General features: G+C 41.3%; 1 protein-coding gene across 1 annotated transcript; it reads right to left on the reverse strand.

Moving 5' to 3' along the window:
- Window positions 1-7,263: 7,263 nt before the first annotated feature.
- Window positions 7,264-116,748, reverse strand: LOC129099164 (voltage-dependent T-type calcium channel subunit alpha-1H-like). The gene is given in 39 exon segments (XM_054608344.1): window positions 7,264-8,393; window positions 8,396-8,681; window positions 9,199-9,356; window positions 11,496-11,658; window positions 11,841-11,981; window positions 12,129-12,287; window positions 13,732-13,853; window positions 16,515-16,593; window positions 18,290-18,360; window positions 18,789-18,922; window positions 19,391-19,500; window positions 20,188-20,339; window positions 23,245-23,458; window positions 24,405-24,494; window positions 25,065-25,190; window positions 25,696-25,822; window positions 25,996-26,180; window positions 26,318-26,386; window positions 27,986-28,109; window positions 28,414-28,517; window positions 30,365-30,724; window positions 31,495-31,778; window positions 31,881-31,968; window positions 32,591-32,746; window positions 34,075-34,192; window positions 34,326-34,511; window positions 36,052-36,203; window positions 42,473-42,667; window positions 42,956-43,122; window positions 45,884-45,986; window positions 45,988-46,408; window positions 46,870-47,108; window positions 48,380-48,472; window positions 51,760-52,057; window positions 56,821-56,980; window positions 61,489-61,586; window positions 63,261-63,394; window positions 64,181-64,292; window positions 116,309-116,748. Coding segments are annotated over 39 exon segments (7,548 nt in total).
- Between the last annotated feature and the right edge of the window lie 27,431 nt (window positions 116,749-144,179).

Here is a 144,179-nt window from a genome sequence, read left to right on the forward strand (position 1 = left end):
TGTGTGATAAAAAAGGAACCAAATTGACTTTCCACTGGCACTATTTTCATCTTGAGCATCACAAAAAAACCAGACATCTTTGTTTACTTTTCACGTACCCCCCTTCAAGAGGAGGTCAGAGGTCATCATCAGCTACACAGCACTACCCCGAGGGCTGCTGGGGATTCAGATACTTGCTCTAGGACACTCCAGCAGTGAGAGTTGCTCACTGTTACAAGTCTCGCCGCCCTGCTGCCAATGGATGCCACGCCTCCTCTGCGGCTTTCTAACTGACGTCCTAGTTGTCATATCACCACCTGACAAAGCGGCTTCACACAGATCCCAAACAGGCGCTGAGGGTAGGAAACTTTGTGAAGAGTGGTTGGAACAAACTTGTGGGGCGTTTTGCTGAACAGCCGAATGTAGATATCCAATTAAAAGCCAATAGCGGATGTTTCATGGCACCATTAAGACGGAAAACCTGGCTGCCTGACAGCAGACTGTTACCAGGTGACGGACTTGTTTGAAGAGTAGATAAGTGTAACGGCATATGGAGATGAGTCTATCTGCGAGGCTGTTTTTCTTTTTAAAACCACGCTTCAGACACAGGAAGCCAAAAAGACAGATGTTTCTTTAATGTTCGCAGCCTCTGAATAAAGCTTTGACCGGCTAATTTCTATGGTGGAGACGGAGAGCTGCATTCTGTCTGTTAGCACATCAAAAGGCTGAGGCATGGGGGATAAATTAAATTAAAATTGCAACACTAAATCCATTAACCAGACAAAGGCTTGAATAAATAGTGGCATTTTAAAAAGAACAGCGATGAGCAGGCGGCGTGGCTCGTCTTAAATTTCTTCTGAGAATCTGTCATCTTGACCTTTACGTCTCACAGGAACATATTACAACTGACATCGCCTCACTAACAGACACACACGAGCACTCAAAGCGGCTCAGCACAGTCACATTTGTACTGCGTAGAGTGTTCAGCAGCAGCATCTATTGTTGCATTCAGCGGATAAACTGTAGGAGTGGATTTGAAGGCAGGAGGCGAGATGGTGCAGCGAAGGCGTGTGAGCTGTCGGACTGGTAATACTGGAAATACCTTGTGTGGTTTCTCAGGGCTGATTCCTCCTCTCTGGGCCAATCATGATGCATTACTCATTGGTCTGTGGAACCAAACTGATGTGGATGGTTTGGTGGAAGAACATTAAATCCCATTACACTAGAAACAAATGAAGAAAAAGAGGAGCAAATATATAATCCTTATTAAAGACGGACATTGAAGCTATACAACTGTAAATTCAGTTATGAGAATCCTCATTGATGTAAAAGGATGCACTGAACAGTCTTCATGGGCCTGCCAACAACTCTCCCTTATTTAACAATCAAACACTGCCACCTAGTGGTTGTTTTACTGCCCTACAGAGGCAACGCAAGTATGTTTATAGAGCACCTTCTGACAATGACTAACTGTTGGGGCTTAACATGAGACAAAAAATAATTAAGAAAAGATGTTAAAGAAAAACAAGGCAATATAAAAAAGACATAGATACATTTGATTTCATGAAGAGTAAAGAAAAATAAAACTGAAGGTCAAATTTATCTAAAACAAGTAAATCAAATTAAACAGTATTTTAATAATTACACTATATGATATGAGTAAATAGCCCCAAAGATTAACTTCATTGTAAAGAGCTGAGAGTCGGAGCAGATCTCAAGTTTTCTGTGAGTTTGTTCCAGTTGCTTCTCCGTGTTTAGTTTTCACTTTAGGGACAGTAAGCAGACTGTAGAGTATTTAATTTACCTTCAATAACAGTGTTTTTATGCAATTTTAAGTCCTCTTGTAGTGAAGTTTAATCAATCCTGCTGTGAGGGTAATTTTTCTGGCTTGAAAATCCCAATAAACATAATGAGTTATTTCCCTATTTGAGTTAAAACTGGAGATAAACAATCAGAAACTTGAAATGGGTTTGTCGTGTGAGGGATTCAGATTTAAGTTTTTTGAAAATCAGCCTTTTTCATTTATCACATTGCCCACTGGTTTATTCTCATTAAACAGGCACACTGTGGACTGTGAAGGGATTTTTGATAAGAGTCCACTGATTAGCATCCCGCTTATCTGATTAGTTAAGATGATTACTAATCAGACATGCCTTTTTTTAGTTACTTCATGTTCCCAGGTGACCTCTTGTAACTCAGTCCCTGAAAGCACCTCTATCACGTATTTGTTCATACAGACACAGGCAGGGACTTTGGTACCACACAAGAGGACTACAAATAACAACTACAACAACAATTTACCATATCAAGTTCCATGTCTACTTACCTTCTCATAGAGCAACATTTGAAGTAATTCTGCTGTTAATCAACGTGAGCGTAACACTTCACGTTCATGTCTTTTCTCAACGATCACAGTTGGCCAGTTTCAGTTGCTCTTCCCAATGATTTGTATATTGAATAAACTTGGAATGAGATGAAATGTAAAAGCTGTTGACAAAATAAGCACTTAATGCACACACAAGAAGAAAAACTTGGATCTAGATTGCTAGTAAAGTTTTTAGGTTTTATACAAAATCATTTTTGCTTTTGTCAGTAGGTCCAGTAGGCTACTTTTTCCAACCATTATATCAGCATAGTATACCATAAGAGTTAATTTAGTGCTTTAGGTCACTTCCTCCTTTTCTCTTCAACATTATATCTCCTCTTATTATTATATCTCCTCTTACCAATCAGACCCAATCTGTGTTTTACCAATGACGGATTTTTTCTCAGTGCAGAATATTTTGGTTTCTTCTGATATCATCTTTTTTTGAAATCACGTTTTCCATTTAAACCGACTGTGATCTACTTTACAGTGAGAGCAAATCCAAACACCTAATTAATATTTTTCAATATCAACACATATTCTGTTGTCTGAAAGGGAGATCTAGACAAAGTGAAGACGTTGTGGTTATTGGAAAAAAATATGATGTGGTTGGGAGGCACATGTTCATTTATGGTATATGATTGCTCATTATTTTATCTTTTAGCCAAACCAGCATTGATTGATATTTGAGAGTTCAGATTTATGTTATTTTTATTAATTGCGAACAAAATATGAATGAAACATTTAAACGTTGCAAAAATAAACCTGACAGTGCTCTCTGGTGGCCAAAATATGTAATAGCGTCAATTTTGCATTTTTTTTTTTTGGTTTTCTTATTATCTTACATATAAAATACTGATATATCTGCACAGTTATATTCATCATGAATGGGTCAATCAAACACCAACATAAGAAATAAAACAGACGTGTATCAGGAATAAAAAAATCTTGTATTTTTTTAATTGACAGGGAAACATCCTTCAGGACAACGGTTGGTCATCACACAATAATCAGCAACGATACAATGTAGAGAGTCCGACTGTGTGTCGAGCCTTTAAACACCTCTCCTCCCTCCTCCCCTCTGTCAGAGGGAATAACAGAGGGCTTATTATTGCAGACACGTTGGCTCTCCTCCGACAGATAGATAGATAGAACACCTCCTCCCCTCCTTGTAAGGCTTGGGGGGTTTGGGGGTGGGGGTGGGGTGGGGGATTGGGTTGCCCAGGGCGATCACTGAAGGGTTATAAAAAAAGAAAGAAAGAAAGAAAGAAAGAAAGAAAGAAAGAAAAGAAAAACACAAGGCTTCTGATTCATCAAAGTCAAGTTCTATCACAGTTTGAACTTTCCGGAGTCGGTTGTCACGGCGACACGAACGTGGACCAAACACAACGTAACTATCCTTATCTGTCCGTTACAGAGCATCAGGGCTGAGGCTACTCCTACATAAAATATACATCAGTTAATTAGTTTCACCATCATCTAGCATGTTTAGAGTACCAGGAGGAAAAGTGAAGAAAAGGCTCACCTCAACATTAAATAACGTTGGTTCTAATGAAAGTAGAACCAACAAGGTTTCCATTTCTCTCTATAAAACTGTATAAAGAGGAGCCCTGTCCTCATACAGTAAATAACCACCCAGTATTGCATTGGACAATAAAGAATGGGGTCATTTAATCAGTATTTGATCAGATACCAATTAGTCAGAGCCCGGTGCAATTAGGTAGTCAATCTACAAATGGAAACATCTGAAAATGCAAATATCAAAATCTCTAAAACATCCAGATGATTCTTTCCCAAAAGATCTCTTTTTTTTTTTTTTTTTTTTTTTTACTTAAATCAGAACATGCAATAGTCAAAACTGTTTCCTCAAAAAACAGGATTTAAATACTGTGATCCAAAGATCTGTAAGAACAATTATGCAGTCACTCTAACAAACTGTGTGGATGAATAAATATGGCAATATGCTGTCGATCGGGGGGGGAGGGGGTGGGGTTGGGTGGGGGGGTGGGGGGGGGGTTGTTCCGCACCAAGTCAAATAAGAGCGAGACAAAAAAAAAGAGGCTGACCCCAGACTACTTCAAACCTCCCATATGCTGACAATCTGTGCAGGAAGAGGACATGAAACAGGACGAAGCATGTGCACAGTAACAGTGTGTCCGAGCACAAACTGTATTCAAATGCTTTTTAAACCAGGAGACGAGACCAACTGCGTCGTGTGAAGGATGGAGGACAACATCTCAGAACCCGACACAATTCTGCATGTCACAACTGGAAAAAGGATGCTATCCAAAAGATGAACAAACTGATTCGTCAGCAGCCACATTTTCAGATTTCTCACTTTCCAAGAGCTTTTTATTCTGTCTTTGAAACACGCCAACCTTTATCCAATTTTGGATGGATGGCAACCAATCACAGGGCGGCGTTGTAGAATACAAATTAAAGCTCATCTCACTATTTTACCCTTTTTCATGCATACTAGTTGGGGGATTTAAAGATTATGAGAGTGTTGGAGAGAATTATAATCTGATTATAATCTGGACAGTGTTCTTTTCATTATTTATGTCATGATTAAAAGGGTTTCTGCAGGAATCCGCAAACTCTTTGTGAATTTCACATGAGAATTTTCTGTCCTCTGTGCAATTTTTTTTTATTCATGTTGATAAATCTGTTGCTGCATTGGTTTATTACATCTCAGAGTTTTTACCGACCTCCAGAGACCCTTTGTCGTCCATTTAATAAAAGACAAACACTTCAAATTTCGTTGGCAATACCCATCATGACGGATACAATTTTAACATCTCAAATACTGGGCCTGTGGTGGTCGTGGTGCAGCATCAGAGCACTTTGGATTTCACTCAGATCACTGAGGAGTTGTTTGTTTGATCAGGAAAAAAAAAAAGAAAGACGCCGACCCGGCCAGCTGCCTTTCAGAGAGGAATCAGTAGTACCTAAGTAACTTACGAGCATGCTTCCTGTGCCTAACCAGGCTGTGCACAAAAATAGAATAAAATACATATTGTGCTGTGTCAGAATAAATGTATGGCTTTGTAAGAAATAAACATTCACTCACGAGAAGGAAAACGTAATTATTTGTCATTCACACCTCGGAGGTCGCTTAAGTCCATCTGTAGAAGGGAACAAACATGGTCCTCTCATGCTGATACAATGTGGTCGCTTGGTTTGGTTTGGAAAATGTGGGAACAAATTGGTTATTGAGTCCTCAGCAGAGATGCATGTCACTGTCCTCTCATCAGAAACACCATCAGCTCTTCTAGATAAATCTACTGTACCGAACACTGCTTCCAGCCAGGGCCGAGTACCAAGAGTAGCATGAAGACTAGAGATAGAAACGCCCTCCACCGCCATATAAAAATGGGTTTATATCATATATAGTAGTTCTACAGTATGTACGAACACAAGAGTGTGGTTGTTTTTATGCGTGGATGTTACTATATTTTCCACAAGTATATATTATTATTGCACTCTGGCTACACATATTTAGTAAGTTAGTTAGTTTGGTTGTCTTTAGATGTACAGAAACACTAAGTGGTGTCAGAGCTGATCCAGCTCGAAAAACAGCTGCAGAAGGGCGGCTCAGAGATGATGTTTTTTTTTTTTCAAAAGGACAAAACTGGATTTTGTTCATATTGTATATTTTCCAATAGTCAGCAGCTCAGAGTGATATTTAGCTGACTGGAGGTTGTTATTTCATAATTTATCTGGACAAATAAACACATTGGGTATATTTTTCTGTGTTGCGTAAAATGCCTTGCAACGAGGAATAAACTAAATGTAATTATTTTTGGAGTATTAGCCACATTGCAGGGATGTCAGAATGGAAAAACATCTTGAAATGAATTTGTCTTGCATCACTGAGCCCGCTTCATAAGACTGTGACACCAAATACATAGAAATCTGAGACAAAGCTACAGAAAACACATCACACCCTGTTCTCATCTTTCTCTTTTCCAAAATAGAAAAATAAAAATCCCCACTCCTCGTCCTCAGCTAGCCTGTAGAGAGGAGGGCCGGTCTGCCTCACTGCCTTCTCCGGTTTGAAAAGAAACATACATTCACAAGAGGACAACGGAGGAAAAAAACAAGCAACTTGAAATTCAAATTTGTGTGCAAAAAACATTTTAGATCTCTATAAAAATATGTGCATATGGATAGAGCTATTTTTAATCTCACCAAATACAGTATTTTCCTTTATTTACACTGCACAGATACACAAATAAACATAAACTACAGCTCTGCCCTGCTTCCCCTCTCTGTCTTTCCAGGCGTAATAACAACATGGCCGACTTCCATGACAACAGATCTGACATTACGCGCACATAGGAAAACGCAGACACACACACACACACACACATACACAAACATCTGCTCTGATCAATGTGATCGAGGAGCAGAGGAGGGGCAAGCAGAACTTCTGTAGAAAACCTGAAGTTGCATATCCCACAATTCCCCCCCAAACGCTCGCATCTTACAAACCACTTCTTGTAAAAGTCAAGAGGTTTTCAGCCAGACGCTGCTTCCTGATTGGCTCGCGTGGGTGGGGACAGTGTGTCAAAAAAAACAAAAAAACTTTGGCTACGGAGTTAGGTGGCTTTAGTCCTGGTGTGTTATCAGTATTAGTCCCAAACACACCATGTACAGTGGGTAACTGTTTGACTGGTACAGCCTCAGTGGATCTGCTGTCCTTCAAGCTGGGTTTAGGAAGATGGATCCACTGTCTATCATTCTAGAGCAGGACTGTACCAGAGTCATGTCTTTTCAGTATTCAAAAACAAATCCTTCTCCCAGTAAACTGCTTTTCTCTCATTTTCTCCCCAGCACCAATCTCCGCTGAGGTCAGCCCCCCAACTTCAGAGATTTAGGACCCATTGATTCACTTCCTGAAGGCTAAAGCCCGATGTTCACTGGGCGGTCCTCCGATTCTTTGCACTGAATCCCGCACCGCCTCCCAGTCTGTTGTCGAAGGGTGAAGAACAGGTGGCCGTGTCGGCGTCTGATAGGCCAGCTGACAGGCCGCTCATGTACCTGGACTGTGGTTGGTCGAAGGTGAACTGGGGGATCGGGATGTACTCCCCCGTGAGCGAGGAGTGCCTCGCTGCGGGGGAGAGGGAGTGCGTCTGCGAGAAAGGCCTCGGGACGAGAGGTGCATGCGGCTGGATGAAGATGTTCGGGCTGATCGGGATGTGTGGAGGCGTGGGTGTGGATGAGTGAGGTGGAGTGTGTGTCGGCGTGGACGCCCGCGAGGCCGTCAGCGTTCGCGTCGGCGAGTGCGCCTGCAGCGGCGCGTGGAGCGGCGTGTGGAGCGGCGTGTGCATCGGGGAGTGCATCTGCGTGCGAGTCTGTGAATCTGCAGAGGCGTCCTGCGTGTGCGGGCTCAGGTCGTAGGACGGCGTCCTGCGTCTCAGCAGCATGCTGCAGTCAGCCAGGTTCGTGGGCGAGGCAATTTGAGGGTGTTCCCTCTCACAGGGCGGGTGGATGGAAATACAAGGAGGACTCATCTTCTTCTTCCTGTGGCCGCCGCCGACCGACTGCACCCTCACAGGAAACGCCTGACCACCTTTCTCCGACCGGTGGGCCTCACGCGCGAAGTGTTGGTCGTAGTTGGAGATGAAGGCCTGTGGGAGGCAGACCTCGATGGAGTGGCGCCGCTGGTCGTCAGGGTAACCGGCGGAGAGGGATGACGGTTTGTCCGGGAAGGCCTGGTTGTCAACGCTCAAACCCTTCTTAAAGTCTCGGTCCGTCAGTCCCGCCCCGAGCAGACTGAGCACGCTCCTCGAGGAGGAGGGCGGCAGCGGGGGAGGAGAGGGTGAGGAGGTGGAGTTGAGAGCGTGCGGGGTGGCGTAAGGGGAGAGGGAGTGGCTACGGCCGACCTTCCCCCTGCCCTCCTGCCCCCCTCCCTCCTCGTCCCTCCGCCCGTGGCAGGCCGAGCTGGTGATGTGGTACACCTCCTCGTCCGCCGGGTCACGGAGGGAGACAGCAGAGGGCGGCCGATGTCTCCGCAGGCTGGCGGGGCGCAGGGGGAGCCGGGGGAGGGAGGTGGAGGGAGGAGAAGCGACGGGGAAGACGGCGTAGGAGGGAGGGAAGAGGGGGAGGAGAGCAGCGGATGCAGAGAGGAGGGAGAGGGAGGAGGGAAGGCGGGAGGGGAAGAGGGTAGGAGGGAGAGGGCGGAGGGGGAGGAGGGGGAGGAGGAGGCAGCGGTGATGGGGGGAGGTATGATGAGGGGAGAGGGAGAGGGGGAAAGGGGAGGCAGATGGACAGAGTTGGGCCTCTCCTGTTGCTCACACCTCTGGGACTCCACAGAGTCCAGTTTAACCGCCACCTGCAACATAAAAAACAGCCGCCATGACACTTTCCATCAATACATAAATAATAATAATAATAATAATAATAATAATAATAACTTTATTTATATAGCACCTTTTTAAAAACAAGGTTTACAAAGTGCTTTGACAGACCAGCCAGCAAGACAGTGCATAAGAAACAAAATGAAATAACAAGTGACAATCAAATAAACAAATAAACAAACAAAATAAATAAAATAAATAAAATAAATAAAATAAATAAAATAAATAAAATAAATAAAATAAATAAAATAATGAAAATAATGAAAATAATGAAATAAATAAAATCAAGTGATAATGGTAAAATATAGTAAACAAATATAAGATAAAATACCAAGACCAAATGAAAATGAACCAATAAAACGACGACATCACATAAAAGCCAATCTGTAAAAATGTGTTTTAAGAAGTGATTTAAAAGAGATTACTGATTCTGCAAGCCTTCTTCTAAATGAACGTCATCAATGTGATATGCAGCTGAACGGGGTCTCCCACCTGTCTGCGCAGGGCCCGCGGGGAGGCGCTGGGCGTGGGCGGGGCGATGCGGGGCAGGGTGAGGGAGGGAGGCTGCTGAGGGTGAACGGGGGAGACGTCTGGAACCTGCAGCAGGGCGCGATCCTCACATGGCTGAGAGTGGACGGACGTCAGTGAGCCTGGAGGGGGGAAAAAAAGAGTGTTTTAATCACACGTGGGACGAGATCACAAGTACACACTCTCAATGCAAACACATGCATTGTTGGAGAAAACACATGCATATTTTTGCATATACAAACACAATTTACTATTACTTTGGGACTTTTTCAAAATTGATTCTATTTGGACGATGATTACACTTTATTTTGACAGAATATTTAGATTTAAACAACAAGAAACAGATATAAAAGTGTTTTCTGTTTCAATTCATTTACAATTGCTTCAAATCTGCTGTCAGAATAAAGTGTTTTTTAATTTAAAAAAAATCATCATCCAAACATAATCAGTGCAGTAGCAGCACTGAGCTGATTATCAGGGATAGAGCCGTTGGATGCATTCGATCCTGGTTACAATAACAGCACCATGTGACTGTGTTTAGACCTTATATAGCACTCCATTAAGTCCAAGTAGACACCTCTTAATACCAGTGTGATTGCAAAGAGATCTCAAATTCAATCTTTGACATAAGTGCTGTGAGATTGTGTAACCAGGGTCTAAGGCGTTCTGCACACACAGGTCCAACACACCTGTGAGTTCAGATGTAATCAGAGTAAAAGAGGTTAGAAACATCAAAGCAAAGTCAGAGTTAGATCTTAAACTTAAGTTCATTTTCAGTTGGTTCCTTCAGGCCAAGCTGTAAAGTCACTTGTTGATGAATCTACCAATTGTAGTCTTAAAAAGTGGGGGAAAAAACCCCACAGATGTGATTATTTTACAATATATATTTTTGTGACTTTGCAGCTCGGCCATGAAGTGAACCGTCATTCTCGTCGGGTATCGAGCCATTCGACAGCTGAGCAGATGAGCCCGTGTGAAGCTTGCAGAGATTCACATAGAATCAGCTCATCCGCTGCAGTCAGTACCTTTGGACAGAGCCGGGTCTGTCCACAGCCCGGCCACAACATGCCATTAGAGTCTGACTGCAGATAGAACAGTGCTCGTCAGTGCTTACAGTTCTCAGCATGTTTCTAAATGCGACTTGTGTCTTGTTTTTGCCATGTGCTTAAAGACCCAAGCCGGAAACTGGAAACATAAATACTACAAATGTAAGTTAAAAAATACACCCTTTCACCCTTTTACTACGACATTACAATAAAAAAAAAAAAAGAAAATCATCTCTGTTAAATGTAGGTGGAATAAGTTTATCTGGAGGGTCTACTTGCTGTTTATCTGTCAATATCTTTACAAAAACTACAGCATGAAAACAAAGGATCACTGCAAACTGACTAGCAACATGGTTTAGGTAAAGGATAAAAGAAACTAAAGATAACTGTCTTATTGATTCTCATTTTTTTTTCTGTTGACAAACTATCCTACTGTAGCACTGAACTAGGTTTGCTCCTGTACTAAAAGAAGTACTAGCTTTCTGCCAGACGCTGCACCTGCGTCTGTCTGATTTTAAAAGTCTTAAAATTTAAGCTACAAGGTTACATATATCTACTGTACTGGATAGTCAAATATTGATTGAGAGTGTCATATCAATAAATGGAAATATATATATATTAGCAATTTCTCCAATTTGGCAGGGATTAAAAATATTAAAAAATTCTGGATTGGGGCTTTTAAATTACTGGAACCCTCTTGTTTTTTTTTTTAACACAAAATTGTCTCAAATGTGCAGTAAACAACTAACAGCTACACTCAAAAAACTACTGGGAGACCGAAGACTCCACACATACCACATACCTGAAACTTATAATTATATAATGAAAATATAATAAAATTACAGTATTAGCCAGCTGTAGATCTAGTTTAGTCAGTCAATTGAATTTCTGTGTCACACTAAACAACTGATCCATCCAACATAACGATAACGAGACGAGACAACATTTTTTTTTACAAAATGTACATCTTTCAGGAAAACATATTAAAAAATAAAGGATTTTTACAAAGTACTTTTACATTCTTTCGAATAACATATTGGTAAGCATTGATTTAGTTTGGTGGTAGAACAATTAGTCCATGTGACATTTATGGAGTATGTTTAGCATCTGTGTCTGTTAGAACAATCTCAGTGGCTGTTTAACACACACACACAAAAAACTCCATGCTGATTTCATGTCACATATTTAAAACACCTCAACATAAGACTAGATTACCTGAATGCTCGTGTTGGGGACTGAGATCTACCTCCTCCAAAGCGTAGGGGGCGCTGGCAGGCCGCACGGGTCGGAACATGTAGCTGTCGTTAGGCAGAGAGTGCATCCTGGATACGGACATCTTCCTTGACGACAGCAAGTCCCCATACTTCTCCTCTTCCTCCTGCAGAGGGAGACAGAGCCCACAGAGTCCAGCACCGACTGTGTCTTTGCGCGTTGATGCTGCCTATAGCAACACATGGATGAAGAAAAAGAAAAAGACATTCAGCCATTTCATTTCACTTCCTGTGTTTAGTTTCACAGTTTGTCAAGTTCCCTGAATGAGCACAGTAAAGTCCTTCCTACCTGTCCAGGTGAATTTGGACACGGCCCAACGTAGGTTCCTCCCGCTGAACTGTTGTGGGAGGTGGCGCTTAATTTGCGTTCCCTCTCCATCGCCATTTCCAAGGCGATCTCTGCGTCCATCTCTGCATCCTCTTTAGCCTCCTGCAGAAGTAGATGCACTTTTACTTTAACTTGTTCTCCATCAAAAAAAGTGCCAAAACCCCAATGAGACAGTCACTTATACATGTAATATGTCTCCATACCTTCAACTATTTACACATACATCTTAGCCTTTTCCAGGTACTGTACCTTGTTGCTTTCCTCCAGATGTTTCATCAACACAGCAACGACCACGTTGACCAGCACAAACTGGGCCATGAGCACAAACGTGACAAAGTAGATTGGCGAGACCAGAGGCAGGTAGGGGAGACAGTTGCGCTCGTTTTGTTGACACTCCCTTAACGTGTCCTTAAATGACACAAGACAAATATTCACACACAAACACACACAGACACACAGACATCAGCAGTTATTACAAGTGGATGTGCATGACCAGAGCACACCAGAGGTTACTGAAACCAGAGCTTTGAAATCTTAACTGTTGATTAGATATGGAGCCTCATTTAGACCTCAGGAAATTAGAAATTTGGAAGAATCTTAAGGCGAGAGGGATTGATGGAGGGAAGCAGAGCGCGGGGCCACATATCAGCATCTGCACTGCTGCTGTAACACTGTGTTTTATGCCCAAACCAGTGAAGTGAGGTGCTCGCATCTGAAAATTAAATATGAATGAAGGAATTTGGAACAAGATGTGGAACAACCCTTCCACTCCACCACTCCTATCAACCTAAACCTCCTGTCTGTCATGCATGGTATCCCAGTGGGTTATGCTTGAGGGTGATTCCTCTCTTTGATTTGTCTCATCTCAACATCAGCTGTCAACAGGTAAACGTCACATTTGTGGATGTGACCGTTTTCTGTCACGTACGAGCACTATTTAAATCAGTGACAGCCGTGTCAGTCGAAATAAATGAATACAAATAAATAAACATTTTGTTATATACATGTATGTGTATAAAAAAATAAAATAAATAAAAACTAGTGGATGGAGGATGAGAGGATAAATAAAGAGAAGCCTCTTTTGGGAGAAGCCTTTTTTAGCTACAGGTTAAACACAGGTAAGTTGTGTCTGCCCTCTACTGGACATAAAGAGAAGTGTGACTGAGGTTGTATTAATGTCCACTGAAAATAATAATAACCAAAAAAAGCTCATGAAAAATCAAGTATGCTAAGTATATATATATATAAATATATGTAAATAAATGAGTATGCTTGTGATTCATTTCATAAATGTTGTTTAGCACTAAGAGAAGAAAGAGTTATTCTCAATATTGCTTTTGCTGTTCAGTTGGCCTATCTAAATATATATTTTGAATCACTTAAAGGCAGGGTTGGTAATCTTACGACACTAGCAAGCTAAATTTGAAAAACCCAGCAAACTCAATGAGAGTAGCTAACAGCACTCCAAAAGTCTCAAACCTGACAGCCCGTCCCTTCAACATTTGATTCATTGATTTCTGTCAGGATATAATGAGAACTTTTTTAAATAAATATGTCAAAATGTTGAAGAAGATTACCAACCCTCTCTTTAAGGATGATTATATGATGATTCCATCAGTACAACATTTTTTAATAAAGTAAAACTCAAGATGTGAGGGTGTTGACATCGCTGGGCTCTAAGCCACTTTATCATTTCATAATTGGTTTTGGAGGTCATTGCTCTGTGCTGTTTATGTGTGTGTGTGTGTGTGTGTGTGTGTGTGTGTGTGTGTGTGTGTGTGTGTGTGTGTGTGTGTGTGTGTGTGTGTGTGTGTGTGTGTGTGTGTGTGTGTGTGTGTGTGTGTGTTCATACTTTCATAATCCCATTCCAGTTGTCTCCTGTGGACACTCGAAACAGTGTGAGGAAGGCCATCCCGAAGTTCTCAAAGGTAGCGTGACGACTCAGACCCTCGCATGGGTTCTGTTCAGTGCACTCTGATCAACACACAAACATGGACAGACATTAATTACACCCCACGATAGACGTTTCAATGATCACACGAGTCCTAACGCTTCGGTCGGCTCTGATGACTGAACACACAAACCGCTGCTAAGCAGTGTGTCACTGTGGACGCGGCAGAGGACAGGAGAACAAAGGCTCCATCAGACCCAGGGTCAATCTTAGAGAAAGCTCTCAGGAGCCAGTTTGCCGACTCAAAACAGCCAGAGGAAGACATCTTCCTTTGTTTCGAAGCCCTCGGGTCACATTAGCAGGTAGCTGGAGAGGCTGGAGAGACAGGAGACGGTCCTTAGAGTATTCTGTGCTTTGTATCGTATTCTACGGGTCAACCGCCAGGAGAAAAAGTGAGAGGTGTGTAGCTCAGAGGAGCTGAAAACGGCAGCTTTCCATGATAATAAATGTCATCAATCTCTAGTCATGAAGGTCTTTCAATGCAAAACTGAAATAAACAAGCAAAGAGACACAACTATAATAATATCTTAGATTTTGTAAAATATAAAAAAAGGGCAACAAGATTCTTTAAAATAACCTAGATGACAAAAAAAGTAAAACCAGTATGAATGAGTGTTTGAATGTGAAGCTAAAAATAACAACTGTTCCGCCTCCAGAAGGCAGAAATAACTCCTTCTCCCAAAGCCTGAGTCACGGCCCAGTGGCGAGAGGACGGAGATTCATTTGGGCATTATGTTTTAAGATATCAGTAATTTAATTTTGGATTCAGATTCAAACAGAAATCTATTCAGTACCATCAATCGGCACCAAAGCTTGAATACAAAGCTGTGAGTCTGAACATTTCTCTTGCCTGTGACGGCATGTCTCTTATCCGTCCAGACTTCTGCAGACAGTCAAAATGTTTAACTCCCAGAATGCCCAAAATACAGTATCACCCATGTCTTAGATCTCCCAAAGAATCTTCAGATCCTACACTGTCTTTGTTCCTGTCTGAGGTTAGAAAGATTTCATGCACCAGTTATTACTGGCCAGTTATTACACAACACTGCATGGAGTGTAAGCAGGATAAAATGTTACCAAGATATTAAAGTGCACACACACAAACTAACCCCTAAAAAGCTCATAGAAGTGGAGGCCTTTAATACTTTGTATCTTATTGCTTCACCACAGCCCTGATGGAAAAAGTGAAGTTTTTGAAAACGTTTCATGGGAATACAGTGACAGTCAAAAGTTTGGAAACACCTTCTCATTCAATGGTTTTTCTTTATTTTTATTTTTTATTTTTTTCTACATTGTAGATTAATATTGAAGACATCCAAACTATGAAGGAACACATATGGAATTATGTGGTAAACAAACAAATGCTCAACAAACCAGAATATGTTTTATATTTTAGATTCTTCAAAGTAGTTGAATGAGAAGGTGTGTCCAAACTTTTGACTGGTACTGTACATGTTAAATATAATATTAAATTATTCTTAATATTTATGTTTTTTAGGTCAGATGCATGTGATAGTTTATTCTCTGGGTTTATTAATTTTAAGGGACTGAACTCCTCAAACATACAGTACCAGTCAAAAGTGTGGACCCACCTTCTCATTCAATGCTTTTTCTTTATTTTTTTCTACATTGAAGATTAATATTGAAGACATCCAAACTATGAAGGAACACATATGGAATTATGTGGTAAACAAACAAATGCTCAACAAACCAGAATATGTTTTATATTTTAGATTCTTCAAAGTAGTTGAATGAGAAGGCGTGTCCAAACTTTTGACTGGTACTGTATGTAAACAGAAGGAACGAGATTTGTTTTCAATGTAATCAGATCAATTATCTGGTCATCAATGTGAACTCTCAAAAACTTCCTTTCGTGTCAAAATGTCCAACACCCAGCATACTGTAGCCTTTCAGTGATGATATGATGTTGAATGTACAATGTAAAGAAACAGTATCCCGATCCTGACCGAGCTCTACTGGAATAATTCTCCACCAAACTGCTGTACAAGCCTGCACCAAAGTATAATTCACTCCAGCAGCCTTTTGAGCCCTGAAACAGGATTTAAAGAGAGGCACAGAACTGGAGAAGAAGGCGTTCGGCACATCCAAAAGCTTCTGTCAGCGTCTTCAGAAAAGCAAAAAAACCATAGCAAAAAAAAAAATGGAGAAGGTTTTTTTACATTCCAAAACGGGGGAAAACAGACATCCTTTAGCTCTAATGTTGCACCCAGCCGAAGCATAATAAGATTTCACAGGGAGCAACCTCTTCATCACCAAGTTGTTTTCATTTTGTCCTCCCTTCTTTGCTAATCCTCATTCTTCACGCATTGTTGCGCTCTCAGAGAAAACCAGTTGGATGGGAGCTGGGCTATTGAGGAAGCAATATGTAAATAAAGGTGATCATGCAAATGTGATCTTTTTCTTGTTAGAAGCCGGTCTCTGATGTGAGAGTGGAGGAGAGAAAGAGAGAAGGGGACACAGATGGAGGTAGAGAGCCAGGATTCAACACAGACGGTACAGAGGGGGGGCGGGGGGAATAGCTGTAAGTCGTGACTGAGGTAGTAATGACTGGATTCAAAACCCTTTTCTGCCAAAGCTTTAAGACCGTGGTGTGTGGGTGTGTCTGTGTGTTTGTGTGTGTCTGTGTGTTTGTGTGTGTGTGTTGTTCCAGTAGTGTGACTGACCCAGTTTGCCAAAGAGCTCCACTCCCAGTGCAGCGTAGATGAAGAAGAGCAGCATGAAGAGGAGGCCGAGATTTCCAACCTGGAAGCAAAACGCACGTTAAATGTCCGTCTGCACACCAAAGCCCAGTGTAACTACTGCAGGGAATAGAAGACATTAGGATTTATTTAATTGTATTTATTTCATTCTAACCATGCTATATGAATTAGGAATAACATATTTACAAAAATGTCTTGCACCTAAATGGACTTTTTTACAGTTTGAGACCAGTCCGACACACATTAGCTTGTGTCCTGAAACGTTGTCTGTAAGCACTCATGTAAAATAATGCATAAAAAACACTGATGGGTTGATGTTGTTTCAGCAGAACAAATGATTTCCATATGACTTGCTTTTCGATCTTTATCCAAAAAACATTTGATTTCAATGTCACAGTTGTTGTCACAGTTTCCAGATGAGCAGAGCGAGCCACATCACAGCGAACAAATACGAGTAAATGATCAAATGATATGTTTCACAGTCGCACGTTGACGTCCTCATTGACATTTCTCCGATTCAAACCTGTGATTGGCCACCGCTCACACTGAGGGTTGTTATTATTGTAATTATTCGCTCGCTGACAGGTGCATACAAAGCCTTGACGTGTTCGTGCTTCACAATTTGGTTTGAATGAAAACCTGCATTTCTATGCTACCTGAATATTTATTGACTTACATTGATGAACTGCCTGGAGGACATTAACTGAATACAACAGAACAGAGCATGCACTAAAAAATGAAATGAAAGCGTGTGTTTTTTGCCCATAAGAAATCACAGAAAGCTTTTTCTATCAGCAGCTTTCTCCTCAGTACACTTAGAAATCTGGTGGTGAACCGGAGTGCGATAAGAAACAGTCATCATGAACGACTTCTTGGGCGAACCCTGTGAACTATACGCACTTCCTGTGATTACATCTGCATCTACCTCCACAAAGTTAGAAAGCTGTCCTCTTGAGCACCCTGTGCCCTGATGGTTATATCTGTACACTTGACATTTAGAAAAAAAATAGCAGAACAATAGAGTCTGTCACTGCGTGTGCATCACAATCGCTGGCGCAGCTGCTGTTTGCCTGGAAGAACTGTGCCAGGCAGAGAGAGAGAGAGAGAGAGAGAGAGAGACCTCAGATACATCCAGGGACATCCTTTAAAATGTAGCGTGTTGACAGGAAAAAGCAGACCGAGCACATCAGGGAGGACCGCGGCTGTTCAGTCTGACTTTTCTTTCTTTTTTTTTGTCTTTTTAATGACGATCAAGGTCCGACGCATGAAAACATGAGGAGAACATCTCTTTGAATTATTCATGTGCTAACTAGTTTCTTTGAACTCTCCATGCACTCTGCTGCACCATCCAATTTTAAAGTATTTGAGCACAAAAGATACTGCTCAATAATTGTACCTCATTTCCTGTAAGTTTTTTTGGGGTTTCAAATGCAAAACCTATATTGATGTGTTTGGAATCCATTAAAATGCAATATTTTATAATAAAACCAAAGGGAGTGCACAGTTCAATTGTAGAGGAAGGAGAGGGAAGGCACAGAAAGAGACATTTTAGAGTCAGAATAAACATTTTGTAATAATGTGGACGGATGTGACTTGAGTTAAATATTTATCAAAAAGCGTAAATCTTTCAGAGGGCTCTCTATCCCGAACCGTCATATTTACCCTATATTCATAAAACACCAGAAAATTGAAAGCAGCCTTTTTGTGTTTTAGACCCCAAAGTCAGAGTCGGTGTTTACCTGTGGGAGCGCTTGCATGACAGTATCCAGCAGAGATCGCATCCCAGTGGCCATCTTCAGGAGCTTCAGCACTGCAGAGAGACACAGGAGCATCTTTAGCTGCTAGCTGGTGCGGCAGAATTTTCAAAATTCACGGCATGATACTGGTACAGTGGGGAGGCACTCAGATTAGCACTTTTTTGTCGAAGCAAGGAGACATTTGTGACAAATTATTGCTGAATTTACGAGAATTTATTTTAAAGCGGTCGGTGACAGAAATGTGCTTCACAACATTAATAACGTTTATGAGGAGCGTCTGTAGCGTTGACTCAAAAACTGACACAAGGACGACATGTTCTGTAATTGTTAACAAGATAAACAGATATAGATTGATTTGTGTGTTTGTGTGTGTGTGTGTGTGTGTGTGTGTGTGTGTGTGTGTGTGTGTGTGTGTGTGTGTGTGTGTGTGTGTGTGTGTGTGTGTGTGTGTGTGTGTGTGTGTGTGTGTGTGTGTTTCTACCTCGTGCTATCCTGAGCACTCTCATGATTCTGATGATGGTAGGATTTATGGGCAGAGCCGCGTTCATTTCCAGCTCCTCCAGGGTGATGCCCACGATGGACAGCGCCACTATAGCAATATCCAGCTGATTCCACCTGATCACACACATAGAAACATGTATCAACATTATGAATTAAACATGTTTTTAAGGGCACTTGGACAAAAATAGCAATTTCCTGGTGCAATTCAGTATTACTAAGTATATGATCTGCCTCTGACAGGCTGGTTAACTCAGAGTGTCCACCATCATTTCTTAATTCTTGATGCTGATTGGTGAGCAGGTTGTTTAGATTAATGGGTTGCCCACCCACTAATCTCTATGGTGGGATAAACACTGAGTTTATGCTAACTACCCACAATCCCTTTAACTCAGTGTACTGAGAACAAGAGGCCATTAAAGTATAAAGTAAGGAAGGAGGCTTTGGATGTACTCATGGATCTGGAGTTACTATTTCACACCAAATGTGTTGCAATTAGGAAACAATGACAAATATAAATAATATAAATAATAATTAGTACTAGATTTTACAGCACTGGGCGTTAATCACATCCCACTGTGATACCTGTCTTTGAAGAACCGGTGTATGCCGAACGCCGCAAGTTTGAGCAGGGCCTCGACGACGAAGATGCAGGTAAACACGTAGTTACAGTACTTCAGAACCTCCTCTAAATACTGGACACACAGACACACACACAGGCAGAGGATTTGTTCATCTCTTATATGCTAGATGCTTATTAATTTCCATTAGCAACACACAAATTCTATCTATAATTAAAATGTGAAGAAAACCAATCAACAGTTTTTACTTTCAGTGGAAAATGAATGTTTGGATGTTTAATTGTTACCTAAAGGGAAATAAAAATCAAGTTTATTTGTCGGAATAAATTACAAAGAGACCATAGAAGAGCAACAGAAAGCCAAACCGTCAAGAAAGAATGTGGCATCTCTCCAAAAATACATCAACAACTTTTGTTTAACAAAATAAATTCGAATGGCTTTTCTTTTTTTTCTGGAGGATGAAAATGACTACGGAGTTATCTGACAAGGAATGTTAAGTTGTAGCTGGGTCAACGGAGTGAGGTTATTTTTGGAATAAGAGACACTTGCCAACATGCTCACATTTGCTGCTTTGACAGGAAACCCAAAATACAGATTTATAGCATGATGTCACTTAGCTTAAGCTAGCCGACACGTCAGTCATCATTAGAGGGACAGCTAGACATCTTCATGTTTATTTTAGAGTGGTCAAAGTAAAAAATACCCTCCAGCTGTATTAAAGGGATTTTTAAATGACAGGCGAATCGTAGTACTCACAAGAAAATCAATTAAAAATGATACTCTCTACCTAAGAAACATTACCTGAGGCTGATTGTAGTGCTCGATGCTCATGGTGAAGACGTTGATGCAGATGATGAAGGTGATGAAGAGGTCCAGGTAGTGGCTGGTACACAGTGTGTGGATGTACAGACGCAGGGGGGAGTAGTCGGCGTAGTAGGGCCTCTGCTTGGCCTCTGGAGAACACAAACACACACAGACCAACATCAAGACGCAGACGGACGAGAGTGAGACTGTGAGTGACTGTGCTCTGAAGATGGAAGTATGACATGTGTCCAGTGGTGTGCACTGGAAGGTGCAGGGGCCGAGGACGGGGGAACCACCACAAAGTTCACTTCTTATACTGGTATTTTATCAAGATATGCTTGTTCCTAAATGGAATTCTACTATTTATGCCCGCTTCTTTTTTGTGTCCTAACTGTGATGACGTCCTTTTTCCCATTATCGCCTCGCCCCTCACAAAGTCTATGCACACCACTGCCTGTATGAAATGTTTAAATAAAAGAGGACATGAGAGTCACAGCTAAGTTATAATAATATTCACTTTATAATTTGAAAGCAGGATTTAAATGTATTAAATGTTAATAATAACTCCAGTTTGCTTAAGGACTCCTTCTTGGATACATATTAGAACTTCTCCTCACCTGTTTCAAGGCATTTTTCCTAGTCTAAAGGGTAACTTTGCTATTTTTCAACCTTTTTTTCCCATGTTTTTGGGTCAAAGTAAGTAAAGGGGACAATTATTTTTGAAATTGGTCAGTATTGAGGGAGTATTGTAACCAGCTGTTAGGAACGGAGCTGTAAGGTCATTGTACAGCGTCAATGTGACATTACGTCCAATAAAAGTGCTTGTTTTAGCTACTGACGTATCAGACGGTCTGAATATTGGGCAGAAACTTTCCCGAATTCTTCTTCCGACATCGAAATATTCAGCAACGAGATTGAAAATCTTTTATATAACACTAAGCGACTCATAATGTCAGACACTTAAAACGATAATCAGAGCCTGTTGGTGGCCAAAACAAGCACTTTTAGTGGACATAAATGATGGTGCCCCAATAGGATAACACTGCAATGCTTGCATGATACCGGACCAATTTCAGAAATTGTTGTCCCAATTAGTCAGTTAGAGAGAAAAACAAGGAAAAAATATGTGTAAAAATACCAAAGTTGCCCCTTTAAGTAATCTTCCCTTCCACCAATATTTGGCAAACAGATCTCTGAACTTCCCTCTACTGGACTTTAAGTAGCAGCAAACTATGAAATACTTCAGAGTGCTCCTTTAATGGGGGCATTATTGCAAGATTCATTGCCTCTGTGATAATTATATTCTCGTCAGGGCTACGTTATCTGACCTAAATGGGACATCTCCATTAAAACCCAGACTACAGACTGTACTTACTGATACGTGTGTCGCCTTTGAATAGTAAACAGACTTTAAGTGTAGCTGTTATCATGAAGAAAACTTGACTTGACTTAACTGTTATAAGGGACGTTCTTTAAGCTAAGAACCTAAAGCCCTTGTTGTTTTGACAGACTGTACTCACATGTCCATTTATGACGAGTGATGATTGTATTTGTGGAACGTGCATGTTGATGTCCACCATGCCCTGCCTGTCTACTGCATGCTTACATGCCTTTGACGTAAAGGGTAAGGGTCTGTGGTTAAGAGGGGCTGCACAGGGTACGTTCAACAACACTATTAGCAAGTAAATACCAATGTATTCTTTGTGTTTAACTAATTAAAACCACAGTTGTTTCACTGTTCAGGGTTGCGAACTAAAAAAGTTGTAGAACAAGTACGTAATGTTGAACATAAACTGGAGTCTCACTTCTCTTCAATGACACATGTTTAACCCCTTGGAAAAATCTCAATAGTCTAAAACTTTGCATCTCTTCTTTTCTTCTTCTTTTGATCGAAAAATTGACTGACTGCATGGCCAATCATTGGAGTTTTCTTTTCTTCTAAAACAGCTGATTAGATTACACCTCTCTGAACCTTTAATAGTTTTAGACCACTGAGACACGTTACCATTACATAAGATGAAAAGAACGGCGCTCTGCTCACACCATATATTGCCTTCTAGTGTAATTCTGTGCTTGATGTGTTAGGTAATTCGTTATAAATTAGTGTTGTAGACAAATGGTGGTGCCATTTGATGTTTCAGCCAATAAGATGATGGAATCATCAGTTTATTTCTCTCTTTTCTCCAGCTTAACATATAACCACATTAAAAGAACATGTTCTTATAAAAAGATACTACTTTTTAGTGTGAGCATTTGGACTTTTTTTGGTGCGTTTCTGATCTTTTTTCCAGCATTTGCATGTATTTTCTACAAGCTGTAACCAAAATTCCTCCTTATCTAACATTCTTAACATATTCTAAAAGCATTTTTTTTTTTTTTAACCAAGATATTTGCAGGTATAGCAGCCAAAACGTCTGCTATGTTTCTGAGTCTGCCAGTCAAAGCGTGTTTACAGGAAATGTCCTTCTGCTGTCCGTGTCGAGAGACGCCGCAGGGTCGGGGGTTGAACATGCACCCGGAGGAAGGGAAGGGGCGTTTCACTGATCAAAATTTTGCAAGCAAAATTTCCTGAGACACATGGAGGAAAGTAGCAACCGCGATCGGCTTCACATGCATTAATTCTACTCATAATTTATCAGCAATAGCAACAAAAAAAAGCCAATATTTAATCATTTTAGAAATGAAATATAGACGAATGAATACTGCAATTTTGCCGCAGTTCAATTGTTTAAAGACTGAGCATACAAAATTTAGATAAATTAATAGAAATGTGCAATTGAGAGTCAGTTAGGTTGGTTCGGTTTTCCAAAGTTTTGCATGCAGGGTTGTGTTAGGCTGCATTCATGCTCTTACATGCATCAGACTCGAGTAGCCCACGCCTTCTGTCAGTGATCAAACACTGTTTGCGTGAGCTAGCCAGTCTTTCAATATCTCTCCCATATTTGGAGTCTGAATACATCTCCCTGATTTCTCTCTCTGTCATTCTCTTTCTCTTTTCTTTTTTTTTTGTCAGGCTCTGAAAGCAGGCAGTGCTCAGAAAAATAGACTACCGACCAGCCCCTTCATTCTCCTTACTCCTGCGCTTTTTCTCTATCATTTTGAGCCTCTTCTCCTCCCGTAGGCGAGCCTCCTCCTCCTCCTGGTCCTGCCGGCACTTGTGGAAGTTCTCCACCACGACACCGACAAACATATTGAGGACGAAGAAGCTGACGATGAGCAGGAAGGAGATGAAGTAGAGCAGCATCCAGGGGTTGTGGTTCCTCACAGGCTGAGAAGAGGAGAGGAGAGGAGAGTAATGAAGATGCTTTTCAGTAGTTTGTGTTTATCGCTTTGTAGAGAGATTTAAAAAAACAACAACTCAGAGCTGTGTTTTGCTCCTTGTTTCCTGCTTTTGATTTAGATACAAATGCTAAAATGCAGAGCCGCACAATATGTCACATACAGGATGCTGGGCAACTTTGAGTTAACTTTCCAGAATTCAAAAGGGTCATTTCACAGTCAGTGTCGCAGTTTCAAGATTAAAAATATTTCAAATAAAGCCGCCCACCAATGATCAAAGCCCAACTAGGCGGAGGCGCTACCCTTGAAGTGACACACCGCTATGCTCAAAGTTCAAATTATTTCAATTTTGACCTTTCAAAGCTCAACCAACGAGCTAACAGCTGTTTGTGACCGTGCCACTCTCTCATGGTGTTTACCTGCTGGGCTTTGCTTCTGCAAGTGTCTGCACTGTGTTCTGCACCCAAACTCGCAGTGAGGAGACAGCGTATTTCTTATCATCTGAAGGCAGCTAAAGACTCCCAACTATTTCAGCACATTACACCACAGGCAGTCCTGGATCTGAGGACCGACTCATCAATTGAAGCTTTGAACTGCCTGCTACAAACTCACCTTTTGAGCTCTGCTTTTGCTTAAAATCTGTAATTACTACATCACTGCTGTTTCACTGTGCTGAGCTTTTAAAATAAATCCATCAGTGTCTCTTCACTTAAAAGTCCAAAGTGTTTTTAGGGCAGGGATTTGCACATGTTGTGGTCAAAGCTTCAACAGTATATAACAGTGCTACTTTGTTTGTTGTTATATTGATTTTATGATATTTTATATTGTGCATGTCAGAGGACCGAGGAGTGTCAGTGTGGTTCCTCAATGCAAAGTAAAATGGGTTTTAGATAAACACAGGATGGGAAATGTATCGGGCTTCCTCGTATCCTTACCTGTTGGTCGACTCCCACTGCGTCCAGCCCGTCATACATGATGTTGACCCAGCCGTCCTTACAGGACAGCACAAACAGAGACATCAGAGCCTGGATAGGAAACACAGAGAGAAGGAAGTCAACACACAGGGATTCTGATTTTTCCTCCCCTAGAAGATCCATATCCAGTCTTGATACTTGAGTCGATATTAGAGTGAATACTACTACTTATAATTTATAATAATTTAACTTTCTATAAAGCCTGGAAGACCATATTTAAGATCTTCTGAAGTCAATCAATACAAATAATCCATCTGCAAATGTCTAGTGCTAAAATGTAAGGCAACCCAACTCTGTCAAATGTAATTTAAAACACATCAATTTATAAGTGGGGGTAGTGGTTTGCTCAATGAGGCAACTTGTGTTAAACATATAATAACAAATTATACAAAAAAACACAAATGAACTACTGTATTTGAGTATCTGTGCCACTTCTGTTGCTATAGATCCCCATAAAAAAAACACAAGCCACTGCTGTATTTACCACAACCAATACCACGTGTATACTGTTGCACAGCAGTTTGCAATAAAATAAATCATATTCTATTGGTAGTTTTAAGTTAGCTCATTTGTTTTGGCCACTAATCTTCCCTCTTCTTCCCTCAGTCCATTAATCCTCACCTGAATCAGGTTGTCAAAGTTGTACTTCCTCCGTATCCAGCGGTAGTGGCCCTCCAGGCAGTCCGACTTGTTGGTGACGTTTTTCATGTCCAGACCTTCACAGTGGTAGAACTTCCCTTTGAACAGCTACAGAGTGAGATAGAGAGAGAGAGACGGAGAGAATGAAAAATGAATGAAGTCTGCGGAAGTCTGCGGAGCTATCTGCCATTCAAACGTTATCTCAATTGCACCGTAGCTTATGGCTTTTTAAACATCCAACTATTAATGCCAGCAGTAAAAGGACATTTCATGGAGCACATTGTTATCGGAGGTTTTCCCTGAGTGCTGGGCTAAAAGCTGGCCTGGGGTTCCTGTTGTCCCTTTTCACATTTAACCTAATTGTCATTCTTTCAAAACACACTCTTACGGAACAACCTATTGGATATTCCAGACACTTCCGATCCCCCCTCAAGACACAGTCACATATCCAGCTGCTCAACAAGACTGACATTTAAGCTACAAAGGGTAAAAGATTTTGTCCTCGAGCTTAGAAAAGCATCAGTGCAGCGTGTGATTGGACCTCTGCCTAGCTTAAAAACATCTCTGTGTTATGAAATTGGAACTTGTGTTACTTTGTGGGAATGCAAAGTACCTGAACCCCCAAGATGCCAAAGACAATGAAGAAGGCGCAGCAGATGAGGACGATGTTCCCGATGGGTCTGAGAGAAGTGATGAGCGTCTCCACGACAAGCTTCAAACCCGGAGCTCGGCTGATCACCCTGGGAAACACAAATAAAGAAGTTTGTCAGTACAAGCACGTATAGTCCAGTACCTACCGACACAAACACAAGTGATAGAATGTGAAATAAGATGGGATACTCCCTGTGTGTGTGGTGCTTACAGTCAGACACATCCACACAAAGCTTCACACACATATAAATACGCCGTGTACCTCAGTGGGCGTAGTGTTCGTAGCAGGCGCAGGACTCTGAGGATGCCCAGGATCCTGTTTCCGCCGGTGTAAGCCAGAGAGACCAGAATGTCGACCAGAGACACAAACACCAACAAACCATCCAGAACGTTCCAGCTGGACTGGAGGTAAGTCTGCTTCCCAAAGCAGAAACCGAGAGCAATGACCTGGAGAAACCGTTATGGAATTAATAAAACGCCACTTTAGCTTTACATTAGAGCTAAAGGTTATTAACGTTTGCTTATCACATACCACAAACTACAGCTGTTCACCACACTGATGGAGAGAAAACAGTGGTGTTTACCTTAATGGCCATCTCCGCCAGGAAGATCACAGTGAACACGTAGTTGGACACACTCAGAAACTTTCGCTCCTGAAGAAGAGAGAGACATTAATATAAAGACATACAGTATAGAGACAATAATGACAATGACGGGACTAGACATGTTGTATTCATAACAGCTCATGTGTTCTTTGAATGGAGGAAGTACCAGCTGTTGTGTTATAGATTTAGAGGGAAATTCACAAAATGATTGTGTTGCTTTTGTGGTTCCTAAACTTTTGCAAACGAGACAAAAAGAAACTGTGAAATTCTCAAAGCACCAGCAAAGGCGAAATGCAGGCTTAACTGCACTGCCAAGCAAATAGCGTAGTAGTATATTACAATGAGGTAATACGCGTACATTTGGTGCCAAACATTCACTTTCTATGCAAATTAGCCTCTTGCAAAAACAGTCCAATTCGCAAAGATCAGCGCTCATATCCACACGCAGTTACAGTGAAAACATAAGCGTCTTCAGGGAGTTGGCGATAATAAAGGGTGCCTGTTCAAACTACTTCATTTTGGGATGCATTGACGAGATGCAATGACAATAGCGTCATGTAACTTACATGACTAAAGCCTCCTACATGTCTATTTTTTTTTTTTTTTAAATAAATGAGAAAAAAACAAACAAGACTTAAATAATCAATGAAGTAATGCTGCTTTCCCTCGTGTGTAAATGAGCATTAAATGCCTCTGCTGCAGTGGGATCGCTGCAGGTATTTAATAAACTCTAAACTTATTTTACATTTCCCCAAAAACGTTGTGGTGCAGAGGAGAATATGGGCAAAACGGAAGGAGAAGGTAAATGAGTCTGAGTCTGACCCAAATCAACCCGAATCGACCTTGACCCTCTGGTTCGGGCTGACTTGGAAAATGCAATCAGACACAAATGAAAAAAGGCAAATTGCACTCAGCTGCAAAACTTCATGGACATGTCTGCACTGGAATATTATTAACACAATATCTTTTGTGAATCGGGCCTTGAGACAGGGCAGGTTGCAGTTTTCAAATGAAGCGCAATTCATGCTGCTATCAGCAGCCGCAATCCATTCTTTGTGATTTCATCCACAGTTTGTTACTTTAGGAGAGTAATGTATTGTGGGTATGTTTTAGCCTTGATGTTAGGCAGTGTTTACAGTTTGTCTTTTGTAGTAAAATCTGCCCAAAAACCTTGAGTCAGGTTGATGTATAGGAAGATTTGCTCCTTTTCCATATTTTAGCACTTTGCAACCAGTGGAAATCAGTGACAAATGTTCTATAAATATGTCTGCAAACAGGACAGAGTCATCTTTCAAGATAACAATAAAATATGTGTTAAGCTAGAAAATGGTGAGCCACAAAAGAAATTGACAAACATGAGCATTTATTCAGTTGTTCAGTAATAACGGCTGAGCACACTGGTCACTATGGAATACAACGTTCTGGGAGCTGTAGTTCCATAACATTTACATACTGTGATATATGTAAACCTGTAAATAACATGAAAGTTGCGTTTATAAGAGAGATGACTCAAAAGCATGTATCCATCACAGGAAGTGTGTGTGTGTGTGTGTGTGTGTGTGTGTGTGTGTGTGTGTGTGTGTGTGTGTGTGTGTGTGTGTGTGTGTGTGTGTGTGTGTGTGTGTGTGTGAGAGTAGTGTGTCTTACATTGCTTTGCATCTTTATATCAGGTCTTTCCAGAGCAATGGTGATGCAGTTGAGGAAGATGAAAACCAGAACAATGTGGTCGAACAGTTTGTGAGAGATCACACTTTGGCTCCACCCACGGATTCTAAACACACACACACACACACACACACACACACACACACACACACACACACACACACACACACACACACACACACACACACACACACACACAGTCATCAATCAAATGTGTCTGGTCGGTTAAAGCTATCGACCAAACAATTAGCGGTGAGAAAACAATAAAGAGGAAGAAAAACGAGAGCGGAGCCACGGAGATAATTAAATAAGGCAATGAGAAGAAAGGAAGAGGAAAGAGGAGAAGGGGAGGAAGGAAGCCAGAGTAGAATCTTACAGATTGATGGCAAAATGTTGTGTGTGAGACTCACTTGCTCTCTGGAGAGAACAAATACAGCGTCCAGTCTTCGTGCTCTTTGCACCAGAGGGGCTTCATGTTCAGAATCTCTTTTTTCAGCCACAACCAGAAAGAACTCTGCAGAGGTGAGAGGTCAGACGTCGACGTTATCACCAAGAGCGACAATCAACACTTTCTTTATCATTTACATTATCAGAATTCCAATTGTCAGTGGTGAAATCACTACTTATATTACATTACAGTCATCATTATCATATTCATGCTGTCATTGGAACAGTTATGGCCAAAAACAATAATTCTGATCCTGAAAAACCTAGAATTGTTTAGTTTCCAGGCAATTGTAACACATATATATATATATATATGTTATGTAGAATGGTGAGATTGTTTATGTGACTAGTAGTGGTGTACTAAAGGGGAAATGCACCTTTAATCCTCTCCAAAGATGGACAGCTCTTGTAGCTAAATTAGAAGTTGTGCTCTAATTTCAGTATTTAGTTTTTTGTATTCCCTTGTTATGCACCTGCAGCCACGACAGCGAAAACAGTTGTTCCTAATTAGAAACTATAACTGTTAGTATGTTGGATGTACTCATTAAAAACTTGTTTAGGAGTTGCTCGGCTATTACAGACACAGTATGAAACCCCTCAGCTCTGGAGAAACCGTGTTTCCCAAAAGAGGAACCTCTATTAATCCCATGGACATGAGGAATAGAATAACGAAAGATACAGTTCTTCAAACATTATTTAAATGTTGTATTACTTCACAGAAAAAGAACAAGGAATGTGCTGGACTGCATCTGGGATAGAAATGAGGAATTGACTTGCCCTTCCAACAACTACACAATAAAAAGCATTATAAAACAATGCATAGTTTAATTTGAGTCTCCACTGTATTGCTGATGTTAGCCCTTCCACATTTAAATCTACTGGGGTACAATAAATAAGTGTTTTTCTTGCATAAGTGGCGATGGAGATAACTGGACCATAACTCCCAACTAAGCTAGTCCGAAAGCTCAATAGAAAGTGTAGCGAAACTCATTAAAGTTTCTAATAAAACAAATAGAGGAAAGCTTGGGTGCACAGCTTCTGTTCTTCAGGATTCTAATTAAAAACAGCCCAAAGTCAAGCCTCTCAGCTTTTTTGGCAGACTACCGCTTTTGTGTGTGTGTGTGTGTGTGTGTGAACTGGATGGAGAGGACCTGCTGCTCGGATATCCTTGGAGCTGAAATATCCCATAATCCCTGACATAGACACACGAGCAAACACACGCACCCGTACATGCATACGCTGATAGAGGCTGTGCTTTAAGCCTCCCGTTTACAGGGAGCCGAGGGAGACGCCTTTTGTTTTCAGTGGATTCCATGGCCTTAAAAAAGTAAATTTGGTGCCAATAAAACCATCAACACTTTTGCCACAGAGGTCATCCCAGACTATGGGGAGGCGTACTCGCTTCTCTACTTCCACACAAATGTACAGCAACACTGACGGTACACTCGCAAGGGACTTTGTTCCCACTGAGAAAACAATTACTGCCCGAGCCAATCAATTACAGCATGACAATTAGCGTTCCCACCAGGCCTTGCAGTGTGAAAACGAAAAAGCACACATTATAATATCTCAAAGTAGAAAGGGAGACAAAGGGCAAAGAAGACGAAGAAGAGCCGTGTAAGTAGAGAGAGAGAGAGAGAGACAGAAAATGAAATATGTGAACAGAGTCGGAGAGGGCAGATTAAGAGATTAAGAATTTACATAAGAGAGCAAAACCACGGAGGCACAAACTGCTCAGCAAACTCATCAACATGCCGATAAAAACTACATTTTCTTGCTCGAGCCTGTGTATGAAACTGTAAAAGAGGCCGGCGTGTAAATACGCTGATGATATCACGCTGTTGACGTTTAAAAACTGCTCAAAGACCTCACTGTAGATTTTGAATATGATATTTTGAAAGCTAGATAACGTACGTCTTCGTCTATGTCATCCTCATTCAAGGAGTCTTCCTTGGGCTCGGCGTTCACGGTGGGGTCATAGGTCAGGGTCCTGCCGTTACAGTCCCCATACTCCGTTATTATGGAAGGGCAGAGAGTGGACGCCTGCAGCAGCTCCAAGGACTCCTGTCGCAGTCGGTTGTTCACCCCGGCTTCCCCCTTTTCCTCCCGACCGTCTTCCTCCTCTCCCCCCTCCCCGGACAACAGGCTCTCTCTCTCCCCGCTGGTGTCTCGCCGTTTGAGGCTCGGTGCTCTTCCCAGACTGTTCCAGCTGGAGCGCCGGCTTCCCCATGAGCGGGGAGGAAGAGGGGAGCGCCGGCCGGGACTCGAGAGGCCCTGCAGAGAGAAGACATAAGGGTAAGCATAGTGGATGTCATTTGAGCAAGAGTTACAGTAGTTTCAAAGGCACTGCCTCGAGTAATTGACGACCTTTGTTATGACCGGCTTGCAGGCAACAACAAAAGCAGAAAATGCATGCCAAACTTTTACGAAATGACAACTGAAATGTATAAAAGTAGGTTATGTAAAGATATTCAGAGGGTGCTTCAATTTGAGTTTTAGGATTGTCAGTCTTTTCTGCAGTCAAATGTTTTCTCAGTCTCTTAGAAAATCACAGGGGATCCACTTTGTCCAGTGAGAAATTAAACGTAGCAGAGGTTAGAATTAAACTTTCTGTGATTGATTGACTGCATTTTCCATTCTTTTTTCTCTTACTGTTCAGTTACAACATCAGTTGTCAACTGGATGAAGTTGTATGCCCATGTGGTCAACTTCATTATGTTAAATGCAATGTTTTCTTTCCCATGAGTAAACATCAAGTCATAATTGGCTCCAGATTTTGTTTCAGGCATCCATGATTTCCTCGTGGAATAAATAACGGTCTACATGTGTTTCAATGCCCTGCTATGGTCAGATATGTAGTTTGGTAGACAACGTTTGAAGCCATTGTTGGCGGCGTATCCGGTACCTTCCCAGTCCTCCTACTCCTTCTCCTCTCTGCAGTTTGCAGCTATACCAAGGTTTAATAATAATGTCTGAGTAGAATCTAGGAGGTTAAGATGTCCTTCATTTTAGTGAATCTGAATGGAGTATTTGATGTAACTCACCAGAGAATGCTGGTCATAGGCTAAAGGGTCCATGGAGGTGGAGCTTCCACGGCGAGACTCTGCATGGATGCTTCCCACATCGGAAAACCCCAGTCCCACCTCGCCGTACTGAGGCACCCCCTCCCTGTACATGAGCTCCTCTTCGAGGACCGACTCCGGTCCCAGAGAGCTCTTGGGGGTCGGCATAGGAGTGGCTGCCGTACGCATGATTATAGGAGGAGCCATCGAGCCTCGCGGGTCAACGTGACCGTTGGCGGTCATCATCAGGGAGTACATTTTTAGCTCTGTGGAGAAATAAAGAGTCATCATCATCACCACCATCCTTTATTCATTCAGTTATTTGGTCATACAGTTTGTAATTCAAATTGTTCATTAATTAAACCTACCAGTGTCTCTGAGCTGTTCTACCTTCTCGTCCTCGGAGAAGTTGTCCGATTTCTTCTCGTCATCTGACTCCGACCGATTAGCATCACCCTACAACACACACACACATACACACACACACACACACACACACACACACACACACACACACACACACACACACACACACACACACACCACCATGCAATTAAGCATTTTCTTTCTGTACTTTTGCAATTTCCTGTGAGTTAACCATGATGGTTGACCAGATCATGTAGAGGAGAGGACCTAAGCCTGTAGGGTGCAACATGATTACAGTGTTGGATGAGGAAGAACTGATCTGAAAAATGTCAGTGGGTTGGTATTGTACTGGTAATAATCTTCATCCTCGCCCTCTTTAAAAGCAGCGGTGCCTTACATGATCTGACAGTGTGTTAATTGAGAGTCCAAACCCGCAGACCCTCAGATGGCTCCATAGGAAGTTAATTAAAAATAAGAGAAGGGCCCCTCATACGCCATTCACACAGTTGTGGATGAGAGATGGTCGTTAAGAAGACATTCATCTTAACGCTGTTCCCCTGGCGTTATATATAAGTCTTCTGTATATTATTACTCTGCTTTCAAATTGCATATTGAAATATTAGAATTTAATTTAATTAAACGACACTGTATTAAATTCTCTCTCTATCTGTCTATCTCTATATATACATATTTATACTACAGTTGTTCTCACCTCAGCCTGGAAGCCCTCTACCAAGATGGCTACGAGTAAATTGAAGAGCACGTAGTTGCCAAAAGTCATGAGAGCAACAAAGTAGAGCGCCGCCCATGGAGAGGTGGAAGCCATGCCGTTATACAACACCACGTTCCAGTCCTCCTGGGTAAGAATCTATAGATTGAATGAAACACAAAGTCAGGTTCACAGATGTGTAATCAACAAAAAGAGAAAAAGAGTCCACAGACACAAAGAAGAGGAAGGAAGAGAGCGTCAAATGGAGCAATATTAGCCTACACAGCCCTGGAGGGTTTTATATACTTTATAAAATGAAGTACTTAGCTACTTATATTGCCATCATGCCGCAATGCTTCAACGTCACACACAAGGGATTACCACCAAGTGTTCGTGGGCGTTTGTGTGTGTCTGCGTGCACCCGTGTCTAAATCAATGTAAGTGATGAAAGCATTAAAAACTAGGACGCTCTTCATGATGCAGCATGAGAGCTCGCTCCATCTCTGCCCACTCATTAAACGCTGTGGCAGGAAGGCAAGTCACTCTGGGAATGTGTGTTTTTACTTCTGCATGTACTGCGGCTAATCCACAGAAAACTACTGCAAGTGTATAGCGAGCGTAACGTCTCCACATGACAGTCCGTTCTGGATAAAGTGCTTTTTCAGCATCATACTCCTACACACACACACACACACACACACCAAAGTGAGAGAGTCCACTGCATTCTGTGTTCCACCTTTCTGCTGACGCATCCAGTAAAGAAAAGAGGACAATCTATCTGCAGCGATTGAACAATATCTCCACACACAGGGAGAGAAAGAAATAGAACTGATAGTGAGAGAGGGTGTGCATAAGCAGAATTTCTCACTTCCCAGCACTGGACTAATGAGCACAACTTGGCAGTTCAGTTTGGCAAGCACACACACACACACACACACACACACACACACACACACACACACACACACACACACACACACACACACACACACACACACACACACACACACACATTAAAACAGTCCAGGCTCAGTTTGACATTTTGATTTGAGATGGCCAAGAAATACACATGGCCTGTGTGGTGATAAAAATATACACAGGCTAACACACTGCCCAGTTTATCTGGTACAACTACACTGTACAGTACCGAGGATGTGATGCTACAGCTGACGTTTTTTTCTTCTTGTCATACTTGGCTCACTCTGAGCCAGTAAGGAGCTCTCCGGATCTCTGGTTTTGACTGGAAGCCAGTCTGTCTCGCTGCAGAAACGTCTCGAGACGATGCAGGCATGACTGCCAGCCTGTAGTTCAGCTGTACGGGTTTATGAACTATGAGTTCAAGTATGTCCATTGCCAACTTGCGAAAACATTCTTACAAGCTGTCAGCTGTAGCATTTTCATTTTTAAAATCGTACTCTAAGTCAGTTTTGGCATATCAATATGACGAAGAAAAAAACTCAGTAGCATAATGTCAAGTGAAAACTAACCTGGAATACAGTGACGATGGCCCAGAGCAGAGAGTCAAAGTTCTTGCGGTCGGGGATAGTGTCTCCGTTCTCCATCCTCACACTGAATTTACAGCCAAACAGATGCATACCCAGAATACTGTAGAAGACAAGTAAATGCAGACATCATTTGGGTGTTATAATAATATAAAGAGAGAATATAAGCATTCTCAAATAGACAGAAAGGGCAGATGGGTTTGTGTGTGTGTGTGTGTGTGTGTGTGTGTGCGTACCTGAAGGTGAAGATGAAAAGCATCAGCAGCATGCAGAACGTGGCCACGTTGTCCATGGTCTTCATCAGCACCACCAGTTGTCTCCTCAGGGCGGGCAGGAAGCGAACCAGCTTCAGAACCCGAAGCAGACGAAATGTTCGCAGGACTGACAACCCGCCGTCTGCTTGACCGATTATCTCCCACACACTGAGAACAACAAACAGGCAAGTTTATACTAAAACACTGCTGGACAACTTTAAAAAATGAAAATACAACAATATGCTAATTATCCATTTCGGCCAGGAGGATCGGGCAATCGGTCGCAAGCCTGTGTGCACTTCTGAGTCTGTAAACTGCTAACCTCACATTCTGCAAACTGCATAATGTGTCGGGTACCCAGTTATGGATGGCTGCGTGCTCATCGACTTCTCAAAACACCTTTCATTGCCTGTGTTGTACTGCCATTGATTGCCTGCTGACTCCTCATTTACTTCACATAACCTGCCCCGAGGTGATAGGGCTCACACGTGTTACCACAGCTGAGTGCATCGCCGGCCCCCAGCTGCTACCTTGCGCCCAAAGTAGTGGGAAACAGTACAAACACTGCCAAGTACATGCCCGACACTCAGTAACGAGCAGAAAACAGGAAGAAAGTTGGGTTTATTTTTGTTTTTGGAAAAATTTAATGAAGCTTATGACACGATGACTTTGAGCCGATTGCCTGCATACGTTGCCTCTTGTTTTAGAGTATGAATTAAGTGTGTTTTATGACGCCTTACAGCCCATTAATGTTTAGACGGGGGTTATTCAATTGCGGGTAGTACTACACTTGACCATAAACACCTGATAGAGATGTCTTGTGATGCACCTATCTAGTCATGAACGTAATTCCCTGTCAGTATCACAAGTAACCCAACCAAACACATCAAAAGGCTCCCCGAACCAATATGAGCTCTATAAAACTAAATGACACACAGCAAACCTCAACTCCGCCAGAGGCAACAAGCAAAGCTGCTCCTGTGTGACCCATCAAGAGAATGTCAACACTAGCTACTTTAAACAGGCCCTATTATGCTATTTTCCGGGTACATATTTTTATCTCAAGTTACAGTTACAACATGTTTACATGCGTTAATGCTCATAATCCTCCTTATTTTTCTCATCCTAGCTGTCCTGCAGCACCTCTTCTCACCCTCTCTCTGAAATGCACCGTTGTAGCGCTTGCTCCTCCGTCCAGAAAGCAAAGTCTGACCCGATTGGTCAGCTAGCCCGCTCTGTTGTGATTGGTCAAGGTTTCACATTTAAAAAATCTCTTCCTCCGGAGCTTCAACTCTGTTTCTCTCTTTTGTTGTTTGAGGGCGGGCCAAACTAGCCAGAATGAGTTTTACATCACTTCTGTAACATTATGACCTCATAAAGTTACAGAAGTGAAGGAGAGAATTCAATCGAGCCGTTTTAGGCAGATCAGGAGCTTCTGAGGGGGAGGGTAACTCCTTTTAGGTGTGGACTTCAGGTTTTACACTCTACGGACCTTTTGCATGTACAAAAAAATATATAAGACATAATAGGGCCACTTTAAAGATGGATGCTGCGGCAGTGAACCTGTCCCTTAAAACCCTACGGGTGGCTCTAGATCGGAGCTCATTTGTCTTAAAATCTACATTGATTGGAGCCATGGTTTAGTCTGTAAGCATTTAGTTTTTACTTTGAATTTTGATGATAACATATATATTATTCTCATGTTTACCTGATGATCACAATGACGCTGTCGAAGATGTTGTATGGGTTCCTGATGTATCCAAAAAAGCCAAAAGCCAGCATCATGAAGCCCATCTCCAGGACGAACATGCTGGTGAAAACGATGTTACTGATCTCCAACACGTCAGTCAACTCCTCGGGCTGGGGGGGAGAGAAGGGGGAGACAGAGCAGGAGAGTAAAAGAGAGGGAGGGAGGACCAAAGAGATGGGGGAAAGAAAAAAGAAGCAGGAAAGAAAGAAATGTACATTTTAGTTAATATCTCCACTCTATTATCCCTGAGCTGTAAAACGCTCAGCTGAGACATTATCAATCAAGTTCAGAGCTGCAGTCAGGTCCAATCAATCAAACCGGACCATCGGCACCAATACATCACTGCTGATCTACTCCACTTAGCTCGCAGTACAGTCAGTGATCCAGCAACCATGTAACTGAGGCCCTCTCATAAAGCACGTAGTCAAGCCTCCTAATGGAAAACGCAGCAATTTTGTGCTCTGGTAAATGCATCATGGGGCCAAATCCTCAACTTTTTTTATAGAAACGTTTCGCTAGAGCTGCATCTGTGAACTATTTGTGCTGCTTTGGACTTAGGTTCTATTTTTCTTACAAATGTCAACATCCGGACTTCCTAAACTGAGACTTTTGGGCAATTTTAGGCATCTGACTGTGGCACACCAGAGTTCATAAGGTGTGTTTCTCGTCTCGACAAAAAAATCAAAGCATTAAATGATCCAGTGAGTAGTAACAAAATAAGTTTGGTGTTTATTTACAAGAAAAGAGATCAACCATTACTTATTATTGCAATGATCTCTTTGCAACACAATGCACAACTTTTGTGCATTCTGATATTCACAAACAAACAGTAGTTATGATGCCCAGAAGCCGGAATCACTGTAAATTATAGATTGTTATACTCTAAAGACCTTAAGCTTGTCATCCAGAATTTTATTTTCATGTCACGTACGGCAGTCTCATTAAAACTAATTGTGATTCTTTTCATGTGGGGGATCAACAAGCAACAGGCCCGGAGCCCATTTTGAGTCTCGGCCTAAGGGGGATAAAATCAGACAGACCACATTCTGGACTAATAGACACACTCACAAGATTAATATATATATAAAATCCCAGACATACAGTTACAGTGGGAATAACCTTCAGCCTGGGTTATTCTACACTATCAGCACCCTGCAGAAAACATCAAGTGTTGGCTTTGTGTTCATTGTTGTTGGAAATTAAGGAACACGTTATGCATTTAAATATGACTGATGAAGCTGGAATCATGAGATAAATTAAGGTTTCTCTGTCACAATCATAGAAGTCAATTATGTGATGTGTGTAGGTGTCAACATTCTCTAAATTATTCTAAATTAAAATAAAATCATCCATACTTATTGTTATGATTTAATGTAATATTTATGTTAATTTCTTCAAGTAGCATAATCAAAATCATACAATACCAAAAACAATAAATAATGGTACATTCTGATTAAAAAGACAACTTTCACCACCAATTCAGGTCACTGATGCTTGTGCTGAAGTACAACTGAGGATCATGATCACAGATAGAGGGCGCCACACTACACAGCACACCTCCCATCACCTCAACCCAACCCACACACTCAAAAACACACACACACACACACACACACACACACACACACACACACACACACACACACACACACACACACACACACAGACACACATGCACACAAGACCAAACAAACACACTAAACCTTCTGAGAAGAACTATAAAGCTTTTACAACCACTTTTCAAGACTAGAAGGTTGAAGGTTAGGCAGAGTGTTTCCTTTTGGAAAGATCAGTGGTGGAATATAAGTATATTTACTCAAGTAGAATACTTAAATATATATACTTGGGTTTATTAACTTGAGTGTTTACATTTTAAGGCTCTTTATACTTCTACTTCACCACATTTCTGTGGAAATTTTCTTTTTTTACTCCACTTCAATTATCTGACAGCTGGTTACTTACTTAGATCTTTAAAAAAACTAGCTCCACCCTAAACCAGCTCTTGGTCACATGTTATCAACACAATCGTAAAAGAATAAAACACTGAAATAATGGGCAACACTGCTGCATAACCAGTACTTTTATTTTTAATGTTGTAAGTGCACTTTATTTCCATCACCAAGGAGGGTATGTTTTCTGGTCGGTGGTTTGTTTGGGTTTCTGCAGGATTAAAAACATTCTGGCCCGATTTTTCTAAAACTTGGTAGAAGGGTGTAGCATGGGCCAACGGAAAACCCATTACATTTTGGAGCGGTTCCGAATCACAGGGCAGATACAAAAAAATAAATAACTTTCATTAACAATGCGAGGAAGGACAAAGCCCTGGCGGAGGTCTGCGTTCTGTCCTTTTTTAAGTCCAATTTTGCTTGTAGAACTTTGACTTGCATTAGAGTATTTGTATAGTCTGGTGTGATTGCTAAAACAGACACGCTCATACATTTACACAAACAGCCTAATGGTCATCCTGAAACGGAGCCTGTCTGATCCATTGCTTTACTGACATTATCAACTGCAGGAAAGTGTGTGTGTATGTGTGTGTGTGTGTGTGTGTGTGTGTGTGTGTGTGTGTGTGTGTGTGTGTGTGTGTGTGTGTGTGTGTATGTGTGTGTGTGTGTGTGTGGATCATGCGAACCTACTGAGCTGATTTAATTCCATTACAGCACCAGTTTGACAGCAGTTGAAACCTCACTGGCGATATGCACTGGGTTACTGTATGCAGATACTACCTTCAGTGCATTACAGTGCTGTGTAATCCAAAGCACGCGGCATCTCTGTTTCTGGATTGTTACTATTCTCGGCTGATGAGCTATTGAGTTAATTGGGACAGTCGTGAGGTTTGAAAACCAAAGCAGAAACGCCTATGCAAAAAAAAAAAAAATGTCAGGGGACTAGAGTCAGCTTCTGGTGTCCTGCATGGTGAAGAAAACTGCCATTTATTTTTTTTAGTAAAGGTTGACAGACAATAGAGAGACTAGCCGTTTGCTGTCCAGGCGGTTTTGTTGCTTTTACTGACCAGCCAGCACATAAAGACGTGAAAGGCACTTCAACAAAGCTTTAATAGAGCTCTCAGTCAGCTATCTCTATCTCAAGCAGTCACAATAACCGACTGGCATGCCTTATTATTTAACAGAGGACTGGTGGCATTTTCATTGCCTTTGTGGCCCTCACACCAGAGAAATGAAAGAGCATACTGCTGAGTTGCAGGGCAATCATTTCCATACGCTGCACAGCAGTTTATATGCCTGCTGGGATAACAAAGGTATCTTTACTCGCTCTTCACAGTGAGTTGAGAGGCTTGTAATGCTGGATTAAAAAAAATACAGAGATACAGCCTTAAACTACAAAGATTGCGAGCGTCTGAATACGTGATAAGACCTCAACGAGCGCTTGAAAACCCCACATGCATGCACTGATACATTGATGGGAAGTAGGATTTGGCAACCTGGAGATTTGGACTCCAAGAGAAGGTGACCTACTGACAAGGTTTTTGACACAACTTCTCATAAGTAAAGGCAGTAAGTGTCAATCCATGTAGCTGATAACGAAATATAAACTTTTTTTTTTTAATTTGTGGTGACCCCTAGTGGCAGAAATTCCTAAAGACTGTGTAGCAGAGGACAGACCTAGCATCCAAAGACGGGTACCAAGTTTGATGACAATCGAGTAAGCCAATTTTGATTCCTAAGCATTTTTTGTAAAATTGAACTTTAAGACACAAATCTGAAAATACAGTACCAGTCAAAAGTTTGGACACACCTTCTCATTCAACTACTTTGAAGAATGTAAAATATAAAACATATTCTGGTTTGTTGAGCATTTGTTTGTTTACCACATAATTCCATATGTGTTCCTTCATAGTTTGGATGTCTTCAATATTAATCTACAATGTAGGAAAAAATAAAAATAAAAATAAAGAAAAACCATTGAATGAGAAGGTGTGTCCAAACTTTTGACTGGTACTGTATATAATTTCACAATAGAGAAAGGTTTAAACATTTCCTTGATAAATTTAGATCTGACAAAGTGTTGGCACGGTTGGCCTAACAGTTTGTAGCGAGATGTTACAAAAGTAGACATTTCTAGAGCAGAAAACCAGTGGAACATATATTTAGATTAACTGAGATATTAGAATAATTAAATAAATGACCCTAAGCCAAACCGTCTGAGATCATTGTAATCTTTGGTCTTATGCTGTTAACCAGGAATAATTTAGAGAAATTATTGCATATAATAATAATAATAATAAGAAGAAGAAGAAGAAGAAGAAGAAGAAGAAGAAGAAGAAGAAGAAGAAGAAGAAGAAGAAGAAGAAGAAGAAAGAAACAGTGAAAAGAAAAACAAAAGGGCTCCAGCAGCGAGCCTCGCTAATAAAATACAGCAATAGCTGAAGGGCTTTAAACTGAGAACTAAAGGTTTGAATTGCAAAAAGACTCGATGAGCTTTCATGGATTCAGTTCAACAATCGTACTTTGATGTCTTCTCTGGTTTCGTCCTTTGATGTTTAAGTAGTTTAACTCAAAAATGAATTTTGGTTCCAGCTCTCTGTGATGGCAACATTATGGACGACCATGTGGAACGAAGAGAAAGTTCAGGAGCTGGTCAAGTATAAAGGTTACAGGAGCAGTTTATACTCAAGCCCTGCAGCCAGCCAGAAAAATGTGGGTGCAGGGAAAAAGAAACTTAATAAATCCCATCCAGCTTTATCCCATGGTGCACTTTGTTTTACAGAAGCAGGTCTAGATTGCCGTGATCATTAGTAGCTGAGTGGTTTTAAAGCTAATTAGAAGTGCTCCACCATTTGTCAATATGTTTTAAATGTACTATCATCCAAAATGAGCGTTCTGAACTGTTTTTCACATCCATCATTATGTTTGACCGACCAGGTCATCCATCAGAATCAAATACTGGGTCAGTGTCTGCTAGAAGACATTTCAAGTGATTTGTAATTACAGCTCTTCATATGACCTTGCCCTATGAGGATACAAAGCACAACTGAGATATGCAGACACACACACACACACACACACACACACACACACACACACACACACACACACACACACACACACACACACACACACACACATGCACACACACACACAGAGCAGGGTAAAGGAACCTCCTTGACATTAAAGCAGGGCCCTGACCTAAATCAAAATAATTCTGAAAAACACTAATCATGCAGTATAATATTTAAAATCACAAACATGATGCTTACACCTTCAACAAAATGTGCATTAAACTCAAACATGCACTCAACCTGAGGTATAGCATTCACTGTGTGGTTTTCCACATTAAAACTTTAGCTGTAAAATAACTCAGTAGACATTAAAGAGTGTTTGGATCTTTCATCTGTTCATAAAACACATCTACCTTAAAGCTACGAGTTAATTTTCTACACTTTGTTTTTTGTGTCTGTAGATTTAACCAAATGTTAGCATTAGATAAAGCCTAATTTGCATGTATAAACATACAATTTCAGCAAACTTGTAATACAAAAAATAATTGTCTTTATGTAAGTAATGAACAGGGGAAGTTTCATTATGATATCTGTTAGTACATTTTTTTTACCATTTACACCTGAAGTTCCTCTCCTCAAGACACCAGACAACGTATTTGAAATCGATTTCCACAGATAAGTACTCACACACACACAGTCTGCACTATGCCTCCCACATTCACACACTTCTTCACACACATACACACTCACAGACACATAAAGTTTAGCTAGGTGTCACACAAGGAGGATGATGGGTACTGAGGGGAGGAGGAACTCTTACATAACACTTAAGTCTGCGTGTGTGTTTTATTGGCCCAATAAGGCCATGGCTCTCCCAGTCGCTTCTTATGTTTATACCACAAAGATAGAAACACACACACACACACACACACACATCCCCTGGAGAGGGAATTAGAGTAGAGGGAGGCAGGGAGAGACAGAGAAGGGAAAGGAGGGATCGTGAGCATGCACAAGGATCTTCTCTTTGGGTTCGTATCCATTTATTGTACAGCTGGGACAATGGAAGGTTGTGTGCGTGTGTGTGCATTCATAATAAAAACTCTGTGGATGAATTCATCCAAGCAACCGCACGAATTACTACAGCGGAGCGAGGGACGTGTTATTAAGTCGATACTTCCCCAGATGTTGGGTAAACTAAAAACATCATCCTGGAGTGTGTTCTGTCTTTCCCTCACCCCTGCCCACCCCTGTCTCCTCCCCCACTAAACTCTCATACTCAGAAAGTCAAATGCCAGATTCACACAGCTTTCAAACAGACCTCATCAAAACCATTTGTTTCTCTATGAAAGTCAATTTTTGGCCCACTGATCCGAGCTTGTTCACAGCTTTTCATTCCCTCCACATCTGGTGAACTCTCACCTGCTCGTGGTACTCGATCCCCATGCTGAGAGTGTTGACGAGGATGGCGATCATGATCCCTCGGTTGAAGTATTTGCTTTCCACAATCCTTTTCAGTTTGTCCCTGAAGGCCACCCAGGCCCGGACCACTCCGTTCTTGTACTCCCTGACCCCTCGCCGTCGGCTCCGACCTCGCCTGCCTCTCAGATCTCCCCCCTTTAGAGCAAAAGATGGAGGAGGTGAAAATGCTGATCGAGGGGTTTTGGACACAATAAGTCTTGCATTTACAATTTTTTTTGTATAAAAGTGTAGTTAATAGTCAAGACTTTCAAATTAAATTCTTTAAAAGATATTATATTGTCGTTGTAAATAACTTTAACCCACTTTCATCATCACCATCATCATCATCATCATAACCCCTGTCATTAATGCCCAATCCCCACATCCACAACCTCTGTCCTCACTGTTTACCATCATGGTTAGTGCACCCCCGTGCAGTCTGACCTGGGGGAAGTCGTGCAGTCCGTCAGCCTCTCCCCTGCCTCCCTCCAGGTCTCCCAGCTCCAGCTCCAGGGTCTCCAGGCTGCGGGCACACATTGGGCAGCTGAGCAGCTCCAGGAGCAGAGGGCTGGGCACCACGCCCGCCAGCTGGTACAGTAGCCTCTGGCGACCTGAAGGGGGGTGTCAAACGGGTGGAGAATGTCAGACATTGCAAAGGGGGGTTTTGCTAGCTGTCCTTGTGACTCTTCAGCTTAACTGAGAAAGTCAGACATGTTAGAAGTTACTTTATTTTACTTACTTACTTAGATTGCTTTGCGCTGAGCTTTTTTTTTTTTGCTTTGAAAGTGATTTATTATCTTTATTAGATTGATATTTCAAAATCTAACTTTATCCCACCATAACACATCAAAGATTATGTTTGCATCTACACAAAACATCTGTCATTTACTGCATTATCTTTGATTGATATTCAATTCTAGGGTCTTTTTAGGAAAATGTAAACTGTAAATAATGAGGATTGACATTATTTTTTCAGCCCTGATTTGTGCCTGAAGTCAACAACCTCTTAAAAAATGCAGTAAGTAAGCTCGCCTAAGAGGTGAAACCTCCTTGATGCCTGTTAAGCTCATTGCTGAGTGCTGGATGATTAAAGTGACTCTGCCGAGTGTGTCAATTTCTCTCTTCTCTCATTTCAATGATGGTGGCTAAACAGTCAGAACACTATATTCAGACAGACAAAATCAACTTGAAACAATCAAAGTAAGGGGGGACATCCTTGTGTGTATTTTTTGGCTAATTTCTCCAACAGTGTTGTTTTATATCAACTTTTATATGAACTTTGCCTTTTTTTTGTCAAAGAGGGCCAGTACTTTATTATGCTATATTTAAAACAAGAGTATAATAGAACAAGAGACAATGAGACATTATGGTATAAAAATAAAGCTGTAATAATATAATGTAAGGGAAATTTTGCATGCAGTACTAAAGGGATGTCCAATCTAAGTAGAGAGCCAAATCATGATGGTTTCTGCAGTGAGTACGGCGAGCTCCCCCATAGTCCAGTAGGAGTTCCTGGCTGACTCCTTTCACCGTCTGTTCTACGACTACATCCTGTTAAAAGCAGTCTGAAGGAACTGCAATGCAGCTGAACACGACTTCTGGAAACATCAGATGTTCAAAAGCAGCTTCAGCAGATGACTATCTAATACCTCAAGCTATAACAAAAAAAGCTTGTTAACGTTGTCATCATATTTCATTGTCTTTTATTATCTCACAGTCTATTTATCAAATTGTTTTGACTCCAACTCTCAACAGATTGTTTGCATGCTCCATAATTCTTTTAGCAAAACACCTTCAAGGCCCAAAATATTTCTCTTGTTCAAACCTTTTATGACATTTGGTTGGATTAGATTACACTTAAAGTAAAATCAGATTTGAGAGCCCCCAGAGTTTAGAAAAAAAAAAAAGATTCCCATGAACAATAAAAAAGGGCTATTCAACCAAAAACAGCTTTCAAACTCTAATCCAATTACATTTCATGGTTTGGCAGAGATTTAGTCATCTGACAAAAGCTGAAAGCAAACATTAAGAAACTACAGACCTAGAAACGTCCGACAGCGACTAAAGACTATTCATTCATTCGTTTAGATTTTAGCCTTTATACAACTGCAAACCATTAAATCATCAGTTAAAAACGTGTGATCTTCAACACACATTAGTAGTGTTACTCTCTCTGCGGACCAGAGGTGTACTGACTGTTTTCACACATTCAACACACTCCTGGTGTTTTTTTAAAACCTTTCTCAGCTCCCATCACTGTCTTTTCTGTATTTATCACATGTCACGCAGCAACTCTTCACTACAGCGGGGAACTGATTTATGTGTGCTTAATTATGTTTGGAGTGTCAGCAGCCAGCAGTATGTAAATGTGTGTGTGTGTGTGTGTGTGTTTACAGCATGTGTGTGCTTAGCAGTTTCCATTCATTAGGACAAAACAGACAAGTCTTTAATATGTCTGCTGCTTTTTTATTTTCCATTACAGTTCTGTGTGTCCCCCATCTAACCCTCTTTTATTTCTCCCACGCCTCTTTTCTCTCTCGTAATCTTATTTATTTTTCTCGATATTTCTTCCCCTCCTAGCCTCTCCCTCAAAACCTTTCACGCTTTATGCCCCTCTTCTTAACTCCAAATACCATTCTATGCCTGTGTTTTTCTTTACGTTACTTCATACTCCTTACTTTTTCCTCAGGACTCCCCCACACACTTTGCTGATTCCCTCAATCTCCCTCCTTTATCCACCTCACTGAGCTGAGGACTGTAGCACTTGAGACATGGATTTCTTGTCAGGACTCACTAAGTGCTGCTTGAGTCACATGCCGTGTGCCGAGCAGATGTGGCCAGAGGTTACCTCAGGTCAAATTCGGGAAGAGGATGGAGGTATTTGGAGAAAGAAAGAGCAAGAAATGAAGATGTGTGATGACCAAACGATAACGGAGGCCGAGGGAAATCCGTGCATCAAGTAAAGCTTAGGAGAATTATATGGAAGTTATTGCTCTACCAAGAAGATTAAGTGGTTTATTAAGCCTTAATAAAGGGTATGTTTGGTGGCTTGGCTTAGTTGATATGTAACTTAGGCCGTTACACTCAGTCAAGTTGGTTGCTGCTTCCTGAAGATGACTCAGGCTCCACTCTGTAACCTAAATTGTGGTTTTGAGGCAAAGAAAAATATTATGTTAATGAGCAAAACCAAACTCCAGACTTAGATAAAGTCCTACAGACTCTGAATCCGTGTTTTGCTGCAGTCTACGCTCTTTAAATGTCAGAGGTGTTTGTGTTGTGTGTGTTTGTTTGTGTGTATGTGTGTGTGTGTGTGTGTGTGTGTGTGTGTGTGTGTGTGTGTGTGTGTGTGTGTGTGTGTGTGTGCCGTCTTACTGTGCTGTCCCATGAGCTGGTAGAGCTTGTTCAGTGTCTCTGTGTGTTCGGATGCCGGGTGGTTCGGCGGGTGCTGCTCTGGACTTGGCCCGCACTGCTTGGAGTGGGGGCGGCGTCTTGCTGCTGTAGCTGCACACAAACGAGGGCAGTATGGTGGGATAGTTCATCCCCCCGTTCAGCCGGCCCAGCAGCGCCCCCATGCCTTGGGCGACGCCGGACGCCTCGCCGCCGTTCCTGTTTGTACTTCCTCTCCGAGCAGGAAGCGACTTCATCTCCAGCTCCTCCCCTCCCTCTCCGTCCGTACGCTCGGTGGTGGTCGCCGCGCTGGTGGTGTGCTGCCCCCCGTTGCTGAGGCGACAGTGCTGGTGCTGATGGTGCTGCAGGAGGTTGTGGATCGGTCTCAACCACAACGCGCTGCCGGGGCCCAGGCCTCCACAGCCTCTGCTGGAGCCGTGTCCGTGTCCGTTACCCCCGCCGTTGCTGCCTCCGCCACTGCCGTTAGGATTCACCTTTTTACGCCTTTTACTGGTCAAAGGACGGGAGACATTCATAGTTATGAATAACTGAACGTGGATAGTGAGAGTATTTTTGTGTTTATTTGTGTTTGTATCTGAATGCATCCCTGGGGATGTGGCTCTTTACAAATGCAGGCACTGTGCATAATGTAATACTGTGAAATACAAAATTACCAAAGCTCACAGACACAATTACTAGATGCTCGTAACAAAACACATTTTAGCCATCCCAAATGACTCATACAGGGCTGCAAATAGACACAAGCGGACCAGCAAATACAATAAACTGCTGAGGAAAAAGCTCTGATTAATTTAACCTGGGGAAAAAGTGTGATTATAATTTCAAAAAAGGGATTTCTTTCTGACATTTTTGACAGTCGTGGCCGTAATATCACAGAAAATCGACAAGCATGCAAAAAAGTCAAAAACATCTAATGTCTGAGGAAAAAAAAAAAAAGGTCCATAGCCAACCTGTGCCATCCAGAGTATATCCTCTGCAGTCTGCGTGTGAACTTGCGATAAAGGTGGCTGATGTAGCGCAGCATCTCCTCGTAGCACGAGCCTGGTTCGCTGTAGCTGGCGAGCGTGGAGTCGTTGGACATGTAGCGAGCGCGCTGCTCCCTCATCAGGGCGTTCTCCCTCTGCTTTGTCTCGGAGAACTGGGTGGCGATGACCACGAGGCACAAGTTGATCATGAAGAAAGAGCCCACCTGGACGGGGAGGTTCCAGAACACAGGGATAAAGCTGCAGCACTGAGATGATATATAACTGTCATCCCAGAAAACTACTCTATAAAAGAGGTGTTATATAGTATATGTCTGAAACCTTTCCCTACTAATTCATCAATATTTAATCTCAGGAAGTACTCACTGTTGACTTAATACCTTCTCAAGGTGTTAAAAGTGTAATAAAACACTGTGTCAACAAGAAGACATAATAGAGCTTATGTATCATTCAGATCCAGAAACTCTGGGATGATCAAACCAACATTGTTTTTATCATTGCTTAGGAAATTTAAAATTCAAATCGTGCTCTGATGAGATGGCCTTGACAGGAAGATAGAAATATCTATCAATTCTTTAAAGTAATGCCCTTTTAACAGGCCATTACTGTGTGTTACGGAAAGAGCGATGGGATGTTAGATGAGCACTTTCTCCATCTTTTCTCTGACATTCTCATTTATCTTAATTTTTGTCTCATCCGCTTTCTATATTCTATATTCTTTGTTCTTCTTTCGACCCTTCCTCCAGTCTCTCTCTCTCTCTCTCTCTCTCTCTCTCTCTCTCTCTCAGACCTCTTCCTCTCTCTCTCTCATTTTTTTCCAACCTCCCTCTGAGTGCATGAATAGCACTTCCACATCAAACGGCAGGCAGGCAGAGATCATACAGCATTATGAAATATTTTCTTTCTTTGAAAACCCCAACAACAGCATGATATGGTGAAATTATGCAAGGTAAGACGTCTGCGAGGTTCAACAGAGGAAAGATTAGTCTGTTTTGTTCTTTTCAAAGCAGGACAGAAATGCAAGTACACAAAAAAATCTTTCAGGAGAAACATGTTTTACATGTGCAATAAAAGGAGCCTAAAGAAATGTGCTTTTCAGATTGTAAAAGTCGCAAAATAGATTTAAATATAATGGCATACATAACTTTAAGATTTGTCTGTAAAACTGGACTCTAGAGATGGCTTATCACTCTACAAGCAAAGCCAAGTTCATTTAGAAAATTGTAACAAGTCCGGGTTACAGTGAATAACAGAGCTTTACTGGGCTCATTAGATGCTGGAGTGGTTTTAGCTTGGTTCACTTTCAAACAAGACCCATGTTGGTCCATGTAGATCTGGGCCAGATATTTGGGATCCAGTCAAAAGTGTTGTTTTTAATTAATTTTGCCGCTATTTGGACCCCCCTTTGTGAGACCTCGTAACACATTCAAATATCAGGAAATAACTAAAACAGAAGTAAATACGAGGAGGTACTTACGATAATGAGCAGTATAAAATATATAAAATTGTAGAAGGAGTGAGCGTCCATGACATAGTACATGATATCTACCCATCCTTCCAGAGTGATGACCTGGTGGTGGGGACAAAAAGACAAAGAGAGACACAAACTGCATTATAATGAACGGGAAAGTAGGAAAAAACATTCATTCTCAAAAACATATGAGAAACACACCCTTGCACGCACGCACAAACACACTCAAAGTACACAGCGGTCAGATGCAGAACATTTCCAATTCAGTTTTTAATGGCTATTCCTTAGAAGAAAGCCTGTGGTATCCCTCCAACCTCTTCCATGTGTGTGTGTGTGTGTGTGCCAGGGGACTGATGCAGCTCTTTCATGTAGCCACTATGCTAATGAGCAGCCGAGATGCTGAGACCTGAAAGCGGCGGCTCAGCTCAGCCGAGCCGATCATACACTCACACCTCGACGTTTACACCTCGGCAGCCGACTGCCAGAGCACGAAGCAACAACGGCATGATGGAACCAGCGCCGGACAAATGTCCAAACACACACACATGCCAACAGGCAGATGTGTGCATGCCATACCTGTGTATTCATAAAGAGTCATACACAAAGATACCTTAATACCATAAAATGCACATCATGCACACACACACACACACACACACACACACACAGGCGACTAATCCGCTCTCTGCTGGAGAGCCCTCCTTGCACCAGATTAACAAAAGAGCAGAGGATTCTCATTTCTGAGCTAAAATACACCTGGTAAACGTGCATCTTTCTATTCCATAGAAACAGAGAGTAGAGGAACAGCAATCCAACCAAACATGTATTCAGTCAACAATAATAATCTGGTAGTTAACATAAGAACCAGAAAATTCATCAAGAATTGGAATTTTGGGTTATAATAAATGCAATAAAAGTACATATGTTCTTTTTGTTAAATGGAAGAAAGGACCAACAACTCTTGAGCAGCATGTTACTGTAAATCTTCATCTTGCAGCTATGTTGTAAAGATCACTGTGTGCATTGCAGGAAAGACAAGATCATCAGCTGATGTCAACTTGATTTAAGAGATGACACAAACGCAATGACCCTAAACAAATCACGAACAGACCCCCCCCTCAGCCCACCCTCAGTCCTCTGCTCCGGACCGACCTTGATAATCAGAGACAGCTAGCAAAGCCTGGAGTCCTGCATGTGTCCATACTAACGACATACTACGCTAATGACACGTGGATCAGAGAGTTCTCAGCGGTCGTTGGTGAGTGACTTCAATCAACACATTGTGGACAGTGTTGCAGAACAAATGTGTGTGTCAATAGTCATTAACCTGTGGGTTGATGGAAACATTGGCCTGGTTACCTTGAGATGCCTTCATCCTTTGGACCTCATCTCCTCTTTACCTCCTCAACCTCTTCACATGTCATCCCCTCCTTCTCACCTCTACACTCTTATTTCTATCGCTCCTTCACTCTCAGCTCTCCTTAGGCTGCTGTCAGAGGTCAGTCCGTTACCTGGTTCTGAAACCGTGGGTCAGGACTGGGTTTAATTGACATCCTGCTGTAAAATCAATTGTTATCACACACTAGTACGGACCCGATCCAGCCACGGGGTCGTTCGTGGCGGGTATCCAACGTGACTTCCCAGCAGCTTCTTGTTCTCTGCAGGAGTCCCAGGGTAACCCTGAATGAACTCAATTTGGAAACACGGGCTGAAATGTTTTCAAAACCCTGCTCTGAAATGTATAATTCATGCTCTTTATATTTACAGATACTGAGGGAATAAGACTGTGGACTGGGATAACAAGCCACGCAACTCATTTAACATTCAATAGAGCTGTCTCCTTCATTTTAACTAACTTCTCTCTCCCTCTTTGTTTGTATTTCAATCACTTTTACTCACTATTTCTTTTCTTGTTTCCATCCACTTGTCAACAACTAGTCTGTACTATTAATTTCCTTTATTGAGAAATAATATTTAATTCAAATATTTTATGTTAATATTGTATGCAGTATAATTAAAATGCAATATAGAAAATTTACAAATTTAAACACGCGGACCATTAGAACCAGATTCCAAAACCCTGCTTGTCGTTTTACACCACTACATCCGAGTATGCAAGAAGCAGCTCCTCCTGACAGCAGGGACGGATCAGTATCTGGCAACTAAACCCGTGACTCCAATCATCCAAACATCATGTGCATCTACCTCCCTCTATATGTTGTTAAATGCACATATCACATCAAATAGCTGGCTTAAAAAACTAATCTCATCTAAGACTCAAAATGATGCTTGCTAAACCATCAAAAAAGAAAAACATAAATCTTTTAAGCCTCTAACTGCGAGTTGAGACACACACACACACACACACACACACACACACACACACACACACAAAGGAAAGTTGTGAGTACCTAACAGGGATTTATATGTCAATGTGTGTGTGTGTGTGTGTGTGTGTGTGTGTGTGTGTATTTATCTTCAGTATTTGTGCTGTTTAGGGTAATTTGAAGGTAAGACTCTCTTTGAGAAAGTCATGTTGCGCAAGTCAAAGTCTATTAGACACAGGGACAGATCTCTCAGCGGGTCCCGGACAGATCTATTACAAGGGAATTCATATCACAAGAGCACAGACAGTGTTAGCACAAAGACGGAGATAAGGAAAAGTCAGTCGCAGTTTCTCCTGGGAGCTGGAATCAGCGAGAGGAACTAAGACATTTTCAGCACCAGAGTGTGGAGGGGATATGGTACATGGCCTCTGATGGACAGAGTAGAGGGATTTCTAAAAAGGTTTTGTTGTTTTTGATTGATAACTTTTTTTGTGTTTGCCACAGAATATAATTTCAACTGTCATGCCAGTCAGTGATCAGCTAGTCATCACTTTTTTGTTTGGTAAAACCTTCAGTTGATGCATGCAGAAGAAGCTCATCTTGCCTCCAATACAAGTCCAATGGTGCGTCCACAAACTATGAAAACTCTTAACCATGAGTTTACAGTCTGGTCAGACATATTCTGCTCAAAGCACTCACAAACCATGAAAACTCTGCCTTCTATTAGAGTTGACTTATTCTGCAGGAATGTAACCAAATGTAGCTCAGTGTGAGCAGTATTGTGAGCTTCCTGTTTTTTCAGTGAGATGAATATGCATTACAATGAAGGAAGAGAAATAACATTCTTAGAAGGTACATTTTGTCAAACTTATTAGAATAAGTTGCTCTACAACAAAATGAGTCTGCTAGTTATCCAACTTTGGTTAATCACCATTAAAAACATGTTACATTTTTCAGCCTGGTGTTGATTACCCTCTAAAATAAAATCTCTCAATCAACAATAACGATTATAATTGTTTTTGCTTCCACATCCAATTCTGCACATTTACCCCTTCTTACCTGGAATATGGCTATCCAGGCGTAGCCGATATTGTCAAAGTTGACAGCTCCCTTGTGAGGGTTGAGGTCCCCGGGTTTACAAACATTATAGTACTGGTTCCAGTTAATGCAGCCGTTAACACTTCCAATCAGAGCCGAACTTGGGGGCAGGCCGGCCATGCAGTTGGCCCCGCCCTCTGCGTGGGGCGGCACGCTGTTGCAGCGCAGCATCCCGTTCTCTCGGGGAGCCGAGCAGATGAATGGGCTGTCTTCACCTTCCTCCGACATGTAGTAAGGACTTATGGACAAGTTGTACATTCTGGATGGAAAAAGAAATAACAAAAATACATACGTACATCAATGACCAGTACATCTAGCTTTACAATAACTAGTTTGTTGTTGTTGTTGTTTATTTTTATGTATGCTTGTTTGTCTTTGCTACAAGTTCTGTATTAGGTCATACTGTACAATATATGTGCGAATAAATTATTATTATAACTAGTATACTGTAGATACCCTGAGAACTGACTATTGTCCATTGTATGGAATGAGCCAGTTTCCCATTTCAGGAAAACAGAATGTATGGAATATGTTTTATGGGATTAGAAGAACAGTGATTTCGCTCAATACAAATAATATTCCATCTGCTCACTCAAAAAAAATCACAAACTTTTTGTATTGTTCCTATTGTGCCATTCACCAATAAGCAGGATCAGATTTCCCTTTGTGCTATTTAAGGGCGCTCCCATATAGAAACCAGGATTAGATATTAGCAAACAGTGTATTCAATGAGAGTGGATGTATCATTGATCTTATTACACAGCCACACATACAATCACAGATGTTATCTTTGTATTTGCCTCACAACACCTTCAGCGACATCCAACTACTACTCCCACTTTATTTTCACACTGTATCTACACTAAGACTGTGTGTTCTCTTCTTTCACAACATCTAAATCACTGTTCTTATCATAAATCCTCTGAACAACTGAGTAATGGGGTAGATGAACCTTCTGTTGCTCAGTACATCGAGAATGATACTAGAAAAAAAGTGCACTGAACAGAGTGCCACACTCCGTGTTTATTGTGTGATTTGATGAATATACAATGGGTCGTAAAAAAAAACTTTGCTCAAACTCAAAAAAACAAGCCGAGACGTATGCAGGCAATCAGCTCGAAGTCATCGTATACAATGAATTTTATACAATCTTGCAAAGAAAACAAATGAAACTTGTGTTGTGGAGAGGTACAGATGTGTGTGTACTGGTAGTTCTGTTAGCTATATAAGTTAGCGTACTTGCAACCAGTGATGTACGCAACTGGTCAAGACAATCCCTGTCCAGTTGTTTTGCTTCATCGATCAGTTTTACTTTACAGTGAGGTGTTTGTTCACAGTTAAGCTTAATCACATTTTGGCCACTACATCCTCGTCATATTTACTCTACCTTTATTTATACATTCACATTCAGGGTTTGCCAAATCAAAGCAATCCTAGATTTGGCAGTGAAAGTGGACTACCAAGCTCCGGTGCATGTACATGCTGCGTATTTGTGGCTCCCAGGAATTTCACTTAACCTTTGAATTAAGTTGTTGTCTCTTTGTCTTTATTACTGCAGCATGTATGGCACATAACACAATACACTCATTGATTGGATTAATTCAGGGAGAGCGGACCTTGAGACTATAACGTCCCACAGCCGACTTCCAAGCCAGTTGGCCGAACAAAACGCCACTGAAAGCCAAGTCGTGAGGGAGGTGAGCCGAGACAGAAGCTAAGTTAACCCAGCTAGGACCTAAGGCCATTCCACCACCTAATCTGTTCTTGGCTGATGTCTGGTCGCAGGAAAATGCAGGCAAAACCAACAACCAACAAAAATGCAGGCTAAACCACAAAGGGGAGAGCGCTGGCGGACTTTGGTGGGACAAGAGGAGGCGGACTCAGCTCACATCAATGATGCTTTGTATTCAAACACAGTCAAAGTTGATGGACTGTGTTTCTCTGATATGGAATTTCTAATGTTAAGATATCGGCAATATTGCCCAGAGTATTGTTTTGTTGCTGCTATTTACATTCCTCCTGATGCAAATAAAAAAAATGCACTACAGGAATATACTAATGTTTTTGTATCTTTTTGTTTGTCATGTTCATCTTGTGTAGGGAATAGTCTACAACTGCATTTAGTTGTACAACCCTCTGTTGCATAATGACAATAAATTATCCTTGAATCCTTGAATTTCACATCTATTAGTATCCATGGTGACAGCTGTTTCCTACTCATGGTAGAAAGTGTGCACACAAGAGTTCACTTATTTGCTGCTTCCTGCCAATTTACGCTATCGTTTGTTGTAAACTGTATATTTGTATGCTTTTAATGGTGTGTTGTGTTATGTGCATTGCGTGTACCTTTGCTGTACTTGGGAGAAGCCAAAGACAAATTTCCACTGAGGCGAAGAATAAAGTAAATCTAATCTGCATGTGCACAGATTGTAAAGCCCTCTGAGGCAAATTTGTAATTTGTGATTCTGGGCTATACAAAATAAACTGAATTGAATTGAATTGAATCTAATCTAATCTAATTTTATCTAATCTAATCTTTTTTTATCTAATGAAATTACTGCATTAATGTGTATATCACTTTTATGTTGTATTTCGTGAATGTGAAGCTAATTTGAATTACTTTACTGCTGGGCAGCTTGTGAGTTTCCCCCTGGGGATTAGGTCTTAATTAAACTTAAAAGGATAGATCTTAATTTATTAAACGAAATCTGTAAAGAAACTGAAGTTATCAGATACATTTAGTGAAGTAAAATGTACAATAATTCCCTCACAAATGTAGGAGCACAAGATGGAAATACTTAAGTGAAATACAAGTACCTCAAAATTGTACTTAAGCACAGACTTGAGCAAATGCATGTGATTCATATTGTACTGGAGGTCAGACAGGATTTCTTTCTGTGAGAGAAAACACAGCAGCCTTGGCTATGAAATATTGAGCCACTGTTCTCTTTCTGTCTCTCTCTCTTACACACAGGAAGGACTCAGCAACATCAACTGAGGTACAATTTGTACCATTACATCAAAGCAGAATTAGTTCAAGGATGTCTAAGTGACATTTTTGGCTTCCTGGGGTTGTGGACGCTGAAGCAGTTTTCCTTTCTCTTTTGCATAATTTCAGTCCCTGCAGCTAAATTGGTTGACTCTGATCCTTTTTTTCTGTCTGTGTATGTGTGCCTGTTTGTCCTGTGGCGATAGTGGTTGTTTGTCTGTTGCTCTTCTTTCATCAGATGGATGTTATCTTATTTATCACAAGATAAGATACATCCAGGAGCACAGGTTCATCTCATTTTTTCATAACGTGTGCAGTGTAGAAGGAAATGTTTGGGTCAATCACAATGTAATTCACCATTTTGTGAAGCTAGTGAACATGCATAGATTTTAAATCTATTTGGGACGTTAGAAATTTCCGTTTATGCTGATTTTATGTCCAAGGTTGTTTTAGTGTTTGGTCTGTTAAATTTTCCTGTCTTGTACAGTTTTTTTTTCCTTGGAACATGGGCCTTATCTGGAATATCATCATTTTAGGGGTGATATACTGTATATTCAGGCTTTACTTTGAACCATCTTAAAATACAATAACCACATCATCTGCAAAGAGGAGTTTAATTTCATGTAGGAGTTTTAGACCTGGTGCACTGGATGGATCTAATTTATCTGCAATTGCATTGCACAGATATTAAATAACATGGTGCCAGTCTCACTCAACATCTACATCTCTCTCCATGTCTTTCTTTCCTGCTCATCCCTGCAGCTTTCTTTCATTTAAGACATATTCCTGACAAGAGGCGGAAAAACTTGTTCATTCCTTTATTTCAAGCCGATTAGATTAATGTAATGCTCTCTTCATTGGTCTTCCTCAACAATCCATTGACAAATAACAATTAATTCTGAACTCTGCTGCCAGCCTTTTAACTAGAACACAAGAGAGTAAGCATATAAACCCAGTTTTAGCTAACTTGCAATGACTACCCCTGTCTTTAAAGATTGATTTTAAAGTTTGTTAACTTGTTTACAAGGCTCTTAATGGTTTGGGACAGACCTAAATTATTCATTATTTGTTGTTTTATAATCCTTCACGTCTCTTATATCCACTGCTGATGTTTTTTGTAATACAAACTATCACAAAAATAAGAAGATCGGCAGCTGAGCCTCTTTTATTTATCTGCCAAATTGAATTACCTACCCAAGGCTATAAAAGATGTGAGCTCTGTGAACATTTTTAAACGACAATTGAAAACTTATTTACTCAGCATTGCCTGTAACTAACTGTCACTCTTCCTTTGTCTTAGTCTTTTATATGTTTTATTGTTCTTATGCCTTCTTTTTCTTTATTGCTTGGTTTTATCGTGCAGTATTAGCATGTTTTAATCCGTTTGTTTCTATTTATTCATTCTCTTGTTTCTTGACCTTGTTTTAAAGCACTTTGAACTACTACCCCTGTATAAAAGGTGTTATATGAATAAAGTTTTATGTTATTATTATCATTATTATGTGTGTGAAGCCATATGGTGGTTTACATCCTGAGGGCGCTATGCAGTCAGTGTACTCTAGCAAGTTACAATTCCTGTGTTTTTGCTACAGGCAACAGCTGACTTATACACCAGATGACAACTCAACACAATCTCCAACAAGAGAAGCAGAGGGAGAAAGAGGAGGAAGGATGAAAACAGAAGGAGAAATGAAAGGGGCAGAAAAAAAGGAGAGATCTTGTTTGAGTAAAGTGATCTGAGCATCTTTGAAGAGCCCATGTGTGCTTGCTGGAGGCGGTGCAGGTCACCATATGGATGTGGAGAACGGCACTTGCATAAGAAGGTGGATGGACTTTTTCTATTTGGCGTAAAATAAAAAATGTTTAAAAAGTTCTGAGTCTGAGTTTTTCATTCATCTCTGTTTTTGTCTCTACTAATTGAATGTAGATTTGACAAAGGTCTTTGAGAGGATGTCTAGGGCCATCTGTGCTACTTCGAGCCTAGAAGGTTATGAGGAAAATCCAAATACAGTATGACAAGACAAATTCCTTACGTTATGATGTCCTCTTCCAGGAAGCAGCGGTTGCGCAGAAGTCCCGCCCACAGCTGGACTCCCACAATGCCAAAGATGAAGAAGACAAAGAAGCAGAGGAGGAGGACGTTTCCCAGCATGGGCAGGGTATCCAACAGCAATGTCACCAAGATCCGCATACCTACAAAGTGGAACACAAAGAAATAAAGATACCTTCAGAAATGTTCACATCTACTTTGTTTAGAGTTCACACACATGACAGTTGAGTTTTGCATCAGCTGGACTTTAACAAACGCCCTGGTAACCGTAAACTCTGACAACCTCTATTGATCTTGTGAGTTAGAAACCCACAAATTCATGCCCACAGTCAACATAATTACAAGTGTTGACGATACTGAAAGTGACAGTTTGACATTATTTCATCCTCCAGGATTTGAACTCACAGCTTCCTTGCGGCTCGTATTATCTAACCACACGTGTTAAGCATCCATCTCCAGTTGTCAGATATGTTTAGCGTCAACAGAGTCAGGGATCCTGTCCCCGAGGTCCCTCAAGATTACTTCTGTCCCCTTTCACATATATATTTTTGGTTGGATTACTAGCGTATTCTTGCTAGGTTCTCAAGATTACGAAACCTAGCTTTAACTCACCAGTGTTTAAATGTGTGCCAGACGCTAAATATTATCAAAACTATTATCGATATTAGTAAAATCAAAACTCATATAATTGTCCGGAAGATTATCATTAATTGTTTATGCATGTTTGAAAACACGGATACAAGTTTTTTGTTTTTTTAGTAGAGATAATTTAGGACAAAATTAATAATTCTACTCATTTTACCAGATGTTGTCAGCAAATTTACTTCTTTTTATTACACTTTCTCCATTTGGTATCCACATTTTTGTCTAACTGCACGATCAATGCTTTCAATAAATGTAAATGTTGTGACGGACAATATTACAGCATATTTGAAATAACAAAGACATGTGGAGGACATAATGTAATAATGGAAAGAAAAGGAATACAATGTGAACATCCTTTTCTTGTTCACAAGTATATAAAGTCTCCTGACAGTGGAGTTTTTGATGTTGTTACTCTGTGAAATACTTTCTGTCCCCACATGAAGGAATGACTCATCAGCGTTTAGCGTGCATTGTCTTATTTGTGTTTATCCGTGTGTGTTCCTGTGTGCATTCATTAGCCACAAAGTTGCTGCAGGGAACATATTTAGAATATTGTCCCCAGCATGAAATGTTCTAAGGTGGGTTTTTTGCTTCAGTCTTCAAAGTGTACACGGGATAGTGTAAATAAGTCAAAGTCAACTCTAAATGAAACCATCAATCATCAGTCTATCCATCCAGTCGACCATCCATTCTTAATGAGTGACTGATCACAGTTCAGCTGCAGATCCAGAGTTGCATGTCAGATAATGAGTTTTTTTTGTGAGATATGTGACAGCCAGGCAGGTGAGGGTCGATCTATCAGAGCTCTAAAGAGATGCGCTCATGGCTTTTTTTGATGGAACAGAAAGCGGAGAATCGATGAAATGTCCAGTTTAAACCATTGTCTCATCAAAACAAAGTAGAGGTTATACCGACTGGTGAAATGAGAAAACCTTACACCCTGAAACATGTTTCTCATCCCAAAACTAAAAAAACAAGAAGATGTCTGTGTGCATGCTGGAGACTCCAGAGTATTGCTGTAGACCAACTACTGAATACAGAACATGGAAAGGTACACATGGACACATTTAGTAAACAGCACACAGATGCCTTACTATAGATTCATCTGTGTGTAGTGAAATCTACTCAAACATTTCAAATCATTGACATCCCCTGAGCTGAATACTAATGGTTTCTCCATACACCATTTTGGGTATAATGTAATTCAGTAATACACTGAAAATCACTGCTTAGAACAATACAGACGGTGGAAGAAAGCGACTTAAAAACTGGATTGTCACTAAATTCACTCCCAGAGTTACAACGCACTCTGGTAGGTTTAATTAAATTAATGCAATCTAATGATGCTGGAGAAAGCAGACGCAATGATAGCATTTGAAACAGGAGGTAAAGCAATAAACGTGTTTTGAGCCTGTAAAAACTGTTGAAGGGTAACGTTATTTAGAGGAGACGAAAGAAGCAGGACTGTGGACTTAGACCTTTATCTACAAAGAGATATTTTAATAATGTCATTAAATTGCTTCTTAGATTAGATCTGGGAGTAATTCAATATGTTAATGTGAAGTCATTGCCATCGTTAGATAGTAGACAGACAAATGATTATGAGGAAGTAACTGCTTTTCACAATCTTTTCCCAACCTAACCGGCCAATCATTTATTTAAGTTATAGCAAAAAATGTGCAATGAACATGTGTGATGGTATCTGTGAATAAGCAGAAAATAATAACAATGAAGACATTTAGAAATATTTAAACAGTCAGGTTCTAGTTTATGGCAACCCTATATTTTCTACCAAAATACCAACTTCCTTTGTGTTGTCTTATTTGAATAAACGTGTGTTTTGTGACGAGTAAAGCAGATTTCAAGGTGAGGAAAATAACAAACGGACGAGGCGCTGGTTGTTACGTTGCCACAAAAACAGAGTCTCTAGGCTACAGCTGAAAAAACACATTGAACATGTGTCTAACAATAGATACTTCCCATCCACTTAGGCAGAAAGACAAACACAGAGAGAGTGATCGCAGAATGGTTAGAGACAAACAGACGGTAAGTGGGGGGAGAAAAAAAAAACTTTAGCCTGGCTGTTAGCCCGTCTGGCTTGCACCCACAAACACTCCGTCTCTGATCGCAATTCAGATTTCAAAAACGAAAACAAAAGATTAGATGGTGTCTCAGTGAGATGAAAGGCAGAGGAGAAATGAAGACAGCGAGCTGGCGTTCATCCTCAGGGTGTCTCTGATTGTGTGTACCTGTGAGAACATGTGTCCGGTTCTGTTTGTGTCTGTTTGTGTCTCCCCCGACCTTGAGTTTCCAGCCCCAAGTGAAAGCTCTCATTGTGATTCTCTCCCTCTGTCCTCCCTCCGTCTCCCTCCCTGTGTCGGACGCTTCAGGGAGCCACTGGAAACTTGTTACGATAATATAAGTTTCACTTCACCTTGTCTGTGGCTGTGAAGACAGTTTCTCGGGGCTACTGTTAGCTTAGCGATAAGGGATAAGGTTAATGTTGAATTTATGTCCTCACTGAGGTAGAACAACACGGTTAAAGTGTGTTTGTGTGTGTGTGTGTGTGTGTGTGTGTGTGTGTGTGTGTGTGTGTGTGTGTGTGTGTGTGTGTGTGTGTGTGTGTGTGTGTGAGAGACTGTTTGTGATGATAGCTGGAGAGAAGCAGACAACCTGCCAGGCTTTATTATTGTGTTTGGGTTTATTTGCAGTACCCAAACACACACACACACACACACACACACACACACACACACACACACACACACACACATACACACACACACACACACGCACGCGCTTGTACAAACGTATTACGTCATCATCTACGTGTGAGAATCTTGGGTCACACTGTGTCACATGGCAACAACTGGCTTATAGGGAAGCAGGGTCAACATTCTCTCTCACACACACACACGCACGCACACACACACACACACACACACACACACACACACGCACACACACACACACACACGCACAACCAACGTCTTTTAGCTTGCCAGACAACAAGCGAGCATCCATAACCCTATTGATCCTGATTTCTCATACTCTGTGCTTTATGAACAATCAAATTTAATCTGTAAAGATAATAAACAGGATGACATCAGACTGCAACAGCTGAGTACAATAATAAAGAAAGAAACCCCGTGTATGAGCCTGTTTAAGAGAGGGTATTGAATGAAAAGGTTACCGCTACAGGCAGACTGAACCCTGAGAAAACAGCTTGGCAGCTTGCCTCATGAACGTCGGTTAATAATATTGTACGTTGTTATGACACCGTTGTCTCGGGATGCTCTTTGGCTGTAGATTCATGGCCACCTCTGTCACAGAGCTTTTAGGAAAATGACAAACTATGTGCAAGTTCTCACTCGGCACTGGCGCTGTACCACCTCTGGAAGTGAGATTAAAGCAAACATCAAGGCCCGGATCATCGGTCTACTCACCAATAAGTAATGAAAAACTACATGCACACGCCAAAATATTCCATTTTTTCTATGTGGTTTTGCTTTCGTAGCGCTCGATGCAAACTTGTTGAATGATAACATTAGACAGTACAGTATCACAGCGATTGCAGGTGTGTAGGATTGGGTGATAATAAATTTATGTAATATGACGTTAAATGTACATTTTGTTGAAAAGAACTTTCTTATTGAAAAAGTTGAAAAAAACTTTCTTATGTGTATATTACGGTAATTTAAGGTCAGTATTGGGAGAGAAAGCAATCTGCAGCAGATAATTATGCAGAGTTCTTCACGAACACTCATTTTCATATTTTTAGTATTTATGCGTATGACAGGCTTTTATACTTAAAAAAAAAAACCACAGTCAGGGCTTTGGCTAGCAAGTTTCAGTGGATCACTGCTGGGTGCTAAGCTGTTAGCATTGAGCCACAAAGAGCAAATGACCACAGGTGGATAAATTGTGCTCGCTGCTAATCGAGGATCATTAATAAGGTCCTTACTGATGATAAAGCATCCCTGCAAAGGTTTAAACATGGACTTACTTGGTACTCTGTTGATGGCCCGCAGAGGCCGGAGCACTCGGACGGTACGGATGGCTGACAGACTGGCATTATGTCCGTCCAGAGAATACTCCATCACCCTGAACACATCGTCAGAGAAAGGCAGGAAGAGAGAGTTTTACTTTATGTTCTCTACTCACATACACACACACACAAAGCAACAACAACAAAGCTAAGAATACCAAAAATATCATAATGCTTCTACCCACATAATTACTGCACATATGACATTTAATTACATGGAGTCAAAAGCTCTTTTTTTCCTCTGTATAGTCTATGCTGCAGCAGACAAACATCAGGAATTTGACAAGAAGGCAGAGCGAGACAGTTTTGGTCTTAATTGTGTTAGTTTCTTGTTTTCTGCCCTGTGATTGTGTGAGGAGTGTGTGTGTGTGTGTGTGTGTGTGTGTGTGTGTGTGTGTGTGTGTGTGTGTGTGTGTGTGTGTGTATGTGGTCACATTGGCTTGGCGTTCGGAGCATGGGAGTATCTAAAGGAATGTCTTGCTGCTGATTGGGTCCTGCCCTCACCTCAATGTATGCAGTCTCTCCAGCCTTTAGACTCAGAGTGCAGCATGTTCTCCTACAGCCTCCAAATTGTAAGTCTTTGGTAAATATTGTACTAAATATCTCTTATCTCTGATGAGGTAAAGCTTATCTGACTGGTGCTTTTTTCCCCCCTGATGGTATGGTGACTTTAATCCTTAGAGACCCAATAAGACCCCTTTTTGTCTTGTTTTAGAGGGAGGTAGGGGATCTTTAGGGGGGGGTAGCAGGTCAACGGTATACTCTTCATCAGACTTATACATCATCTGAATTTGAAATGCAGCTCAGCAGTGTTGTGTGTGTAGAGAAGTTGTTCTGGTCATAAATCAGGAATAAAAACCAATTCATTAATTTATTAAAATTTGTGAAAGTGTAAAAAGGGCTTATAATAATATGATTGAAGTATATTTCCATGTTATGTTTGATCATTTGTTGGAGTTGGATACCATTTGTTAAACAGATTTGGTGCTAATTTAACAATTTTTTAACACTCGAGAATTGATCAATAATCCCTATGAAAAGATTGCCTTTTTCGACAGTTGGATGACAAGCACTTCAATTCTGGAACTGCTCAGAAATCCTCTAATTGTTAACATTCCCTTAGAATACCAAACATCCATGTAATCCCCAAGGCATTTAGTTGTGGTTGTGGTTGTAAAGTTTGTAAAGTCTCTTAAGGCTGTGATTATCCTAGAGGTCCCAACAGAGCATTTTATACTGTGACGTCAAGTTTCCAAAAATGGTGTCACATTGTGAAATGGCTACACATTATACAATTGGGCTGATTGGATCCACAAGAGTCTCAGCTTTCCAGTCAATTTATGACATTTAGAGAATGTTTTGGGACCCCAGCATGCAGAAATATTCAAATACATAATTTTAATTGTAGGCGAATTTATCTTAATTATACTTCATTCAGGAAACTGCACTGGGATTAACATGAAGTGGGCGTGTCTGTAAAGGGGAAAGCTCTCACCTGTTGGGCTGAACCAGACACAGAAATTATATATAAACACACCCACAGGTGTTAACACAAACACAAAATAAATATGTGCATGTGTCTTTGTGTGAGATCTCATTCATGCTCGTCTTATTGTTTACTTTGTGTTCAGCAAAATATTATTTTATTCCTAGCAGACTGCTATTGTCTCCGAGTAAATGGAGCAATTTGTGGCTAAGAGCAAAAAATAAATGCATTGCAGGATACTAACCCTGCCATGACGATGACGAAGTCAAGCTGGTTCCACTTGTCGCCAAGGTAACAATTGGGGCCAAAAATTCCCAGGGCAACCATCTTGATGACCATCTCCACGGCAAAGAAAGCAAAGATACAGTCGTCCAATACCTGAAGAGACACGGCGAGGAAAACAAACACATAGGTGGAATTACAACGATAAGAACAGGAGAATATTAACTTCACGTCGACAGAATAAGGTCAGCTCCTTGTTAACTTTTCCTCATCACATCGTGAAAGAAGCTGTGGAAGAGCCAGCAGAGGTTGTCGGAATAGAAATTCTTGTCTCCATTAGTTAGTTTCATCCCAGCAGGGAATAGCTCTGGCTTAGCGTGGTTATGGCTCTGTCTCAATTAATTAGACATCTACTACAGCAAAAAAAAAAAGAAAGAAAAAAAAAGAAACACGTCTGTATTTGAATATAATGAGCACATCTCAGTGCGCCAAGAATCAACATTGCTCCACAGTATGAACATGTTGAAATAAAGGAGACAAGTGAGACAAGAAAACGAATGAAAGACATTTTCATTCCCATTTTGTTTACAAATTGTTCATTGGTGTTGCTCTTCCTGACACTTCACAGCTACTTAACACAGAATGTGAAATCAATCCCTGGTGTCAAATACATCATTTAAATCTATATGTTAAATTTAGCCTTGCCTTTGAATTTCCCACATTACTTGCAGACTTGCTAAATAAAAATAGGTAATAATCAAAACATGGCACATGACTTACAGTGAAAGGTGCTTATGTGGAAGAACATGTCACCGAGGTAAGCAGTGCCTTTAACTCTCATGCCATTAACATCTGATGGAAACCCATTTAGTTCCAACATTGCACATATAAAGCAGCACTGATGTGAATATGTAAAGCGGGCCCAAAGGGCGTCACACTGACCTCTAGGATTCGGCACCACTCCAACTGACAGGCGACGTCTTCGCAGGGCTGGAACATCCCCAGAGTGACGCAGTTGAGCAGGATGACCAGCATGGACACGTGCTCGAACCACGTACAGGGAGAGGTTAAGGCCAAAACACATGGGACGGAACTTTTTGGTATACAGAGCATTGTTGATTCAGAGAAACGACTAAAACAATGGCATGCTGTGGAAAATACAAACAAACTGTTCTCGGTACGCTTTTATATTAGGTTGATGTTGCAATGGGACAGCTTATTCTGAAACACCGCCTCCAATGCAGGCATGATCGGCTGCAAGCAACACACAGTCCAGTCCATAACAATGATATAATGTAGCATGAACTGTAAGAGATATGTAAGCGTGCATAGGAAGTACTTAAATCCTAGAGAAAGATCAACCATGACTCAGCATAATAGCACGTGAGACAAACACTCCGCCAACATACCACAGCCGGATGCCAAAAGGAAGTTTTTGTGCGCATCTAATGGACATAATTGGTCTAAAAAGGACCCAGAGGGGCCGGCTGTTAATGTGTTTACAGGCTTTTTTTTCTCTATTTCACAAACAAACATGTTAATGGGTCCATTTCTACTGTACATCCTGTGGCATCATTTGCTAATTGATGAATGAAAATCCAAGAGAAAATATATATTTTTTTTATAATTCTACACATTTGTGGCGTTTCTGACTCTTTGGTGAGTCTCAAAATGTGTTTTGTAAAAAAAACCTCAGAGTCCTACTTTCTTGTCACTAGGACGAAGCACAGGATCACGGGTATAAATGTTAGACTTCAACTCCTGACTTGACTGAAATAGTACTCGTGAGTAATCTTTTGTTGACTTCCTTTTGCTTGTGTTATCCTTTCTTTATCCTTTTTGGACTCCCAGTGGGATTATCTATGTAGGGCAAGGAAGTAAGTAACAGAGGGCACCGTCACCAGTGGACCTTTTTTTTTTTTCCTTTATTTCGGTTTGGATTCTGTTCACATGACAAAAGCTTCAATTATAGTCCATCTATAAGGAATGGAGTCTTAACGGTGTGGCCAGATTGGTGTGTCCATCACCGCGGAGACGGAGATTTGACAGAGGGTTTCAATCTGTCTCCGTTTTTTGGGGGGGATTTCCTTTGAGTCAGTCAGCTCCAAAATCCTTAAATTTAGTCTTATGTGAATTTTTTTTCTCCTTTTCTCCTTTTCAAAATCACAAATAAGAAATCTGGCAAAGACGCCCCGTACAGCCATGTGTGTACACGTGTTTATAGCAGCACCGACAACAACCAACAACCAACATGATGCAGCACGACGCAATTCCACAGCTGATGCAATAAACTGATAAGATGTACTTTTATCGTAATGACAACAAATATTAAACACCACTTAATCAAAGAGTACGAAGAGAGCGTGAGTGAGAAATGGAGAGATTAGAGGAGGGAAAATGACAACAGAGAACAAGAGCAAGGAATAGCCTTAAATCAGGTCTCCTAAACTAGAAAAAAAAAAGGCACTGATGCTGCTGTTTTCTACTTAAGTTTGGCTTTTGTCCCGGAAACACACACACACACACACACACACACACACACACACACACACACACACACACACACACACACACACACACACACACGGGATCTGGTGTGTTTGCACCGAGTTGCAGTATTCAAGTATTCCCATGGTGAAGCACTGCTTCTAATTAGAAAGGGAGTTGAAGCAGAAAACAAATGGTGACCAATGTCTTCACCATTACTCACACACAGACGTACTATACATACAGACTCACAAATGCATGCATCTATAAATTTTAGGCTAATTAAGAATATGCCTCACACACACACACACACACACACACACGCACACACACACACACACACACACACACACACAAGGACAATCACAGCTCTCTGCTGCGATCAAGGGCCGTTAAGAATAATGGCTCTAACCTTTAATTTATCCTACACGACGATGTCACTCATTATATGGAATCCTGAGTTATGGCCAAAATAATGTGTTTTGTGAGGTCACAGTGACCTTTGACCTCCAAAATCTGATCATTTCAGTGTTGAGTCCATGTGGATCCCACAGAGAGACAGACGGACGGATGGACAGCCCGAAAACATACCGCCTCCTACCATGTCTGTTGCAGAGGCAAAAAAAAGAGTAAAGAGTATTTTGTAAAATGCCAGGCAACTGCACATTCAAATTAAAGCTTAAGTTACTTTTCAGATGACAGCTTTTCATCCCCGTCTCGTCCAGAGAAAACCATGTATCTCCAGATGTTTTGATTCTGAATGTTTGTGTTGAACAGAAGGATGAAGAGTTCCTATATGTTGAGAAAACTCTCCTACTCCATAAGCTAAATAAACCATAAACATAGAATAAATATAAACTATTTAAAAAGCCTTTTGGATCAGCTAAAAAATGCATCGTCGCAGAGCTAAAAACAACTTTTTTTCTTCAGAGCTCGTGAACAATTGACTCTTTAAGAGATACGTGGTTCTTACATTACAGCGACTCCTTAAAAAATATTATATGATGCTTTTCTGTAGATTAAACTATCCAACAGTACATCAAGGAGTTAAAATGAGCACAACCGTAAACATCCAGAGCAGTAAAATGCAACAGACACATTAATGCTAAAGCAATATTAATGCATAAACATCATATATAGCATTAAAACACTGACAGGGAACACTTTACTGCACACCGAGTACTTTATGTTCATTAAGCTGAGAATACTTGCACACTTCACCTAAATAAGGTTCTGAATGCAGGACCTTTCACAGTTTAAATGATTTGAGTACTTCTTCCACCACTACTTATGTCTATATTTCCCACTTCTCAAATATTTGAAGTGCTAATATTTTGATATTTGGGGAAGTAGGGTCTGCTATATTTCTGTAAAAGGTCCTCTGCCTCTCCGCCCAGCTCCCACTGCTCCCACTGCGTACCAGCAGCAGTTGGATATTCATGTTAACAGAAGCTACTGTGGGAGGCAGAAAGAATGCTGCTTATCCTCTGGAGACACATTTAAACAGACGGAGAGGTTGAAATAAACAAGGAGCATAACATTTTGGAGGCTACAAAACGAGGGCGATATGAGTGTGTGTTGAAAGGGCAGTGCAGTTCAGAGGCCACGTTCACACAGGGAGACTTTAATCAGTAATCCTGCAGAGGCAACAACAGCTCTGAGGCTTGTGTCGTATGAACCCGGTGTACAAATGAGTTAAATGTGTATTCAGCCATTACGGCGCTGTTAAACATGTGTTCTGTCCTCGGGGGAGCGGCAATAAAACATAGTCGATAACATTGTTACAATCGTGTTGTTGTGAGTACTAAGACAAAAAAAAAAAAACACCTCTTCAATCACAGAGAAAATGCCTTGGGCAAGTCTGTCGCTATACAACACACACACACACACACACACACACACACACACACACACACACACACACACACACACACACACACACACTCTAAGTCATGGGACGTAAGGTCCTTCAGAGATGAAAGATTCCGTAATCTGCGGCAGAATTAAAATGAGAGATTTGAATATTCAGAAAAATCTGTCTCTCTCTCTCTCTCCCTCTCTCTCTCTCGTGTTGCTCTGCTTTTTCTAATTCCTCTTTAATCTCCACAGTCAACACCTCCTGAGCCCCCTTCTGTCTTCAGCTCTCCACACACACACACACACACACACACACACACACACATGTATGTGCGCATAGAAACACACAAGCATTAATGTATAAAACCTCAAAGTCAAACCAGCCAGCTCAGCGTACGCGCCGGTTTATAGTTAACAGAACAACAACAAAGATCCTCTTTTTTCCTTAATTTTGTTTGGCTTCTGCCTCACACACGTTGAAATTCAGAAGCATAGTTGTGTTTTTTTCTTATGTTGCTATAAGCTTGAACAAATATAGTGAACATTGGTTGGATTTCCTCCTCTGGCGGTCACAAATCCAGAGCTGGCACTCAAGACGCTGCAGGTCTCTACTTGTTAAGGTCGATTTATGCCTCAGCACTCTGAGCAAATCAAACGAAGTCTGTGTCGTGTCGCACTGGATGTGAGGGATTGTGGGTACTAGGTCTAACAATAGGGAAATTTAATATATCCATTATCACCTGTCCATATAAAAAAAACATGATTCACCCAATTTTGGTCAATAAAGCGCAGACGCAATATGAATGGGTTGTTTTGTCCCAGTGTTGGTGTTATTTTTTATATTACTGTTCAGGTCGTTTAGCTAAACTGAACTGTGGTTATTTCAACGTATTGGTTGTACAAAACAATGTGCAAATGACATTGTTAATGACCAATCAGTAACAGCGACATGAGCCGGTAGAAGAAGGGGAGTCAGTCTGTACCTTAGTCTGTATATAAGAAGTGGACGTAGTCATCGAAACGTCACCCGTTGGTTTGTTGACTGCCGTTTTGAAGCCTCTAGTTTGGTGATTTGGTCATCGCCATCTTGGATAAACGCCCTCACCATGTTGTTTTTTGGCCAACGGTGGGAAAAAGTGACCAAATTTGTATTGCGGAGGAGTGACGTAGAGACGGCGTACACGGCTCTGGCAGCCGAAGCATCCTGTCAATCACAGTAAGACCACCCTAAAGCATAATATTTGACTCTAAATGAACCATAATTTACTAAATGAACATCATGCTGTATTGAAGAACACTTGAAACTAGAGATTGAGACCATAAACTCATGTTTACAATGTTTACTGAGGGAATAAATCAAGTGAGAAGTAGAGTCATTTTCTCATAGACTTCTATACAATCTGACTTCATTTTGCAACCAGAGGAGTCGCCCCCTGATGGCCAGTAGAGAGAATGCAGGTTTAGGACACTTCAGTATTGGTTTCACTCTTCAGAGGTTGCTGCCTGGTCTGTACTAACAATATGACTTGGAACACTGGTTGGTCAGCAGTCTAAATCTAGACACAATTAAAATTGTTTATAATAGTCCTGGATGCTAAGAACTTCATGGCACAAAGTAATTTGTTGTACTAATCTATTCATCAACTGGAATTTGGCATTTACACAGATTTGAGTAAATGATAAATCATTAACCATCCCTACAAAAAAAAGGCATCATTCAACCAGACCAGAGAGCCAAACTACTTTTAATTTAATTTTTATGGTTCTATCAATATCGTATCTCTTCCAGTATCAGTCGGCACAAAATCTGTCCACTTGAGCAATTTGGTGTGTTGCTCAAGGGCAAGAGTAACTCAGATTGCAAAGGTAGACATAAACACGCACACGTGGTAATTAAAACTGTTGGAGACTAAGCAGAAGCTCAGCATAGAGGATGATGGGAAGCTTGCTAAAGAGAGATATATGGAGCATCAATTATATTTGTTGCTGTATAATGGTCACTGAATGACTCAGTGTTTGTCTTCATCATCTGCTGTGTAAATATGTGACAATACCAGCCTTCTGAGGTAAACAAGACACACACATCACAATGCAATATTAAGCATTTGTAAGCGCCTGTTGAATTCGTACCACACTCTGTCATAGCAAAGTCTCACACCTACGGCGGCTGTGATAACACTTACACACATTCACTAAGGGAACACACACACACACACACACACACACACACACACACACACACACACACACACACACACACACACACACACACACACAAATGCATAGCGCATGTGTTGGATGAAGAATGTTTTGTAGGTTGTGTTTTCCTTTTTTTTTAAACCGGACATGAAGAGCACAGTAGATCTGCACCTTTACATGGTCGAAAGAGCTTTAAAACCATTGTGCTCGCTAAACACACACACACACACACACACACACACACACACACACACACACACACACACACACACACACACACACACACACACACACACACACACACACACACACACACACAGTTATTTGGACACAAGTGGCTGCCAATGCAGGACAACAACAATCCCCCTGCTCAGCCTCTTGGCATACACTGATGCACACAAGCAGGAATCCGCTGGAGAGGTCTTGCAGTGCGCACACACACACACACACACACACACACACACACACACACACACACACACACACACACACACACACACACACACACACACACAGTCAAGCCCTCTCCACAATGGATGTACACAGTGTCGAGCCCACTCCAGTTGAGCTATCGGGCCGGTGCACACATAGAGAGAGAGAACGAGAGGGGGGGTAAACAAAAAAGGAGCACTGAAGCACCACAGAAGAAGAATTGTCCAGTTGTCTCCCATCACGACACCCAGAGCACCGTTAAAAAGAAAAAATGACAAAAGCTCACCTTATTAAATAAAGTTTATGACTTCCTCCCTACTTTATTTTCATCTTCCCTCCCCCTTTTTTCTTCTCCCTCCTCCACCCTCCCAGGGTTCTCTGTCTCTGTCTATCCATACGTGTTAAAGAGGAGCTACGCTGTTAAGTCGCAGCGCACTCGCAGAACTTATCCCTGCATGCTCCACGGCTCAGCGCTCTTTGTTCTGCGATGAAACTACAAATCAAGCCTGTCCCGTCTGGTTAGTACGGCTCTTAAACTTCCCTCTGCTTCAGCAAGAGAAAAGTTTATCGTCTGAGAACACGTTCGGGCAAAAAAGCTCAAAGAAAAACTGTTGGCATCACTTTGCGCGCTTGCATCATTCTTTCATCTTGTTCTTTTTACAGGCCGCCAGTACAAACAACATCTTCAGCGGGAGAGCGTGACTCCTGCCTGAAGCTTATTGGCTGTTATTCCCCTGTGTCAGGTGGAATGGATTTCAACCTGTCTGTTTTGCCTTGTTTGTCTCATTCCACAGAATTTGGGGCTAAAGGAGGGTCAATGACTGTGTTCAGATCAGTGACAAGTCACGAAGCATTTATCTCTGTCATGAAGACAGATGGGGGACACAAACCTATGCATTGATACATGAAGAAGAAAAGCATTTTTTAAAGTGGTTCAGGGGTTAATGGAGCTCTCAGAGTAACTCAGTTTATAAATTGGAAGGGAGAAAGGGGAAAAAGAAAACAGAGAAGAGGAAGTGGTGAGACTACAACTGTATTTCCATCTTTACTGGGAAAGTAGAAACAGGTTGAGATGTAAACAGCTGATCAGTGAGTTTATCATAATGTTATATTTTGTGCCAATACAAGCATCTACTGTATACTGTCTGGAGTTTTAGGTATGAAAGTGGTATTTGACAAATTCTTTCCTTGTCTTCTCTCCAGACTGTTTACTTGCACACACATGCTAAGTATCAATGCAACAAATGTCCTTCTGTCCATGCAGACTGTTTACAGAAATTGACTTTAATTACTTTCATGTGTTTAATGTATAGGGGAATATTTAATGTGGAAACTTTCAATGGGAACTAACAGGACTTAAAATGAATAAAATCCAAATATAGGGGATATCCTCTCAGGGTGTATTTAACATGTCATATTTGAATAGAGACAAACCTTAAATACATTCTTTTGTTAAATACTAACAATGTGAAATGTGCCCAATTAGCCATCAAGCAAGTTAACTAATGGAGAGAGGTACAGAGGGGCTGCGTGATGTTAAAAAGGTGAAATAAAAAAATATCCTCAGAAAGATTTAAGTCGAGCATTTGCAGGAGTTTAAATCTCAAAGCAGTGCAGGAATATTAACATCAACCCGACAGAACGCAAGGTTAACTCTCCCTTTTCATCCCTCCATCCCCCTCCTCAGCCCCTTTTTCATTCCTTCCTCAGGTCCTTGACCCTCACCTTCACCCCTCCTCACTCTCTTTACCCCCCACCACATTCATTTCTTTACATTATCCCCCTCCATCTCTCCATCTAAGCCTCCCCCTCTGTGTACCTTTTTTCTTCCATCCTCTTGTTCAATCCACCCCCACCCCCCATCCATCCCTCTTTCATTAGAGGAGAGCAAACTCAATCCCATCAGATGTAATAACCTAATCACACTCTCTACTCGGGTCGATCAGCTGGGCAGCAGTGTGTGTGTGTGTGTGTGTGTGTGTGTGTGTGTGTGTGTGTGTGTGTGTACGTACAGTCAGTATAAGAACAAGTGTGTGTGTATGTCTTTGTGTTTGCCTGTCATAAGGAGCATACATATTTAAGTTGCAGTGTCCTTTGTCCTTTCCGTATCTGCTTTGTACATCATTACTTTGTACCAGCTGATATGATGAAACCTGCCAGTCGATTTAACCTTGTCAGACGCCAAAAACACAGATTTACGACTCCATCAATCCATGTAGAGCATTTCATTTGGAGGTTTGGAAGTAGTCTCCAAGTACATTTCATTACACCCTCTATCCAACCTTCGGTCCTGGTTGAAAGAATGAGAAATGAAATGACCATATTAGGTATGCACGTCAAAAGATAACATTATAATTATCCAATTCTTTAATTATTTTTGACAATCTAACATTTTGGTTTAATGTCTTAATTAATATCTAATTTCAGAAGACTTTTCAAACCAGCATGATTTCATACATAAAATATCCTTATTTGCCAATAATTCCAAAGTTCTTTTTTGCTGCAGGACTTTTCACAGCTTTCTTGGTCTAAATCTCAAAGGAACTCATTTCTGTTTCCACCAAGCAGCAGCCATGAAGAGCTCTGCTGAGCTTCTCCAACCATCGGAGGCTGTTTGTCCTCCTTCCTCCATCGTTAATGAGCTCTGCTCCCCCTCTTCTGTCCTTCCTTCCTTCTTCACCCTCTACCGCTCATCTCCGACCAAAATCTGCCCCCCCCCTTTTGTTTGTCTTTGCCTCACTTTTTCTCATGACTCTCTCCAAACTGCTCCGTCCTCCTCCTCTTCCCTTCCTAGTGATCCGTCTCACTCTGTCAGTGTGGAGTCCCTCCAATCCAGATCTCAAGCCGTTTTGATCGGGATGATTGTTCATTTATTTCACCATCTGCCACTAAAAACATACACACACACACACACACACACACACACACACACACACACACACACACACACATACACACACACACTCTACCATTACCTCAAAAATAAAAACACTCCCCTCCTGCTGTGATCACTACTTTAAGGATTTTGCCAACAGAATGACAAGTTGCCGCATGTGTCATGCAGCGTGTGTGTGTGTGTGTGTGTTTGTGTGTCCGTATGTGTGAACTCCAGTTTGGCTCATCTCAGCGAGGTCCCTGAAGACGGCACGATTCAGAAACAGAAACTCATAAATCAGCCTGTCCCTGAACTCGTTTCTCCCTCTTTCATCTCTCCATCCCTGCGTCCCTCCACCCCTCCTCCTCCTCCTCCGAAACACCCCAGAGAGGAGGCTGAGGCAGCAGTGACGCAGTTACACCAGGATTCCCTCCGTCGTTCCGCTATAGTCTCTCTGCTCCAAGCTTTTTCATCTCCCACTTAATCACGCTGCCTTTTTAATCTTTTTTGTTGACGCCACTGTCTTTCCATTGTGAAATGTTTTCCGAGCAATTTAACATCAACTACTGGTATCGATTATATCAAATTATATTCTATTTCTCTCTGAGGTCTGTTTCAAAACATAGTAAGATATATCTGTGTGTGCAGTGAGAATCATTAGTCTTTTTCAGTCCAGTGAGTCAAAATAAGAACAGTTTAGACGAGTGTTTGAACAACGTGCAGATGGCGTTCAGGACGGAAATACTCCTGACATACAACACACCTGAACACAAGCCATCCCAAGGTGAGAGTCTCTTTCCAATGGCATCTGTCCCGCCATGTGCATGTACAACCTGTTTGTGTGTGTGTGCAGGTGTGTGTTTGCAGGTGTGTGTGTCACGGCGTGTCAGAGAGGATAAAGGGAGGAGGGAGAATCAGAGAGGCCCAAATAGAGCAGCTGCATCTGGTTGGACCCGGCCTTAAATCTGTGAGTCACACACACACACACACACACACACACACACACACACACACACACACACACACCCTGAGGGGGGGCTACCAACTGTAACTAACACGCCTGAAATGGTTCAACTGTTCAGCTCGACCTTGAGGTATTAGCTCCTCCAATTCTATTAGAATCAGTACCACACAGACCCTCACACACAAGTTTATATCATCTTTCCCTTAAAGGATAACTCTGGTGATATTATGTATTCTTTTGATCATTAACAAAAGACCAAATATGACAATATTTGACACTAATAACAATAAATGTCTGTGTAGCAAAGGCCTGGCTTTTTCCACTGAGCCATAGAGATCCACTTATGTACACAAACTATCAGAAAACAAATCAATAAGCTGAGTTTGCACTGGCTGGCATGTACTTGTACTAATTGCAATAACTTTAAAAGTACAGTTATTTTGGAAAAGTATTTAAAAGCTCTATATATGGAATACAAAGCATTAATATAGCAGCCAACTACTATTTGCAATGTTAAGGTATAGTGGAGAGAATTTTCTTTTCACTCTTAAAAAGATGGGAGTTCATGGGAGGTGAGGTTAAAGGAGACCATAGTGCCCTTTCTCTTTGGGCCCCATAATGTAGAAGATCTGGGAATATTTATAAAATTCTATACTCTAAAGTCAAGTTTGCTTCATTAGCCACTGAGCAACTTTCTCTTTAGAGATCCATAGCAGAAGCTGAGATGTCATGACTTTTAGTCTCTACTATGGACTTAAACTCAACAACTCTACAATTCCCATAATGCAACTAAACACTCATCTGTATTTCGACGCTCCCTGTCTGGTAAACGCCCACATCTTTGAGGCTTCAGGACACCACTTTGTACTGCAGGCTTTCTGTAATTAAGACTCGAGCAGAAACTGAAAAAAACCCAGATGACATCACTATGACATCACCAGATTATAAGATATATGTCTCACGAAGAACTAATGGGTTTGCAGCTGCCAGAGACTGGATATAGGGAAAACAGAAAGTAATGAAAAAACAAGACTAATGCATAGTTGGGTTGGTAACATAACTTCATACTGTCATATAGGGACTCTGTCACACAAACACTTAAGGAAATTAATTCTGTCAGGTCTGTGTACATTTTATTATTTCTGCAGACAACATGCGTACCGTGTAACACCGTCAGACGTAAACATCCTGACTGATTACAGCGATTAGGCGGGCCACTTTTATCATGCATGGTATTCTCTCTCGGTCTCTGATGACACAGTTTTCGACAGGATTCTGGTTGCTAAGTAACCGACCGCAGTCCTGGGATTCCAGAGAAGTAGAGAGAGAGAGAGAGAGAGAGAGAGAGAGAGAGAGAGAGAGTTAAGGACAGGAAGGTGGAGTGTTTTGTGTCTTTTGTCTGCATTTCGACGAACGTGTTTACATTTTTCTTTGATTGTCTCCTCTGTATTTTCACAGTCTTTCCACCCCTTCTCTCCTCCCTCCTCCTCCTCCTCCTCCTCCTCTCCCTCAACTAGTCTCACGCTCCATATCGTCAAGGGAGAGAGGGGGGATAAAAAAGATCACCTCCCTCTCGTTTCCCATCTCTTTTCTCCTTTTCCTCTCCTCTCTCTACCTCTGCATGGTAAATACGCATAACCCCTACGTGACATATAATCCAAGTATAATTCATCACATATATGAAAACAGTGTGAGCCTCTCCCCAAATTTATTCATCCATTAATCCTGTTAAACTGCTCTGTTAAACTTCCCGAGTATCATTTATCCTTCACAATAAATTACCCAAAGGCCGGTCAATTCTTAAGATATTGAAAACGAGCTGCTGCATCCGTCCAGCAGTGTTTCAGAGCTCTGGTCAAGTGTTTGTTTCAGAGGTGTAAGTCTCCTCGCGGCTTCAGTCTGTTTTAAAGATCAGTCCTTCACTGTTTGCCTGCTTACATGGACGAATGTAGTAGAGACAGAGACAGTGCCGGGAGGGAAGGAGAGAAATGAACCAGGTCTGCAGATGTTATTGAAGATGAGATATTAAACTCCACAGGAAGAGCATAGTCTTCCAGAACTAAAGACATAACTTTAAAAAAACATATACAGCTCATATCAACCGAGCTATACTGTAGCAGCCAAATGGAAAGACGCAGAACAAAAATATTTATGTCTATTTTAAAACCAGTCATGCACGAGAACATATTTGAGTAGCGGGTGGCCAAAGGAGTTACTGCATGGGGAACATTACAAATACACTACAAAAAGATTATATTACTATTACTTGGGGGCGTATGAATTTGAATACCAATGATAAAGAGATGATTACAAGGAAAAGAGTGAATGAAAGGGATGATGTGATCCAAAGACGGAGAAAGAAGGAATATCAGAAGTGAATGTAAAGGTATGTGTAAAGTGGAAAACGTAAAAAGAAAGTGGTAGTTTCCAGGAAATGTTTCAAGGAGTAAAACTGCAAACAAATGAATTGGTGAACTACTGTACTTTCACATACTGTACATAAAGGAATAAATGGCGACAATTTCAAGAGTCACTGCGAGTGCATTATTATTTCTGCAGGATATTATGCATTGAGTGAAAACGCCATGACATAGACGGCGTTGTCAAACTGGCTTTAAGAGATTAATGGCAGAAGTGCTTCCTGACCTTTGTTATGTTGCTCTGTCTAGATGTTTACAGTATTATACATCACTGGATTAAACAAGTCTGCCATGACACATCAGTCCTGGATTACTACTTTAACACCAGGCAGCAAACTCTGTTTCCTCCGAGTGAGGCCAATGCAGAAGTGTCTAAAAACTTGCATTCTCACTACTGACCATCTGGTTGCAAAAAGAAGTCGGATTGTATAGAAGTCTATGAGGAAATGACTCCCTCAGTAAACATTGTAAACATGAGTTTATGGTCTCAATCTCTAGTTTCAAGACTTCTTCAATACAGCATGATGTTCATTTAGTAAATGATGGTCCATTTAGAGGAAGATAGACCATAAAGATGGCGATGGTTGTAATCCAAGATGGCGACGGCGAATTCGCCCAAAACGAGGCTTCAAAACGGCAGTTTATTAACCAATGGGTGACGTCACCATGACTACGGTCACTTCTAATATACAGGCTATGTCTTAAATGCAGTTATTCCAGAAGTATAAACATAACTTTTAAGTGTCATTCTTTGCGATATCCCATATCTCAAAAGGAGGGAAGGGAGGATATATTTTGTTTTTGATTAAGAAATGGGATACAGATTATAAAAATAGTTGTTCAATGATGTGAATCTAGATGAGAATTACACATGCAGGCACCGTTACAGAAACCAAATCAAAAGGTCAAAGCCTATTGCTTGTATTTCTACCTTCCACCAGATGGCCATATGCCCTGCATGGCAGCATATGGACATCTGGACACAAACCAAGTCATGAGCTGTGCACAAACACACACACATACAAATGCCAACACACACATACTTAAGCTTACTTGTAAATGAACATGCATGTAAAGACAAAAATGTGCCTAAAACAAAACACACACCTTTAGACAACATCCGAATGAGTCTGACAATCTGTGTGAAAATGTGCAGTCGATAATGTGTGTGTATCACTGCAGCCCTCTGTGTGAACCTGTGTGTGTCTACGAGTGTGTGTGGGTGGCCATGCGTGTGTGTGTGTGTGTGTGTGTGTGTGTAGCCATGTGTGAGCGGTGATTGTTGGCAGCCTCCTCTATGAGCTCACCTGGTTCACTCGCAGGCTGCACACAGCCTCTAATGGACGGGCACATTACCTTCACGGCTAACTACACATTATATAAACCTCCCCTCAGGTTGTTTTTTTTTTTATCTCACTGAAGATAATAACTGCGGAATATTTATACCATATTAGTATTGGCTACATGTTTGGCATTTAGCCAATACTTTTATGTAAAATGAGATAAGATTATTATTAGAAATAGCAGGAAGTCCAGAGTGTTGCTCAAGCGGAGACTTACTTTGTCTCCGGACATTTATTACATATATATAGCAGCCCTAATGGGTCAAGGGAAATTAAAAGTAAAAACATTGACATTTTTACTTTAAAATATGAATATTCACTGATATATACAGTTCAAATTTGAGTTAAACCAGACGGCTGCAGTCTCCGAGATCGAAGCAGGAAGGAAGTTGATCGCTCTTATGTGCTTCTCATTAGATATTAATGAACCACAATATTAAAAAAAGAAATGTTTTGATAATATCTATTTTCAGTTAATTAATCGAAAAGACTTACAAACATAAATCTGATGGATAATGAAGGGAGAACAGAGTGCAGTGAAAATGGCAAGAGACTCACTTTCTGAGTTCAGCCAGTTCAAAATTACACTTCTTCTACCAGTAATCACCGTACAGAATGTCATTAATATTGTACTTCGGCCACTTTCTACTGACTGCAGATATACTTATGAAGTCAGGAACTTCTCAAACACGAAAGGAGGCAGAAATGCAGCTGTGTGAGGTACAAAATGTGGTCAAAAAACTGCTGCATAAAAGAAGACATTTTTCCTTCAGACCCAGATAGTTTGAGGGTGTAAGGTTGTTTTTAAGAATTTGTGCACATGAACTGTTATGTATAATGAATTAGTCATTTGAATCGGGTAAATGTTATTTCTTGCATGTAATTTGAACCCCAAAAGGCGGCTGCTGGTTTCAAGTTCAAGCATCGTCTTTATTCCAGTTAAAGAACTTGGAATGCGTCTCAACAAGAAAGTCAGTTGTCTTACAACAGAGAGGGTTGACATTTCCTCAGTAGTTTGATGATGTGGAGTGAAGTAAGACTCCTGCAACAGCTGCAACATAACTGACTCATGCATTAAAGAAAAGTTAAATAAATTATAGTGTACTTAAATAAGCATCCCCCGCTGAATACTGCACAGACACAAACAAATTGATTTATTTTTAAAAGGCTGATGGTGTAAAAAAAAAAAAAAAAAAAAAACACTAATCCATTTCCGAGCAGACTTTCGGCTGAAATCGATGAGCATCATAAATTTAGTTTGAGAAACTAAACGCAAAATTACAACAAGCTATTAAAGAAGTGCCAGGATCCGACAGTGCAGAATGGAGTTGATGCTGAGTACGATGATAAACACTCTGGCCGTTTAAAGCACAATGTCGGTCACGAACAGTAGATTTAGTTCGGATAGTCATGTTCATTTTACTCTTTGTGCTACGGCTGAGTCATAATTGAAAATATCCCACACTCGGTTTGACACGACTCTGTGTCAGACCATGGAAGCAGTATGCAAAAAAAGAATGTGTGTGTGTGTTCGTGAACCTCCACCTTGACCTCCCCTTTAACATGAAGGAGATACGACTCCTCAGACTTAATGAGGTCCCTTTAATCAGGAGCACATTGAAAGGATTATTCCAGCAGAAGAAAAACTCGGAGGCCACTAAAAGATGACATTTGTCTCCCCTCCATAAAACTTTTCTGTCAGGCTTCCCCATTATTCATTAAGCAGCTGAGAGGATCGCTCACGCAGTGGAGCAGTGGACCACCCGACGGGGGAGAAACAAAGAGAGGCGGAGAGCACAAGAAGGATTAATAGAAAGACTGACAGGAAAAACAGGAGAGAGATAAAAACAATAGGAAATGGAATCTGTTAAAAAAGGAAGAAAGGGCCGAGGAAGAAGTTTTAAGGCTTGCAGCATTTCCATTGCTAACAACATGGTAGTGCCTCGTCACACACACACACACACACACACACACACACACACACACACACACACACACACACACACACACACACACACACACACACACACACACAGACACACTCACACAGACACACTCACAATCACAAACACACTATAACACTGACCATGATTTGGCGCGCTCTGCAAAATGTTCTGCTTATTGCCTTGAGCTGTAAAATAACTCCTCTTCACTGAACTGATCCCCAGCACAGCCAACCATGGCCAAACATAAACAAACAACACACACACACACACACACACACACACACACACACACACACACACACACACACACACACACACACACACACACACACACACACACACACACACACACACACACACACACAGCAATTGGTGAATGCGTCGTTTTCCCCGCTTTCTCTCATTTAAAGCCTAAATCTGCAGCACTTAACTTCCTACCTAAGAGTCCCAATCATTTCTATTACCGAGCGCCGGGCCAACATTAGGAGGAAGAGCGACGAAGAGTCAGAGAGAGACACAAAATGGAGATTAGAAACGTCGAGGGGAAAAAATATAGATTTTGTTTCCATATTTCCACGTCGCGTTACCATAGGAACCACATTTCCTTGTAGCACATCCTCACAAACACACACTTTGTTGTTTTTTGGTTTTGTTCCCCCAAACCCAGAGGGTGTTAGCTTTACAGAATAGAAAAATGTTGATCACAGTCAGCGGGTGATGGAGGAGGAAAGTGGAGCACACGGCTTCGCCTGTAATTCTAATTTATTAGGCGCAATTAATGCAATTAAAGAGGGAGTGTGCTCTGGTCCCCCCCCCCACCCCGGGCTCCAGTACTTGCTGATTTTGATCTCCAATGACTTGTCCTCTGGGAGAGAGACAGTCCACAGGATGAAGTGAACAGTGTAGCGCTGTAAAGTTACTCTACCTTCATTTATTTACTGCAAAACTATTGTGGTTGTAAAGCAATACCATATATTTTGCTTTTTACTCCTGGCGCAAAGTCAAAATACTTGTAGAAATAGAAAAAAATAATCTTTTTTAAAAGGAAGCAGCAATGTTTCCTCCATATTGGGGCCCTTCAACCAACTTTATTGTCACTTCACTTTACCTAGCTAATGGGGATTCCAAATAATTGAAATACTGTTGGTCCTCCACTGTGCAGAATGTTGTATGTGCATATGACATGGGGGCTGCACGTCCATCTTATCAACGGGGGAAAACCTCTCTGTTCTCATCTTCAATCTGAGCTTAAGGCGTAAAAGCAACTTCAATAAAACACCATCAATAATAGATACTCTGTATGCAGCGTTTGATGCCCCACGGGAAACAAATGAGGCAATATTTGCAGATAAGATTGCAATTTAAAGTGCATATGACAATGACAAGAGATGATATTAAACAAGACTTTGAGGTAGTGCAAGTATATCTAAACAAAAGCCCATTTGTCAAAAAAAATCAAAAAACACAATAAAGTGAACTAGACTGCAAAATCAAGGGAGTAAGTAACAGCATAAAAATGAAGCATTGCCAATCATATGATACTAACTGTCATTTCTCATCATGTATTCACCCGCCTCATATGCAGATCTAATCATCCCTTTAGCAAAAGAAAGAGCAGCACTGCAAGTGAGAGCAGCGTTGCTCCAAGTGGGCAGTGGTGTGTGTGTGTGTGTGTGTGTGTGTGTGTGTGTGTGTGTGTGTGTGTGTGTGTGTGTGTGTGTGTGTGTGTGTGTGTGTGTGTGTGTGTGTGTGTGTGACTCACTGTCACTGCAAGAACAGCATGCACAATTTTCCACTGGCAAGAGCTGACCAGTAGATTAAGGTTTCTACTTTTCAGTATTAAATATAACATTATATATATTATAGATATCAATATTCTGTTAAAGTACCTATTGAAAAACTGACATTCATGACAACACCAATTAGCACTCTGGAAGTGTGCATATTTGATCTATTCATATATTCCCTTGACTTTGGGGTCAAAGTAGAGCTCAAAATGGAAAAGAATAATCAGTTGATATACGTTGGAGTATTCAGATATATTTCATGTATTATTGAACCTGTGTTAGCACTGCTTTGTCCTCCTCTCTAACATGTCTGTGTAACCTCTAACATCCAACATCCAGTTTAGCAGAGAACGAGATCCAGAGCCAAATTTGGCGGACTTCATCCTCGGCCAGAGGTCCTCGACCTTTTTACAGCACAGCCACAGGAGAGTGGGCAGGATATTTCACTGTGTTTTATTATCAGCTGAGACAGTGGGAGACAAAGTAGACTGGTTTTGGTGCAGTTTGATCCAAAGAAAGAGGGAGAAAGAGTTTGATCCAAAGAAAGAGGGAGCTTTATAAGCATGTATCTGCAACCTGCTGATTAAAGTGAAGGAGCTTATCCCAGAAGATAGCGACAACAACGACCCAGGCTCACTTAAGGTGACCTTTAAGGTGGATCAGCTGTTCTCCTTTAAGGGACGAGCCACTCCTCTGAGTTTTGCTCACCTTTTTCCTATTTCAATATATGTCTTTTAACTGTTTACCTTATAGCATAATCAGTCAAAATTATCATTTTTAACATCCTCACTGTAAACTATACTCTAAAAAACAAAACAGTGTCGAATGTTAAAATGTCAGCAACAACATCAGGGTGTATATTAAATATGTTACAGTCAGAAAGTGAGGAATATCTGATCAAAATAAACATGTTTTCAATGTCATGTAATGGTATTAATATTAAGTACTAATATCGGTACTCGGTATCAACATATACCCGAAAAGTGGTAATGGTACATCCCTACTTCTTATGCAAAAATGTTGCTGAAGCCACAAATGGATATTGTATAATATTGAATTTTAATGCAATCAGTTCCCACTGCTGAAGCTGAATATGAACCCTGTGACCCAAACTCAACAGAAATGAAATTATTTCTCTTTAATTTAAGCATCTTAAGAGATCTCCTGTACAAATTCTGATAGATTTTATTCACATTTAATCCTAAAGTAAACCTCAATTACCAAAACGCAATATCTGACAGAATTACCCCAAATCCAAAAGCCTCAAGTTTAGGCTCCTCCCCCTCTGAAACCTCTCAATGTCTGATCAGTTCAGACCCCGACCATCTCAGCTGCAGAGACTGTTTACTCTGAGCACTGACTCAATATTTTTTTCAGGGTCTGGGAAAATGAATTATTCCATATCTCACCATCTCTTATTGCACACTGGTCCACAGTGATCAGTAAACAGTAGTAAAAACTGTAACCATGGCAACAGGGGACGCACAGGCTCCCACAGGAAGTACAGGGGTTAATATTAACCAGTGTGAACACACTACACAGGCGACATTCAGAGGAAGTGCTCGTATGTTATTGGGTGAATGACCTCGTGCACTGTTAACTGTTTCAATGGATATTTACATCACAAATATATTAACAGACTGAATATGTAAGCTTACTGATAATTACCATGGAAACAGAGCTTACATGATCGAAAGAATGAACAGAAAGCAGGAAAATACATTTCATTATCAGTCTGTATCGTGTTATTATTGGCTTATTACACATTACGACACATGTATATTCTTCACTATGGAAACAGGATCCAAGCTGCTGTTTATAGTCAGTTATCTCGAATAAAGCAGCTGTTTATGTAAATGTCTTGTGTGTGAATCCTGATATTTACAGGCTTATTGGCTAAGGGCTTTTTCTCATATGTGTTCTAATGTGTAGACCAAAGCAGAAACTTGTAGAGATGCACTGATCTGACTTTTTCTGTCCAGATACTGATACTAATATCTGGGCTTTGGGGTATTTGTTGATACCCAGTACCTATCTGATCATCTTTTTGTTATATATATATATATAATCAAAATAATAAACCATATACCAGCAACTTTGTAGAAAACTCTTTTCAGGAATTAACAGGAACTACAATTCAAGGGTAGATATTTTAAATGCAGAAACAAATAAGTGGAAATTTTAAATTCCTGTATATAATGTAGATAATATATAAACATAGAACTGAATTGAATAGATCAGCCCCATTATAATGATACTTGATCCAGTTATGTAACTCAGTATCGGCCAGATATCCTGACAGATATATGTGCATCCCTAGAAACCAGTTATTCTCCAGCAGGTGAGGAGTGTCAGTCCTGTCCTTTCATTCAAACATCATAAACATTAAGTTACAAAAGTTTGCTTGTTTTGATTCCCAAATTTGTATTAAAGGGGCCAAACAGCAAACGCATGAGTGAGGGTACAAGCTCTTTTGCAGCAGAGCAAGTGTCTTGCACCACACACACACAAACACACATCCTTGCTACAAAAACAGAGACTGATTGTTGAGGAAAAAAAGGTCAAAAACAGCAGTGGTGATTGTTAAAAACTAAATTGTTTGCACACATGTAAAGTACAAAGATATAAACTGAAACAAATCTGAAAATATTTGCTCCTCCAAGCATTTTCCATTCCCCCTCTCCACCCTTTCTGCCTCCCTCCTTTCCTTTTCCACTCCTCTTTTGTATTTCTTCTGTACTTTTATACCGTTTGTCCATCACTTCACCCTTCACTCCCTCTTTCCTCGCGTTCTTCCTCTCCAATATCAGAGCTAAACAAGGTAGGAAGTGTTTCCTCCCGCGGGAGAGCAGTGCAGTGAATCTTTGGTCTAGCAAATAGTATGTGACAATACATTCATTACTTATGCCCACACTCTTCCTTCCTCCTTCACCGGCTCCGGCTCCCACACACACAGACACACACACACACACACACACACACACACACACACACACACTGAACCACCTCTTGTACAAACCAAGAACAAGCTCTCTTATCAAGGGCAACAGGGAAATGTGGACCTTTTTACCGGATTTCAAAATCAATTTAGACCAATCCTCGAGAACACACAGGAGGACGAGCAGACAGCCTTCTACTCCGCAACAAATGGATAATCAAACTCACACACAGATTGGAGTACTTCACCAAATGTCATTTTGTTTCACTGGTCACTGTGAGTGCAGAGCTAAATCAACGTCTTTCTTTGTTTTTCCAACTAGCTAATGTCTTGACAGCTACGCAGTCTTCCGGTTCCAAATGGACACCAGCCTGCACATCATACAATCTGCATACAGTTGATTCATAAATCCGATTCTTAAATGCATATTTTTAACTTAAACCGACCTAAGTGGACCGCACTCGACCCGATACACCTGACTCCAAATTATACTTAATTCCCCAGATGAGTGTTTCCTTTGTCGGTCTTAAAACTATCCTTTTATTCACTCCTGTGTTATGCAACCACCACTGAAGTGCTTTTGAGTGGCGGAGCAATTTTGCATAACAAAATATATGCAAATATATTTCAAAAGCAGAGCAGTTTTCCCCCTGCGATTAAAAGCAGAAGAAATGGCGGTCAGCCGTGAGTAGAAAACGACCTGCTAATCAACTGAAAGAAATATCTTGTGTTATCAATACGCTTTATTTTGTTCTATGATAGAGAGTCTATCATAGCTTTCAATCCTAAGGACATTTTTTGGTCTCTTTAGCGATACAAACAAAAGGATGTGAGAAATGTGAAGCGGGTTGCTTAGATGTTGTTGACTGCTCTGCCTTTGCTCTGAGATGAAACACCAGACTGCACCGCTGCACCAAATCTGTCTAGTAAAATACGCAGACAGTGAGAGAGAGTTACTGGATGCACATGTGTGTCTTTTAAACATGTATCCACGCACATACAAACATACTGCGGTCAGCCAAGAAAGATTGACTAAAAGGCAGGTAAATGTCATAGATTTTGTTGCTGTCTGCGTCTCAAGTTGGTTTCCATAGAAACAGATGAAGTATATACAGTTGCCTCTCTATATCTGTGTGAATGAGCCATACCATAATACTCTAACTGGTGTGGGTGGACAGGCTTTTCACAGTGTAGCACAGAGCTCTGTCTGCATCTAACTGCCTTCAGACGACAGGAACGGCTTCTTCCCAGAGACATTTTTGTCTTTTTGTATGTGGTTCAAGCATAATTGTACTAAAGCTGCAGATAGACGACCTTCACCGTCATCTGCTAGCAGTATGTTTGTGTTCTAATGATTAGAAAAAGAGATGTTTTCTCCATGGAAATGGAACTTTTCAATTAGGGGAAAAGATATTTGAAACAGCAATTTGAGAAATATACAACACAAACTTTCCACATAGTGATCCAATACAGCCCTTTTCACTGTAAGTATTTACTATTTATTGTTGGTTTTGGTATTTTTGGGGTGTATTGAAAGTTATAAAAAAAAAAAAATAACACCAGTCATATTATTTAATTTTGTCCACTGGCTAAATATGCTTCATTAAGTGGTTACAGTAATAAACAGACATTAGGAGATTTGCTTAATGTACAAAATAAACACATAAAAAAAAAAAACTAGTGGTAGTGGAGATTATGCATCTCCACTAGCTCTTTAAAGAGTCCTCTCTATGGACACTGATGGTATAGAACCAATAAATCAAGTCTTGGTCCTTTTCCCAAGAAACTCTGCAGACATCCAGCAATAACTAGTTTGGCATCATAACAAACCACAGTGATACTGTCACTAATCTGTCTTCATGTACTGTTGGTTGGTAGCATCATGCTTGTCTTATTTATCAATAAAATATTCAAACTCAATGATGACAAGTCATCCATGAAACTAGCTATGTGACTTCTGTTTACCAGATCTTGCTTGCTTATAGTTTGGCAGCGTGAATCTAAATAAAACAGCTGCAAAATGCAATAAAGTAAACTTTTCTGCTCCATATTTGGCCAAAAGGAAAAACACACTGTTGGTGTGAAGAGCATGAATCCTTCCGGATGCCACACACACAGTTAGGCACAGATTCAAACCTTCCTGCTCTTCTATATACAGGGCTATTGCATTGGTGTCAACGTAGAGATTCATGCAGCCCGGTGCAGTGCAGAATATTTCAGCCCTCGGGGAAGCTAATTGACCATAAAAGCTCCCCTTGACTAAGGTTGTGTTGACTGGAGGACTTGAATTAATCTTCGACCTGTGTGCTGCGATGTACTCAGCAGGGAATGTGTGGGCGACATGATTTCTCAAACACTGATTCACTCTCCTGTCATCCTGATGTTTACAGGCACACCTTCTGTTTTTCTCATCATACTTTTAACGACTCTCCACTGCAGCCCGTCAGTCCTCAACCCTGTCAGTCAGTCCTCAACCCTGAAGCAAAAAATCCCATCCGAATTCGATCCTCCCCCATCATGATTTTAAGTACATCAACCCAATTAATTCATATCTAGTCTCAAATCCTAACTAGCTTCTCTTTCTGTACACAAACTAACTACAAAGGTGTGAATATGAGTACACACAAACAGAAACACATTTAAGTTCATTTTCAGATACCCCACAGTGTATTTCTCTCCTCTCACACACATTATTTGTCATACATTTTCTCTAGTTTTGACTCTGACACATTAGATTTGAAATAATGCCTTCACTATGAGGTAAAAATGACAACGTTCTGCTTTCATTTGAGTGATCAAATCCACATCAGAACAACCACAGTACTATTTGTAGGAATTGTAGCCATTTCTATTCATAGTCCCCCAGTTTTAGGGGACCAAAAGCTATTAAAGAAACTAACAAACTGAAATCAAATCATTGTATTTAATAAATCATTGCAAATCAATCAGGCCTGTGTTTCTTTTTGTGCTGAGTTCTAGTACAGATATTGTATTCTCTATACAAAATCCTTTCAAAATCAATTTGCAATTCTTGCTAAAGACGTAGTTTGCTTTGTACAGAATAAGTATGAAGGTTTGATACCTCATCCATTTTCACTTTTTGCTCTTTTCAGTCTGGTCTTCTTGAGTTGTCAAATCAAAAAAAATCTCTCTGTATATACGTATATATCTTATTTACTTTCTCTGTATGTTTAGAATCATTGCACAGCTGCATTTCCCTACAATTGAGGGACAGTGCATAAAAGAGGAATCCTACTCTGTTCATCTAATATGGATGTGAACACTCTCTCCCTTATGGCTGAAAGTCAGCACTCTAACCTCACCGTCAAGGTTTCATTCCCCGTCCATTGTGCCGACACAACACAAACCACATAATGTATCTCTACACGTCTGCCATCCTCTGACTCTCCTCTCTTCTGTTTTGTTAACCCACTTTCTGCCTTTGTGTGGCTCTCTTTCTCTTTTATTCTGCCTTCCTCTCCATCCACTAGCTCTCCACTGTCTCCCTTCCCACAGCCCTCCTTATCTCCCTCCTGCTGTCCAGGAGATGTCACATGCTTGAGAAAACCGAACAGAATGCTGCGTCCCTACTTGACAGCCTCCTGCTATACTTTTCTATGGGTGCATAGTGTGTGTGTGTGTATGTGTGTGTATGTGTGTAGAGAGAGTGGAGCATGTCAGTGCACAGCCGACCTGCTCCAACAATAAGCTGGATAATGGTTTTATGCCATCTTTGTTCCTATGGGAGTACACGCACACACGCAAAAACACACACACACACACACACATAAATATACTGTTAAGTTGTAAACCATAGAAACAGAATAAGAGTAGAATGGACATTGAACAGTTTTCTTCGGCCGATGGACTAGTACAAAAGAAAATGTTGTTGTTATGGTGACAACACATGCCCGTTGGGCCGTAAAGTTTAGTCCCGGTCCCAGGAAAAGAAAGTGAACACAGCTCCAGAGATGGACAGCTGCCTAGTTAGCTAGGTAGCTTGTCCTGCTCCAGAGGGTCGAGGGGGTGAGGTCGGAAGAACCGTTAGGCCGACCGCTGCAGCTTGCCATCCGCTTTACGGCTCATTTCTCGTCACTAATGTAGCATGAAAGCATGGTGGAGTTAGCTAGCAAGCAAGCTAACTTTTGAATAAAGCACAAGTCAACAGTTGTCTTTCTGTAAGTTTAATTCAAGCGTCTGCAGACGGGCTCACAGCACCGTCTTTTATATGCAGTCAGTGTTTTATACACTCAAGGCTGTTGAGTCACCTCATCTTGTCCTGTCCTTGAACATTAAAAATTGAAAATTGAATTTAACTGAGAGGTAAAATGTAGGGTTTCTTCACATTTTCTACCTTGTCACAGAAATTAAAGTATGTAGTCAGGGTCGTTGAGTGATATGTCACAATAATTTCCATTACACTAGCCAGCTCTCCGCGAGTTATCTAGCTAGCTAACTAGCCGACTGTACGCGATTGAGGTAGCTAGCTTGCTATCTTGCTAATAACACAATGCTTAAATGCTACACTGGTTACAGAAAATGACACGATGGCAATGTGCCTTATGCTTATTCTGTGCAGAGTGTGTACGTATGAAGTATTTAGTGTTTCATTTTAGTAATTTACTCTCGCTCTTCACGTTTTTTAAAGTTACTGCAATATTTCCCCTCTCTGAGTCCACGACCTGTCTTAAATTGGTTTAGTTTATATGGAAGTTGCCGCAACTGTGCACATAAACTGGCAGCCATTCTGACCATCTGGCTATGTTGATTTGAATGGGAATGTCCCTTCTACTGATATTTTATTGCTACGATGTCAAGAAAGAAATTTAGAGCACTGTTATTTTAGGAGTATGTGTGTGTGTGTGTGTGTGTGTGTGTGTGTGTGTGTGTGTGTGTGTGTGTGTGTGTGTGTGTGTGTGTGTGTGTGTGTGCGGAGACATTAGTCCATTAGCTGGATCACACTTTTTACAAATAGAGCTTAAAAAACAACTTTGATCCAGTTGAATACAACAGGATTAGCCTAAAGCCTTTATACACACAGACACTTACTTTGTTCCTCACACTCTCTCACTCGTTCTCGCTCACACACATAGCTGGAAAAACCGAAACACTCATCATCCACATAATTAGTCTCTTATTTAACCTACGCTGAAGAATTCAGATCGGCGAACTGTGAATTCTCCGTCTTTGTGTTCATGAGGGAGAAGCATTTTCCCTGAATTGCTTTTTTTCTTGGCCTGCACCCTGATTGTAAGACGATCCAAAGCACTTCAGAAACATTTCCAAAAGATATTGTTAGTCCTACAATAAGATCATTTCTTGTAAACTTCCTATAAAACGTAAATCCTGTGGTTGATTTTTCTGAAGTAAAGACGTCTGGAGATGCTTTCGAGTCATTTTCGCTTTTCAGGAATATTTGATTCGTTAGTAGACGCCAGAAAGTCGTGCAGGTTAGAAATAAGCTTCCTAAACTATATCAGGGCTGGTTAACTCAAAAACACACACTGTAAAAAGTCTCGCTAGCCTACAGCAACATTAAGGCTGTAAACAACCCACAATGCAACACTGTGTGTCAAAAGGTTATCTGCTGACACATTATTTTCTAGAATATAATCCAACCCCCACTTTAAAAGGTATAATTTCAGTTTTTTTTGTTTCTGTTTGCGTTATTTATTTCACTTTATTATGTATTTTTCAAACAAAGTTTTATTCTGATGCCAGTCATGGCAGGTTGGAGAGATTAATGTCTAATTATTGCCACCTTCCGTCATCCACAACAGCTTGCATGTATTAACGTCCTCTCTTTCAGCTGATTTACTCCCTCTGCAGCCATCTGAAGGCGGCAGGTATACGTGCTCCAGCTGCAGTCTCCAGTTTGAGTGGCGCGCGTTGCCAGAGTGTGATCAAGCATCCGTTGTGGTTATACCTGAGTAAATCCTGCTCCACCAGCACCAATCTGTTGCACTGTGTAGGAACACTTGACTGTGACTTCATTCAACAAATTAGTGCCACTCAAGTCCAGCCCAGAAACTATTCAGACTTTGCTTTATCCATTTTTTTAACACTGCTTTTACATCCTTTACTGTACAGATTGTGGCTGTTTATTGTTACCAATGTGTTTCTGTGACTCCAAACCCTTAATCGGCCTAAATGTATTACATTTCTTTTATATTTCACTACTTTCTATTATTAATACACCATCATAGTCTATACCAAGCTCATGTGAGCTGTTCTTCATTATATGAATCATTTATGTCATATACATTGAATGTGTTGTATCTCTGTTATGCTGTTCATTCTGTACACATGACATCTATTGCATTCTGTCCATCCTGGGAGAAGGATCCCTCCTCTGTCGTTCTCCCAGAGGTTTCTTCCTTTTTTCTCCCTGTTAAAGTGGTTTTTAGGGGAGTTTTTCCTGAGCTGATGTGAGGGAAGGACAGAGGATGTCGCATGTGTACAGATTGTAAAGCCCTCTGAGGCAAATTTGTAATTTGTGATTCTGGGCTAAACAAAATAAACTGAATTGAATTGAAAAAAATTCTTCACTATCTTTCTCTCTCATTCACAGGAAATCAATGTGTTTTAGAGCATAATAAAATAACATAACAGTTTGCATAGAAAAAAAGACAGAGAATAAGGTAGTTGCATCTCGCCGCACAATTTCCCCCCCTTCCATCTCTGCTCCAAGTCAAGTTAAAGGTCAGACCTGTCTCTGCCTCAGAGATAAATCAGCTCCCATCACATCACTGTGGGAACATCTTTTTGCTTAACCAGAACACACACACACACACACACACACACACACACACACACACACACACACACACACACACACACACACACACACACACACACACACACACCCTGACCGGAGTGGCATTCACTGTACAGTTGCATAAAAACAAGAAACATTGCACTGAACATGATTTAGGGAGTCATTCTTCCACAACCCTCCAGGCTCACAGGTACAAACACACACAAACACACACAAACACACACACAACACACACACACACACACACACACACACACACACACACACACACACACACACACACACACACACACACACGAGGCACACAGCTGGTTGTTTTAAGCTGTAGCCGTAGAGCTTTAATGTCACATTTATCTTCTCTGCCACAGGCACTTATTGCTGAATAAACTGGATTGCTTTTTTTTCTCCCTCCCTCTCTCTCTCTCTCTCTCTCTCTCTCTCTCTCTCTGCAGAATGAGTGAAAGGACACAACGCGTTTTATGGCGCCAAAGATTATCGCCGTTCCCATTACTTTTAAAGTTAGAGTGAGTGTTGGGTGCTATAGAGGCGGGGAATCGTTTGACCGTAACACACTTGGCATCGAATGGGCCCGGTAGTGTCACAGCAATAAACGTACCCTCAGCCATAAAGAGTGAATAGAGGGTTAAGGAGACGGAAGGGGGGAGACGACATATATATGTAGAGACAAACAGAGAGAGATGTGCGTATGGAGAGGTTTAATGTGGTTTGGATTGAATAATGGATGGCAGCATGTTCTCCTCTCTGAGCACTATGAGAAACAGATATGGCCCGCTGCTTCCACACTACATTAAAGTGAGGGTGTGTGTGTGCGTGTGCGTGTGTGTGTGTGTGTGCACAACGTGTTGGCCCATAGCATGTAGTTTATGGTCAGAGATTGATGCTTTCTCCTGACGGCTCTTATTGAATTCTCAAAACCTATTAGTTCTCTATACTCTCTCTCTCTCTCTCTCTCTTCGCTGTCTCTCCCTCATCTTCCTCACCCGTCCTCAAATCATTCGTAATGTAATTAACCTGACTTTACACCCTCTGCTGTTCTAACCCTCACTGCACTGCTTCTCCTCTTCTTTCATTTCTTTTTCTTTATTTTCAGTCCTCTTTTAAAGCTTCACTTTCCTCCTTCAAATCTGGACTCTTCCTCTCCATCTCCCCCGCTTATCTCTCTTTGTTTCTTTACTTTCTCCTTCCTTTGCTCTATAAACTTGACATATTATGAGACTGAAGTAGATTGAAAGTTATTTCAAAAGAGGGGTAGCAATGCTTTTGAAATGTATACCCTAATTGCAATTCACCACTACCTTGAACATCTTTCCAAAGCATGCTGGTGTTTTTTCAGTTTTAATAAGATAAGGGTTATTTTACAGGTCCATTCATTTCCCAAAAATGTCCTTAGACACTTCCTGGAAATAAGCATGTAATTTGGCATTAAAATATAGGAAAAATATAGATAGAATCAGCTTGCTATGCACTGACAAAAGTACGATTTATGTTACACTTGCAATGAATTGGAAGTACAGTAACTAATTGGAAATGCATCATTAAAAAACTGTCACCATTTTTCATATAATAAGTACACATGATGTCCTACCACCCAGGCTGAAGCTACTTTCCGTTTAGGTCTGTATGGTATAAAATAAATTTATTTAGACTTGAAACTCAAGCTTTTGTAATCTGTATCAGTGAACACATATGTGATCTGTAAACTTTTCAAACGGGATGAAACATGGAACACAAAAACAGTCCTTTACACTGTATACTTCTTCTAGGTTTTGTGATACTTTAAGTGACCCCACTCTCTCCTTGTAGCTGGTAGAGAGTCATACTTTCGAACAAACCTCCCACCAACAAAAAATGAATTTTCAGCTACAAATAGCGGCCAGCATGGATTTTTTCTGATTCCCCCTTGCAAAATTCTATTACACTGTAAAAGAAACTAAAACTATTGACTGAACCTATCTAATCCAAGGGGCTCCAGTTAAAGAAGTGCTTCAGTTCTGATAAAGGCCTCTCCACATGCATGCATTGTAAATATGCAATCATACAGTATATCATAGCCACTATATTAGAGGTGGATGAATTTTTGTTAAAACGCCAATTATCAGCAGAGATAATGCACCAGTATGTGTGCAGAGACCAGCACAGAGAGCCAGATTTACAGCCTATACCGACAGTATTTCAGTTCAAACTGACAGATTTAAAGGCCAGCTGGACGACTCTTAAATGAGTCTACAAATATTGGCGTATTCCAGGCTCTCCCCAACACTCACACCGTCTCTGCTGCAGTATTTCTAACCTTTATATCTGTCCATATCTGCTTATGCTCTCTGTCTTTATCTCCCTTGAATCAAATGTCATCAAATCCAACTCTGCCCACTTCCTCTCTCTTCTTGTGTTTGTGTGTGTGTGTGTGTGTGTGTGTGTGTGTGTGTGTGTGTGTGTGTGTGTGTGTGTGTGTGTGTGTGTGTGAGTGTGTGTGTGTGTGTGTGCGTCAGGAGTCACTTACAGAGGCCCTCCATTACTCCTAATGAGGGGAGCTGCAAGAGGCCTTTCATTCCATTAACCTCATCAGCATCCATCCCTCTATTTAACACACACACACACACACACACACACACACACACACACACACACAATGCACAGGACTCGTGCGCACATGTGCTTGCATTTATAGACATATATATTTATCTGCAGCGTGGCCATGTGTGATTGATGACGTTGAACTTGGAATGAGGTCAAAAGACAGAGAGGCACAGTGCACACACACACACACACACACACACACACACACACACACACACACACACACACACACACACACACACACACACACACACACACACACAAACCACAGTACAAAAACATGACGTCCACCACAAAATCTTACAAGAAATGCTTCCGACTCCCTAACTTCCATTTTCTATTTTCTGTGAAGCAGCTTAGGGGTTGGAACTCATCTCATTCCACACAGTCTGACATGATCATATATCCTCTATTAACTCCAGCTCTACATTATATGAAGCTCACACTGAGTGAAATATGCAAACTCAAATCTTATGCTAATACTGTACTATACTAAATGTCTCATGCACCATTTTATACACATTTCCTGTATGAAATATGTGATATCTTTGGAAACGTTGGGCTCCCAACTAGAATCTAAAAATAACGTTCTGTGGGTTTGAACACTCTTTGACTGCACGACGCGAGTCTGCAATGACTGATCCACCTGCGGATCACCCGGGGTTAAGACGTTCACACTCTTTAAAAATAGCAAAAAAAAAAAAAATTCTTCCTTGACTCACAGGTTTGATGACACTTGATGACTCAACATACAGAAATCCGTTCTAAAAATAGGCAGATAAGAGCTGACAGTAGCCTTGAGAGACCAGGATGCAATGCAGCAAAATGACGTGTCATTGTTTATGGGCTGACATGCATGACTCATTCGTCCTACACCTGAATGCAACACTGAATCCTGAAACTAAAAGCTCTCCCAAGAGTAGACGTAAAAGGATGCAGGCACAAATTTCTCAACCTGCGTAGCATCTGCTACTACAGAAGGTGCACATTTGCCTTAAACATATCTAAACATAAAAAAAACAGATGGTGTTTGTTATTATAACAAATGATTTTAGTCCTGCAGTGTCGTGCTCTGGTTACTCAGGGATAAAAATCGAGGACCTATTTTAGACTTTTACTGTACGGCATCTCCTGTGTGACCTACTCAAGGGCCTGAACTGTTTTTTTAATCTAATCCTTTATCCTTAAGAGCTTGGAGCAGCTAGCGGCCATCTATCTGGAGTCTTATACCGTTTCTCATATCCTCATCTGCTTCCATTCCCAGCTTGGCCCCGCCCTTTCTGTCCTTTCGCTTACGTCTCTATCCATCCACTCATTTCACATTGGGTTTTCTGTGCCTGTGTTGCATTAGCTGCTGGCATTTTTATGGTCTTGCATGCCTGGGCACTTCTGTATATATCTGTGGGCACATAACTGCATAAGAAATGTGCGTGTGTGTGTGTGTGTGTGTGTGTGTGTGTATGTATGCCCCCCCTAAGGCAAGGCTCCAGATGGCTTTAAAACAATGAACAATCTCCCTGACCCTCTCATTATTCTCTCCGATTCAATTAGCAGCTGATCAAACCAAGCGGAAGGAGCTGCTCACTTCTGGAGGCTTTGTAAATCACCTAAGCGGCCGAACACACACACACACACACACACACACACACACACACACACACACACACACACACACACACACACACACACACACACACACACACACACACACACACACAGGGACACAAACAAGAAACCACAGTCGCTGTAATACACCCACAGAAAAAACACAAACAAACATACAGAATCCCCCATGGGGTTCACACACCTGATGCAAAAAAAAAGTATGAGTTTCAATGTGTTTTGGTGCGTCACAGCTGAGACACACACAAATCAGAGCATATCTCATTGCAGTAAAACAGAGAGAAACATCTCTTTGCTTTGTGCTCTACTGCAGTCGGTCCCTGCTGCAGGAAACTCAACTCTCACTCCTCTTCCTCTTCTCATTTGATCTCTTTTTTAGTTTTCTCTCGACTTTCATCGCCTCTCTTCTTCTCTGTCTCCATCTCCTGCCGTTCTTTCTGTCTCTTGCGCTGTTTACCTTGAAGTGTTGTAATCTTTGAAGTTCTTTTCCTCTTCTCACACCTCCTTTCTTGTTCTGTCAACACTTCTCAGGCTTCCCTCTACTTTGCACCATCTTCTGCTGTAGCTGCTCATATTATCCGTGTTAACTTGGAGCATATTGTTCTTTTTAACAATCACAATTACAGACCATAGAGTCAGAATGCGTTATGCATCAACTAGATCAAAATAATGATCTTGTTACTGTTATTTTCTATTTGCAACACATCTTTCTCCACATGGTAGAGCACTAAAGTTAAGTCTAGGATGTTTCCTTGGGAGAGCACATGACTTGCTTCTAAAAGACTTGTCAGTGAAGAATTGTTGAAGGTACTCTAATGTAAATATCAAAGATGGCTTCATTTAATGGCTCTTTGGCTTCAGGATGGTCGATGACGGAACATCGTCATGCGAAGCTGTGCTTGAGCTAAATGCTAATGTTAGCATGTTGACATGCTCACAGTGACAAAGCTAATAAGCTGATATTAAGCTGGTATAATATTTACCATTTTCACCATCCAAGTTGAGCATGTTAGCATGCTAACAGTTGCTAAATAGCAATAGTACAGCTGGGGCTGATTTGTCGTTTTGCAGGTATTTGATCATAAACCAAGTATTGAAGAAATCAAAACTTTAATGTGATATCAGGATTATTAGGATTTCATTAAGGGAAAGTCAAAAAAAACAGCAAACTATACAACAACTTCTTGGTGGCGTTAGATAAAGAGTCACAACAATCCATCAATAGTTGTTGAGATATTTCAATCCGGACCAACGCGATGGGTCCAAACATTGCCATCCCTAGAGGCACATGCTGTTTCATGCAAGCTTTACATTAGAATTATTCAAACTGAGGACAGACATCCTGTACAACACTGCTTTAAACACAAAATAGTCCCATTTTTTTACACTTTAAGAGAGAAGTACAATGTTATCAAATGCAAATGTAGTGCTTTGTGTACAAAAAAGCTCTTTAATTTGACTCAAATGGAGGTTAAAATGATACGTAAACCTTCAACTCAACAGACACAGTGTTAAGTATGATCCAAACTGTAACCCTGAGCGACATAGTTTTACCTTGACGTACTAGTACAGCATGTCAAGTGCATACTAAGCTATTTGTGTTCCCTGTATAAGCATAATCAGTGGAAATGATGGGTGTTTTTTGTGTAAAAGTACGATCAGTCCCTGCATCCATTTTTTCCTCAGTCCACCCATCCCCTTCTTCCAGTCCGAGCCCTGGATGACAGCGTCCTCTTCAGATAAGTGAGCACTTCAAATAAGTACAGACACGAAGCTAGGTGGACTAGGATGAGTGTAAAATTAGCAGCTATCCACGCTGGGCCCTTAATGCCACATCCCTCCTCCCACGGCCAACATCGTTTTATCCATCTCAATGGGTTAGTATCAAGCGCTTGAACAAAGGCAGACACATTTTGAGGTGGAGGTCACTTTTCACCTCGCACAAAATCCCAACGTGCTGAAGTTATATCACCGCTCACTGTGCACAGCTATGTTTTTAGAAGTAAAATTCATATTGTTCGACTCGCTTTCCTCTTCTCCCTTTGTGATGTCTTTATGGTCAGATTTTTCTTCTCTCAAAGGCTTTATGCTTTCTCCTTACTTCACCCCTCTCTCTCCCCTCTCTCTCTCTCTCTCTCTCTCTCTCTCTCTCTCTCTCTCTGCAGTAACACAGGAAGCAGGGTTCCCTGTTAACAATAACACCCTCAAATGTGTACGCACACACACATTCACGTGATCTGCTCCACCTGATAGCAATCATTCAGAAAAATAACTTAGATGCTTGTAGGCATACACACACACACACACACACACACACACACACACACACACACACACACACACACACACACACACACACACACACACACACACACACATAAACTCACAGCATAGCTCACCATGTCAGTTACCAAATTAGGAAATGATATGCAAGGTCGCACAACCATCGTGTTCTGCTCTGTCTGGAAACACACACACACACACACACACACACACACACACAGGTGGTTGGTGCTGCCAGAACACCAGGCATATTTTGTTTATCTGATCTGCTTTATTAATCAACTGCAGTCTGCATAACTATTCATTCTTTCTTCCTAGATTTTATCTGGGAAGAGAGAAAGAAGATTTACATTTCCATTAGATGTTGTCACAAGTTTCATTGTGGTATCTACAGCAGGTGTTCAGCGTTAGCGCAGACTCAGTTAGCATGGTTCGATAGCATTTTATCAAATCCCAAGCTTTTTGATCTAATCAGGTTAAGCTTCCTCCGGAAATTGTACGTGACGCGATCATTTCTCTAGAGAAGAGTTACAAAAATCTCAGTTCACTCCCGGCTGTACTGCTCAAACAGTCCCTGGCTGAGCTTGTAGAGAGCATGCACAAAGTGTCGTTTGAGCCCTAACAGAATTAACTTTAATTGGCTACAGCAGATCTTTATCGAATCCGCAGCGTTTGTCGTTGTAACCTGCAAAAGCGACAATCAAAGCAGATTGAAAAATGAAAAGCCTGCCACCTGATCGTTCTCTGCTTCAACCTTTTGATAATTAAATAGAGGGAGCAGATAGAAAATGGTTAATGAGAGATGTGTTAGCCTTTCAACTTTACAAATCTATTCTCCCAACCGGGAACCGGATTCAGAATGGAACCAGCATTACCAACCTTTTGTAAACAATGAACCACATCAGCTTTCACATTGCGGTTGTTGTTCTATACCTGTACGCTTGCATCATCATTTATGCCACATTATGTTGCCACGGTTACCTTCTGGACACGACCTTTAAGAAATAATTAAGGAGATATCCCTTTCATGCCTAAATGGGACCTTTTCGTAGTCATGACAACGTGTTCTAATTAGCAATTCCTTGTTTTGCTACAGTTGGTTTTCGAACCCAATGCAAACCGTACCTGAGTATACAAGATCCGTGGCCTGGTACACTTGAAAAGTCGGTCACAGAAAGAAGAACCATGCACTAATCAAGCGAACTGGACTTTGACATACTCAGATCCGGGTCCCTGATGTGAAAGAACACCTCAGAAATGATCCGTACTAATGTTGAGATACAGTCCAGCAATAACGAGTAGTTCCATTACATAAGTGAAAACACTGCACTCGCCTGTTAGCCACAGTAGAACTAGAAGTTTGATCTCCATCAGCTGAAAGGGTGCTGATCTGTAGCCGATGGCAAAATGACAGAATCTCTCCTGAGAAATCAACACGGCGTAAAAAATAGTGACTTTTTCAGATGTCTGACTTCGTGTTGTCTCTAATCATCTCCGAGGCTTCAACCTCTGATTTCCTCCAATCGATTTCACCGCCCCTGACATCACCGACGGGTGGGGAATCAACTTTTGTCCAAGGGACGATTGTGGGGTTTTTCTGGACACTGAGGATGAAATATTATGTTGGATCTATATTTTGTTTACGATTGGGCGATTGGGCTTTGAAAGATTTTTTTTTTATCCTTGCATCAACGGCTGATGAAGTGAAGGATATATGGAGTTCAGTTTCGCTGTCTTGCACCGGGCTGACAGATGACACTCCTATCAGACACACATGCCCACACACCACACACACACACACACACACACACACACACACACACACACGCAGTCGGCTGCTCTCTGATCTGTTCGTTAGCACAGTGTCTCGTTAAGTCTCTGGCGCTCAGCTAGCCAAAGGAGGGCCCGTCCAGCGTCCATCGCCATGCCGACTCGAGGCCGCCAACCGGAACAAACCAGATCAGAGCCGGGTGCGTGGGAGGTCTGTCACACACGCTCATGTTAGCACTCCTCTGCCTGCAGTGCGCTATGGCACACATACACACATACACACACACACCATTGGAACTCCTAGCAGGGCAACAGAGTGCTATTAGACACACACACACACACTGACATCCAGAGACACACGGTGACACACATGGGGACACAAATGCCAGCTACCGCACAGGATCGTGACAACTGTCCTCTTGCTGCATTATGCATGAACACCCACAGACGTACAACTTCTATGTTGTAACACTGTTACAACATAGAAGAACAACGACCGATGCCTCTCAATTGCATCTTTATTTGGGTTTCTTTGAAGTGAAACACTGACTCTCTCTCCTCGCTAGGTTAATTGCAGGTTAAACCGTCTGAACGATGTTTTTCCAGAAAGTTTGGCATTTCAGTCCATCTGAATATGCCTCCTAAATGGCTGGTGGGAAACAGATGAGGATGTCCCCCAATTAGATGTCTGCAAGCCGGAGACATTTACCACCGGAGGTAATGTTTTTTTACGCTCTGCCTCACTCTGTCTGAGAGGTTTTTTTTACCTTTGGGAACACGAAAGAACCTCATGGCTGCAGAAAGCAAATCACATCATATTCAGTCATTCCTCTTAACTCCCACAGCTCTACAGTGTTGGTGGTGGCACTTTCTGGATACACGGGGTGCTTTGCAACTGCACCAATTCAATGTCAGAGTGATTTTGTCTCCTGCTCTGAATCCACTCACAGCGGAGTTCCTCTAACTGTTCCTGCACAGCAGAGAGCCTCAAACATGAAAGGAGATTCCACGGTAAAATCTTGATATTCACCACATGCGTAGATTGATTTTTAAACCTCTACACTGATACAGTAACTGTATTGATCCACAGCAGGGAGTTAGGTCATTACAGCGTTAGGAAGAGAGCCGTGTGTGTGTGAACAAAGAGAATAAAGGTAATAAAATATATCCCGGAGCATGTCAGGTTCTTTGTGTGACAGCTTAATTTCCCATTGGCTTCCATCTGGCTTTTTATAGCTGATGCTGTTCTCCAGTTTTTTGTTATATGTCAGGGACCTCTGACCTGCACATTTATCACAGAACAGAAAGGTAGCGGTGAATACAGAAGTGATTACACTGCTACATTCATAATCTATATACGGGTGCAGAGTGCAGATGCAGACAAAATTCTCCTCCACACAGGTATTTTTTAAAATCTTTATTAGACTACATCCAAGCAGATTTTTGCACATAATGCTTCAAGTGATGTGTTGCCAAGAGTCCCTCCCAGACTCTCAGGTTTACCTTTTGATATTCCTGCGTAGGATTTGATTTGAGAAATCATGTTTTTCCTTTATTGCATTTTGTTTCGCTGCACAATTAAAGCGACGCCAAGTGTGACAATTATATTCATAGGCATTCTGCAGTCGAACTGTGAAAACACGGATCGGTATTTAAATCCCCGCACAGAGATGAAAATGACACCGAAGAATCACACCAGGTTTATCTTTGCAGGAATAGAATGGAATAGATATTGTTGTTTTTATTAGAGGATGATTGTTTTTTTGAATATGCAGATTCCTTAGTTCACAGCGTTTCTATTCACCACTACAATAAATCATTGAAACATTCATACATATGACTGAAGAACTTCTATGCGTTTGCATTAAACTGTTCTCTAGTTGTCAGAACTGCAGCATAACGAGGTTGGCTCTATATTTAGAGTAACAGGGTTTTTTTCTGTGACGTACAGCTCCTTCCACTCCAGATGAGTATATAACTGCACCATTATATAGCCAACACACACCAGACCCAGACCTCCTGCACTTCAGCTGGGTCAGCTGCTTCATGATGCCCTTTCATCTCACACAGAGGTGTGTGTGTGTGTGTGTGTGTGTGTGTGTGTGTGTGTGTGTGTGTGTGTGTGTGTGTGTGTGTGTGTGTGTGTGTGTGTGTGTGTGTGTGTGTGTGTGTGTGTGTGTGTTGTGTTTGTGTGTGTGTGTGGGGAGGCAAAAAGCAGTGTGTGTGATGTGTTTTGAACTGTGTTAATAGAGGACTATTAGAAAAGCAGAGAGAGGACCGGTGAGAGCAGCGTTCCTTCATTAAAGCCTAATGGACATTAAACAGCAATCTCTAACTAACACACACACACACACACACACACACACACACACACACACACACACACACACACACACACACACACACACACACACACACACACACACACATATACAGCAGCAAATAATAAATGCTTTTCGATAAGGCTGCCTTTCCTCCAAGACGCAATTAGCGATCATCTGAGCCGTCTGAGGAAGATTAATCCGTCTGCCTTGACCCAGTGCCGCTGAGTCTGTGTAACCTTTATGAGAGGAGACAAACAATGCTCAGTTCGATCCAGAGAACAATATATCACTTACAGGGAGGAGAGTTTATTATTTTTTGGGGTTTAATCGTACTGACAAGAGAAGTACTTTCATACTAATGCCTTTGAACAAACCGTCCCGTTTCCCCTCAGAGCTTCAGTGACAGCATCATGGCACGGATTAGTTTTAGAGCAGATGTGTACTTAAAAACATCCGCATGCAACCCGACCTGACACTAAAATCATGCGTAAACATCACGTAAACAAAGATGAGTGAAGTCCGAGACCACTATCTATTTCACTATTTTGTGCACTGTGTACTTATTGTCTACTCTTAGTGCCCCAATTCTGATTGTGTAATGAATCCACTTGTAGGTCACCTGGTGAAGCTTTTGCCCGTTATATCAAGGATGAGTAATAATAATAATAATAATAATTAAGCCTTTATTAGTCCCACAATGGGGAAATTATGTCTCTGCATTTAACCCATCCCGGAGGAACAGTGGGCTGCAAAAAAGCGCCGGGGAGCAACTTGGGGTTAGGTGTCTTGCTCAGGGACAATCGGCATGTTGCCGGTAGAGGGGTTTGAACCACCAACCTTGTGGTTACGGGACAAGCGCTACCTCATGTGCCACAGCCGCCCGAGTCCTTACCGCTGTGACTGTCACAATCCAAAAAAGGCAAAATACACTTAAAAAAAAGCCCGTGAGGTGTACTTTCTTCTAAAATCCCACCATTTTTAATTTGTGACTTGAAAAATGTACAGATGGAAAAGTGACCTTTGCTTGGCTCTCTGCCTGTCAGTGCTCACGAGGGAGTGAGTTCAGACACATCTAAAGAAGAAGAGGTAGCTTCTACCTGCATCATTTGTGACCTCAGACACTAAAATATGATTATGATATCAGTGTAAAATAAATCCCCAAACTGTTTCCACTGCTAAATATCCATATTTATACATGTATCTATATTAATCATAGACTGTATATAAGAAGTAGAGGTAGTCATCATGATGTCATCCATTGGTTTATGGACTATTTGACTCTAAATAGACCATCATTTACTAAATGAACATCATGCTGTATTGAAGAAGACTTGAAACTAGAGATTGAGACCATAAACTCATGTTTACAATGTTTACTGAGGGAATAAATCAAGAGAGAAGTAGAGTCATTTTCTCATAGACTTCTATACAACCAGAGGAGTCGCCCCCTGATGGACATTAGAGGGAATGCAGGTTTTAAGGCACTTCCTCATTGGCTTTACTCAGCAGTACTGGAGGTTGCCGCCTGATATTAATAGTTATCTTATTGAAGCGGATAATTATGAAGAATGACATTTTAAAAAAGACTCATATTGAAGTTGCTTTTCCTCATTCTGACGGTATGATTAATATTAAGACAATGTGTAGAACTAAGACACTGAAGGTTTTGAGCTGCAATCACGAAACTAAACATTTAGAATAAAAGTGTTTCTCGAGGCATTGCACGTTCATGCAACTCACGTTTCAAGCCGTGACTTAAATAATTCTCCGCTAATTCAAACAGACAAAGAATGCGAGACCAAAGTAAAAGAAACACAACCTGCAAAAATGTCTTTGCTCGGATGCCAGAATTCAATCAAGCGGCAAAAAAAAACAAGCAGATGTGAGGTCTTCTCTGAGTCTGCGCGTCTCTTCGTGAGTTCACTGTCAGTTCAGTTCGGTGTGGGTTACGTCCTCCAGCGGATCTGAAGTCACCCACAAAAGAAATCAGGATATGAGCAGCAACTCAGCCCTGAGCTCGACCACTAGGTTCACTCAGCCCTCTCTCCTGTTGTGTGTTGTTTGTGGTCGGGTGGGTGCGCTGCATCACTCCATCACACGATCTCAAACAGACACTGTTTCAAAAAATGAACTCAGACTAGAACCGACCCGCTCAGAGGCTTTGAAAGCATCTCCTCGGTCATGAAATAAACATCATCATTGCCTTCTTAGCTCCTGCAGGAGCTGTTGTATGCTTTTAAATGTTCATTGTATGACAGTAAGACACGCATGCAGCACTAACGGTGACTCTCACACACACACACACACACACACACACACACACACACACTGAAATACACACACAACCTTAATTTACTCCCTATTCCCCGTCGTTCTGTCTCACACCACACCCACTCTTTCTATAAAATACTCATAAATAATATATTTATTGACTCAGCACTCAAATATGGACACACACACACACACACACACACACATTGTAGACCCCCCCTCAAATGCTCCAATGTGCAGCAGTGCCATTCTGTTGCCTAGTAACCAGGTAGAGTTTCTAGTAAGAGCCTCATCGCTGAGAGAATCCCACCATCCTAGACTTCTCCCTCTTCCTCTCTCGCCCACTCTCATCCTCTCTCTCTCTCTCAAATACACACACACACACACACACACACACAAATTGCAACATTTGTGCCGTTTGAAGCTGCTTTCATTAAACTTTGCACACATGCACTTTAATGCACTTTTCTTCCCCATCAACCTTCAATCACTAGGTTGCTGTTACTCTTATTCATCACACTACACACCTATGCACACCGTGTATCTCTCTCTCTCTCCCACTTCCACACACACACAAACACACACACACACACACACACACACACACACACACACAAACACACACACCAACTCCAGTGCATTCAGGCCCATTTTGTAGACAAAGCAGAGACACAATCTGCAGAGTCGAGAGAGAGCGAGGAAGAGAACCAGAAAGGAGAGGCTGCAGTTTTCAGGTCTCTACGGAGATGCAGTCGAGTATCACGCTATACCCATCATACACCGCCGCTGTAAAAGCATCCCTCGTAGTCACACACACACACACACTCTCATTTAAAGACATGCACCCAAGAAGCGTGAAGCCACACCCACAGGAAGCAGCTTTAAATCATTTAAGGTCACTTTTACTCTATTTAATAGCGAAAACACACACTATAAAGTACTTCACACATGGATCTGTGTATGAGAAGAGCATTCAAATATGCAAATATTAATCCATGCAAAGCCAAACAAATCGTTCCACTCAGTATGTTTATCATGAGTCTAAAACTCAGCATCGTGTGCAGCGGGGACGTAAACTGGAAGAGAAATGGCTGCTCTCTGTTAATATTAAAGGAGGCCTGGGCTGAAACAAAGTTACATATACAGGCTAAAATATTGCAGTGCTACGATCTCTATCTCTCTTTCTCACTCACACAAACACAAACACACACACAACACACACAACACACACACACACACACACACACACACACACACACACACACACACACACACACTGTGCTGTGCTGCTCACATTGCCATGACAACCTAGTGCTAGATGCTGATGGGTTTCCCAGATCTTTTATTTATTCATCCATCTCTGCATTACTCTTTCATACTTCATACTAAGACACACAAACACACACACACACACACACACACACACACACACACACACACACACACACACACACACACACACAGACACACCCAGACGTGCATCCTCACACAAGAGTGCATCCCCCTAATATACATAAGCCCTCGTTTACAAGCTGGTTTGATCGTCACAGTTCCATCACAGAAGCAATCTATATCTCCATGTGTCTGTCTGCAGAAAATAATAATGTGTGTGTTTTTATGCAGATTTGGGTGGGCAATTTTTTCGTTTCGCCTCCGAAACTTTGTTGTGTGAAATGAAACGCTGTGTCCACACAAAGTAGACCATTACAAATGGTGTCCCTCTCTCTCTCTCTCTCTCTCTCTCTCTCTCTCTCTCTCTCTCTATCTTTCTCTGTCTTTCTCTCTGTGAGTTTCTGTCATTCCAACCATCTTTCAAACAGTAATGTGATCAGAGACAAGACAAAGGGCTGCTGGGTAATTCATGTGGAGCTCGACTGTGGGGAAACGACTCGGAACAGCAGGAATACACAGACACACATGCAGTACAAACACGCACACACACACCAACAAGAAAAAAGCTCATTAGGAATAGCAGTGCAGTAACTAAAACAGCCAGCGCAACAAGGCAATATGACCTAAAAGCATAACTAAATACTAAACGCCCCGTTGAAGAACGGATGAAGAGAAGGAGTTCCACCGCGAGGGTCCGCTGACGTTTCCTCAACCCCGGCACGATGCAGGCTCCCTGGGGAGCCCTGCGCTGACCTCCCCCTCCCAGCTCCTCCTCCAGAAAAATAAATACATTATCGCCTCTTCGGGTTATTTCTCACGTTTTGTGGATTCCTATCGGGTGTGTGGGAGTGTGTGTGTGTCGGTGTGTTGTTCGGAGCACTATGAAGTCTTGTGGTCCGTCTGAATTTGGGGCAGCTCAATATTTCAATTACACCTGCTGGCCTGCTTGTCTTTCCACCTCTTATTTTATAACTGTAATCCAGAATAAATCGACTTTTATTGAGCTCTATTCCCCTCCAGTCAACCCCTTGACCGCTGGAACATCACGCACCAACACACACACAACACACACACACACACACACACACAAACACACACACACTCGTGCCTATAAATCAATACAGCCTGGGAGTTGATCCGTGTTAAAAGCTGAGACACTGAGAGGATTGATGAGACAGAAGGAAGCACCCTGATTATTTATTTCACCAAGTGGTCTCATTATCCAACAATGACCCGTGAGCATCAGTGTGTGTGTTTGTGTTTGTGTATGTGTATGTGTGTGTGTGCAAATGCATATTTTACACTGCAGCAAAAAAAAAAAAAAAAAATCACTCTTTTAAGCAGCCGGAAAAAAGACAAAGGAATGAGTGGAGAAACGAAGAGCAAAAAAGAAAGAGCACACATTATTCAGCAGAAGCTTTTTTTGGAGAGAGAGAGAGAGGGGGGGGGGGGGGGGGTTGAGGGAGTAGTTGTGTCTTGGGGACCTGAAAGCCGCTGCATCTTCACTGCGGTAACCATAGACAGAGAAAGACAATAAAAAAGGGCACAATAGAGCGGAGAGGTAGCCGCTCATCAATCAGATGGCCGTGATTGGCTGAACGCCGTGTCCAATTGTCAGACGAGAGCGCGGCGGTAAAGTACACACACACACACACACACACACACACACACACACACACACACACACGGCCTGCAGAACAGATTGGATTCAAATTACCAATTTCTGTCCTTTTCACTTCTCGCCGTGTTCTTTTCTGTCTCATACAGCGCCGCTCTTTCATCATCTCCTGATTCTCTCCTTTATCCCTTTCATCCATTTTCTTCACTGGACTTTTTTTCACAACATCCTGCTCTCCTACTTCCTCACCTCTGTCTTTGACCTCACCCGTCTGCTTTCTATCCCAGACCTTTTTTTTTTTTTTTTTCTTTTTCAGTGTCATCTCATCCATCCTCCTTTCTCCCTCTTCCTCCCCTCCTAAAGTCTCCACCCAATCGTTTCCCGTCATTATTCCATTATTATAAACTCTAATGTGAGTTTTGACTCGAGAGAAGCTGCATCACGTTTTTTTTTCTCTGCACGGATTTCCATGACGAGAGTGACAGAGCAGCTTTTGGATGGTGGGTCGATCTGTGAAAAAAAACAACACAGAATACACTTCTAGGCCATCGTCAACACGATGCGTAGCCATGGCAACAGCTGCCAAAGAGCCCTCCCGCATTAAAGGAGCGCCAGTCAGTGTGGCACTGCCACTACAGGGAACTTGACTGGCAGCTCTCTGAGTGATAAAGACAGACTGAGCAGACAGAGATGAGATACTGCGTGTATCTACACAAAATGAACTATATATCAGTTCCCACCTGCCCTCATTGCTTTTCTGTTATTTTTGTGCTCTAATATTAAACACCAGAATCAATGGCAAAAGCAGTAAATGTAGCGTGAAAAGGCTAAGCAGCTCGTATCAGGACTCTGACAGGTGAAAGGAGCGTCTGGCAGCAGCATGTGTCACAGAGGTGGCTCGTGTCTGTCTGCAGCTCTCCGACTGCCGACTGTGCAGTTAGCAGTGACACGGACTGCAGTGTGAAGGGGATTAGACATCCGAAACTAAGGGAAAAGTAGAGCAGATTAATCGAATAAAGGTGTGCATTTTGAAGGTATTTCACAATATGTACAAGATAATATTAAAACTCCAGAACAGAAATGACCTGTTTTACTGTTTTTAGACAGAATTAGGATGTTCAGGAACTCCTTAACAGATCAACCATCTGACACTGAACACCAGAAGCCACCAGCTGGACTCGGATTGATCTTTAACCTTTGACACAAGACTCATCCGAACACTCTGATGAACTGCAACCTGTTTGGCTGACAGATAGCTTTATGAAAAAACACATTGTCTTCTTATTCATCCCACTGTCGTTACTATTGGAGACCACATTTAAACCCTTAACTGAACAGTTTTAGGACAAATGCTTATTCACTTCCTGGTTGAGAGTTACATAAATACAAGTCTAACACAAAGTCTGTGTGGAAAATAGTGCGGAATGGATTTATTCAACATGTACACTTATATTTTACTGGCGGCTCCGTCGTCCGTATCCAACAAGGCCAACTTTATTATTCTTTCAACCTTGACAAAAGCAGTGTAAACGTTTTCTTGCCTTTCACAGCAAATGCCCTGCAGAATGTTTACAGTACCAAGAGTCATATCAGTGTTCTCATGTAACTCGCAGCAAGAAAGCGTAAGAAGAAGTTTCTCAAAGTGTTCAGTATATCGACCATCATTTCTCAGAAACCAGCTATCAACCGTCGAACGGTACAAACAGACCAAAATTGACACACACACACACTCTGGAGAGCTTTGTGGAGTCAGACGCTCAGAGCCTGAGGCAGGACAGGGTCACTGCCTAAACACATGGTGCACACACAGAGTTTACACACACGGAAGTCAGCGCTATTAGTTCCAGATCATTTTGCGAAGCAGTCTGTAAACAACGAGCCTGGGGACAAACAAAGATCCTACTGTACTGGAGGTAATCCCACCACACACACACACACACCCTTAACATCCCGGGCACACATGCACCAGCACAAAAATGCACAAACTGTCTTGCGCGAGCACACACACACACATAAACACTAATAAACACCTGGAGGGCAGTGGAATGTAATTTGTGTACTTATTATGTTTGGCTACATCATACATTCATGAGCCACATCATTAATGACCCACTTAGGGCTGGAAATCATTCAAAATGTTACTGTAACACTGCCAATATGATAGTTTCAGATTTATTAAAGGTAACAAACACAAAACGGGTGTAAATGAATTGTGATTGCTTTTTTTTATAAATAAAAAAAGAAGTAAATGTGTCAATGCACGCTTTCACTGTTTGACAGTTTTTATAATCTAAAATAATGTACACAAAATGTAAAATGTGGATTCAGCGCAAAATTTTATTTTGAAAGACCGAACAACACTTTGAGTGTTCTACTTTTCCTATGTTGTCCTGAAGTAATGTTGACGTATTTTTATGTAAGAAAAAAATGTTGCAATGTAAAATTTCTACTTCGTTTGGTCTTAACAGGAAGTTTAAAAAAACTGAACTGTGTGTGTTGCACCTCCACTAGCCTTGCTTCCTCTTTGAATTGTGGAATTTTCCTGGGAAGTTACGGATACTCTTATCTTTTATTTACTTTGGGTTTACACTTAAAGCAAGTGTGAACAAACATGTATGATTTGTTCGTGATTTGGAACTGTGTAGCTGTGCAATGCTAGTACTGTTGGTGTACTGAGAAGTATTCAAGACCAAGTGCTAAAATGGAAGTTTGCTCCTTATCCTATTACACAACGCAACGCAGAGTTAGACTCACTACACAAATACTATACACATACACGTACAAAGACACACACACACACACACACACACACACACACACACACACACACACACACACACACACACACACACACACACACACACACACGTTGTGAGGACTGTGCAGAGTTTGCCAGGACTTTACACGTCAGAGAGACAGGATCCCTCTGTCTCTGCTGTGATGCACACCTCATAACCCCCAATCTGCTGTTATCATGAGCACAGGCCAAATATAATGAGTCACCAAACACACACACACACACACACACACACACACACACACACACACACACACACACACACACACACACACACACACAGACACACAGACACAGACGCGCTGCTCGGTATAAATACAGCAAGACGAACACTGAGACTGGCGGAGATGGAAAGACACACCTCAGGATGCTGAGCGGCAGTAGGAGATGGACAACCTGCTGGATTCAAGGCCAGCTCTCTTTGTCCCTGACACTGCAGAGATGAAGTCATTTTAAGACATAAACACGGAGAGAGAGACCTTTGAAATGACATCACTGTGGGAGTTAGAGGACTATTCTAACTTTTTTGCCCTGAAGATAAATCTTATTAGAAGTAATTTTATAACTGTACGATGTTCAGCAAACAGTGAGGTCTCTTATAATCCTGAACACGTATCCAGGCTACAATTTAACAAGACAATTTAGCTAGAGGTTTTAACTTGGATTGGTCGTCCTCCGTCTCAGACAGCTTTAAATCTGTCCCCAATTTCACACAGCTGGTTGAATCCGCCAAATCCATAAATGGACATAGAAATAACCTACATTTAACCCATTATTAATTATCCTGCTTAAAAAAGGGGTAAATAAAATAAGTAATAATAATTCCATTATCATGAATAAATTATCTTTAGCTAAAAGCCAGTACAACAGGTTGTTGTGTGTGTGTCGTTGCACAGCCTCATCTGTATTCATTAATAAAGGAAGTGCAAGAGGCCCTCTCACAGTGTTTAGAGTATAGGATGACTAATGGAGACGGATAGCATGATGAATCCACTCATCTGTAATGGATTGACCTTGTCTGGCCCCCAGAATCTGATCTAATCAGCCACAATAGGCTTGTTAATGTATAACGTAGCTGGCGACGCCTTAACATTCAGCCTTGTGACAGTGTCACAGGAGGTGTTAGCACCGGAAAAAGTCGATTCAGGTGTAATTGACTGCTCTACATTATCTACTGGCTGGTTTCATTCTTGGGCGACTCTGTAAGGACCACACACAGCTGGTTTCAGCCTGTGGACTTCTGGTTGCTTTACATTACTGCCAAACAAGAAGCCATTGAACTTTTCAGTAGACTTCAAAAGTAAAATAAGAATATCTAAGTATCAATTAATCTGCCGAATACTTTGTCTATTAATGTATGCATTGTTTCGCTTATAAAATCGTAAGAAATAATTAAATATTCCCATCAGAATCTCACAGAGCCTTTTATGTTGTGTTTAAATTCTTTGTTTTGTCCAAACAACAGTTCAAAACCAGGCGGCAACTTCCGATTCAGAAGCATGAAGCCAATGTGGAAGTGTCTTAAAACCTGCATTCTCTCTACTGACCAGCAGGGGGCGACTCCTCTGGTTGTATAGAAGTCTATGAGAAAATGACTCTACTTCTCTCTTGATTTATTCCCTCAGTAAACATTGTAAACATGAGTTTATGGTCTCAATCTCTAGTTTCAAGTCTCCTTCAATACAGCATGATGTTCATTTAGTAAATTATGATCCATTTAGAGTCAAATAGACCATAAAGTGGAGTATGCTTTAGAGCGGGGCTACTTTGTTACTGACAGGTCGCCAACTCAGCATTGTCCGGTCAGGAAGTTGTCCATGTGTTTGTCTTACTACTTTAACCCTTTTACAATGTATTCTCACTACAGGAAAGGTAATTGTAACATTTTGGTCGCCTAAAATGCTTATTCAGCATTTGGCTGTTCTTAGATCTCGTGTCACTTCTGTTTAAATAAATAAAACAAGATGGCGACGGCTAAAATGAAGAGCTCAAGGCTTCTAAACCGTTGTCCACAAACCAATGGGTAACTTTGCGGTGACCACTTCTTATTAATCAATAAGTCCGGAACCAGAAATTCTATCCCCTTTTCATTTGAAACAACACTAAACGACTCATCAATTATCAATGTTATGCTGACTCAACTCATCATTTTGAGTCATAAACTTCAAAAGATTAAGAACTTGCTTGAGATAGATATTCCCTCCCAGTTAACAACAATTCAGCTCTATTTGTTGTCCACGTTCTGTTTCTGTCACTCATTCTCTGCCTCTTTGTGTTTTGCTAAATCATGTTTAACAGTCAAATGCAAAAAAAGCACTTATAAATTATGCATGACAGTGCAAAATAAAAAAGCACTTATGCAAAGATGTCTCCAGCACCAAAAAACGATTGTTATTCAGCAGCTGACATTAAAAACTTCAACGCATCAATAGCAAAGTATCTCAACACGGACCCACAAGAACGTTCTTGTTAAATATATTTGAAGGTGGCTTTCATCGTAAAGTGGCCATCTGTCTTTGTGTCTTGTTTAAATAGAAAACCAATAATGAATCTATGGCGCTTTCATTGTATCGTATCACAAAACAAGTGAAGCAGTAAATAAAATGAATCAATAGCTCAATGCTGTAATTGCATCGTTTTCTGGACATCCTGAGATCTTAATGTGCAGGCAAGGGAGCAGGTCAGCTGATCAATGATGATGATCATAATAAACAAGATGAATGAGGAATGCTTTTGGCCTGAAATTCTATTCTGGTGATTGTGAGCAACTGTTGACCTGTTTCTATGGTCACATGTGATTAGCAGCTTCACAAATACAGATTAGATTGTTAAGAATGTGGATTTTATACAATACAGCTCGCAACAGTTAAGATAAGGTACGTCTGTAAAAAGAATGAAGACTTCTATATCCCTTTGACTCCGCTCTCCAGAGTCACACTTAAAGCATTGTGTGCATGCCCTTGTGTGCTTGAGTGGCAGAACATTTATGCTGCGAATAATATTTACATAGCCCACTGTGGACCACCAACTCTGCAATGCTTACACAGTGGGTCCTGCACACACACACACACACACACACACACACACACACACACACACACACACACACACACACACACACAAACGCCCACACATTCGCAGACTCTGAGGACTAAAACACAGAGATCTGTCCGGTGAGATCCACTCTCATGAAATAACCTGCTTCCAGTTTTAAACAAGCTGTTAGAATGAGCATGTGACGGTGTGAGTCTCATTTATTAGCCATGCCGTCTCGGTACAAACAGTCCTTCAGTCACCAAACAACAAACGCGTCTCCTACCATCGGCAAAAAAAAAAAGAAAAAAAAAAGCAGCACATGTGCTGACCACAGGAGCATCTGCTTCATGGTAGAGATCCACCATCCCCGCTTCAGACATAATGTAATGCAACATTAACTTCCGACTAACAGCCTGTACCTTCATTTTTAACTTCTCTTCTCTGGCACAGCCTCAAATAAAACTTGTGAAAAGAAGTTAAAAAAAAAACATGCAATGCTTCTATACTGCGTCTTCGCTTTGAAATATCTAAATCACATTCAGTTCTTGCTGTTCTAGACTGTGTGTAAGAAGGTTCTTGCGTGTAAGAGGAAATAGATTTGGCCAGAATCCCTGCCGCTTTATGCTGTATTCATTTAAAAACAGCCAACGAGAGGTGCATTTGTATGATTTCCAAAAATGCCATTGCAGGTCTGCCAATCCAATCCTCCATAAATTAATCTCCAACGAACTTCGCTCATGCTGCAGAGGCAGCCTCCATGAAATGCGTAATGTTTTAATTTAATATATTAAAAGTACCTCTGCTCTGCAAGGGAGTATGACATGACTTTCATTTCCACGGCTGGGTTCTCATCTAGATTGAGCAGTACGGATACAACACATTGATCCCCTTAAGGGAAATTCCCTTTTGGGAGTGTGGTTCCAGCCACTAAATCAGAGACCTTGGAGCTGGTGGAGATGCTTTGTGCTGCTCAGGGACTCTTGATAAAGGGTCGGTTGACGCGGTGCAGGTCCACCAGTTCTAAGAAGGTCAGTGTAACTATTAGATCTTTCCTCAAGGACGCTAATAAAACCTTAAAACACACAAAACCACTTTACACAAACAGACCAGTCGACTCATCCTGGAGAGTTCTTTTCAATCTGTGGATGTGTCATGTCTTCTGTGGCTCTGGAGGGAGTTTTTCTGATTTGGTCATCGAGGTTACCTTGAGTTGCGCATTTCTAATGTTTGACAGAAAACCTGCATTATTAACTTTGGGGCATTGAGTTTGAAAGATAAAGGCATTTAACAGAATGATAAGCCTAAGGAAAGACTATTCTATTATTCTATACAGTCTATTATCAAACCTTTTAACGGACATAACAGAACGGGATCACTCAGATACTTCTTTAATATCGGTGATCACTAAATCAATTTCCATCACTGATAGAAACAACAGTTCACCAAAGCCAGGTGGCATCGGATCTATATTCTCATTCAAGGGTCATGAGGTGGAGTTGGCTGAACGGGCGCTGACCCTTGCAGACAGACCATCGACCATCGGGCAAACCTGCGTCACAGTTTCATCTGAACGGTCGTATGAATCATCAACCCCCACCTTCCTCAAGCGGGAGTAAATAAATATTTAGCTATGCAGCTCTTGAAACGACTGTTCATACGGATCTAGAGAATATCTACTGGTCTACAGTATCTAACTCGAACTTCTAACACCTTGTCAAGATCCCTCTCCAAAAGATACCGAACACTTCCATCTCCAAGCTGCCACTGCCATCGTAAAACACACTCAAGATACCAAAACATCATGCAGTACTGTTACAAAATCATCTGTGTGTGCAGTCAGTGAGAGCAGCAGCTACACGCGACACTAGAGGACAAAGGCAGGATATGAGACAGAATAAGTCTAGTTTGCATTTTAGAATTTCACATTTGTATCCTCTCAGTACCCTGCAGATTAGATTCCAGGTACACAGGAATGCACTTAGCAAATAAATATGACTCAGGTCCTGAATTTGTTTTTTTACACCACCCACCTCGCCGCATCAGGAATGAAAGAATATTGCAGTGGTTCATCTTTTTTTTCATTGGACTTGGATTTTTTGGATGCACATTCTGTTCTTTTTTATATTTATTGCTCTAGTGTGTTAAAACATCCCACAGATGAAAATTATCCAGGCAGGATGTTCAGCTGAGGGGTAATAATAGACACTAAAACAGACATGAGCATGCAAAAGCTGATTCCACTTGGACTATTTGGCTTCCTCAAACGTGAAACGAATGATGTTTTAGCACAAAATGGCTGCCTGGAATAGTTACAGGAGGGATCCTGTCACCTGAAAGATAGTATTTAATCTGTGCGGTGTGATTAATGAGGGGGAACTTCAAACATACAGGTTGGATAACTCATATTTGAATTTGGTCCAAGAACAAAGTGATGTTAACCAGCACTTTGAATGGACACTGAAGATAAACCCAGGTAAAGTATAGCAAAACAGGGATGAAAATAAACCCAGACACAATGCTGAGTACAATGTAAGACAGCTGAAATTGATGGATAGATAATCTGTGGAAAGATGTTCCTAAATATGAGCAGAAAATATCATGATTCCCTTTATCTGGATTCCCTGCTGAATAGACACTTTGGAAATCAGTCCAGAAACGCTATAAAGTGGTCAAAATGTGCATAAACAAAGCAAATGTTGCTCAAATGTGTATGTGAATGTACTTTTGACAGCCTTAAAGTAAAGGTTAGTGGCCCCTACTGAGGCCACACTGCCTCTTTAACCTTACCACACCAATGTGTTTTGGCCAAGCGAATGAAACGCTCAATGGATTCGGTGCCTAATACCTGATATCTGTGAGTCAAACAGAAATAAAGAGATCACTACACAAGTTCAAAATAAAAAAAACATCCAAATCTCAAGCCAGCGCGAGAGAGAAACTCAGCAAAAGTAACACAGACTATTTTCCCACGATGAAGACGAACTCAAGACAACTGCAGCAGGACCAGACATTCCTACTTGAACAGCCACACGCTTCATTAGTCATCTCAATGTGCCCAAATAACGGCATTTTAAGGAGAATCAACCCTAGTCGCTGGACAAATGACCTGTCAGATGTGTGGAGCCTGCTGCTGCTGCTGCTGCTTCTCTGGTCTCATAGGAGCGAGCATTTACACGGCTACCAGCAGAGAGCCTTTGGAAAGCTGCACCCATCTGCAAACAGCAGATTGAAGCATGCATGTTTTGGACATAAAAGCATATAAATGAGGTACTCACATGGGAGAGGACATGTTTGGTCTTACAGATTAAGGTTTCCAGTGTATTAAAGGATATGGGTTACAGACGACGCGGAGACACCAGTTGCGAGGCCTCGTGGTTTGCTTCAAGCAGAAGAAGGCCACGGGGGTCAGGCCCGGGTACGGCTGCTGCTCCTCCTCCTCCGACACACAGTCAGGGTCCCGAATAGGAGCCCTGATGCGAACTCCCAATGTCGGTCCAGTTTCCACCTCCAGCTCTGGTTCCTGGTCTTCGTGCTCCTGAACCTCAGGACTCCATTCCGCTCCATCTCCCCGACCGGTACCCCTCCTCCTCCTCGTCCTCTCCACCTCCTCTTCTTCCTCCTCATCCCGGCCTCCTCCAGGGTCAGCATCATGACCCGGGGCGTCGGTCCTGCAGGGCGTCGGTATAGCGAGCCTCACCTCCTCCCGCGCCTCCTCCTGCCCCTCCGGGCTCTCTGCGTACTGAAAGCGCACTCTCCCCTCGCCATCAGTCATGATAGAGCATCAGGCAGAGCCACTCTGAAGGGAGGTCAGAGGGAGAGGGGTTAGAGAGAGGTGGACGGCGGTGCCATGGGGAGAGGGGAGAACATTTGCAGAAGATGTGGGGAAGCAGAAAGAAAAGGACGAGGGCGGAGGAGAGATCAACTTAGCAAAGAGCAAGAGACAAATCGCATAATGAGCCAAATAAACACTCAGACGGTTTCCTCCTCCGATTCCCTCAGAAGCAAAGGTGCTTGCATCCAATCAATCTGGACACGGATTATCAATATTCGTTTACTTACCTGGAAGCGCTTGACGCTTTACATGAGCATTTATTTCCAAATATTTCCTCCATCTGTCTCTTTCGCTCCATTTAAAAATCAACTATGTCTATAATAGATAATTAAATGATTGCAGAAAATTTCAATCTTCGTTGGAACATTAAATAAACATCATGTGAATATGATATAGGAGATAAACAAATACACTAAAATGACTATTGGGAACCAGTCAGACAAGTATCTGCTGTTTCAGTGACACCATGTAGTTAGAAACACAGATATGTATCCATTAGAATAAAGCATCATATTGTGATATTGTGAGAATACTAGGGATTGTTTCTCTCTCTCTCCTTACTCTCCCTCGCTCTTCCTGTTGCTATGTGATTGAACAGATGGACTGCTCTGTGTCTGGTCTACTGGAGGTTTTTTAGCCCACACCACGCAATGGTGGGCAGGGAATGCGCAAAAAAAAAAGAAGCAAAAAAATTAATAAATAATAAACAATAAATGCCTCACTCATCCTGATTATTATATTTAAGTAGAATAACACCGAGAGCCAAACATTACTCATTATAATCCAGCTAACAGACTTTTTTTTTTCTTTTTTTTTAAGGGCTTTGTTGTTCATCGTGTGAGGAAGAGGAGGAGGAGGAGGAGGAGGAGGGGGGGGGGGAGCGCATCTGACGCTGGAGACAGTTGTGTGCTCTCCTGAAGATGGTTTATGTTACAAAGAGGGGAACAAATGTTAAACATGCTGTTTTTAAAAGTACATTTTAAACGGTGAAAATAAAAAAAAAAAGCCTCCTGAGAGAATGGAGCGCCATCACCTGTGTCTTGGGGTTTTTTTTGGGGGGGGGGTTATTTCGGCGTTTAAAAAAAAAAGTGGAGCAAATCCTGGACTCCATGGATTTAAAAAAAAACATTACAACCAGAAAAGAACAACTTTATTCTTGAAACAAATACCTTATCGAGACGGAATCGGGAGTTCCCATAAGCATGATCCGTGACCTTCCGTGTTCCCAGCGCGCACAGCCTTCCCAACCCTTCTCTCTCCTCCTCTTCAAGTCTCCTCACTTCTTTTGCTTTTTTTTTTTTTTTCACAGATCAAAAGGTATAATCCGAGAGCCTTTTGTTTGAAAAAGAAAAGAATTTAAAAAAAAAAAAGAAAAATCACTGGAAGAATTCAAAGAATCACTTGATTGTATTCTTCATCTATCCACATCCGTGCGATCCATCCATCCGTCCGTCCGTCCGTCCGTCCCCGCTGAGGGGTCGGTTACGCGGCGTGGAGAGGAGAGGAGAGAGGAGAGGGGAGCGTGGAGGACGGACCGTGCGGCTCGCTCTCTCTGCCCGGAGCTCCGTGGATGATCCGACACGGAGAAAACTTGGCCCCCCGGACCCCGGGAGTCCTGACACGTGACGTGATGCCCGGCTGTGGGGACGTTGCGCGCAGTAGGAGAAACACAACACACACACACACACACACACACACACACACACACACACAAGAAGGAGAAGGAGAAGAAAGAAGCCACTCCGCGGCGTTTTACGCATCACCATGCAGCCAGCAGCAGATACTGGAAACGGAATGAAACATGTATTCTGTGGTGGAACACAAGGAACCATTGTTGTTGTTGTTATTTTAGTTTATGTATCTGTCCTTTAATGATGTTTCTCTAAGTGCTTCTGTATAAAAACACTAATGGGGAGCTTAATGAAAAAAGTTTCTATAGACACACTGTTTATATTTCCCCTGAGGAGGTTAGTTTATCTGTTTGGATGTGGCTTTTGGTTTCCGCCTATACATCGAGATGTTCAACAGAAAAAAAAAAAAAAAAGATTTTCTGCAAACAGGGCTGCAAAGTGATTTTTAGCAGTGGCCACAGTTGTAATTGCAGGAAACATGACGCCCACTGGCCCCAGAGGACCCCCCCCCCCCCCCCACACACACACACACACACACACACACACACACACACACACACACACACACACACACACACAAAGATACAGCTAATGAAAAATAGATTTTTCTCACTCAAACACACCGTAAAAGTCAATCTTTCTACTTTGTGACAGAAGTGAATTGGTTAGATAAGCTATATGTTTGTGATGAGATCTTATTCAGGCCATTAAATCACTACAAGTCACGGATCCAGAGGATTGGGACCAGAAGGGCCACTTTCACAACAGACCCTGATCATTAGTCGAATCTGGTCTGGATCCGTATTGTGTTTCCGTTCAGAACTTATGATGAGGCGACAGCCGGAGGCGATCCGGTCGAGTGTCAGTTTATGCTTTCTGGGATTGATGTGTGAGGGGAGTCAGCAGGAAGCCACCTGGATCAGACAGAGAAGTACTGTATGTGTGCAAGAAGAAAAGCACAGAGGCCTGAAAAACTTTTTGGGCACAAGAGCAGCAGGAAAGGGCTGCCATCCTGGAAAACGCCAACTTCCTGTTTTAACCTAGAGATTTGAATTTAGTTTTAGCAACCTAAAAATAAATGCATATTAACCATAGTGAAGTGCTAGCTTGCAGATGTTGAGCAAGTTAACTGCGCTGACATTAACGTGGAGTATTGTAGTAATCCTAAATAATTAGTTTATATATTTATATATTTACATTTATACACACACGACATCCAACATTGACAAAAGGCACCAAGCATTTGGCAAGACAATCTTAAGCCTAAAATGAAAAGCTGGCTTTGTAAAAAAAAGTGTTGTTGCTTTTATTGATTATGAACATTATCCTTAATATTTTGTTGAGTTTACTCGTATGGGGTCAGTACCTGTATTCAATCAGGAGCCCGCTGCTGCGTCTGTGCCGCCTCAATGTCTTTATAGGCAATTTGTTCTTGACAATCAATTTAAACCCCCATGCGGCCTGGATGATTGATCACAAATACATACACTATATTTAATGAAGAGTGTTTCAGAGAGAGAAAGAGAGGCAGAACATTGCAGAGTGAAGACGCCGGGCTGTTGGACAGAGTTTTATGTGGTGAGTTTAGTGCTGTACGTTTGGAGCCTGAGTCGCCACGCCGACGGGGGGGCCACGCTGTTAAACCCTGCTGACATCAACACCACGAGAAGAAGCTGCCAGAAACTTGACAGGAATGGATATCTGGACCGGGAGAATGAAAGAGATTCAAAAGCCCCTCATTTTAAAATCAAATCGCTCAGGGTTCATTTAAATCCGACCAATGATAGGATGAGGATCCTCCAGTCACACGTGGTCACAGAAAGAATGTCCCCGTCCCTTAAACCTTAAACCCTGAACCCCTCAGGGAGTTGCTGATGTCACCAAAATGTTTGAATGAGAAGCTGCAAGGGCTTGAAATGGTTAAAATACGAATGGGAAAGCACTTATCACGTTACCATGGTAACGTCATAACATGTCATGGGCAATTCTGGGTATTTATTTTATACTTTTTTACTCTCTGATTTGAACGGCTCTTTCAGGCTCTTGCAATTGAGATGAGACGTACTTGTCAAACAATGTATTTACTTGTTTTTGTCTAAACAGCTTCAATAATAACATTTAAATGTAACGGTTGATAAAGTATGATGTAATAAAGTCTCCAGGCATTCCTCTGCTTTCCCTCTATTTTTATCTATTATCCTTAATGTTTCTGTGTAAATCCAAAAAGCCAAGCTGAACTCCCATGTGACATCCTCTTTGCTTACCCTTTTTTTTTTTTTTTTTTTTTTACATCTCCAGTTTCCACACTACCACTGGTAAGCCCTTGTTTAACGTCATATTGCTATGAATTTTTGGGTAATTCCCTTTGCCAAAGTCTGCAGAAATGAAGATTTACGGAAAGTGTTCATAAAGGCCTCAAATTGTCAGCGAGAGAGGCCTCAAGCACTCAACGATTTGACAGTGGGACCGACCTAAACCCTCACCGACTTTGCGGGAACGCATCTCAAAGTCTGTGAGTCCGTGAGTGTTGGGATTGGGCCAGCGGCTGGTCGTTCAAACACAGAGACGTTGTGGGAGATTTGGGCTGGGCGACAAAGGCAGAAGAGTCATGGAAGTGTTCCTGGTGGATCACTCACTCCGGCACTTCACACCACCGCAGGAAAACCAATAAAAGCTGTTTTGAACTACCAGTGCTGCTTTTGTTCCCACTGGACACTAAGGAGAGGAGGGAAGCCACTGAACGGAACAAATATAAACCTAAATACAGTTGATGTTTTTACTCACCCATTCCTGTACATTATGCAACATAGTTAGCATAAACTATAGGAAGGGTAGGACCAGCCAATCTAACAACAACCTGACGTAATCCCTTAATCCCTGTGTGCATACATTCAGAGGGATATAAAATATTTAATCTACACATTTCATCTTCCTGATCCGGCCGTCCTTGCCCTCATGTCTGCACGAGGCATGCTTACTGTATATTATGTGTGGGTCAATAATGGATTATTGCGATGCCACGAGACCAGGCTATTAAGTGATGCGTTTGTGTCCAGCAGGACAGAGCAAGGACATTTCAGCGTCCTGTGAGGAGCTACTGTCAGCTATGGGCGTGGCTTAGGTGTGTGCGTGACGACACAGAGAGGCAACTGTTTGTTAAAACAACGAGCGGCGGCTCAAGAAGAGGTTAGAGTAGATGCTGCATTAGCATCACTTATATCACAACTGTAGAGTTTCACTTTAGTGAAAGAAAAGCAAAGAACGACACTGAAGGCTTGGTTTCAATAAGAGTTTGATTGACAGATGATTCATCGAATCACCTGCCAAGTATTTTCTTTTTTACGTGCCTGCCCTTTTTTAAACAGTTTCCTTCTCTGATGTTTGTGTGTGCAAACCATCTGGCGGGTCGGGTTACAATAATGTGATTTTGATTCATTTTAATGTACAAAATGAAATCAAATGTTAAGTTGACAATGAAAATAAAATAAATGTTGAATCAATTCAACCATTTTGCAGTAAACTTTATTCACCTGGAGTTCAGGAGGAAGTAACACAATGACTTAAAGTATACTATTTGCATACAACTAAAACAATGTAGTAAGGATAGCTCTCTAAGACACAAATCCATCTCAAGTCAAGACACCAAATGGCTCAAAACACTCAATCCATTGAAAGACCACTTAGAAAAAGATCTTTAGACTCTGACCTGAGTTAGAACCATAGACGGTATATAAGGAAGTGGATGTATTCATTGTGTCGTCACCCATTTATTTGTGGACTGCCGTTATATAGCCTCCAGTTCAGTGATTTGGCTGTCTCCATCTTGGATTACGGTCTTCGCCATGTTGTTTTTTCGCAACCAATGAACGGAAGGTACCATATTTGCAATGTGGAGGAGTGACGTAGAGACGCTGTATACTTCTCTGGTAGAGACCTGTCAATCACAGTAACCCCGCCCTAACACTGCACACCCTGCTTTAAGGTCTATTTGACTCTAAAATGGAGCATCATTTACTAAATGAACATCATGCTGTATTGAAGAAGACTTGAAGCTAGAGATTGAGACCATAAACTACAATGTTTACTGAGGGAATAAATCAAGAGAGAAGTAGAGTCATTTCTCATAGACTTCTATACAACCAGAGCAGAAGTTTAAGACATTTCCACATTGGCTTCACTCGGCAGAACCGGAGGTTGCCGTCTGGTTAGAGTTTTAACGTTCAGCAACCATCCTTTTGGCAGCTGTGCTCTTCGATTAATGTAACATGATTCAATAAGATTTGTTGTAAAAACACTGCCAGTAAATCAGCGTTGCCCTCTAGCTATCTTGTGCAGTTCACAGATCATTCTAGAGCGTCAGCCTTGCTGGAACAAACTGAATAAATGCTGGGCACACAAACGCCAAGCTGCTGCCAACTTTCTCGTCGCACACAAGGCTATAAGCCGATCAAAATAATAATTTGCCAAAAGGTTGATGTTCCCCTTCACGACCCTCGGCAGCGGAGCCGTGTCACCGAAAGCCAATTAAGGAGTCGTTTGAAGTAGTGAAACCGAAGGGACAATGGAGACACTCGCGGGTTCAGTTTTAAAAGTGGTGAACAAAGTTTAAACAGTAGTTTATTTTTAGAGAGGAGGATAGTTTGAACTTTGATGGTCATACAGCTTTACTAAAGAGAGGGTCTTCTTAAGGGGGGTTGTGATTAATACAGATGGGGTTTATATGAGCCCTGTGCGGAGCTGAATCACACTTTCCCGTCATCTGTCTGTGGAATGGGACATTAAATGATCTACAGTTATGTCCATCATGAGGACCTGCTGAAGTCATTACAGGAATGAAATGCTCTGTGCGTGTGTGTGTGTGTGTGTGTGTGTGTGTGTGTGTGTGTGTGTGTGTGTGTGTGTGTGTGTGTGTGTGTGTGTGTGTGTGTCCATTCATTCTCAGCTGTGAGCAAAAGCGAGAACACCTGTCTGTCTCTCCCCACCTGTCTGTCTGTCCCCCCCCCCCCCCCCTCCCTTGTCTTTCCATCATGTTCAAAGTTGGAGCTCATTACCGGAGGCTTGGCCCCAAAATGGCTCCCATGAGGCTTCTGCTATAGTGTTGGCTCCGGTTTCACACCACTCGCAGCTGTGTGTACAAAAACCTAAAAGCCTGGTTTTTAATGTGCTCAATTTGCTCCAAACCAACCCTTCAGCAAGAGAAAATATCTGATTTTGTCTGTTTGCTTCTTTCTTTACTACACAATAAAGTCACTCCTGAACTTGCACCTTTTGCATTTGGTCAGACGGTGTAAAATATATATTTACGGAAGAAAATATCTCTCTTCACATCGTATTTAATCCATTTATACAATATGTATTGCTACCAGTCTAAATCAATAGGAATGCGAGTGCTTCTCACAGATGATCAATAGTCCTCTGTCAGCCTCAGACTCTATCGCTCTGCCTTCCATTCCCTGGCTGTCCCATGCACTTCCCCATCCCCCCATCCCATCATCCCCCAGTGCTCCCTTCCACCGTGACTCCCACGCTTTCATCATCAAGCCTTTTTTTCCCAGCTTTTCTCCTTCTCATCAGCGACCATTACTCGATCCTACTAGGTGGGATTTTTGAAGTACAGAGAAAGGGAAGAAGACACAAAGAGATTGGTTTTCTGTTCAAACACTATAGAATTCTGAAAAAACAGACATTCAGTCAGACATCTTAAATTTTACAGCATGAGAAGTCAATTAAATCAGCTTTTTCTGTATCTTAAATACAGCACACTATGTAGTGAGTGCATCCTCATGGAAAACAATGACGTTAGGAGCATCATGTTTGGTTTCAGTTTAAATAAAATCAGTAGATATGCATTGCATTACATAATGGTAAAAGGGCACCGTGAGCAACGAGAGCAAAAATGGCTGAACCCACAAAGAAAACCGCAGCAACTACAAAAAAAACGTCTTTCAGAGAAACTGCAATAGGAAAATCATGTCTACGTCCTGAACGCACAGTTTGATTGACAGGTGATCTCCTGAGATGTGCAGTGCAGAAACACAACAGACATCTAGGACGTCACCAAAGTGATGAATAAAAAACAACAAAGTCGAGGAACGGCTCTTAAAGAATTCAGCATTATCGATGTTTTTCACCGCTCGCGCCTCGTCTTCTGATCTATCTTGGCTCGCTGTATCTTTCAATCCACCCACCCATATTTCTCCCCCCCCCTCCCGTCTCTGGGGACTGGAGTGTTCTCATTAGGCCTCGCTGACGTACCTGAGGAGGAGGAGACCCTCCGTGTCGTCCTTCAGAGGGGCTTCCCCCTGCAGCAGCACGGGCACTTCTACACTGTACATGTGCAGAGACGAGTGTGCCACGAGTGTGTTGCACAAAGCCTCTGAAATATGCATAATCTTGATGTATTATTGAAATAAGGCTAAGAAAAGTACACCGAGATACATAACCAAGTGAAAGAGAGAGCGGCGTCGTTGGAAGGAAAGAGAAAAAGGATGATGAAAAGATGTTTATGGTGTGTGTTTTTTTCATCCATCTCTCTGGCAGTATGCAAAGTAATCATTCTAATTAGAGTACGGGAGAGATGAAAATATCTGTGCATTCATAAACACAACAGGAACAGAGGAAACAGTTACATAATCACACACAAACACCAGCAGAACGGTCCACACACACACACACACACACACACACACACACACACACACACACACACACACACACACACACACACACACACACACACACACACACACACTCCAGTATGGAGTATCACAGACAGCTTTAGAAGGGAATCTGTCATGATACTACAGAGTGCACCCAACCTTGCAGCTCAGTCATACATGTTGACATATGAATCTGCATAAAGCCTGTTCACACGTTGTGTGTGTGTGTGTGTGTGTGTGTGTGTGTATGTATGTATATATGCATGTATATATATATATATATATTTATATATATTTATATTATTTCTTGAAAGACTGGGTGAAAGTCCCGTGTTTGACCCTTCTATTCACCTCGACCGCCTCCCTGCGCTTGCTTGTATAAACGTATTTGTGGTACGTTGAAAACAAACGTAAACCTTTACTTACAAGTGGAGTCCTGACTGCAGAAAAACTTTAACATTTTGATATTTTAAGTTCATAATTAATTACAAATAAAACTTCTACTTAAGTAGGATTTTAAATGGATAACTTTTACACGTAGTGGTATAACGTCAACGGACATTTTACATTAGTAAAAGGTCTTAACGCTTCTTCCACTTATTCCTAGAACTCTAAATGATAAATGACTTGCGTTTGTATAGCGCCTTCCTACTCTTCCGAGCGCTCATAGCACTTTTACACTTCATGTAACATTGACGGCTGCCATCAGGAGCAATTTGGGGCTAAGTGTCTCCCGAGGACACAGCCGGGGATCAAACCAACGGCAATATTCTGACTGGAAGTAAAACCCACTCAACCTCTGAGCCACAGCTGCTCCTCTACTAGTTCTTAGTTAATACAGCTAATACTCAGCTGATACAATGGCTTTAACAACAACAAAGATGAGTTATGAATGGATATGCTTGTCACGTACATGTGCGCCTACATACACACAGTCTCGCACCACAATGCCAATGCAAACACAGGCACATACAATAGATACACACAGAGACTCGTGCATGTTTTATCTGTAATGTTCTTTTCATCTTCAATCTGTTGTTGTTCCCTTTATTTGGTTAGAAAATCTATTCTTTTAATTTTAGGCTGTAAATTAGCTTCAGCTAGACGTCCTATACACATCACAATGTTTATCTGTAATGTCCTTGTTAGATGAATACATAAGAAAATAAATAAATGAAATGAATCTCTTTCGGGAATCCTGCCAGGCTGAGTGTCTTATAAATAAATAATTGAGGTTGCTTATTGGAACACCAGATTATCATATCTGCGTCTGGGCATTTTAATATCTCGGAGTCTGATGACTGATACCTGGCTGCAGTGTGGTTCTGTTGTGTCTGCAGCCTGTCTGCTTTCATCTTTGGAAAAAAACAAAAACTAATATACAAACACACACCAACACACAGAGGTGCTGACTGCCCTCTGGCCTCTTGAAAAATATAAAGCTCATTTTCAAAACAAAGAGCTGCAGGTTGCCGGGCGTCCTCGCCCACACACACACACCCCTACTGGTCGACTTCAAACCGGCTCAGAGAGGCTGAGGCCAAAACAGGGGAGGGAATGAATAGAGAGGTATACAAAGAGAAAGTGAGATGGAGAGAGAGAGAGAGAGAGAAAGAGAGAAAGAGAGAGCACTGAACACACAGGCACAGGGAGAATGAGTTAATGATGTGTCATAGCAGCAGTAATGAAAGTAACATCTGGATTATAATCTGGTGTTGTCCAACAGCATCTGGCAGCCTTCCTCGTGACAATTCATTAACACGTACACATGGACGATCACACACGAAGCAACAACCGTCATAATACCTGCAAATAAAAGCACACACTGTCCTTGAAACATGTTGCATTTTTATGGCTAATAATTTGAGTTTAGTCAGGAATATCTGCATACGTCTGTCCTCAGATTTGACGTGCATACTTCAATGGCGGTATGTGTTTTTACAGAATAACTCAATTGAGTATCCCTAAATCTTGGTCAAGTCAGTTATTTTAGGAGGTCCCTGAATTATGAATTATGGACCTGATCTACAACAGACCTTCAGGAAATAAAACCAAAACCAAGACCACTCCTGAAAGAGCCCTGAGGATATTTAGCTATAGAGAATCCACTTGGCTTTACTCAGGTATTGACACCAGGCAGCAACTTCTGGTTCTGAAGAGTGAAGCCAATGTGGAACTGTGGGAAACTTTCCTTCTCTCTACTGACCATCAGGGGGCGACCCCTCTGGTTGCAAAAAGAAGTCTTCCATCCATCCATCCATTTTCCGTAACCTGCTTATCCAGTTAAGTCTTATTGCATAGAAGTCTATGAGAAAATGACTCTACTTCTCTCTTGATTTATTCCCTCAGTAAACATTGTAAACATGAGTTTATGGTCTCAATCTCTAGTTTCAAGTCTTCTTCAATACAGCATGATGTTCATTTAGTAAATGATGGTCCAATTAGAGTCAAATAGACCATAAAGCAGAGTATGCTTTAGGGCGGGGCTACATTTTGATTTACAGGTCTCTACCATATCAGAGCCTTATTCAGCATCTCAACGTCACTCATTGACAGTCCAAATATGGTCATTTAGTTATATCGGTTGCAAAAAAAGCCAAGATGGCAATGGCTAAATCGCCAAACTCAAGGCTTCAAAACGGCAGTCGATTAAACCAATGGGTGACATCACCATGACTACGTCCACTTCTTATATAAGGTCTATGGTGACACACAGACCCTCTGCAATAGATATATTTTTAACCTGGCTTGATTCATGTCCAAGATGAGTCAATGTTAAAGACCTCTACTTCCTTCCTATTGTTTTGTTAAGCAGTGCTCACTGTGTATAAAAGTTCTCTGAGTGTCAGTTTCAACTGTATCAGGTCAGTGAGGTACTATTCATGACATTGCAAACTAAACTAAACTACTTGAAGCAACAGTGTGAATGACGCCATACGAGAAAAGAGAGCAATTCATCTCCTAATTGTCCATTTATTGAACTTCACTACATCAATTACAAAATTAGAACTCCCTGTCTGACTTCAGTAATAATGGGATTAAAAAAGCTGGAAATGACGCCATTGTCATCAAATAACACTCCTTAAAAAAAGTTGTGTCATTTTCACCACATTCAGTGAAATTAGAGGACACAAAGAAGTGAGGAGAATACATAAAGGGGTCGGTTAGGTAATTGCTTGTGATGTCATTGCATCGACTAAAATATAACCGCTGTGTGCAGAGGTCCAGATAATTATCTGCTGCTCATAATGGCTCTTTCTCTTTGGACTCCAGGTTATGTTTCTACTGAAACACAGCAACCAAACATACATTATAGGAAAACATGCTGCAGTGGCCATGAATCAAAACACATGGAGAAACAGTCGCTTTGATAACGTTTCCATTTTATATTTCTATATTCTTTTCTTTTTACTTCTGTTATGTGACAAGATGATTGTTAGCTGTTTGGTCTACATGTCATTATATAATAGTCCATTCACCTCAGAGAGAGAAACATAGTTTATAATATAACTCAGTCCACTACACCCAAAAGAACATTACTTACATTAACACAGAACAAAAAAAATATATATATAATAATAATAAAATACACGCTTCACAATGTTGTATTTTTGCAGGTCTTTTGTATTGGTTTGCATTAGTTGGTTGTTGTTGTCTATGTGTACTTATGTCTCTAAGCAGAGATGTAGTGGTAAACATTAATGTAGGCGAACCATGTCATTCTGTCTGTGATTATTATGAGGCAAACAAAATGACTGCAGGGTATTTTCTTTCAATTTAACACCACAAATGTACATCACACTGATTAATGACACTAAACAGTGTCAAAATGTGCATGTAATGTGTTTAGGTTGGTTTATCTTTACTGACTTTCCATCTGTCTTTTAAACCAATCACTGACTACGTTCACATGCACCAAATATCACGGTTATTGCCCCTTTTCCCGAAAAAGACAATGTTTTTAATAAGCCAGGACAAAAAGAAGCAGGAGCCCTTTGGGCCATTTTGCTTCTTTGCATCATTTGTTTTTTTAAGTTTTCCATTGGTGGCGTACTTGTTTGAGACCACAGCCTCCCTCTTTCATTCCTTCAGTCTCCTTCTTTTAAAGGTCGGCGTTGCAATATTTGCACATATTGTAAAACCTGCTGATATGAAAGTCCTTCTAAAAGCAGGTGTGTTTCTCCTTCCAAACAGAAGTGTGGGCTTTTCTCTTGGGCATCTCTACTCCAGCTTTTCAAACTGTTGGCTCGTTGGTTTGAGTACAACGCTAAGAGCTGGTCGTAAACTGAAAAGAGGCCATAAACTCCCCCATAGAGACGCATATTCATGTCTAAAATATGCTCCTAAAACCTGAATAATACCGACATATCCCACATGTTTTGATTGGAAATGCTATAAAAAAAAATTATAATAATTCACTCATAATATCTAAACAGAATGGGAGGTTTACATGAACCATATTAAAGTCGCAATATTGTCATATTATGGACATTAATTGAGACAAAGAGAGTAAATAACACTGTGTGTGTTGAACGGAGACGCACTAATCAAGGGGGAGACGGTGAAACGGAGAGGGAGAGACAAATAAAAAAAAGATGAGCCGACAGACAGGAGGAAGCAGACTTCCACTGCTGAGTCACACACAGATCTGTGAAGTCGCTCCGCGCTTCCAGAAACTTCTGCAAAGTCCTCGCATGCTCAGCTGTGTGACGGTATGCGTTTTGCACTTGTGTGTGCGCTGGTGCAGCTGTGCATTCCAATCAGGGAGATTTAACCCTCGCGCCCCCACTGAGGACCCCCCCCTTCCCACCACCACTAAGACCCTCTGCTTTCCTGCCATCTGGACCCGTCACTGCTACCAGTCAGCATGTGTGTGTGTTCGTCTGTCTCCAGCCTCCTGTCTCAGAGTCACAGAAAGAGAAATTAGCTGCTTTATATCACCCACTGCTTCCTTAACATAAACCCAAATTACAGAGAATTATATCAACATGCAACTGACTGCTGACATAATGTGTTACCTAACAGACTGTTCACCTACAGCTGATTAGGAGTAAGGTAATTATTTTATGCTCAATCAGGTTCAAATTGGTTTTATTGATTTTACAGATGTCTGTTTACAGGATTTTCTCACCAGGTCCAGAGTATCTATTAAAAATGTTTCTGGCTAAATCCATTCCTGTCGGCTGTAGGAGTCATTTAGCCGATATAATCTACTGTTGTGTCTGCTTTCACACGGTTATGGAGCTGCAGACTGAGATGTCAGTTTACTATATAATTGTTAATAGAAGCAATTCTTTCAAATTACAGACACTGAGAATAACACGTATAAGCTCCATCAAATAATTCTCCTTTTTTAACAACTGACTGAGTCTTTCAACCTTCATTTCCAACCAAAACAAACTTCCATTTAGATTTTTATTTGTCACATTTTCAACTACATTTTACTCAGACGGATAAATGTAATTTTGTACAATAGTATAAAGTGCCTTAATGAACATGTATAGCACTAGATTTAGAGGAGATGTTAATTGTTTCCTTAAGTGCAACATCAAAAATTGGCTTTAGAGATAAATGTGACATCGAGGACAATTTGGTAAAAATTAAACTATACAGGGTTATCTTTTCAAGCACAGAAACATGTAGTAAAATACGCATAAAGCAGGATTAACTTTTTACTGGTAAGATTGTCAAAATAGTCAAAATATAAATATACAGCAAGGAATCTCTGTCTGTACGAGGGTATGTCCTTTGCATATTTAGAGAACAGTTCACCCGATCTACTTTACATTTCTGTACTGCTGTTCCAAGGACAAGCAGTGTCCGAGCTGGTTCAATTTGGACACGTTCATAATTAATAAACTTTAAATCAACAAACAAGTGAGAGTGCTCAAGCGGGGGGCGGGGCTTCAGGGCTGAGTCGAGCACGAACAAGCTCTTGTTCACCTCCCTGGAGTCAACGGGCGATGAGCTGTTTTCGGCATTAGTAGATGATAACAGCAGGTGATGGAAATTATAACTAGATTTATGCTTTTTCTTTGCACAACACAGAGATTTAGAAAAAGTCCTTGCTGCAGATTCAACAATTATGATAACTCAAGGCTAAGTTTTACTTTGGGCCCTAATCAGACCTAAAAACTAATGTTAAAAACTTAAAACCACTGAAACAGAGAGAAACTTTTATGATTTTTTAAATGAAACTGGGTTATTGGTTTGAAGTTCATACATCCACCCATTCTGATGTACACACACTACCTTCCACACAGTTTCATTAAAAATGACAAACTAAACTGAAATGGAATGCAATTCCAATTTCTTTTTCTTTTTTTGGCCTTGTAGAAATGTGACACTAAAGTAATTTAAGCTTAACATAATAAGCCACCTAATAGATGACAATTAAGAAGTCGATACTGAGCTTAAAGTCGGATGTTACTGCGCACCAACGAGAAAATGCCCCGGCTAATTTGCTCTCATGTTTCTGCTCTGGTTGCTCCGTCTTCACTAGACTTTCAGCCAAGTTTCGTCATCCGTTCACACACACACATGCACAGAAACACAGAAACACACACATTTGGAGGACCTAAAATCCAGTAAATACAGCTTATTAGATCCGAGTATCAAATATTACCCTCTGTTACAAAGTACAGCATTTGCGCGTGTTGTTGTGTGTGTGTGTGTGTGTCCATGAGGGAGAACATGTGTGTGTGTGTGTGTGTGTGTGTGCGTGTGTTTGACTGTAAGGGTGTGTTCTTCGAGGATCACAAAGTTAGAGGAGAGGATTCTAACGAGGTCTGTGGCGGCATCGCCTCCATGGAGCTGGCTTGACTGCTTTCACTAATGAGACAGTGACACGCACGCACACACACACACACACACTCGCACATACACACACACATGCATAGGGGCAGCTCGCTGAAACTCTCTGAACAGACACGGTGAATCACCATTTCATCTGATCTGCCTCCAAACAACCCCACTCACTAATCCATTTCCTGGACTGTAAGTGTGTGTGTGTGTGTGTGTGTGTGTGTCTGTCTGTGTGTGTGTGTGAGAGAGAGAGAGGGAGTGTGTGAGGCCAAAAGGTCCTTGTCCTGGCAGCGTCTCATGGTTAATCCCTCCTATCTCTCGCTCTCCCTGTGGCTCCTCGCGCTCTTTATCCATTTCTCTCTTTTTCTCTAAAGACTTCCCTCTTTCTCCATCTCTTAGAGAGAAAGCCTTGATCATTTCATTCTTTTACGTTTGCCGTTTTTTTGTCCAAGTGATGTTGATGGTTTGGCAGATACAGTGTACCGTGTGTGTGTGTGTGTGTGTGTGTTAGTGCATGTGTGTGTGCGTGTGGGATTAAGACATATGTTCATCAAAGAAGGATTAGTGTCCAGTGGTGTGATCTAATCTGAATACTGCCCCGCAGGAGAATGACCTGCTGATACTGATCTGACACACACACACACACACACACACACACACACACACACACACACACACACACACACACACACACACACACACACACACATGGTCCTGACCTACAGAGGTTGTGCGGTCGCTGTGCTGGGTCACTGGACCTACACATGGCCCAATCATAATCACCTTCGCATACATCTAACCAATCAGAACATGTATGTGTGTAATCTGATTTTATCCCCAGCTTTTGATATGTTGCATTTTCTTAAAGGAATATTCGTGTCAATCATCTGCGTCGCTGTGTTTGCAGAAAATCGAGCTGATGCATGAACGCGTCAGGACTTTACTGCCATTAATCATTAAACACATTGTGAAAAGCGGGTGAAAACCTGCTGAACGTGGACAATCTAACGCAATAAACAAGACCCCTTGAGTCCTGGCTGACATTCGCCAAGCCCCGCCTCCCTTAGTTACTGTTGCTACGCATGTAAAGCTTCTCATTCTCACAAGCAGTTTACAATCACCACTGCCTTTCCTGTCCGTCTCTCTAACAAATAAAAGCAGAAATGCTCATAAAATGTCATAAAAAAATATATTTGACCGCATTTGAAACAGTGGGTCCTTGTTTTCATTAAGCAGTAGACAAAAGCAGGGTTCTCATTTCTAGCTGCTAATTGTCAATCCTGTTGGCTGAAACGATAGCTCACATTTTACTGTAGTTTGCTATTAGCTAAGTATCGTTAGCTCCAGATGGTTGAATTGATATCATGCCAAAAGACAGAGCATCTCTTCCATGTGGAAGATATGAAAAAAGTAGTATTAATGTGGTACTACAGGGTAGCACTTCTACAGTAGTAAGGTCCTTTATCACATAAAGGACAGTAAAGGATAGTGTAGTATCTGACCTTTATTTAGTTCTGACATAACCTTGTTTCAATGCTTAGCTTATAGAGAGGTCACACAGAGGTTATGATGCTTGTGAGCATTGTCCCCGTTCCCGTCCAACAACCTGCATCGCCTCTCTCTCACTAACCGGACACACATGCTCACACTTGAACCCGACACACAGACCTTGGCTCGTCTTGCCGTCTTTGTCCTGGTAAGAGGAGAGACAATGTCCTGCTTTAATCGAGGTTCTTAGGAAAGGCACCGGATTGAATTTGTCCAAAGGGGGACGGTTTACACAGTGAGGTGAAGTATTGCTTGCTTCGCTGAACCTGTTGCATCTCAGGCTGTCTGTTTCATTTACAGCTGAAAATCGTCTCTTGCACTCACTATTCATATTTGAGAATAAATAAGTTTGAATAATGAGATCTGTTGGCCATTAGTATGCTTTGAAAAATACATTTTAGTGACAATTGCAAGCGACAAATAATTGTCTTGTGATTTAAAAAAAAAAAACAATTACATTTTTCAATTGAGGCTTTCAGGCGGTCTTAAGTGTCAATCAAAGGGTCTCAGGGTATATCGGACACTGGTTGTTAAATTTATGATTTGTTTGCTCACATTTTCAAACTGTACGGTACTTTTGAACATTACAAGAAAAAGGCTTTTAGGATGTTGGGTAACGATTGGGCCGGGGTTGTTTTAGTATCAACTCCTATGAATCAGAATCGGCTCTCACACACTGGACTTCCTCACTCTTGTGTTGACTCTAGTATACAGTGGGTACGGAAAGTATTCAGACCCCTTTAAATTTTTCACTCTTTGTTTCATTGCAGCCATTTGCTAAAATCGAAAAAGTTCATTTTTTTTTTTTCGCATTAATGTACACTCAGCAACCCATCTTGACAGAAAAAAACAGAAATTTTTGCAAATTTATTAAAAAAGAAAAACTGAAATATCACATTGTCATAAGTATTCAGACCCTTTGCTGTGACACTCATATTTAACTCACATGCTGTCCATTTCTTCTGATCCTCCTTGAGATGGTTCTACTCCTTCATTGGAGTCCAGCTGTGTTTAATTAAACTGATTGGACTTGATTAGGAAAGGCACACACCTGTCTATATAAGACCTTACAGCTCACAGTGCATGTCAGAACAAATGAGAATCATTAGGTCAAAGGAACTGCCCAAGGAGCTCAGAGACAGAATTGTGGCAAGGCACAGATCTGGCCAAGGTTACAAAAGAATTTCTGCAGCACTCAAGGTTCCTAAGAGCACAGTGGCCTCCATAATCCTTAAATGGAAGAAGTATGGGATGACCAGAACTCTTCCTAGACCTGGCCGTCCAGCCAAACTGAGCAATCGTGGGAGAAGAGCCTTGGTGAGAGAGGTAAAGAAGAACCCAAAGATCACTGTGGCTGAGCTCCAGAGATGCAGTAGGGAGATGGGAGAAAGTTCCACAAAGTCAACTATCACTGCAGCCCTCCACCAGTCGGGGCTTTATGGCAGAGTGGCCCGACGGAAGCCTCTCCTCAGTGCAAGACATATGAAAGCCTGCATAGAGTTGGCCAAAAAACACATGGAGGACTCCCAAACTATGAGAAATAAGATTCTCTGGTCTGATGAGACCAAGATTGAACTTTTTGGCGTTAATTCTAAGCGGTATGTGTGGAGAAAACCAGGCACTGCTCATCACCTGCCCAATACAATCCCAACAGTGAAACATGGTGGTGGCAGCATCATGCTATGGGGGTGTTTTTCAGCTGCAGGGACAGGACGACTGGTTGCAATTGAAGGAAAGATGAATGCGGCCAAGTACAGAGATATCCTGGAAGAAAACCTCCTCCAGAGTGCTCAGGACCTCAGACTGGGCCGAAGGTTCACCTTCCAACAAGACAATGACCCGAAGCACACAGCTAAAATAACAAAGGAGTGGCTTCGGAACAAGTCTGTGACCATTCTTGACTGGCCCAGCCAGAGCCCTGACCTAAACCCAATTGAGCATCTCTGGAGAGACCTGAAAATGGCTGTCCACCAACGTTCACCATCCAACCTGACAGAACTGGAGAGGATCTGCAAGGAAGAATGGCAGAGGATCCCCAAATCCAGGTGTGAGAAACTTGTTGCATCATTCCCAAGAAGACTCATGGCTGTACTAGCTCAAAAGGGTGCTTCTACTCAATACTGAGCAAAGGGTCTGAATACTTATGACCATGTGATATTTCAGTTTTTCTTTTTTAATAAATTTGCAAAAATTTCTACATTTCTGTTTTTTTCTGTCAAGATGGGTTGCTGAGTGTACATTAATGGGGAAAAAAAATGAACTTTTTCGATTTTAGCAAATGGCTGCAATGAAACAAAGGGTGAAAAATTTAAAGGGGTCTGAATACTTTCCGTACCCACTGTATGTGCCGAACTCATGTGACACTTTTAACCTGAGATAACCAACAAACACTTCTGACGTTCAACATCTTGCTCAAGGACACTTCAAAGCATCAACCCAGCTACTAATGGACAACCCGCTCTACCCCCTGAGCCACAGCCGCCCCACGCCCCACGAGTGACATGTAAACAACACATGGACTAAGATAAACATGTAATATATCCGTCTGACTTCACTGTTCTTCAACAATATGCCAATCTCCACGTCCGTCCCAAGCTTTACTCTGTCTGCACTTCAACTGTTGTTTATGTTCAGTTGTAAACGGGCCGACGGGCCAGTTTCCCTTAAACTTGGTGCATTCCTCTGAGATCCTTAAGAGCACCCGTCAGTTGATATATGGGCTTCTGGGAGGCTGTACAGTGCAGCTGCTGTCATATCACAGATCAAAGGGGATTCCTAGACAGGCTGGATGGAGGAGGGGGGGTGAAGCTGATGCAGCGAGAAGAACTTAATGAAGATCGCTGCACTGATGCCAGCTGGTTTTGGATCTCTGAACTTTAGAATTTGCTTTCTGCTCCGAGAGAAGTGACCCCTCAGACCTCGCGGTCTTTAGTTGATCCGTTTGTGATAAATACTAACTCTCAAAGCCACAGCTCAGAACAAAAAACCCTGAAAGAATTAGGGGGCCGTGTCCATCAAAGAGTTTTTTTTCCCCAAACTGAAAACACCAGGCTCTCATCTGTTAATACCCAGCTGAGACAGCGCGTTGGAAGCATTTTTTTCAGCTGAGATGCTTTGGCTGTTTCTGGTTGCTATGATACGGAATATCAGCGGAAGTTATCTAATCAAGTGCTCCAGACATGAGGTCACCATAAAGTTCCCAGTAAAAGACAAAACATAAATAATAATAATACAATAAAACCAATATCATAACCAACACAATAAGACCACAACATACTCATAATAAAACACATTTGATCATGTCTTTGTGGTAGGCTATTTGTCCCGCCCCTCCTCCACTCTGATTGGACGGCTGGGTAAAGAGTGACAGTGACAATCGCAGCGTTTTACCCAAAGTTGAACCCTTTTTTCAACAATGCCTCTTGTGTGCTTCCATGTAATCAACTAAAGAAAAAAACATATTAAATATGCACTTGTGATGATGAAGTTAAACATTGAACATGTTTATGCACAAAATGTAGCAGAACTCTTCCAAGCAATTCCACTCGATGCACGATTATGGGTATCGCTAGGATTTTACTGATATTAGTGACTGCTTATCGGTTCAGTTCCTTATCAATACTCTTATCGGTTCTTTTTGATTATATTGTGAGAAAAAAACACATTTAATTAAGAAAATAATCTACATTACTTTGTTATTCTTGTACGTAAATAGTCTTTCTTTATCAGCAATACAAGAAGTTCCAAACTCTTTGAAATATAATTGCAGCTAAATTATAAAATAAGTGATTAGCTTTTCATTTATTAGCCTGTTGTCATTATAAACTCCGGCTCATCTCCAAACATTATGTTCTGCTCGATCGCCAGAACCGTTAACTCCGAAACCTCATCAATACTCTAATTTAGAACCGATTCCCTTCTATAACCGAGTTTCAGGGGGCATCCTTATGCACGATTAATAAAAGTTGTTTTATTAATTATTAATTGTGTTGTTCAATTAGATTGTTTTCATCTTGCCAGATGTACCTGATAAACTTGCAGTTGACCGTATGTTCAATGTGTGTGTCTTTGTATGTTCCATTTTTATTTTCCTTGCTTATATCATATTTGCTGCAAAAGCCCATTATTTTCATGATGATCATTAATCGTCTAATCTAATCTACAGGGCGATGCTGCTCAGCCCTGCTGCTGGTTATGTAGCTCTTGTAATCCAATTGGTGCGTCAGTCGCTAATTCTGTGAAACAGCAGACGTCAATCCAGATGGCAGTAAGAATCACCCCAGGACACTAGAGCTAACCCGTACACAGCACACCATTTCAGATGGGACATTTACCAGATTATTAATCATGTCTCTAGAATGCTGACATTTCTTTTGATAGTGAATTTAACAAAACCACCAAACCACCCCTGGTGTTTTAAAAGGACAGAAGAGAAAGTGTACTTAAGTCTGAGTTGTGTTAATAGTTATGGATCAAAACTCATTTTAAACCATTTAAAAGCCTTTGCAGGTGCAACAATACATTCAGATCAGAATTCCCATTTATTCAGTTATGATACTTTAAAAAAAGTTTGATTGAAATATACAAAAACTCTTTTTTCTTAAAGTTTTTGGAGCAACAAGCCAATCATATCCCATTAGATCAATAACTATTGGTTTAAAGCAGATCATTATCTCCATCAAAGAAGCATATGAAAAGTTTGGATAAGGATGTCATCATTTATATATAAAAAGCAAATGTTATGAACTTAATGTGTTTGAAAGACCTTAGTTGACCACAAATATCAGTTTTAAAAGTAAATATGGCCAAAGCTGCAGTTCAAGTATATAAGGGGGCATAAATGCAAACAATATCAGTTGTAAATGTGGAGAACAGAAGCAGAATTGCTCAAGGTGGTATGAACAGAAGTGAAGAAATCAGTTTGAGTTGACACTTTATTTATTTATTTATTCTCAGGATCGTTGCATGTTGATTAAAATCACTGTAAATGTGTCAGTGTTAGAGAAAAGTCAAATTTCCAAATGGCCTTTAATGTTGTTTATTCTTGAGTGCGTAATTTAAGTTGTTTGCAAAGAGACAAAAGGAAAAAAAACTAATTAGGTGGTCTGCTGGAAAATGATAAACTGGTATTCCCCAGTTTGGGAATCAGTATGTCTGAGCTGTCACGCACAAGTCGGCAAACATCAATCAGTGAACGGCTGCACTGACTTTTGTGGCCAAAAGACTGAAAAAACCACTGGAGCGATCAAACGGAGCCGGAGATTCATGTCACTTTGTGTCCATTACTCACGAGACATGAGACACAACACCAGGACTCCTGCTTTGAAAACATCTGCTCCTTTTCTACAGTCAGTTAATAGCAGACAATAAGACACAACTCCACCCAACATGCAGTGTGCGTACTGATAATGGAAGAAAGACAATGGGACTAATATTATTTCGGCTGACTATTTGGTTAATTGTGTTGTCTTGTCTTCAAACTTTATTTTCTAAGTTCTTTTGGGATGCTGATCTTTGAATTCATCTTGGGCTGTAGATTCATTGTGACGTGAACATTTTTACTGTTAGTAGCTCTTCCTTTACCTTCATGCAATGCATTGTGGGACAATAATGTTCATCAACAGTATATCTTTGATGAAAAGTAATTTATTCACTTTTATTCCGTCAATTAACACAAAGTTTATCGTCTTTTTCTTCTTCAGTGTGGGAGGTCAGCAGTACTCACACTATGTTGAATAAAATATCTCATCCTAAGCCTAAATATTAGTCATTTTATATGAATAAATCAATATTTCATTGTAATATAATGCCGCTTTTTGTTAATGTTGCGTTGATAAGAAGCCAAACATTTGCCTGTTTGTGGAACTAATCCTGAAAGAAGAGGACTGGATGTTCTACAGGATTTTATGAAAATAGTTTACCCACAAACACTGAGAACATGTGATGATAAAAAATATATATATAATAATTGAGTTGAAACACTTCAAGGGAAGTGATCATGTAGAGAAAACAAGATGACAAAGCAGAGCAACAAATGTGTGTCACATGACAACTGATGATGCTGGAAAAGAGGGATGGGGAGAGAAGGGGGAGGGAAGAGGGGGGGAGACAGGCGGGAGCAAAAGTGCCAGGACGACCGTCGAGACAGGAGAGGGACTGTGGGAGAACTTGCGGTCAGCGAAAAAAGGATGAGTCAGAGGAGGAGGTGGAGGGAGTGAAGAGTAGTGTGGGGTTAAGGAGGGGTTTACGGAAAAGCCAGGAAAAGATAGAGAGAGGAAATAGTTCCTGGCACGCAGTTTAAACTACTTGGAGAGCCAAAACGGTGGGCTTTACTGTATCAATTATGCAATTCAAGACAAGAATCACAGAGCATGTGAAGTATGTGAAGGTTGAGCAAAATAGTCAGATTTAACTCCACCCACTTGGCTTTTTTATGAAGATTACAACAAATTCTATTGCCAAAAATAATAAGGGACATGGATTTAAATGTGTTTTAAGGTCCTTTAGATATTCAATAATGGAGAGACACCAGTAAAGCAAACAAGATATCAAAAGGCAAAATAAGATGAAATAATAATACGAACTCATCAAGTGAGTCATGTGATGTACGAGCAAACGGGAGAAACAGACACTGTCATGAACAGTAACAGAGACAGGACAACTGACGGTCAGGTCCAATTACCAGGAAAACACTCCTTTAGGGAGATCACGCTGTGGGTAAACACGGCTCTCTGACAGGTGTGTGGGACTGTGTGGGACTGTGTGTGTGTGTGTGTGTGTGTGTGTGTGTGTGTGTGTGTGTGTGTGTGTGTGTGTGTGTGTGTGTGTGTGTGTGTGTGTGTGTGTGTGTGTGTGTGTCTGGGTGTTGCCATCCAGAGAGCAGAAACTGTTCTTTCATATATTGCGTTCGGTTTTAAGTCATTGCTCATGTTCTTTCTCTCCGGCCCAAAACTGTTCGCACAATTTCCTCCAACTTAGTAATGTACTCCGTTAAATGAAGTGATTGTGATTCAGAGCACGGGGAAGGATCGTATTTCTCCAACAGAGCGAGGAATAAAGCGGCGCTGCAAACACACAGATCTGAAAAAACTGTCTTTCTCATCATCTGGGTTCAAATCTCATTGCCTAGTAGTATTGAATGTTAAAAATGAAATCAGGGAGTCGGTTTGTTTTCCTCAAAGAATATGTATTCATAATATATTTATAGTATTGTTTGGCTAATTGCAAGCCTTAGGGCCTTTACTAATTGAATAATTGTTTTATAATGCAATTTGCATTGCCAACAGACTGCAAGCTCAGGTTCTGAAGAGTAAAGCCAATGCAGAAGTGTCTCAAATTTACACCTAACTAATGGCCAGCAGGGGGCGACTTCTCCAGTTGCAAAAATAAGTCAGATTCTATAGAAGTCTATGAGAAAATGATTCTCTCCTCTTATTTATTCCCTCAGTAAACATTGTAAACATGAGTTTATGGTCTCAATCTCTAGTTTCAAGTCTTCTTCAATACAGCATGATGTTCATTTAATAAATTATGATCGATTTAGAGTCAAATAGACCATAGCGCAGGTTATGCTTTAGGGCGGGGCTATCTTGTGATTGACAGGTGGCTGCCAGAGCCGTATACGGTGTTTCTACGTCACTCCTCCACATTCCAAATATGGTCACTTCCGTTCACTGGTTGCAAAAAGCCAAGATGGCGATGGCCATTATCCGAGATGATGGCTTTATAAAGGCAGTCCCCAAACCAATGAGTGACTTCATGACGGCTACGTCCACTTCTTATATGCAGTCTATGATTGCCACACATGCTTGTGTACTATATAGTTATACTTGTATTCCTTCATATATAAATCTTAAGTTCCTTCCTGTGATGCGAACAAAGACGCATGGAGCAAACAAGCTTTTTCAAAATTGTCATATATCTGAAAATCTTTCAAAAACAAGGACATAACGTACGTAGGGCAAAGTGGAGCCGTGAGGTTCAGGTTAAAAGTTATTTGTTATTTTAAGACGATAGTTAGACATTTTGGGAAATGCTTTCTTATCGCGAGACTGAAAAAGATTGCTACCACTTTTGTCTGAACGGTAATGGAGCTACACCCACAACCTGAATAGCTTAGATTAGCTTAGCACAAACTCTTGAAGCAGAAGGAAACAGCCTTTATATGTTATATAACAGATCACATATCCCTCTACCAGCACATGTGAAGCTCTCTTATTAATGTGATATCTTGTGGGTTTAATCTGTACAAAAACCTGAAGTGTAAAAATGACATGTTGCGCTTTAACAAGGGTTATGTGACGGACTATTTCTTGATTGGATGCATTGACTTCTTGGAGTCTTGCTCTCACTGTGAGGTTGCCAGGCAACCAGCTGTGTTAATTAGTGATTTCTACGGCCAGTACACAATGAAAATGTTTCCTTAGAAGCGTTTCTGCGCGTCCCACGGAACAGATACGCTTTGCTTTTTATCAAATGTATCAATCAACACTGACCCCTGCGATTTTACACTTCAAGTCTATTTTTAATGAAGTGTAATCAGCTGTTTAAGTCACACAAATACCCAAATGTATAACTGTTTTGAACTTATAACCCGTATCTACATTGATTGATGAAGGCTCCCAGTCTGTCTGTGATTCCTCTGATTGCTATGGTGCAAAGGGGAGATAAAATCCATGAATCAAAACATACAAACAACGTTAATTTCTTCCCATAGAGCCAACATGAAAACTATCTTGGTTTAGTAAAAGTCTGCTGTCAGTCAGACTGGTGAAGGCAGGTTAGCGAGCTTCCAAAGAACTGCTGCTGACAGACAGGAGAAGACGTTTTACGAAACAAAGTCAGTGTGGATTCCCAATTAGAGATGTTGGGGGGGTGTTTTTGTTGGTTTTTTTTATCTTTGGACACTGCCAGGCTTTCTAGCTAGCTAGCTATTTTCCTGTTTCCAGTCTTTGAGCTAAGCTAAGCTAAGCTAAGCTAAGCTAAGCTAAGCTAAATGACTTCTTATATTTACAGTACAGACCTGAGAGTGGTATCAATCTTCTCATCTGACTCTGAACAAGGAAGGGAATAAGCAAAACCTAAAAAACTACTGCACTCCTTTAAATGACCACATTTAAGGTTTTAAAGCTGTATATGTTTCATAAATTCAAAACCATTAAGTTCTCTTCTAAAATTATATTTGTATCTAAAAATCATGATTGTCCTCTACTTGACTGGCACTTACAGCCCTTTTGAGATTCTAGTGAGCAGCCAGTTTAATATCTTATGAGAAATAAGCACAGCGACAATAACTAAGTTCTTCGGACGACAATGACGTTCAGCGGGACATGATATTCAAACTCGCACCATCTCCCTCAGGCTCTCTATCCCAACCTAACCCCAACTACTGGACAGACAAGCTGACCAACCAGTTCAAATCACTGGTGCAGAAACAGAGAAAGTGATTGCGTGCCTCCTTCAAACTATCCACCATTTACTACCAGCTGAGCTCGGCGTGTTTCTGTCCGAGGCCCCCGAGACACCGCTGCTGAGAGCTGAGTCGTGTTTCCTGCTGCGCTGCTTGAGCCTTCCTCCACTGAGCAGCAAAATGAGACCAGAAAATGACCATTAAAACGAGGCAAAATAAGAAAAGCGATACTACAGGAAAGCCTCTGAAGATGCTTCGTGACTTTGAGTGGTAGGTGAGTCAAGCTCTGAGCTGTGTGAGACAAAGAGTGACAGTTTTTAACAGAAGCGTTTATCTTTCACACACACATATATCCAGAAGAACATCTGCACACACACAATTCATTCACATGATAAAATGTGTGTAAACAACTCACAAATGCTCACCTGTGAGTTCCCTCCTGCGTCAGTGTTTTCCTTTTATCCCTCGGTGTGCTTATGTGTGTTATTGTACCTTCCCTCTGTATTTGCTGTGAGAGTGCCAATCCTGTCGCACAATGGAGGAGACAGATTGGAAGCAACACGTCACTGTGTAGGGCCACAATGGAAAACAAATCTCTGCCATTCAAATGTGACACACTCCGTTGACACTATCTGTCCTTTTTGACGCGATAAGCTCCGCTGAGCAGAAGTCAGAAAAAGTGACGCGTGGCTGCTGTTTGTCCTCTGGACTCCATGTCTGTTGAGATGTAGAGAAAAAAATCTTTGAACATCTGGGCTGGAGTCATCACGTTACCACTGTTACATCTGATTGATTTTGGACTTTGATAATCACATTAACACATGACTTTTTTTGACATCTTAAATCTTCATTTTGTTCTGATCTTCTAACCAGATGTGTCTTCAATGACGGAAAGACACTAAGAACATTGGACTCAAGTGTGATTTGGCCACAAAACGATATCTGTTTCATTGTTTGAAATATATTGATCCGTGGTTTCTATAAAGGTCGATAAGAAGAGCCAATCAGATGATGCAAAACACCCAAAGCCCCTTTTTCACAGCTTGCTGAAGTCGATGTTCTGTATTAAAGGTACGGACACAGAATGGGGGGGGCATTGTAGCTCTGCTGCTAAGCTGGCAGCGGAGGTAATTAGCAGTAATTGATCTCAAGATGGCGCCGCAGATGGCTGCCTCGGTGTGTCATTGTTTAGTGCTGTTTTTATTGGTCACCAAGCCAAATTCCTTGTATGTGCAAACGTACTTGGCAATAAACAGATCCTGATTCGGATGGTATTGTAGTATTATAATAAAAAAAACATGAGCTGTATGTTTTTTTATA

The sequence above is a fragment of the Anoplopoma fimbria genome, chromosome 11 (genome assembly GCF_027596085.1).
Source record: "Anoplopoma fimbria isolate UVic2021 breed Golden Eagle Sablefish chromosome 11, Afim_UVic_2022, whole genome shotgun sequence".
Lineage (NCBI taxonomy): Eukaryota > Metazoa > Chordata > Actinopteri > Perciformes > Anoplopomatidae > Anoplopoma > Anoplopoma fimbria.